We start from the raw sequence: 144,179 nt of genomic DNA, 5'->3' as shown, positions 1-144,179 counted from the left end.
GTAAGCAAGCACTTTCCCAGCAAGCACATTTATGTTGTGGCACGTTGCATTTCTACTACGGCAGATAAAACATAATAAGCAAAGGCCGATCAGAACATTTAATGAAAAAAAAATAAATAAATCATAATACTTTTTGACCTAAACGCAATTCTCTTGTTGTATCCTTGCTCGATGAAGATTGAGATGGCCCAATGGTCGGTTGAAATTAAATAATGTGGTCCCGTGGTTGTCAAAACACCCTTGGCACCACCTTAAAGGGTTAGTTCACCCAAAAATGAAAATTCTGTCAGTATTTACTCACCCTCATGTTTTTCCAAACCTCTATGTGCTTATTTGTTCTGCTGAACACAAAGGAAGATATTTGGAAGAATGTTTTAATCAAACAGATCTCATTCCCCGTATGGTAGTCAATGGGGAATGAGATCTGTTTGATTAAAACATTCTTCCAAATATCTTCCCTTGTGTTCAGCAGAACAAATAAACACAAAAAGGTTTGGAAAAACATGAGGGTGAGTAAATGCTGACAGAATTTTCATTTTTGGGTGAACTACCCCTTTAAGCAATGGCCCTGAATGGTGGTTCAATGCCAACATTGTGACAAAACTGTAACAACCTTCACCACACAACGTACCCAACCTTCTAACAACATGGTTAACTGACCTATTGTGCCAACATTCTGTGTTTTCTGGGTTAGCAACCACCTAGCAATGCCCTAACAACCATCCAGAACACAGTCACAGACAATAAAAATACTCAGAACACATTGGCAACCACATAGCAACGCCCTGGCAACCACAACACTTTATTTTGATGATCCCCTTTAGACATTCTGTTGACTATAACTAATATTGCACAAACATGTTTTCATTTGTCTTTGATCGAGTCTTGTCCTTATATGGATGCTCACTCATTCTGTTTCCCCGGTTCTACTGTAGTTACTTATATTCAGTTAAATAAAATACTTGCATTTGAATCCAGCTCTCCTTCATTTTTGATATCCTCCTACAGTACAGAAGACTTGACCGAGATGGATCCAGCAGTTTGTTTAATTCAGCTCCAACAAAGCAAACAGGAAGAGAAAACTGAAACAATGACAGCAGAAAAACACAAAACCTGGAAAACAAGACTGGAATCATGACAACATCCACCATACTGTCATGATCATGTGACTTGTGCCATTCACAAATCCTCTCTAGTAAAGTGTTCATCGTATGCACACTTCAGAATCTCGCTAGAAGTAGTAGGTCATGTGGGTTCTTTCTGCTTACTCTTTTACTGTCAATTCATTAATACTTCTTTTGTCACATACTGTTTTTCGGGTACTATATAGGGAAGTGAGCAATTTCGGTTGCTGCCTATGAATTTGTGCCGATAATAAACAGGCCGTTTTGCTAAACAAGACAGCTCTCTCGTCTTTACAGAGGCTGTAAATCTGAAAAATCTGAAAGGCTCTTTGACTTCCTTTCTCCTCTGTAACAAGTGGGTTCAGAAAAGTGAAGTTAGGCAGCGGCTTGTAACAAGTATACTTTTTTGCTTCTCTAAAATCACCATTTACTGTCAGAGAGTGAAAATGCATTTTCCTTCAGTCAGTCTGTCATTTTTTACACATTGGCCTTATCACATACGAAAATCAGACTGAAATTTCATGTTCATTCATTTATGTTTGAACAGGCATTTAGGGACATGACATTTATTAAACATATGTTTGATTGCAGATTGCAGCCCTATTATTTTTTAGTGTGGTACTGTAAAAAATAATCCTGTAAAAAAACCCAAAAAACGGTAAACTACTGGCAGCTGTGGTTGCCAGCATCTTACCGTAAAAATACGGTGTGTAACTGTTTTTGAAATTAACAGCTAAATACCGTATTGTCAGCTACAGCGATAGAAATGATTTTGTGGTGAAGTAAATACTACAGAAAAAATGTAATTTACATGAAAAAGTTAGTTCAGGCAAGAATTAAAAAAAAAAGTAAATTCAGTACAACTAGTAGAACTCAATTCAATCGTGTAGAAATGAAAGCGTAAATAACCACATTATAAAGATACTGGTGCTCCCATCATGCACTGGGCCATGAATAATTAATGAGGTGTATCTTTCACTGTTGTTCATATGTATTTACACTATTTTATCATTGCTTTTGTTGTTAGAATCAGTAATTTGCCATTTTGTGACATTTGGAGTTCATTTTCTACTTAAAATGACACACTCAAACACAAAAACGATCCATGTTACCGTCATTGTGTATTGTCTACCAAGTATTGAGGTCTGCAGTCACACATATTTCTTCAAAATTGAATATACGGTGGTAAAAATACATTTAAATGTATTCAAAATTGAATATATATATACAGTATATATATATATAGGGCTATATGTATAAGCAACTTGAACATTTATGAGTTAATTCAATGTTATATTGTTTGAGTGAAATGTTGTACAAAGAAAATTTCAATTAAATAGATTACTTAACCTTTAATTATCTAAATACAAATTACTTAATTTCTTATGTTACTTTCTCTTAACTTAGTTAAGTATAGTTTACTTAATTCTATGTGAAATTTACTCAAAAAATATCAGTGCAAAAACTTGCCTTAAAAAAAAATTAAGTAAATTTTTACTCATTGTTTTTCACAGTGCTGTTTGCAATTATCAAATCAAACAAAAGTAAGTAAAACAGCTCAACAGAACAAATGTTTCAAGTGGCTTCCCCAAATTCAACTATAAATGCAACTTTCAATGACTGTTGAGACTTTGACAACTCTGGACCCATTTGAAGAACCGTTTAGACCCATCATCGGTGCTGTTGTCATCTCTTCACCAGAGCTATTCTGATACTATTCTGTGTTTTCAGCAGAACACTGGCATTCAGTGCTCCATTGCCCTTTAAGACCTGTAATCCATGCTTATTAAACAAGGTGCCTGTGCTATTAAGAACGGAAAATGAGTCCTAATGGCGGAGCTGCTGGCAGCGCCCGCCTCCTCAATGCCTTCTCACATTTATGAGAGGCGCTATATTACAACCCTAATTCAGATGGTCATGCATCACTGACCCCAAAATGTTTTCATCTATTTTTTTTCCATCTCAAAACCCCAGCGAGAGAATATGGCGAGGGCTGGTTAAGTCCAAGCATACAAATTTTCAGTTCTAACCTTGGTTTTATACATGTTCACCCATCAAAAATCTAAAAGATAAGTCTTTAATCTCTCTGAATGTAGTTTTACCCCAGTGAGAGAACGGGTTATGGGGGGAATAATATATCTGGCCCTGAAGTGATACAGAAGTGGGTGCAGTTAAAGTTGAAGGTCCACCAGTGACAAGGGAGGAAATTACATCACACTCTGAGATGATGGAGAGAATGGAGATGTGGCTGTGATGTGACGGTAAATCATGACTTGAAAGCGACAGCGGTGATTTGTAAGCAACTCCTTTCTTTGGGTATTAGGGCCCTGAGGAAGGATATTAGATTTAAAGGTTCTGTTAAATAATTGAACATACCCAGCCACAATTTATGGATTTATGACAACATGTTCACAGCCTGACATGCCCATGGATGTCTATCGTCTCTTCACATACATGCTATTGGCTGAATACAATACCGGTCTAAAGTTACTTACTAATTTTCTATAAATGATCCTCTCATGAATGATTTCTGAAAGATCATGTGACACCGAAGACTGGAGTAATGATGATAAAATTTTATTTTACGTCACAGGAATAAGTTGCATTTAAAAATTTTAATGCAATATAGTTCATTTAAATTGTAATAATATTTCATTATATGCCTATTACTCTTGTACTGTATTTTTGAATTAAATAAATGCAGCCTTGGTGAGAATAAAATAATTTTAAAATGTTATACTTATTATTTAATTCTGAGTATCTGGGATAAAAGCTATGAGCAACACCAATGAGTAAGTCATTTTATTCTAAACATGTTTCCTTCACAGAATGATATTAAACAAAACCTCATGTGACGTGCTGGAAATAACACTGTAGAGTTGTTTTTTCTACTTTTAGTGAGCAGAACTTACTGATATTTCTTTTGTACTCATTTTTAATTGCTCATAACTTGAAATATTTGAGTAGACTAATTCATACATTTAACTTAAAGGAGAACCCCAGTCAATTTTAACATTGGGCTCATTTTTTTTTTTTTTTACATTTGGAGTGTCAGTACAGACAAAAACGACAAAAATCGGTTTTGCCTACACCATGTTATCGTCTTTTTAAAATTCGCACCCTGTTGACTTCAATGGGGCATGTTCTAAACCTGCTTTTAGCCCCTTAACATCCTTACGAGTGCACAGCCATGTGAGAGGTGTTATTAAAGTTCACCCAAAAATGAAAATTAAGTCTTTAATTACTCACCCCCATGCTGTACCAAACCCGTAAGACCTTCGTTCGTCTTCGGAACACAAATGAAGATATTTTTGATTAAATTTGAGAGCTGTATAACTACCACATTGGCTCCTAAGGGACTGCCTCTTGACGGCCCAGAAAGTCAATGAAGAAAATGTTTAAATATTCCATGTGACTACCGTGGCTCAACTATAAGTTTATCAAGCGACGAGAATACTTTTTGTGCGAAAAAACAAACATAAATAACGACTTTATTCGACTATTCCTTTTCTTCCTAGTTGGCCTGAAACGAGACTTCAATAGATTTCCACGACGCATGCGCGAGAATTGCGATCTCCTTCAACTACTTCAGTTCAATTCTCGCGCATGCGTCGTGGAAATCTATTGAAGTCTCGTTTCAGGCTAACAAGGAAGAAAAGGAATAGTCGAATAAACTCATTATTTTTGTTTGTTTTTTCGCACAAAAAGTATTCTCGTCGCTTGATAAACTTATAGTTGAGCCACTGTAGTCACATGGAATATTTAAACATTTTCTTCATTGACTTTCTGGGCCGTCAAGTTTCAATCCCTCAGGCAGCCTATGTGGTAGTGATCCAGCTCTCAAATTTAATCAAAAATAATATCTTCATTTGTGTTTTGAAGATGAATGAAGGTCTTACGGGGTTGGTACAGCATGGGGGTGAGTAATTAATGACTTAATTTTCATTTTTGGATGAACTAACCCTTTAACATGATTTTTATTAATATCTTTCACATCTACTGCAGTCAGATTGACCGTGGTCACTCTTAAAGGGTTAGTTCACCCAAAAATGAAAATTAAGTCATTAATTACTCACCCCCATGCTGTACCAACCCCATAAGACCTTCATTCATCTTCAAAACACAAATGAAGATATTATTTTTGATTAAATTTGAGAGCTGGATCACTACCACATAGGCTGCCTGAGGGATTGAAACTTGACGGCCCAGAAAGTCAATGAAGAAAATATTTAAATATTCCATGTGACAACAGTGTATAACTTTATCAAGCAACGAGAATACTTTTTGTGCGAAAAAACAAACAAAAATAACGATAATAGACCAGGTATAGACCGTATGTAGCCCCGCCCCTTTTCAGCATTGCGCTCGTTGTCTTTTGACTTCCGTCTATATTTTCAAAGCGACCTTGCATAGGTAAGAATAAACTGCTCGTAAAAAAATTTCCCGGTCTCGATTTGTTAAGACATCTGCTTTACAATGCTCAAGATAACTTTACAATAAGTAAATCACTTCACCAGCTCCTCGACAGCGATACCATAGAAATATACAGAGCGACCGCAAAAACGGAAGTTCAAAGACAATATTCTAAAGATGACGGCGCCCACGTTTCTCTGGTGCATAAGGTCTATAGTGACACTTAACCCTGTGCCCTCTGACCTCTGCAGGCTGAACCGCGACTCCCGTAATTACATGGCTGGTATCTGAACAGTGAGTCACAGTGTTCGCACCTCTGCAACTCTTTGTAACGAACAGCTCCTCTCTGTTGCGTTATCTGCCTGAGCTCAACTGGTAAGCAGCAGGGCCTACGATGAAATATTCATGCCCTGCGTTTCTTTCAGGCAATCGGGTATCCACACTGATGCTTATAATTATACCGCAGGAGCTTGTCATCCTCAACACAGAAGCACAAAGCGAGAGGTTATAGTTAGGTCTGCATGAGATCTCCGATCTTTTCAGTTCCGACTTGGTGTCACAGAGGGGTGAGGTGCGTTGTTACATACACATGCTGTATGATGCCATTAATTCATGCAGGCTTTTCAAATGCAAGCAAGAAACATTACAGGTTACCTTCATAATTCTAAAGGTCCTCTGCTACAGAAGTAGATACATGTCATTTAGCAGAAAGAATGTTTGTGTATCGGTTTCTAACCATTAGCATGCCATTCCTACTTAAAGGATTAGTTCACTTTTGAAAAAACTTTTGCTGATAATTTACTCACCCCCATGTCATCCAAGATGTCCATGTCTTTCTTTCCTCAGTCGAAAAGAAATTAAGGTTTTTGATGAAAACATTCCAGGATTTTTCTCCATATATTGGACTTCAATGGGAACCGGATGGTTCAGGTCCAAAAGACAGTTAATAACTGTTTCAGATGCAGCTTCAAATGTCTTTAAACGACACCAGACGATGAATAAGGGTCTTATCATGCGAAACGATCGCTTATTTCAAAACTTATTCCAAAAATGTAACTTTTCTAAGGACAAATGCTTGCCTTGTAATATATTGTGAGGCGCGTTTGCAACGTCACGTAATACGTAATTACGTTCAAAAGGTCACGGGCGACGTAGCCGGAAGTACAGAATCAAAATCGTCCGACATCGTTGTTTTACCTTTTAATTCCTTTTTTGTAAACGGCGTTTGAGTTAGTTTGCACGTTCAACCTATGCTTTCAACTTGTAAACACTCTGACTCTGTACTTCTGGCTACGTCGCCCGTGACCTTTTGAACGTAATTACGTACTACGTGACGTTGCAAACGCGCCTCACAGAATGGAGAAAGGCTAGCATTTGTCCTTAGAAAAGTTACATTTTTGGAATAAGTTTTGAAATAACCGATCGTTTCGCATGATAAGACCCTTATTCATCATCTGGTGTCGTTTAAAGACATTTGAAGCTGCATCTGGAACTGTTATTAACACTATCTTTTGGACCTGAACCATCCGGTTCCCATTGAAGTCCATTATAAGGAGAAAAATCCTGGAATGTTTTCATCAAAAACCTAAATTTCTTTTCAAATGAGGAAAGAAAGACATGGACATCTTGGATGACATGGGGGTGAGTAAATTATCAGCAAAAGTTTTTTCAAAAGTGAACTAATCCTTTAACATTTTTTTACATTTCACTGCGCTGCTTTGGCAATTACATCAATGCATTTGGAAGATGCTTTTATCCAAAACAATTTACACTGCATTCAAGAAGTTGTGTGGTGTTGCCATTCTATATTAATGCCCTGCTTGCATTGAAGCATACATCACTCGCACAGTTTTCAATGAAGCACACACATGCATACCTCACTTGGAGAATGCGCTGCACACACACAGAAACATTCAGGAGTACAGAAACTTGTCAACACTGATCTGCGGCTTTAATTGGTAAAATAGCTCCGCTACTGAATCACTGCATCATATTTTTTCAGCAACGAGGGGGTAACATCACTGGTTTTTAAAGAGCCCCTATCATGGATTTTTGAAAATGACTGTTCATATGGTGTGGAATATAGCTCTACGGGAATGAAAACATCCTGCAAAGATTTATATCTGAAAGTGCACCGTATATAAAGTTATCGTCTTTCAAAAGTGAGAGTCGACTCTGAGTCTATGAAATGAATTGTTTTTGAAACGAGTCATTAGCTGGTTCGTCGTGACGTAGAGACATATTGGCTAAACTTGAAGTCTACACATTCAAATACTTCATCATAGCATCATGTCGAGAAGACGCTGTGTTCTACAATGCAAAGATAGTTCAGCCACTTTGTTTTCATTTACCAGGGACGAGCGTGTGAAGAATCGGTGGTTAGAGTTCATATTTGCAACGATACCACAACAGTATAGCCCGATTGTGTTCTTGTCATTTTAATTACGAATCGTTCAAAAACATAAATGAATTCAAATGTGGATTCGCAAGCGGTTGTTCCCTGAAGGAGGGCTCAGTAACTTACTTACCCAGCGTATATGGATCAGCTTCCTCCTTCGAATCACAACCTGTAAGTATTATTAATAATTGTTGCTTTTATGGGTTTTTAACGGTTTTGTAGCGTTGGGGCACGAGGAGGGTGTGTGTGTGTGTGTGTAAGTTACGCTCAGCGCAGCTTCTAGGTCTCCAATGTCAATTTTTTTTTTTTTAAATGTGAAATGTTTGTCGCTGTTATTGGAGTTGTCACAAAGAATAGAGCGTCTTGTAGTACTGCAGTGCTTTATCAATATGTTTATGCGTTATGCTAACAAACAATAACTGACTGGGTCTGTCATCTGACCAATCACCACCGATTAGCGTCACGCAACCCAGATAGCAAACTCACATTGAATCAACGTGGAAATATGACATCGAAACAACGTTGATCTGACATTGTTTTGCTCATCGAATTAACGTCAGACGCGTCATTCTTTCAAAACTAACGGAAAATCAACTTGAAATCAACGCGTTGTTTCAACGTTATGAAAGCAAACCAATTTTCGATTTTCATTTAGCTTTGAAGAATGCCGCGTCTGACGTTGGTTCAACGTTAATTCGATGAGCAAATCAACGTTGTTTCAATGTCATGAGAGACGTCGTTTCCACGTTGATTCAATGTCAGTTTGCTGTCTGGGAAAGGAGTGGTTTGGAAAAATAAAATGTCGTTGTACGAATCATTTGGGAGTCGGTGAGCAAATCAGTTAAAAATAAATGCATATTATAAGACAAATAAAGTGTTTTTTATCCTTGCATGCATGTTAAACGGTTTTTGGGAACTCCTAAAACAAAAATAGGAACATTTCAAATGCTATGATAGGGGCTCTTTAAGGAATTAAACTCACAGCTTCATAGCTAGCACAGAATCAGGTAATTCACACATGTATCTCTCATCTCTCTCTCTTGATAATGAATTCAAAAAAATGCTATAATTCATCAATTTAAAATATATATATATATGAAGAGTTCAGATGCAAAAGCCTCTAAATGCCATTTGAAATTTTCTTCTTTAATGATGATTTTTTATCAAACTTGTATATTTAAGTTCAGTAATTTCACTTAAATAACAATTAATAGGTAAGTATCATTGCCATTTAAGTGAAATCACTGAACTTAAATATACAAGCTTGATAAAAATGATCATTCTAGAAGAAAATTTCAAATGGCACTTAGAGGCTTTTGCATCTGAACTCTTCATATATATATATATATATATATATATATATTACACACTACTTTTATCTGTGTCTGATTCAAAACAGGCAGAATGCTACATCTAACGAACCATAAATGATGAAAATAACCATAGTTTTTACGCTTCAGGTCAAACATCAATAACAGGTTTAAGTTGTAACTGCTGGAAAACGAGCATGGTTTAAGCGGGATAATCCACAGCTAGCTGTGCATTAAATGATTTGAATGTACCTCCGCTTCACGTAGTTCTTTGCCTTATAATTATAAATTTTGACCACAAGGTGGTGCTGTCTCGAAATTTTTCGAAAGTACCTTCAGCAGAGCATGGTGCCAACAGCACATACCAAGTTTCGTAACGATACTCAACGCATTTGTAAAATAAAGCATTTTACGACAAAATTCAAAATGGCCGATGCCTAAAATGGACGATAAGGGAAAATTGGACATTGTTCCGATTGGCATGAGGCGCTGATTTTAAAGAGACCAGTTTTGCCACACCATTCAGTAGTTATAGGCAAAAATGTTGCTTTTTTTATATCCTGACCTTGAGGTGGCACTGCACCGACTAATAAAATAAAATATAATATTTTATCTATACTTGCATGTCATGTGACCATTTTCAGACAGAGAACTGTGAACATGCAGATGCGACAATAAATTATTGAAATATAAAAATCTCAGGGAGTACTCACAGTGCTCAAGTTTATATATATATATATATATATATATATATGAAGAGTTCAGATGCAAAAGCCTCTAAATGCCATTTGAAATTTTCTTCTTTAATGATGATTTTTATCAAACTTGTATATTTAAGTTCAGTAATTTCACTTAAATGGCAATGATAATTACCTATTAATTGTTATTTAAGTGAAATTACTGAACTTAAATATACAAGTTTGATAAAAATCCTCATTAAAGAAGAAAATTTCAAATGGTATTTAGAGGCTTTTGCATCTGAACTCTTCATATATATATATATATATATATATATATATATAAATAGATCTTGTCAACCCCTGTATGAGGAAGTTTTTTGCTCTGGTTACTCTTCCTTTAATAGAGTGAAAATGAGTTTAAAGTTTAAATCTTAATATGTCTTAACTCTGGCAAGTTTTCACATTATGACTGTAAGGTGATGAATTATTTGTGCTGAAGAAAACATTTTTGTTCTTAAATCATATTTAATTAGCACTGCACTGTTCACTGAAGTGTGTTGATCTGAGGAGCTGCTAAGTAATATTGTTAAATAATTTAGTAGGAAGTTGAGAGTGTGAATTACAGTGGGACTCAGTAATCAGCCGCTGAATTATTAGACAGCCTCTCAGATATGATTTTTTTCCTCCCCTAAGCCATTAAAACTAGTGCTTTAGATGACTCTGGCTGAGAACAGAGATCGTATAACTTCAACAAGGTAAGTGCTCTTCCATACAACAAACTTTCATCTAAACAACAGACCATCAATTTTATAAGCTGAACAATCCACTTAAACCTGCAATCAAGCTAAGAAAAAATCCATTAGAGAAGAAAATAATGCGGTCAGTTAGAGTTGTAATTACATGGGCGGTGAGGATATGTAAGAGGGGTTAATGAGAAAGAAATTGGAGGGGAGAGGAATATAATTAGAGGGTGCATATGCAAATGACACATTTTGTATGACAGGCATGTTTTGTGCTTAAGGTGCTTTACCTTCGGAAAATCTAGTTTGTCCATCTCAGGTCGAACTAAATATATACTTATAAAATTATAATAACTTTACAGTCGTAAAAGAAGATTGATTAACAAGTGTTAGTTCAGCCAAAATCATTTATTCACCCTCATTTGGTTCCAAACTTATATGACTTTCTTCATAGAAGAATGTTGGTAACAAATGGTGGCAAAAACAATGAAATCCTCAAAAAGTCTTCTTTTATCTCCCACAAAAGAAAGTCAGGTTTGGGAACCACATGAGAGTTGGCTGTACACTTGTATCACAGAGCAGAACCCGATTCTACGGAGGCGTATTGCATTCACTTGAAGAAAAAAAAAATCCACTCTGTTTTTCTGAATTAATGAGTTATTTTTTCATGAGAAAAAAAAATTGCTCTGTTTTTCTGAATTAATGACTTAATTTTTCATGAGAAAAAAATGTTTTTCTCTGTTTTTCTGAATTAATGAGTAAATTTTTCATGAGAAATTTTTTTTTGCTCTGTTTTTCTGAATTAACGAGTTAATTTTTCATGAGAAATTTTTTTGCTCTGTTTTTCTGAATTAATGAGTTAATTTTTCATGAGAAAAAAAGTTTTTCTCTGTTTTTCTGAATTAATGAGTTAATTTTTCATGAGAAAATATTTTTTTCTCTGTTTTTCTGAATTAATGAGTTAATTTTTCGTGAGAAAAAAAGTTTTTGCTCTTTTTTTTCTGAATTAACTCGTTAATTCAGAAAAACAGAGCAAAAAAAATTCCATGAAAAATTAACTCATTAATTCAGAAAAACAGAGCAAATTTTTTTTCTCATGAAAAATTAACTCGTTAATTCAGAAAAACAGAGTAGATTTTTTTTTTCTTCAAGTGAATGCAATACGCCTCCGTACGATTCAAACATGTGCTTCATTGCAACTCATTCTCATCCTAGTGTGTCATATACTCTAGGTGACGCTTTTGAAATTGCGTCTAAATCCGACGCACATGGCACCCTTTCGAGTCAATATAACACGCTTCGGTTATGGGTAGGTTTAGGTCTGGGGTAGTGTTAGGGTTAGACCACTAGGAGGCGCCTTCTGGCCCATTTTTTTCTGTATCTCATAAGCCTCTTTTCCACCAAAGCATTTTGAGAGCCGATTCGGAGCCGGTGCCTGCACGCGAACCAGTTGTTTGTGTTTCGACAGCCAAAGAACCGGTTCTCGGCCGGGAAAACTGATTCCAAAGTGGAACCAACTCTTTGCTGGACTAGAACCGTTCTTTTACCATGTCATGCTTACGTTGGGGGCTGGGGCGGGTTTAGATGTGTTCGACACACATTTTATGACCATAACATAGGATCGGAAAGCCAGGAGAAACATTTGCAGAAACACGATGGAGTCCGCCTTTGTAATTGTTATGCTTGAAGTCAGCGCAGTCTCACCCCAAAAAGTCATATAACTGACGTTTTGGGACGTCTTTTGACCATACGTCAATATTCGCCTTTTTAGGGCCCCCTTAAACGTCGGTAGATGAGGTTATGGGATCCTAACTACACCAGACCTAAACCTAACCCGTCACCTAACTGACGTTAAAGGTAAAGCGTCAGTTGTATGACGGCCCGGGATCGCCATCTACCGACGTTTAAGGGGGCCCTAAAAAGCCGGATATTGACGTATGGTCAAAAGACGTCCCAAAACGTCAGTTATATGACTTTTTGGGATGAGAATGTGTTGTTGAAGTTGGCGCAAGCGTTTCTATATATATATTTTTTTTATTGAAAACATTATAAGCAAAGAAGAAAACAGTCACAATATAGAACAAATAAATGGAAAGAAAAAAAGACACAAGACAGGGGTACACAACTAATCAGAAAAGATAGCATATCAAACGAAAAGATTAAAAGACTTACACTTTTCAATTGTTTTTAAAGCCTTCTTGGTGCAAGAGTTAGAGATGATCCCAAAGTAGTGTTGTACTTACAAGCGTTTCTAGCTAAGACGTATGGCGACGTAAACAGTGACGCAAGGTCGTCGTTCCCTGGGCGGTCTAGTCAGTGGAAAAACAAACAGGTTCTGAACGGGTTCGCAAGTTGAACCAACTCCGAACGGGCACCAGTTCCGAACCAGTTCTTTTTTGGTGGAAAAGGGGTAATATTGACGCTAAACGGTGCCATGTGCCTAGTTGATCCTGAAACAACATTCCAATCAATCACATTTGAATGTTGATGTCAAGTTTAGGCTTTACAACCATGATTTGGAGCTTCTACATCAGTGTTAAACACCTTAGGGAGAACCTATGGGTAGGTTTAAGAGTAGGGATAGGGTTAGGACTACATTTTCAGACAGGATGGAAGTATGTTGACCCAGGAACACATTAAACCCTGTAAACATCATCCCTGCGCTCTAGTCAGTGGAAAAACAAACAGGTTCTGAACAGGTTCGCAAGTTAAACCAACTCCGAACCAACTTTGAACCAGCACCAGTTCCGAACCAGTTTTTTTTTTTTTTTGGTGGAAAAGGGGTAATATTGACTCTAAACGGTGCCATGTGATCCTGAAACAACATTCTAATCAATCAATCACATTTGAATGAGTCAAGTTTAGGCTTTACAACCATGATTTGGAGCTTCTACATCAGAGTTAAACACCTTAGGGAGAACTTATGGGTAGGTTTAGGAGTAGAGATAGGGTTTTCAGACAGGATGGAAGGAACACATCAAACCCTGTAAAATCAGAACATGCAAAGGGTTGAACAGACCAAATTCAGTGATCTACACCACTGATCATAACTCCAACAGATCACCTGATGCTTCCGCCTAACACTGGGAAGTACTGTGTGTGCTCCCAGTACACTGATTTGAGCTCCAGTGAGCTGCGTAAAGCCAACTGCACAAATTTAAACTAATCTCTAAAGGTGCCAGTTTAGGCGAAATGGCTTGAAAACAGCAAATTCTATCAGATGACATCTGGTCCTACAATCTGAAACGTGCGAATGTGAGCTCCTGCAAACTGATCTGGTGTGTACATACGTTGTTGTTGTTGTTTTTTTTTGGTAAAGGGCAGCTAGATATGGATGTCCTGTTCTCCCCAAACGGCCCATGTCCTGATATAGCACTGCTGGTCCAGCTGTGATCTAATCTCCTGGAATTACAAGGATAGTCGAATCCTGTCTAGCCCACCTGAGGTCCTGTACTCATTCTGAAGGCCCACAAAACTAGGCTGGAGAACACCCAGGACTACACTGCCACCTACAGTCAGGCTTTTAATGTCTTGTAATGTGTGCTACTCACCCTCAGTTTTGGATACCATTGACTTCAATCGCATATAACCAAACATACATAACTTCTCAACAGAAGAAAGCAAGTCATACAGGTTTGGATTAAAATGAGGTCGAGTCAATGACAGCAGATCCCATTAAGCTTGATTGTTACACAGCTCTATTCCATGTGTTAACTTACAGGGCTGTCACTGAAATGCAAAACTTTTACTTTATCTCAACTTAGAAACTAAATGCGTGTCGTGCATGGCCTCACAGACAAGAGAATGTGATTACATGAGTTGTATGCAGGGTCATTATACAGTATTGTGAAGTATGACTGCATTGTAGACTAGTGAGACAGATGGCAAATTCATTCGGTGCATGGGGCGACCAAAATCTATATTCGTGAATATCCTAATGGCAAATGTTGTTTTAATTCTTACATTATTTTTTACAGAATGTGTTGCTTTAGGTGAATGACACTCAATGAAGGACATAAGACCATATCTACACTATTATTCTTTTTCAGATATCACCTTTCATGTAGTGTTGTACAGCTGTAAAGGTCTGGAAAGTTACAAAGATCAAATTGCAGATATTAGAGCCAGACCGACATTAGGCATTTTCCAAACTATCGGTATCGGCAGTTATAATGGCCGATAAATGAATATTTCAAAAATAAAATAAAAACGGACGAAACACGCTTGAACCATGTCATGAGTGTTGGAGTTGTAAAGTTTGTCCACCAGAGGGCACTCTACACCGTTCCTGTTGGCAACACACGTTGAGTTGGGCACGATACATACATTGCTTGAATAACACTTAAAAAAAACGTCCCCATCAGTTCTCTTAAAGGGTTAGTTCACCCAAAAATGAAAATTCTGTCAGTATTTACTCACCCTCATGTTGTTCCAACCCCGTAAGTCCTTCGTTCATCTTCGGAACACAAATTAAGATATTTAAGATATTAAGATCGCTCCTGCATACTAGTCCATAGGCTTCTTGAGGGACTGGCTCTTGCTGTCCTCGAAAAGTCATTAAAGACATCGTTAAAATAGTCCAAGTGACTCAGTGGCTCAATCTTAAGTTTATCAAACGACGAGAACACTTTTGTGCGCAAAAAAACAACAAAAATAACGACTTTATTTCAACTATTCGTTTATTTCTCCATGAGCCTGTAAGTCAGTTAACGTAGTGTGATAGCGTAAAGCTACGTCACACGTAGGCTCACTATTGGCCGACGCTGGTCATGTGTGTGATGCGTGTGACGTACAATAACAGAAGCTTACGCTATTAAACTAGTAACCTGACTCGCGCAGAGGGAGAAATAAACGAATAGTTGAAATAAAGTCGTTATTTTTGTTGTTTTTTGCGCACAAAAAGTATTCTCGTCGTTTGATAAACTTAAGATTGAGCCCCTGTAGTCACTTGGACTATTTTAACGATGACTTTTCAAGGCCATCAATTGTCATTCCCTCAAGAAGCCTATGGACTGTATGCAGGAGCGATCTTAATATCTTAAATATCTTAATTTGTGTTCTGAAGACGAACGAAGGTCTTACGGGGTTGGAACAACATGAGGGTGAGTAAATACTGACAGAATTTTCATTATTGGGTGAACTAACCCTTTAACTAAAATAAGCATGACAAAATTTGTGACTATCATGTCCAGTTTAAAAAATACAAAAATAAAATATCGGCCGATATATCGGAATATCGGATTTTAAAACCCAAAAATATTTGTATCGGTATCGGCCTTCAAAATCCTTTATCGGTCGGGCTCTAGCAGATAAAGTTATAGTCTCCCAAAAGAAAGAAGCGATTCTGAACTGCCTGAAACAAGTCAACAGCAATTCAGTCTAATTTCCCGAAGAGCATGCGTAGATGTGTAACACATTTTCATAATGCCAGGCTATAGGCTTCATTGGCACATACAACGTATGCTTTGACCCTCACACACTGTAGTTGTAGAGTGAGACTGGAAGAGTTTGGTTTGTTTTATTAACATGTTGCGAAGACTCTGTTTTCTGCCCCCCACATGTTTTAGATTTAGGTTTAAAGAAACTGCATGTGTATGGAGATATTTGTGCCACCGTGTTAGACACTGCAGGGGATTGTCCATAATATAAGCAGTTTTACTTACAAGGATCATTAAAGAATGTTTTGAACGTGATTGATTCGATGGGGTCAGATCAGGAGGAAAAACAGTGATGGGAACCACTATAAGTGGCCATGTGCTGGCAGCGGGAACTTCTCTGATCAATGGCTGAGTGGTATTGCCCACGGGTTGTACATGAGGTCAGCCACTGAAAGGATGATAAATGCAGACAAAGTAAAGAAGCGGACGAGGGCGAGGGGGAACTTTCAATGTGCTCTCTGTCACAGCACCTTAACAAGGACAAAACCTGTCACACCCTGAGGCGGGACGGAGGATTCTCTTCAATCTCTGTCTTTCTCAAGGTGGAAGTTATGGTAATTCTGCTGGACTGTAAATGATAGACTGATTTTAACTATATTCTCTCAGGGGTCTGGGGATGTTGTTGATACATTACCCGGGTCTGGGGGGGGGGGATTACATCTACACGACATCAGGGGGGTGTAACTACAGGCATTTTTCAGTCTAACCTTTTATTTTTATTACAAAAATACATTGTGAGATATATACTGGGAAAAGAATAAGGGTAAGAAACAAGGGGACGCACTATCTACAAACATTCAACAACTAGGAAACAAATATGGGAACAACCAGACCAATTAAAACAACAAGGGACTACAAACATGTCCTCAGAAAACACTGAACATTTGACAAATAATGGGTTAATAATAACACGATTTTTGTATGCAGTTTTATGGATAATAGTTAATCTAAAGTTTTAACATGTATAATTTAACAAGGTTTTTCTCTTTCTTTCTTTCTTTCTTTCTTTCTTTCTTTCTTTCTTTCTTTCTTTCTTTCTTTCTTTCTTTCTTTCTTTCTTTCTTTCTTTCTTTCTTTCTTTCTGTCTTTCTTTCTTTCTTTCTTTCTGTCTTTCTTTCTTTCTTTCTTTCCTTCTTTCTTTCTTTCTTTCTTTCTTTCTTTCTTTCTGTCTTTCTTTCTTTCTTTCTCTTTAATAAAAACAAACACCTTCAAAATCAAACGTTTGGGGTCGGTGAGATTTTGAAGTTTTTAAGTCTTTTATGCACACCAAAGCTACAATTTCGATACAAAAATAGTATTGTGAAATAATATTACAGTTTAAAAGAACTGTTTTCTATTTGAACATAATGTAAAATGTAATTTACTCCTGTGATCAAAGCTGACTTTTCAGTATCATTACTTCAACATCTTCAGTGTCACATGTCACAATTATTCTCAAGAAACATTTACGATTTTTTTTTTTTTTACGTAACTATTTATTTTTAATTTATTCGTTCTTTTATTTCTAGGTGTCACCAATGGTAGTAGTTGGCCGAAACAAGATAAAACATGACCAAATGCATAACATTATTCTAACAGATTTAATGACAGTGTATTCAAATTGTACTTTGTTGTATTAAAGTGAAATGACACCTCAACTTGATAGCCAGTGATAATGCATTTTGTTAAAGCAATTTTTATGCGAATCTAAGGACGTATTATTACCTCAAATTAAAATACTAAAAGAGCAAAGTTAGTTAAAACATTTCAGCGTTGACTTGACAAACATTTAAATTTGTATTTTAATTTAGGTTATATATTTTATATATAAAATGAATCAACTTTTGTGGACCAGGGTGGAAAAACATTCATTTCCGCAGTGTTGAATTCTCGGAATTGCCATTAAGTAAAAAAATTTCAACCTGTTGGAAACATTTATGATTTTTATTCAATATTGAAAACCGTTATGCTGCCTAACAGTTTTGTAGAAACCATGACCCATTTTCATTCTTCGATGGATAGAAATTTCAGATGAACATTGTTTATTTGAAAAAGAAATCTATAGAAAATACATTATAAATGTCTTTACTGTTACTTTTGATCAATTTAATGTGTCCTAGCTGAAAAAAATATTAAATTATTTAAAAAAGAAAAGAAAGCAAACCACTTCTGTAATAGTAATCCGTGGAATACGTATAAGATAATACAGATAATGCAAACAGCCATATCTGGGAAAGAGAAATAGCAAAGGAATGACATACATCATAAAAATAGAGGGATAAATCCCCCTTCAAATGATTTAGTGCATTGTTTTCATAAGACCATTGAGCCGAGACTTTAACACAAAGGATCCAGGGCTATACGCTGCCCCGTGACATCGTGTTTACAAACGCACCCTGCGCCCACATGTGTTCATGTGTACAAGTGACACAACCCTTGCTCGAACTCACCGCACAAAAAAACAAATAAAATTCTTCACGCCTAAGCAAGTCCGAGTGCCATGTAGCATTTAGCCACTTAAATGCTTTGAGGAGCAATGTTTCCATGTCATTTCCTGTTTCCTTCAGCTTGACTACCCTGCACCACGTCTCTGTTCCTCTTAGGGTACACACACATATAACTTCAACCATATCAGACGCTTTATTAAATGCTGGATTTTCATACACACAAAAAAGTTTATTATTAATAACAATAACCTTACAACTCACTGTGTAGCATGACCCCCATAAAAAAGAAGCACACTTTAGCATACACATAGCAGACTAAAAAAATATAATTATAAACTAACCCTAACCCTAACCATTCCTTGTAATTACTTGTGAAATTTGTGAAAATTGAATTTCAAAGTAAATCTTACACCACTTTTTTTCCAGTGTACTTTAAAATAATACACTGCAAACTCAATGTAATGACACTTAAAAGGTTAGTTCACCCAAAAACAAAAATGAAGTCATTAATTGCTCACCCCCATGCTGTACCAACCCCGTAAGACCTTCGTTCGTCTTCGGAACACAAATGAAGATATTTTTGATTAAATTTGAGAGGTGGATCAGTCCTACATAGACTGTCTAAGGGATGGAAACTTGACGGCCCAGAAAGTCAATGAAGAAAATGTTTAAATATTCCATGTGACGACAGTGGCTCAACTATAAGTTTATCAAACGACGAGAATACTTTTTGTGTGGAAAAAAAAATGACTGTATTCAACTATTCCTTTTCTTCCCGCCGCAGGATTCCCCAAGTTTCCCAAAAGCATTGTTAGTCAACTCAGAAAATGAGAGTTAAAAAATGAAATCTATAATTTAGTTAAATTATTTTACAACCCCATTCCCTTGTGTACAGTGCACAAATACGTTTTCTTTCAAGTCTACCGTGTTAAAAACTAAACTGTGAATTTTTACCGTAACATGTACTTGCAGAATATCTAAACTGGGCCTTCAAAATAAAGGTTTACATTTCTGACTTCTCATAATTGCGAATTTTTATCTCACAATTCTTATACATACATGCATATTACATATCTATATATCGATAGATCCATCCATCCAACCCGGGGCTAATAAAAGTGTGGAAATTATAGGTCCTGTGTACCTTCACTCTGTCCTCCTCCTGTTTGGGCCTGCTGTTATTGTGTGTGTGTTCTTGTATCTGGTTTATGACGGCACAAATGAGGGGAGATTGTCGATAAAATCACCTGAAGCTAACCGTATAACACCAGGCAGGCCTTCCGGCTCACTGGCTACACTGTTGATTCGATGACTGAAGTTGAGCCGAATTACATAAATTGCTCACTTTTCACCATCGACACAACATAGACAGAGAGACAACAATAGAGAGACATTATTTCATTCCCTCCCATGATTATCCAATTAAATCTGTGGGTAAAGAGACACTTTACGTGGCTTTTTAGTCTGGTAGTTCATGTGTAGTCTGTGCAGCGTAATGCTGTCACCTGTCAAGTGCATTCAGGGCTAACGCAGAGTGACGGATGCAAGCACCTTTATGTCCTTAGGGACACACAGACACAAATACTCATTCACAGAGAAAGGAAGCCCAAAGTGATTTTTTTTTTTTTATCTTTAGAGGAAGTGCTCTGCACAGACAGACTGTGCCCTTGCTTACAGGTCAAGAGCTCCCTAGCAGGATACAGCCTCTTTCATGATTTAAAAATATCCAGCAGCTGAAAAGGACGTAAATGGAGAGGGTCAATAGCAGTGTAGTCAAGGGCATATACTGTAGTGTATACCCATCATCCCGTTTTTATTTATTTATTTATTTATTTTTTTGCACTTGTTCACCTAAAAAAATGACTATTGGTACATATCCAAGTCCAAAAGCTTAAATGAGGGTGTGCTGGATTTTTTTTTTTTTTTTAGTTACTAAATGTTTTTTAGTAGGTGCTGTATATTTTGGTACACACAGCACTAGCAAATCAACGTATTAAAAAAAGGAAAAGAACAGAATTTGGCCGAACAGACAAACGGAAGTGATCTCTCGCGCGTATACGTCACTCGTCTCGTACGTCATTCGTTTTCTCACACAAACCGCTCGTTTCGTGTCTTAGGCCATCAATGTGTACTTACATTTACGAGTCATTAAATCATGTTTAATTTGGACTTCTCTGTGCATGCTCTTTGAGGTGGTGACCATAGACCTCCATTATATGACTGAAGACAAGAATGGTTCGACTTAAAAATATAAAAATTGAAAATACTGGAAACAAAGACACCTACATCTTGGATGCCCTTGAGGTAAGCTAAAACATATCAAAAATTAATTTCAAAGTGAACTATCCCTTTAATTAGTTAAATCAGGTGTTTTAATTTGTGGACATAGGGTTAGGGTTGGGCAACCCGATCTCACGACCAAGTCGTACGAATTCGACGAATGATTAAAAAGTGGCTAATTCGTAACAATTCATACGACCTCACTCGTACGAATTAATACGATTTTGCTAAATCGTACATATTTTACGAATTGGTCAATTCGTATGAATTCGTACGAATGACCTACCCCTTACCCCGCCCCTAAACCTAACCATCACGTGGGTTTAGACAAATCGTATGAATTAGTACGAGTGAGGTCGTACGAATTAGTACGAATTAGACACTTTTTAATCATGCGTCGAATTCGTACGAGTTGGTCGTGAGATAGTGTTGGGTTGGGAGGTCTTCCTGGGAGGTCCTCATGACTGGAGTTGAGAAACACTGCTCTAACAGATTTAAAAATCATGATTACAAGCATGAAAAACTTAAAACCAATCCTAATTACATATTGTCTGTTTCCTGACCCTTTATGTGCTTTGTAAGAGAGGAACAAAGAAGAAAATTGCCATCTAAAAGGACAGGGCAAATGGTACAGAAGAAACAGGTTGCAGTGAACCCACATGTTGCCACTCTTCCCAGCAAAGTGGTGTGTTCAGTGCAATTTCTGAAATGTAAGTACACACACAAACACACACACAAATATCTATTTTTCCTTTAATTGTAACCTTTTAATATTCTTTATCTGACTCTAACTGTATCTGTCATCCCTCTGTCTGTCTCTGACTGTATCAATGTTTTGTAATATATCTAATGTAGTGTCCTTTTCAATATTTCTAGCCACTCTTTGCATCCTGTGATGGAACAGCATCCGGAGCTGAATTATTCTCCATTTTTGATCATACGTGTTTTGGACTCACTTGGGGCCTTGTTGTTTGGACATGTTTGTCTGGGAACGAAGAGGTGACAATTCATTCATGTCTGTTTTTGTTTTGTTTTTTTTTCAGAACCATTTTATTATGATCATGTTGGTCAACTTGTTGTTTTAAATGTCATTTGCGTATTTCTTCTTTGTGTGAAGGGCCCTGATGGCTTATTTGTTTTAAGTAATTAAAAAAAAAAAAATTTCATGTCCATTTGTAAATAATAATTAAAAATAAAAAAAATATATACAAAATACACTGTTTTATGCTTTTTTTCCATGCATATTTTAAAGTTATAAATTAAATAAATGTTGACCTGTTTTTATAGGATGTTGAATAGTTTGTTTGTTTTGTGAAGTAATAGGGGAATTAAGTTGCGTGTTATACAACACTTACTGAATTTAAAAACAATTGTTTAAAGCTTATGCAGTTGATAAATAATTAACATTTAAAATTCAGCTGGCATTTTACATATTTCCCAGATATAGCGAATACAAAGATTCATGGAACTACTGTAAAAAATACAGTTATTTACTGTAATCAGAGAATACAGTAAAAATCTGTAAATTAAATTACAGAACTATACTGTAAAAAATACAGTAACTGGCTGGCAACCCTGCTGCCAGTATTTTACTGTAAAATTTACAGGAAAATTTTTTACAGTGTACGCCTGTAAAGCTTTTGCGGCTGGCCCATCTATTATAGTGTGGATGCACCCGGTGTCAGACATTTCAATGAGATAATTAGTCATTTTTGGCGAACAAGTGAAATATCTGAGAGAGCAAGACAAAAGGGACTACAGTATGCATTCGAGGGATATATTCACGACATTATATGCAACCTATTAGAGAATAATTTCTTAAAAATTGAAGTTAAAGCCTAACGTTATAGTCCCAGCGCAAGCAGCAGCGCCTCATACGCTGACCGTTCAAATGGGAAACACAAATTGAGGAACAGCTATGTTCATACACAGCAGGGTACGTGAAAATAATCGTAATAATTATAAATCAAACAGCTAATCAATAAATCTTGTGGAATAACACTAATACCCAGAGAGCCGCGATCGGATTGGGTTAAGTTACTGGGTAACGTTAGTAGGACGTCGATTAACAAAATGCTGAAATATATTTTAAAGTATGTCAGTGAGCCTTTGTCTAGTCTCTTTAATCGTCTTATTTTACGTTATATCATTATGACCAAAGAACCGTCAATATTTCCAAGCAACAGGTGTTTTTGTTAAGCATGTCCACATTTACCAGTAGTTGTGAATGGGTCTGGCACATAGACGCTAGATCACGCCAATCATTTCTCCCCTTGGCTTTTATATTTTCTGGAAGGAAAACAATTCCTCTCCCCCGTCCAAACTTTTAGTATACCGGTATCAGATTCGCACAAACCATACGCACAATGCTACCGCATGTTTCCCTCGTTCGAAAGCTTGCCAGACCTCCCGCGCATAGTTACAGTTGCTAAGACATGATTGGCCAGTGGCGGTTTTCGGGCGTGGCTTAGCGAAGGGTCAATTAGAATTACGATTACTGTAGGCTAATATTTGTAGTAGGACATTCTTGAAAGGACGATAATAAAGTGTCAGTGTACTTCATAAGACTTTAACTTTGCCAGCTATATAAAAATCTAGCATTTCCTCACGTTTTACCATTGCTTTTTAGTGACAGTCGAAATGCATGGGACAGGGACAGTGATGGTCATACAACACCCACCCCCTCCCTCCCCTCTTCTCGCAGCTAGCCACGCCCATTTCAGTTGTATTTTTCAAAAAGATTTTGAGCTAGACTTGAGCTGAAAGAGGGGGGTTTCATGACCCTTTAACAAGCTAGCTTTGAAAGCATAAGATCCCATCCTCCTTTCAGAGCGTCTCCAAAAGCCACACGTCATCCAACACACGTGAACAGCAATAGCAGAGTCTGCAAAGCGTCATGAGAAGACGGAATTAAACTCCCTCATGTCATGTCTCAAAGCACATACCGTCACAATGATAATGAACATAAACAACTTGTACCAATTGACTGTTGCAGATTCATTTTGCTGTTGAGAGTGTTGACACAGAAACGCATAATTTCAAGGATGTGAACAGCTCCAGCTAGAACATCACGTGATGTCATGTTTTAATTACATTTCATGGCGTGAAACCAGCATAAGCTCAATGTTTTAGTTCAGGAGGAACTCTCGATGAGTAAGGCTCTCGATGACTGCCTTACGGTGTATACCTAGGCTTTAACCGCACACATATCATCAACAGGTTCCATAATTACCAAAAGGTTATTCTTTCTTTATTTATTTATACCTTTATTTAACCAGGAAATCCCATTGAGATTCAGAATCTCTTTTACAAGAGAGACCTGGCCAAGGTAGCAGCCAAAACACAACACATACATAATAAACACCATATTATACATAATAAAAGTTACATTTTCATGATAAAAGAAGTTAAGAACACAATTAAGTTAAGTTAAGAACATAATGATACCCAAGAAAAACAAGAACATGTCTCCATCACAACACTCTTTACAGTAGTTTTAAATTCATTAATGGACATAAGGGTTTCTAACTTTAGCTCTTTTTGTAGATTATTCCACCCCCAAGGTGCTAAATAAGAGAAAGCAGTTCTTCCCAATTCGGTTGCAACTCGTGGCACGGTAAAAAGCAACCACTTCGAGGAGCGTAGCTGATAGGTACCAGAGCAGACAGAGAGGAGGTTACAGAGGTACAGTGGAAGTTTGCCAAGTATAGCTTTATAAATAAAGATATACCAGTGCTGTTGTCGACGAATTTTAAGTGATGTCCAACCAACTAAATCATAAAGAATGCAGTGATGGGTGAGGGACTTTGTATTTGTTATGAATCGTAGTGATGCATGGTAAACTGAATCTACATGGCGCAAGATGGAAGATGCAGCATGCATGTACAATATATCTCCATAATCAATTACAGACAGAAAAGTAGCTTCCACAAGTTTCTTCTTAGCACTAAAAGTAAAACAAGATTTGTTTCTAAAATAGAAGCCAAGCTTGACTTTAAGTTTCTTGACTAAAACAGAAATATGTTCATTAATGGAAAGCTTTTCATCTATCCATATCCCCAAGTATTTGTATGAAGACGCTCTCTCAATTGATTTCCCATCTAAGGACAAGAGGCCACAGTTGTCAGGTAGCTGTGTTCGAGCTTTTGAGAAGACCATAAACTTTGTCTTCTGTATATTTAAAACCAGTTTTAGACTCAATAATGTGCTTTGCAATGCCTGAAATGCAGTCTGAAGTTCCAGCACTGCTGCTAAAATGGTGGAAGCCTGAGTGTAAACCACTGTATCATCAGCGTACAAATGTAATTTGGCTTGAACATCTCTATCCAAGTCATTTATACAAATTGAAAACAGAATGGGTCCTATGATTGATCCTTGAGGGACACCTTTGGTTATCTCAAGAAAATCTGATTTATAACCTCCAGCGTAAACACATTGAGTACGATCAACAAAATAATTTTGTTACAAAATAACTTTATGTTTTCCTTGCGCAATATTTTGCAGGCCTTGATCTAAAGCATTAGCCACAGTTTCCATCCTGAAAACAGAATTTTTAATTTTGGGGAATTTGGCATAAAATGGAAGTTGCTGCAATTGGGGAAGCCACTGTGGCTCTTTATCCCTATCATAAATTACTTGCACCCCAGAGCATGGAGACGAATTATAACTTTGCCTCAGGCGTTTCAAAATGAGCAAACCAACATTTGAGATGCTGTGCAATGAAATTTGTCCCCTGGTTAGTGCAGTTATCCAATCACATCCTCTGTTCTGGCAAAGTCATGCGAGTTCTTTTGTTGAAGGATTGATTTTATAAACGTGTTTCCATAATAGTTTATCTGCCCCAATTGAGTGTGCAATTATGCTCATATTGGCGTTTTCATTCAGTGTTATTTTTTTTCCAGTATCCCAAAATTTGCATAAAATACATGGAGGGAAACATGGCTAACAGCAGATGAGACTCATTATTTTATCCATACCTTTGTAGGAGCGCACGTCCTGAAAATAACAGCCAAAATTATGCCTGTGGTGGGTCTGAAATATGACGGCCATAATGGCACAACACATCTGCAATCTCTGACATAAACTAAAAAGGTGATGTATCCTGGGCCAAGTAAAAAAGAGCTCCTGCTCTTAATGAAGATCCACACTATTAGAGCTGGCAAATATGAAGAGCTTGAGAGATGGGCAGGGAAGCGTATGATTAAAGTGAGGAAGGGAAAAACAAAGATGTGAAACTAGAGAGATGGAGAGATATGTTGGCAGCCTGTGGATTTTGTCAGTGAATGAAATGAGAAGTGACACACACTCAGCCCAGTGGCGACTTAATGACTTGCGGTAAGTCAGCTCTGTCTCAATTAATCAAGACGACTCCCTCTTTCAGTAGCTCCTGAAGACTTGTATTTGCCTTCTTCTCAGGCATTACAGCCATGAAAGAATGAGGGCGCGTATATAGAGCCAGCCATGCCTTAAGTGCACTCACATAATGATAGCAACAACTACAGAGGCTAAGTGCCCCTGGAAAACTAGCCCAAATGGGGACGAGGTCATCACGTCTCTAGGCGTAAAGTTTCATCTTCAAGGCCGCTTTGGGCTGTTGAGTGTACCACAGTAATACAAGTCCTACAAATGTAAATGCCACTTTGAACTTTGTCCGATTGGTCTTCAACTACTCTAGGCAGTCCAGAACATTGAGTAAGTGTTGTGGAGACCTTCTGAAGTGACATTTAGAGTTGGACCAAACAAGCCTCCTGGGGTGTTCCAGATTACTGTGGACTTTCCAGTCGATCCCCGAACGCCATCAGAAGTTCGCTGAACTTCAAACAGTTCAGATCACTCAGCACGACGTTCGTGGTTTGACTTATCGAGACTATTTTTTAAGATGGCTCCTGTCTGTATACGCGAAGTGAACTGTCTTATTAAACGGGCGTATAATGCTAGTAATGGGGGCATTGACTAAGTAAAAAGAAATCGCTAGTTTATACCACTAACAAGGCTCAAAATAGCCCCACACTAACGCAGTAACATAATGAGGGTCCATACATGCAAAACGAAGCATTGAGAACTTTGTAAGTGAACAGCTAAACAGTTTTTAGAGATTATATATATATCAGTGACTGATGTCTGATAGCATGAAACGCACTGCCCAGATAGCAAACTGACATTGAATCAACGTGGAAATATGACATCGAAACAACGTTGATCTGACATTGTTTTGCTCATCGAATTAACGTTGAACCAACGTCAGACGCGTCACTCTTTCAAAACTAACGGAAAATCAACTTGAAATCAACGCGTTGTTTCAACGTTATGAAAGCAAACCAATTTTCGATTTTCATTTAGCTTTGAAGAATGCCGCGTCCGACGTTGGTTCAACGTTAATTCGATGAGCAAATCAACGTTGTTTCAATGTCATGAGAGACGTCGTTTCCACGTTGATTCAATGTCAGTTTGCTGTCTGGGTGATCACGTGTGATGTCTGCACGAACAGGGTGCGTGAGGGTATGTAGAAATATACGTTGACAGGCAGGTAAGACATCCTATCATAGCCCTCAGAACGAGGTCTATGATTGGACAAAGATTTTATGGTCCTCCATTAAATGACATAAATGCATGCAGTGAATAATGCAGTACCAGTTACACCCCTGGGGATTCTGGGAGCATGCTTTCTTCCCCTGAGCGAAACATACTTACCGATGCTCATCGTGCACCCCAGAGGTTGTTCTGTTCTCAGCGCCTAGAAACAGCCTCTAACGCTCACTTTGATGATGAGTGCCGGGATCAGTGTTGGGACAAGGATTTTGATGTTACTTTCCTTCTAGTTGAATTCCTCTCTTGAGGGAAATAAGAAAGATTTAAACACTTGAACTGTACTAGCTTTGTAGATGTAAAGTACAACGAAAATAGGGCGTAGCATATCATTTTCACATCCCAGCTGAAAGTTCAAAATTGAATTGAATTAAAGTGCTGGTCCAAGCTGGTTTTTGCTGGTGGACCAGAATTGTAGATGGTGAACACTAAAAGATTGTTTTTTTAAAACAGATTTTCAAAATGTGAGGCCACAAACGTTTGATAGTTGGATAATGTAGTGTGTCGAGTGTTGCGAATTGACCAAGACAGTCTCACCAGAAGGATTTATTCCCAAACAACCAGAGTCCAGAGTATGAACACAAGAAATCGTGACTTTAGAGCAAAGCAACCCGGTCTCATCCCAAGACGTCATATAACTGACGTTTTGGGACGTCTTTTGACCATAGGTCAATATTCGCCTTTTTAGGGCCCCCTTAAACGTCGGTAGATGAGGTTATGGGATCCTAACTCTACCCCAGACCTAAACCTAACCCTAAACCTAACCCGTCACCTAACTGACGTTAAAGGTAAAGCGTCAGTTGTATGACGGCCCGGGATCGCCATCTACCGACGTTTAAGGGGGCCCTAAAAAGGCGGATATTGACGTATGGTCAAAAGATGTCCCAAGACGTCAGTTATATGACTTTTTGGGATGAGACTGTGGGATGTCATGCAAAGAAACATGACAGGCAACGGGAAAGAAGATTTAGATGAAGTTGTGGAGACTTCTGTCTGCTTGCTTTCTGATTTGGTATCGTTTAGTTGCACGTGTATGTCTTTTGGCTTCCAGCAAGATTTCTGATCGTAAATGAATCAACATGTTAGATATTTATGATTTGAGATTGGTGCGGCCCCGAACATTCATCAAACAGGAAAATCTAGATATTTTAAATCTAAATAAATCAAGATCATTTGGACTTTGGAAGGCTAGAATTGGGCCCAAAATCAGCCTGGTTATTTTGTAGTGTGTGGGTGCCTTTAGTGGTTAAGCCTGGTGAGAAAAGCTATTCAGATCTCTTCAGTATGCTCGTTTTTCAGTGTTTTGTACAGCGTCATTTTTCTTTCTTTCTGCAAAACAACTTTGATTTAGTTCTTTAATCCTATACTAATCCCACTTCAGCTAGCATTTGAAATAACTCCACAATACCACATCTTTGTGCTGGTTCCAAGCAAGAAAACACATCTGAAGAAAGGGATTGAAGCAGGCTCACGTTTAGCTGTCAAGAGATATCAGTTTGGGGATCAGACGGCTCTCGGCTCCAGCCTAATCATCTGTCTGTTACCACCACAGCGTGTCAATTAGCTCCACTCATTGGCAAGTCCTCCAACACCATCTGAAAAAAAAAAAAAAAAACGTTATCATGCTCGCTCATATGTATCCGACTACCATATTGTCTCCGCTAATCACCTTCGCCGAATTTATTGGAAGTGTAGAAGGTGATTTTCTGATATTCAGCAGCTGTGTCATTGCTAAGATACTTCTTGCCTCCTTTAACCCCTCCTGTTTTTTTACCTCCCCATTCTGGCACTGTACTTGCCTGGCAATGTTTGGGATGTGTCCAAGTGCACTCCAGATGTAAGCAGCAGATGGAACAGTGGCACCCCATCCCATAGGTAAATCAGATCAGGCACAATCTTATTTATGGATGTAAACAAATGCAGCCACAGATGTCCAGTCTCCTCCTTACACCTTCCCAACCATCCCTTTCTCCAGGTCTTTCAACAAAAGTCTGTCTTTGTTTGTTCTCTATTTTTTTAGCTAATAAAAAGCAGTTTATTTACCAGTTGTCCATGTGAACTAACATGAATTGGCATACTGGTTTAAGCCAGTATATTTTCTGTGACCAGCATAGCTGGACCATTTCGATGGTCCACTTTAGACATTCTACTAACGATAAGTAACTTTGCAACTACTATTAGCCTGTATGCCAGCCCGAACTTTGGTCGGAAAGTTCAGTCTGGACTCGATCCATTGAGGATTAATTATAATCAGACAAGAAAATTTCAGGCCAATCAAATTGCCAGTGTAACGGAGGCCAGCTAGTAGTTGCTGTGCAAGTAAACCTCACTCCCCTGATCTCAATAGGCGCTCTAGCAACAGACGCTAGGGGCTGCAGTCTTTAGCCTCCTTGTTAGCGCGCCTGACTCTCATGCCGGAGACCCGGGTTCGAGGCCCGCTCGGAGCGGGTCGAGTGGGACCCGGGTGTGAGGGGTTACATTGGTGCCGTGACCCGGATGAGAGTGAGGTTTAAGGGGGTGAGTGTAACGGAGGCCAGCTAGTAGTTGCTGTGCGAGTAAACCTCACACCCCGATCTCAATAGGCGCTCTAGCGACAGATGCTAGGGGCTGCAGTCTTTAGCCTCCTTGTTAGCGCGCCTGACTCTCATGCCGGAGACCTGGGTTCGAGGCCCGCTCGGAGCGGGTCGAGTGGGACCCGGGTGTGAGGGGTTACACCAGGGCGGGCATTATATGATGATGGACAGGTGATCTTCAGGGACGTAATCATCACGTTATCAAAAAGCGCTTAACTGGTTTCCCTCAGAGATGACTGCAGCTGGAGAATTGAGATGTATAGATTGTGCTGTCGCGTCTGTTGTAAAATAAATCGACAGCGTATTAATTTTAATTGACGAACAGCAAACTGCAATCAAAGCATTTGTCGATCGGAAAGATATTTTTGCCGTCCTTCCTACATGATTCGGCAAAATTGTAACTTATCAGCTGGCTCTGACGGTCGTTAAGAAGATGGGACCAGTGTTGTAGTCGAGACCACCTCACTCGAGTCCGAGTCGACACCGAGACCAGAGAGAGTCGAGTCCGAGTCAAGACCGAGTCCATAGAGAGTCGAGTCCGAGACCAGAGACGGTCGAGTCCGAGTCGAGACCGAGACCAGTGAGGGTTGATTACCTAATTTACTTTTATTTACTTAGAGAAATCCTTTTTTTTTTTACTGAATTTACTTAGAGTTTAAAAAATATGATCAGTTTAGGGTAAAAAGGCCACATAGTAGGTGGTGTTAAAAGTAATTTTATTACAATTTGTCATGCGCAGTTGCGCACTAGAAAATCACCAATCACTGGGCGTGTCAATCAATTTAAAGAAATATTTTATTAACATACATTAATAATCATGAAAAATATTTTTAATTGAACTCGAGTGGACTCGGGAATAATTCCGAGTCCTAAAAAAAAAATGTTCGAGTATGAGTCAATTCCGAGTCCAAATGCACACGAGTCCATGACAAGACCAAGACCATTAAAATATGGTCTCGAGACCGAGTCCGAGACGAGTCCGAGTCTCGAGTACTACAACACTGGATGGGACGTAATGAAAAGCCTGTGGTCGTTGTGGTTTCTCATTTGGTCGCACTCATGGAGGAGTAAGTAAAAGAAGCAACACTCGTTATTTAACTTCTAAAATAAGTAAGTTCTGTAGTTGACAACTGTATGCAAAGTAGTTGACTTACTGCGTTGCTCTGATTGGTTGTAGGTTTACCGACTATCCAATTAAGTGCAGAGTTTTTTTTTCCTGGTTTGGTTAAGACACGCCTCATAATCAAAGCCCAACGGAGCAGTTTCAGACTCATATTCAGACTAGAATATAAGTATGACGAAGTCAGGCTAGTAATACAACACAATATCATGATGAAAAAACAGATTGCTATATATCCATTTTATTGTATATTTTATTCAAAGTATAATTTTAGCAAAACTCCAAAAACCCACATATAGTGCATTATTTGTAAACTAATACATTTTAATATTTACATCACATAACCAGCTCCATATGTGTGGCTTTTCTAACATAGTAAGAACTTGTACAGTATTGCACTTGCGGTTCGAAGAATATGATAAACAGCCCGTTCTCATCCCAAGACGTCATCTAACTGACGCTTTTGACCATGCGTCTAAATCCGACACACTTTAGCGTCAATATGAGTTGCGCCTCCTTGTGGTCTAACCCTAACCCTACCCCAGACCTAAACCTACCGGCGTCAACTAACTGACGCTAAAGGTTGCCATGTGCGTCGGATTTAGACGCATGGTCAAAAGCGTCAGTTAGATGACGCTCTAAGATGAGAATGCGTTGTAATAAAAGAGATCAAAGACTTTGACGTGACACTTACGTATTATCTCATGTTTGCTTTTGTTAACGCTATTGGTTAGGGTCAGGATTAATGTAAGCGGTTTGTTATTTTCAAACGGATAGAGCATTAAAAGTTTTGCGCCACTCATCAGACATTTCATTTCCAAACGGCCACAATATATACAATATCTAGCTAAATAAAATGTTGCCATTTTCACGTTCATATATTTACGATGCCACTCATGGAACATTTCACTTTGAAAGCGTCTTGAAATGTGCAAAAAAGCGACATAATGTCATTTTGCCACAGACATATTTTTCCCAATGAGCCTGGGTTGGTATTTGCACTTCAAAAATACTGTAAAATATATCCTCAATAACACAAACATGTCTTTCTTTCCTGTGACATAATGGCTCAAGAATTGACCTTCAAGTGGCATCAACATCTATAGCACTGGCGTACTAAGAGGCATAATGAACAGCTAAGATTGAGAAAGAGTAAATTCATTTGTTTGTGTCTTTCTTTGACTCCTCAGTGCACTGGAAGGGATTCATGAGAAAGACTAAGGAATATGAAGCATGTCCAAGAGTGCCTGATGATTCATTCAAGTTTAAAAAAAAACAAACATTTCCTCTCTGCATTAGTCAAGGGTTCATTTCCGCTTATGGCATCGAGAATACTCAAATTATTGCACACTCACTCTGACTCACATTCCTATGAATTAAACATCCTCACCCAATGCCTCCTGCCAGTGTAACATACTCTTCAGGGTTTGCTGTCTCTGCCATGATCAATGTTTGCCTGGTCTGCACAGTCCAGTTCGCCCCTGCTGGTAGATGCCAGAACTGCAAATAGCAGCTTTAATGGGAATGCAGTTAGATAGCTTGTACAGACCACCTTCATCCATCCAATGAAAAACATTAGAGCCACTAAACACCCCAAAAGGAGTAACAACTGATACCAACACAATCTCAAGATGACTTGTAATTTGCATTTTACTGAATTGGTGGCTAATTAAATTTGCAATCTTGTGTGTACATTTTCATGCAATCTGCTAATGTCCCACTGATGGTTGGGTTTAATAATGCTGATAATTAACTGCATTTAAATAGCACACAAAGTAGAGGTCTTCACGGTGCACCCGAGACCCGTCGGCCCCGGACCCGACCCGGGACCCGTACGGGTTCGGGTCTATATTTTAAATGAGCAGCCGGGTCCGGGTCGGGTCCGAATCTATTACTTCGGGTCCCGGGTCTGTTTAACATTGTGTGTAATTCCAACGCATTCTCATCCTTTAGCGTCATATAGGACGCGCTGTATAACAAAACGGCGAAATACCACTCACATGGCACCCGTTATCGTTAATATAACACGCGCTGAGAACGGGCTGGTAATACACGTGCGATTGGAGTGCAATCTCAAGCGCGTGTCATGTTTCTATGGCAACCAGAGCAGAGCTTCCGCCAAACCGCGCTTTGCATTTTCTCCAATGTTTATAATAATATAAATGAACCGTCTTGTTTAATCTTAAAGTTTTGGTGGTCAGATTCAGACTCAATGAAGAGCAGAGAGCACAGATATGATCAAGCTCAACAAGCAATCGTTATTATAGTTGAGTTGAGTTGAGTTCAAAAGGGCAAACAGTTAAAGTTATTATGCAAGTTAACTCGAGTCAGAATGTGCATGTGTGCAAGGCTGCATTTGTCATCCATCACCGTGACATCAAGTGGACTTTTAAAGCTGAGATAATGAGTGGATTAAGCTTGGAATAACGAGAGAAATAACATGGATAGAACTTTCTTGTCGGTGGATTGTAATGCATCACAGTCAGTCAGATAACGTCAGGAAGTGAGACGACGACTACTAAAATTAGGTAAGACAAAAAGTTTTATTTTTCGCAACTCGTGTGAAATAATATGTGACAATCGGGTCCAGTCGGGTTTGTGTCTTCCTGCCGGGTTCGGGTCCAGTTTTCAAATAATAGACGGGTCCGAGTCGGGTCCGGGAAGTACATTTATGACATTTCTCGGGTCTGCACGGGTCCGGGTCCAACTTTTGAAATGAACGACGGGTTCGGGTCGGTTCGGTGTAGCACATTACGGGTCTCTTCCGGGTCGGGCATGAATTTTTGGACCCGTGAAGACCTCTAACACAAAGCACTGCTCAACCACCACCAATGTGCACTTTTTGGTTTCAAGGAGAGTGACGAAGCCAAAATAGTATATTGGGATGATTAGGAGGCCGGGATGATGGAGCAAGGACGTTTGCTTACAAAGTCGGGACCTATTTTTGACAGTATAGTACACTGGGGTGCTAGGATCCATACAAACCACAAGGTGAGCACTAGCACCTCTTCCAGCAACCTAGTTGTCCCTGGAGGTCTTCCATCCAGGTATTGACCAGACTCAACCCTGCTAAGCTTCAGTGGACGACAAGATGACAGCTGCAAAGTGATAAATAGTGGTGGACCTTCATAGGCTGGGAAAACCCAGACAACTTCTGGCAAATTTAGATTTGCTCTGAAAGTTAGTCTGGCAAAGAGCTCATTCAAACCCATTTCCAGTCCGCAGAAATCGCGGCACCCATCAGAAACGTTGGGGCGGGCTTTACATGATGACGACTGCGTTGGGATTTTGAAGCAGATTTTGTAGCCTACATTACAAATATGGACGGCTATTTCGCGTCAGCTATCGCGTCTGTTTTTAAGCGATTCGAACATTTCCTTTTTGTTAAAAATCGAGCGAGGAACAACACTCAAAGATGTTTCTCCACCGGCCGCCGCTCTGCAAACGTCATCTCCTTCATCGCTCTGATTGGTTTTGGGTCTACCCGCGACGTCCACTGGTGACGCCCCTCTGGAAATGATTTGTCTACGATGCTTTGCCAGACCATAACTCAGTTACAACTGAGAATGGTCTGGTTTTAAAGGGTTAGTTCACCCAAAAATGAAAATTCTGTCAGTATTTACTCACCCTCATGTTGTTCCAACCCCGTTCATCTTCGGAACACAAATTAAGATATTTAAGATATTAAGAATGACTTTCTGTCCTCGAAAAGTCATTAAAGACATCGTTAAAATAGTCCAAGTGACTACAGGGGCTCAATCTTAAGTTTATCAAACGACGAGAACACTTTTGTGCGCAAAAAACAACATATTCGTTTATTTCTCCCTCTGCGTGAGTCAGGTTACTAGTTTAATAGCGTAAGCTTCTGTTATTGTACGTCACACGCAACACACACATGACCAGCGTCGGCCAATAGTGAGCCTACGTGTGACGTGGCTTTACGCAATCACACTACGTTAACTGACTACAGGCCCATGGAGAAGGAAGTGAATAGTTGAAATAAAGTCGTTATTTTTGTTTATTTTTTCGCACAAAAAGTGTTCTCGTCGTTTGATAAAGTTAAGATTGAGCCAGTAGTCACTTGGACTTTTTTAACGATGTCTTTAATGACTTTTCGATGCCAGCAAGAGCCAGTCCCTCAAGAAGCCTATGGACTAGTATGCAGGAGCGATCTTAATATCTTAAATATCTTAATTTGTGTTGCGAAGATGAACGAAGGTCTTACGGGGTTGGAACAACATGAGGGTGAGTAAATACTGACAGAATTTTCATTTTTGGGTGAACTAACCCTTTAACCAGGCTAGGACCTTCATGCTTTTTTCTAAAAATCATATTGTTTTGTATGAATCATATCATCATATTCATACAACATACTTGAGTTTTCCTATCAGTTTGGGTTGGCGATACCTTAATTGCAAGTCAAGCTTTTTGAAACACCTTCCACTGGTTCCTGCTTTCTAATTGCCAACTCATCCCTTTACCGATAGCTGGGTAAATAGTATGCAAATGAATGCAACCATTCAGAGGCAGAGGGCACAACGACTGTGTTACGAACTGCTCCGAGACTTGGAGATGAAGATCCAAATGCAGCTTTATTTAAGATTAGTCGTACAGGCAGGGTCGAGAATTAGCAGACAGGACAATGGAGAATACACAGTGGGAATCCGGGAAACAGGCAGAGGTCAGGGCAGGCAGCAGTAATCAAAATCCAAGAACAATCCAATGTCAAAAACCAGAAAACAAACACGGAAAACGCTCAGAAATGCAGTGTAACACTTAAACAAGACTTCGCAAACACTGAACGTGAACACAAGGTATATATAGACACACTAACAGGATGAGACACAGGTGAATGCAATCAGTGAATGAGGTACAGGTGAATGTGATCAGTGATGATGAGTCCGGGCAGTGAGTTCTGGGAAATGTAGTTGTGAGGGAAACATGAACATCTGGTGTGGAGTGCCCTCTGGTGACTCTCAAGGGCACTCCACCTGGTGACCGTTACAGACTGGATGTTATGCTTGACTAATTCAAGGTTCTTAAACAATGGTAGAATTCAAGCCGGAAGTACACAAGTATTCGTCAGCTATTTTTATTGCTTATCATTTAGAAGATGCTGTACATTCAAAGTAGAAATGTGCTTACTTCTGCTACAAGGTTTAAGGGTGAATAACATGACACTCATTTTTTAATCCATCCTAGACATTTTTGCAGAATTATCAAGAGTCAAATTTGCTTGGAATCTGGATTTAAAAAGCAGACAGAAATGTCCACCAGTTGAAGAAGCTTTGGGAGCACTAACTTTGATCATTCATACACTGGGCAGCAGATGGCTGAGATGCTCACTATGTGGGTTATTGACCCATGTCCTGCTGGCTCAAGACCCCAGTGAGCACAGAGGAAAATGAAACTGTGCCCATCTTTGGTTCCACCTTTTAAAACAAAGCAAGCAGATAGATGACTGCATGGACAGATAAAACACAAGGGCCGTTTCATTGTGATACCTGACGACTAGATTTGTCTCACCAGATACGAGTCAGTGACATGCATTGACATTGTAAAGATGTACTGTTGATTGTATAACTGTCCTTCAAATCATTTGAGCTTAAATCACTTTAAATCTAAATTCACTTTGCCGGAGGAGACCAATAGATGATAATTTGGTTCAAACAATACAATGAAAGGCCCTAAAGATGTCTTTGAATGCTTTCTCGGGAGTATTTTAATTCTAAATCAGTAAATCTTTACTGACCGCGTTGCATGGGCAAAGAGATTCAGACGACAGTGTTTGTGAGTGGGTCTCAGATCCTCTGGTCAAACAGAAGGGTAGTGACCTTGAGCAGAGAGATGCTAATGTGCAAACAGCTTTTTACACTTCCAACCTGGGCAGACTGTTTCCTAGCAACCAGCTTCACTTTAAGGCAGAAGGATCAAAATGACTTTTCTGGCCTGGCTGCTGTGGGATGCATAGGCAAAGGTCAGCATTAAAGGTTGCCAGTTTTTTAGCCTGCAGTCAAGATTTCTGTTGACATCTTCATACTGGAATCTGGATTTGTGCGTGCAGATAAAAGGATGCAGTTTGAAATGTTTCATATAGGCTACTCTATACACATTTCAAAGTTGTAAGTCAAGGTTATTACACGCAACATTTGATGTGTTGCCTAACAAAGCAATTAAAGGAGTGGTTCACTTTTTAAAAAAAAAAAACTTTTGCTGATAATTTACTCACCCCCATGTCATCCAAGATGTCCATGTCATTCTTTCTTCGGTCGAAAAGAAATTAAGGTTTTTGATGAAAACATTCCAGGATTTTTCTCCATATAATGCACTTTACTGGTAACCAAACGGTTCAAGGTCCAAAACACAGTTTCAGTGCAAACTGCAAACTGTTCAAAGGGCTTTAAACGATTCCAGATGATGAATAAGGGTCTTATAAGTGAAACAATCGCTAATTTAAAAAGAATAAATACAGTAAATAACAAAGTTTAAGTTTTATAAGCTCAAATGCTCTGTTGCCCATTCGTGACTCTCCTGTTCAAACTCGTTTATCAAAATGAATGAATCTTTTTTCGTGTCATTTGGTTCATTCAATGACCGAAATTAATGAATCGACTCAGAAAATGATTTGTTCATTGCAGGGTGTGAATCAATGAATCAGGGCCAATCTCAAAAAAAGCATCAGGAGTAATATGTTCGTTTTTTATAAAAGGAGTTTACAAACGGTAGGCCATTTCCGCCCGTTCTCATCCTTTAACGTCATATAGAACGCTATATGCAAAAACGGCGCTATACTACGCACATGGCACCCTTTATCGTTAATATAACACGCGAACCCAAGACGTTATAAATCCTTTAGCGTGAATATGACACGCACACCCTACCCCACGCCTAAACTTAGCCCTCACAGCACGTGTTATATTAACGATAACGGGTGCCATGTGCGTAGTATAGCGTCGTTTTGTCATATAGGGTTCTATATGACGTTAAAGGATGAGAATGCGTTGGCCATTTCTATATGGATTTATCATAATTGACAATGTGGATAGACACATTCTCAGTTTTCTCACCCTCTCCTCCAGTAGCACCTCAATGCAGTACGAGATCCACGGGGAGGAGACGGATCAAGATATGGGTAGGATTAGGGTTGGGTTTAGGGATCAGGGGGTGGAGTTGGGTAGGTTTAGGTATGTACTGTAAGGTGGGAGGAGTTTACAAACAGTAGGCCATTTCTATAAGTATTAGAGCCCGACTGATAAAGGATTTTGAAGGCCGATACCGATACAAATATTTTTGGGTTTTAAAACCCGATATTCCGATATATCGGCCGATATTTTATCTATTTTTTTTAACTGGACAGTCACAAACTGATAGTCACAAATTTTGTCATGTTAATTTGAGTTAGAGAACTGACGGGGATGTTCTTTTAATTGCTATTGAAGCAATGTATGTATCGTGACCAACTCAACGAGTGTCGCCAACAGGAACAGTGTAGAGTGCCCTCTAGTGGACAAACTATACAACTCCAACACTCATGACATGGTTGAAGCGTGTTTCGTCTGTTTTTATTTTATTTTTGAAAATTTCATTTATCGGCCATTATAACTGCCGATACCGATAGTTTGGAAAATGCCTAATATCGGCCGATAATATCGGTCTGCCGATATATCGGTCTGGCTCTAATAAGTATTTATCATAATCACAAGACAAATTTGACCTCTTGAAACTTTCTGAACCATTTATCACGTTGTCTAATAAGATCCAGAATGTCAAAAGTCATCCAAATTGCACTTCTAAAATGTACTGCTTTTCACAAGGGTGTATCATCATATGACCAGGTCCACGTAAAGTTGATTGCTTATTTATTTCAGATACCAATTTTATTATGACTAAAAATCCATCTGGGAATGACTGTCTAAGTATTTGTTGAAAAGACGCTGTTCGACCAGGGCTGCATTTTACAATGACAAGGCATGCTACAGTGGACATGAGGGTTTGTTCTCTCTCTCTCTTTCTAAGAAATGGATTTCACAACAAAAAAATGGCCTATAAGAACTATAATATCTTACATTTCTTGCAGTGGCTGTATATTTAATAAGAAAATGAGTCTGTGGCATAAACTTTGTTCTCCATTGTTACTGTCCCTTTTTATGTAATCCTTTCTTCAGGCTATATGGATTATTCCTCATATCATCAGGGGAACAGAGAGCAATATTCCAGCAAGCGCTTCTGATCTTCCAATTCCAATCTTAATGATTTCTCGTGGTCACTGAGGGATTCTTGTCTCAAATAAACTTTGATTGTCCTCTTTAAATAAAATTGAAATAGATGTCCAAAAGCAGAGTACCTCAGATTTATTCCTTTCATTATATTCCAGATATTAAATATCTGCAATTCACAAGAAAACGTCCTTCATTCTCCTTTACAAATTCCATTCAGTGAACGACTAGTTTCAACGAGGAGATTTTATGTCTCTGCGTTCTATTGATCAAACAAAAGAGAAACTCAAAACTGCACAGTCAGTCTGCTTTGATCTAGAAATTACAGTCTTAAAAAAAAAAAACATTACACGCCTTTGTACTTCAGAGCTGGTCTCGTCCTGCCTTTCTAAACTTTAAGACAGCTGGGATTTGACCTTTAGCGGCTGCTCTTCAGCATCTATATGAGCAGCAGGCTGTCCCGCTCGCATCCACCCCATCTGAGAAGAAGAAAGAGGTGTGCAAGAAGAGAATGAATATTCATGAAATATTCATGACAGTAAAGGTTTCCAGGGGGACAAGTGCCGAAGTGCGGTCTGGCTTTTGAACTCGACACTTAATCATTTACCTGAGGGCTTTTTGAGATTTCTGCGAGAGACTGCCAGACGTCCTGCACGATGATGTCCCAGATGAGGAATTAATCAAATCAAAGCATTTATGATCTCTGAGCAGCGGTGACCTGTGGCCAATCACATCAAACACTCAACAGGCCTTTGAGAGATCGAGGTCAACCAATCTGAGGAAGATCTCACCTTGACCACATGGTCAAAGTCAACACAGAGACTTGCGAAGCCATTGCAAGAACCAGCTAATCCAGACACAATCAATTGCTTTCAGAACTGGTGCTGCAATAAAGGCGTTTATTCACTCTCATGTCGCACCAAACACAAAAGGATTGCCACAAAACTAAAAGCATAATGGCTGGAGCCTCCAGATATACCAACCAGATCTCACGTCAATTCGTACAAATTTTACGAGCTGGATAATTCTTACGAATTCATACAACCTCAATGACAAATTTGTACGTTTTTTTGCTAATTCGTGCATATTTGACGGGTTACCAAATTCGTATGAATTCGTACAAATTACCCATCCCTGACCCCGCCCCTGAACTGACCCATCACGTGGGTTAAGACAAATCGTACAAATTTGTGCGAGTGAGGTTGTACGAATTAGCCACCTTTATAATCACTCGTACAAATTGGTCGTGAGATGGCATTGGATATACCTCAAGTAAAATCGAAGAGAAAACTGGTGTGATGTAGTTTCGAATAGAATCAGGCCGAAACGAAATTTGTTTGGAGTTTCAGGAGCTTGAAACAGTTTGTCAATGCGAACTATCTTTAAACGTTTGCCCTGGGGTATGTTTTCTGAAAGCGTCGTTGGCCAACTTTGGTCACAAGTTCCGTCGTTATCAGCTAAGTTCAACAAGTCTGTGTTTCCAAAAACCATAGTTCCAACGAACATTCGCAAGCAACATTGGAAAGTTGTGTGGTCTTGACTGGTCTTGAGCTGTGGTTATAACTTAGAAGCAGAGTTTCTTGATTGCATGACAGGTGGACTCTGTAATGCTCTAAAAATACGAAAAACTATACCATAAAAGAAAAAGGAGGCAAAAAAGACCAAAAGAAAAAGTGCCATTCAACTGCTGCTGGAGCTCTGAAATAGCAACATAAAAAACGACATTGGTTCTTGGTTTCTGTATTCTTATATTCTCTATTTTAACTGCAGTAACAAGCACAACTGGGCTGTGCTTTATGTGCTTTTGAGAAAATGAGAATGTGCATAATTGTGTTTAATGTTCAATTACATTGCAATTATTAGTAGCTACCATTTAAGTGGGTTACCATTGGGGAGAAGAGTGGAGCATTTGGTTAGGATGAAAACCGATTCAACAATACTGTGTAAACCTTATAATTTAAGATGACAACAAGTGCTTTTGGGAGCTAATACTTGGGTAGAGTTTAGAAAAGTAATAGCGTGACACCAAATATATACTTTATTGTATTGATTTAATGAATATTATGAATTTGATCACCTGAATCATGTCAGGGAGCCTTTTTAAATTCACTGACAATATTAAATGAAGCTGTGACCAACCATAGCAACCCGGTCTCATCCCAAGATGTCATATAACTGACGTTTTGGGACGTCTTTTGACCATACGTCAATATTCGCCTTTTTAGGGCCCCCTTAAACGTCGGTAGATGAGGTTATGGGATCCTAACTCTACCCCAGACCTAAACCTAACCCTAAACCTAACCCGTCACCTAACTGACGTTAAAGGTAAAGCGTCAGTTGTATGACGGCCCGGGATCGCCATCAGTGCCGGCGCTATGGGGGGGCATTAGGGGGCAATGCCCCCCCAAATGTATTTTATGCCCCCCCAAATTGAATTATGATATAATTTACAAAATAATATCAGTTTAATGTAATTCACATTTCAGTGAGAAATAGTACAAATATATGTCTACAAACGGCTCATTAGCTGAAAATACAATAAAGCCAACATAAAAACCACAGTGTGACGCTGTGAGGAAACCCCCCTGCCGCCCCCCCAATCACGCACGTTAATACTTGAATGAAATGATTTTCAGTTGGCGCGACCGCGCGAGCTTCCTGCATTCAAAACAAAACAAAGCAAACAGATGAAAACTCTCCAAAAATGGACATTAGAAAATGGTTCAATACCATCTCCTTACACATCGATTACCTCATACAGCAAGACAACGACAGCCCGGCTTTGGTATTTGGTGCTTCTACCGTGCAGTGTTGTAGTCGAGACCGAGACCAAAGACAGTCGAGTCCGAGTCGTTATTTAACTGGCATGTACTGTAAATGTTCACTATGTGTTGTCACGTGATGAAACTAATAGTTTAGTTGGCCTATTTTTTGCGCTGCCCATTGTCCTGAAATGTCACTCACTCCCGCCGTGGAGAAACAGGTGTTTAAGCTATATTTTCTTGTAAATGGAAATTGTAGAATAATATCTGTGTATGTTGTGGGTGTTTTTTATTTGTTAAAGGTGTTAAAGGTTTTATTTGATAAAGGTAACTACATGATGCTTTTTTAATAGTAGGCTACGAATGTAAATGCTTATGTTAGAACAAAGCAGAATAAAGATGAGTAACTTCCGCCATTGAGATAGCATATAAACGACTATTCTGTCAGTGAGAGACTATGTGCATGTTCGTTAGCTTTGCTATTATAAAGCTGTGGTCAGAGTCGGTCTTGCAATTTTTTTTTTTTTTGTATAGGCCTATTTAACCCTTAATCAAATTTCTTAAGAGTCGCTCGTCTTGCAACAATGTGTAATGTTTTATGTGTTTATTGTGTGGGTTGCATTACTTCATGGTAATAGCTAACAGAAAAGGCAGTAGCAATAATACATATAGGATATCTGATATCCGAAAAAAAAAGTCCCCATACCTATAGTGCCCACCCATTGAAAATAAATGCCCCCCTGCTAAAAGCGGTCTGAAGCCGGCTCTGATCGCCATCTACCGACGTTTAAGGGGGCCCTAAAAAGGCGGATATTGACGTATGGTCAAAATACGTCCCAAAACGTCAGTTATATGACTTTTTGGGATGAGACTGTGTTAACCATAGTAAATAAGTTGACCCAGCGTAAGTACATTACATTGGAATAGATGAATTGCATAATGCTGAAATAAAGAATATCACGTGGAAAAGCTTTACATGATTTTTTTTAATGTTCATTCAAAGTTGTTTTTTTATTTTTTTGAGTGCATTTGGATAACCTAAGATGAGTCAAAGACTTTGCGTTCTCTCGCAAATGTTTTGAATATGTTTTTCCGATTTTTGCACTCAAAAAAAGTCATGCCATAGTTTATTAACTATTTGCATCTATTTGAATAATGATATTTTCTAAATACATTTATTCAATGCTTGTAATCAGCATAAATCTAAAATCAATTACATTTATTCATTTAAAAAGTATGAACATGTTTAAAATATGAGTAAAAGTGGAGCAATGAATATTCAGTTAGTTCAAATGAGATTGAAATAAATTGGATTTTAAATATACAAACCTGGTTATTGTTCATTTAAACACATTTAGTTCATTAGTACCATTACAGAAAACGTTCTTGTTTCATTCATGCTTGTCATGAACAAGTGTATTTATGCTAAACCTGTGTAAACCAAATGGATGGACATTTTACATACAATTCAAATAAATGTCTAAATATGTTTTGAGTGTGTTCTGTGGGGTTTCTGCAGCATGAAGGGATGAGGTGATGCTCAGAATGACAAATAATCGCAGCAGTCTAAGTGCTGTTTAGCCCTCGGGCAAGGGTTGCATGTGGCTATCTGGAAAGACACAGGGAGAGGGTTATTTGAGTTTGTTCCTCTGTTGTTTCTTTCTTTCCATACAGATGTTCCATATTTTACATATTCTGGGGGGTTCTCCAATTTAGATTGCAAAAAACCAACATATCTTCGCAATGATAAATTCTCGCCCTGAGAAGTCATGCCTTATAATCACACTTATGTGTCATACTTGCGTGCAATTGTCTTTATTTTCATAACTTCAATCAACCTTTATCATTAGATTATTCCAAAGGCATGGGACCCTAAATGGTGGCTGATACTTTCCAAGAGTGAGGCAGTGCGCAGATATCACTTAAATCCGTCATCTTATCTATTTAGTGTATTTTGGTGTCTACAATGCTTTGCGCCGAAATTTCTTAAGGACGGACTTACTTCTAAAAATATCGAAATATACTTGAAACAAGATCAATTTACTTGAGATACAATCAATGACAATATACACTCACCTAAAGGATTATTAGGAACACCATACTAATACTGTGTTTGGCCTGCTGTAATTCTACGTGGCATTGATTCAACAAGGTGCTGAAAGCATTCTTTAGAAATGTTGGCCTATATTGATAGGATAGCATCTTGCAGTTGATGGAGATTTGTGGGATGTACATCCAGGGCACGAAGCTCCTGTTCCACCACATCCCAAAGATGCTCTATTGGGTTGAGATTTGGTGACTGTGGGGGCCATTTTAGTACAGTCAACTCATTGTCATGTTCAAGAAACCAATTTGAAATGATTCAAGCTTTGTGACATGGTGGCCATAAAGAGATGGACATGGTCAGAAACAATGCTCAGGTAGGCCGTGGAATTTAAACGATGCCCAATTGGCACTAAGGGGCCTAAAGTGTGTCTAGAAAACAAATTCTGACTCTACCATCTGAATGTCTCAACAGAAATCGAGACTCATCACACCAGGCAACATTTTCCCAGTCTTCAACTGTCCAATTTTGGTGAGCTCTTCCAATTTGTAGCCTCTTTTTCCTATTTGTAGTGGAGATGAGTGGTACCCAGTGAGGTCTTCTGCTGTTGTAGCCCATCCGCCTCAATGTTGTGCGTGTTGTGGCTTCACAAATGCTTTGCTGCATACCTCGGTTGTAACGAGTGGTTATTTCAGTCAAAGTTGCTCTTCTATCAGCTTGAATCAGTCGGCCCATTCTCCTCTGACCTCTAGCATCAACAAGGCATTTTCGCCCACAGGTCTGCCGCATACTGGACGTTTTTCCCTTTTCACACCATTCTTTGTAAACCCTAGAAATGGTTGTGCATGAAAATCCCAGGTACTGAGCAGATTGTGAAATACTCAGACCGGCCCGTCTGGCACCAACAACCATGCCACGCTCAAAATTGCTTAAATCTCCCATTCTGACATTCAGTTTGGAGTTCAAGAGATTGTTTTGACCAGGACCACACCCCTAAATGCATTGAAGCAACTGTCATGTGATTGGTTGATTAGATAATTGCAGGTGTTCCTAATAATCCTTTAGGTGAGTGTACAATCATTATGCATCACAAAGTCAGCTTCATTTAGAGCTTCACCTGCCACGAACACTCATGAATTCAGAGCTCGTCTTCATTAAGATGGTTCCTCAATAGCGACAAGCACGACTACCATCTTACAATCACAGCATGAGGTCAGCCTGTCAAAAGGGGGATGTCGAGCTTTACAGTACCTGTGTGGCCATTAGCTGTTGTTAATCACATATTATTGTGCATGCAATAGTGTGATGCCCCGTGAAACGGGGTTTGAACATTCAGCAAAAGTGAAAACGATTTGACCCTTACAGATTTGGTTAATTAAGTCTTCTGTCGTTTTCATTATTATGTGTAATGAAAACACTGATAAGGAAGAAAATGTTTTTTTAAAACACAGTTTTATGACTAGAAAAAAAAAAGTATGGCAAGTGGCAAAAAGTTCATTTTGAACTTTGGATAAACCTTATCTTCTCTGGGGTAAGTGTGGATAATATGTGAAGGATGCTGATGGTTCATTTGTCTGATATGACACTTCTCATCGGGCGATGGCTATAGACGTACAGTCGCTGACATTGGCAACAGCTCATTCACGCTGGCTTAGCAGGTAGAGAGAGAGAGAGAGAGAGAGAGAGAGAGAGAGAGAGAGGTGAGATGGGCTCTGAGAGTCATCTTTCTCCTCGCTAAATCTATCCCCCATCTGTCTGCTTAAGGGTGGTGGGCCAACACCTGGCAGCCCTTATGAGCCGGCACAAATAATGGGAGCTACTTTGACAGCTACTTTTGGGAGTTACTGTGCCAAAACCACACACACAGACACACACAATAGGTTTTGCTGAATCAAATTTAGTATCTCATGCTAGAACATATGACCATCATGCTTGTAATTATTTTGTATATTTGGAATTATAGTTTGCAGAAGACAACACTCAATTTTTAATGGAGTTTGTATTGTGCTTAATGGGACACATTCAGGATGCAGAAAATCTGTGTAAGGTTTATGCTTTTATATGGACTCCTAGTTTGCATTCCCTTGTTTCCTGTGCTTTTCCCGTTACTAGTATGCTTCTATCAAAGACTTAACCAAAAAAAAAAAAAAAAAAGTGTAACCTGCTAATGCTGTGGTACACAGGGATGGAGACGAGGCCTTTTTTAATGGATGTCAATGGAGGAGAGGCTTCACTATGCTGAATAAATCACCTTTGTGAGGAAATAGATTGTTTAAAGGAGTGATGAACTAAGAAATCAAATTTTCCTTGAGCTTTTGATATCTAAGAGGTCATCATATTATAAGAATATCCTGTAAGTTTCAGAACTGAAAAAGTCCTTGTTAGTCCAATAAAAGCTTTTGACACCAGCCTCTGAAAACGCCTCGTTTTTAAAAGTGGGAAACTATGACGTCGAAGGGGTTAAAACACCACCCCCGCAGAAGATCAACACCTACTTCAACCATAACTTCAACACGGCCGGTTTAGCCCCGCCCACAGATTCGCGCATTTCACGCATAGCTAAGTAGCCTAACATATATGCCTACGTACAGTTCTACCGAGCAATACAGAATATTGTGCTGTGCCTGGTTGTGGAAGAAGACAGTCGCTGCATACTGTAAGCTTCCTCTGGATTTCAGAGTTCTTCATGGAGTCTTCATAGGACTTCATGGATAAACGTTATTTTTAATGACGTTCCAGCTGATGAGGGTAAAACATCGTCGTCTGTTCGCTTCATTTCACTGAGGATTGTTTTGTAAACAAGACTGGATTTGCAGACGATTAGCTGTGCCGTCTATATTGGATCTGACAGGAATTGTGCTACAAACGGACTCTTAGTTGAACATGTATGGGCGAATCCGGTTGCCATTTGACAACATTGGACGTTTTCCCCCACGTACACCGACGGGTGAGTTAAACTCATTATAATATGCAAAACTGTTATCCACTCACAGCAGTGGCCGTTTATTTCCAAGTCTTCAGTGCGACACGCCCATAAAAACCGACCGTTTTTCAGGAAGGCTCACGACTTGGGTACAAAATAGCCTATTACTTATTCATTTTGATGTTTTTGAATGCAAAAACCAAGCGAACGTCATAAGTTGACCTCAGACAACAATATGATAAAATTTTAAAAGCCAGTTCATGACCCCTTTAATAAATCGACAGCCTATTGACTAATCTTAAATATGTTTGCTCTTACACATTTGTATTGCATTTGGAGTTCGTTGAGTTTTAGCTGAATTAAAGCTGTTGTGTTTTCCTGTATTCTTTGTTATTTGGTTAAAAAAAGATCATCATATTAGAGTGATTTCTGAAGGATCATGTGACACTGAAGACTGAAGTAATGATGCTTAAAATCCAGCTTTGCCATCACAGGAATAAATGCGCCGATATGAATATGTTGGCCATACCGATAACCGATAATTCTTTATATTTGATAACCGATAATCGGTATATTGGCCGATAAATCAATATCCAAATTCTTTTAAAATTTTTGAGAGACTGATTACAAAAACAAGTCTCACCACTAAAAGCAATGTCTCAGGCACATACTTATAATGTTATTATGATTTTGTGTAGCCATGACACTTTTCATTTTTCAAGCAATTTAAATACATCATGGCAAAAAGTATGCATCTGAAAGAGATAATCAATTATTTATCGGCTTAAATATATCGGCCACATTTTCTTATCGGACAAAATTAACATACCGATACCGATACCGATACTGATATGGTGGCCGATATATCTTGCATACCTGTGTATTTATGCATGTAATATTCTTATGGAAAACGCTAATTTAAAATTGTAGTAATATTTCACAATATTAACTGTTTGTGGTCAAATAAATCAGCCTGGTCTCATTGTTAATACGTAGCTATTTTACGTTTTTGCAAAGATAGAAAACGTACTTTTTAGTACGTTTGGATAGATGCTGAAACGTATAATATAGACGTATCTGCAACATTTAAACGTAACATTATTACGTTTTTACAGCTACAAAACGTAAACTATTTACGTATATTCTATATCATAAAGATATCTGGATAATTTCCCTTTTTACTATTTTATAGATAAATGTAAGATCCCGTAACCCTAATCCCAAACCTAAACATACCCATTTTATACTTAATATAAAAAAGGATAAAACGTAACAGACAGGTGTTGGGAAAGGGTAGTTTTATTAACAATATAGCATTAAAATATATTTTGAGCCACCTACTCCTACCCCTAAACCTACCATAACAATTCCTTAAAACTACGTAAAAAACTACAATTATGAAGAAAAACATAACTAACAGACAAGTATAATCACAATAATTTATTTATTGCGAAAATGTCAAAACCGATACCAAAAGCCGTTCACATGATGAAGCGTTGCAGTCGCAGTCTTCTCTCTGGCAGTATTGTAATAGTTTTGTATGAAGTACAGAGCAGAAATTAAATTACTAATGAAAATGTTAATCCGGCTTCGGTTGGTTCGCGCTTCTCCATTTCAAAATTCAAATGAACTAAACTAACCAACCGTCTACAGTCCTTCATGTCGCAAACTGTGACGAAGCAGGGAAGAGCCAATGAACGTTTGATATCGCTGCCGTAAAAGATGACGTATGGGCGCAATATTTGAATTTGAATTCATCACCAGCGCGGGGTTTGACTTGTAACGTTACGGTCGCTGCTGAGAATGGAGATCACGACTGGATAAGAGGCTGAAATCGCTGAATTAGGAGTTGTTTCTTGCAAACAACTATGGATTCTAAAGATTTGGATTACATCAAACTATTACAATTGATGTCTTTTGTGAATTTTTGTTGTGTTTTATAGGAGAAAACGCTTTATGTGTCTCAAGGTAAATAAACTATTACAAAATGGTTGAACGAGTAACGTTAAAGAATGTATTTTTTAAGGTTTTATAGTGTATTGTTTAACACCATGCAGGCGAAACGAGCAAAATGTTAATATTTATGAGTATTATATCAATAATGCGACTGAAAACTTCATTAATAAGACAGTGGGATGCAATAGAGTCAAAACATAATGCTACGATATTAATATGCATAAATTGTGATACGTACAATGTGTACGTCGGTGGATTTGTTCATACGTAAATAAATTACGTTTTTGTGCTGTCAATACGTAAATATTTTACGTTTTAGTACTGTAAATACGTCAGTATTATACGTTTCTGCGCATATAAAACGTAATTATATATACGTACGATAGAACGACACTTTACGTACACATACATACGTATTCTCATGAGATCACGTTGAATAAATGCAACCCTGATTAGCATAAGAGACTTCTTAAAAAAAAATATGAAAAGAATCGAACTTATTCCAAACTTTTGAGTTTTAGTGCATATCGAAATACATTTACACACACACACACACACACAGATATATTTTCCCCCAACCTCATGAACTTGGTTATGCTTGTTTCCTTTAGATTAACATACACTGATGACTCTTCAATAAGAAGAGAGAATTTATTAAGAAATACTCCTTGCAGGTCAGTATCAGTGTCAACATAGTGGCGATGATGGATATAAATACAGCTTTTTTTGCCAGGCTGCATTGCTGTCAACAAGGGTGTTGCAGGGTAATCACTGTTGATCCTGTAAATGACAGCCACAGCTCTTGGACAATACTAAATGACTTCAGCCAATACAAGTGTTGTAATTACCAGGCTATAAAAAAAACATGATGGGTCGTTGACGGCGTACAGACGGTTCTTCCGCTGTCAAAACTGTTTTGCCCCTAACCACTGACCTCCCAACGGTCTTCACACTCCTATACATCCGTCAGCAGAGCTGTGTAAAGTCTTGTACATGAAGTCGTCAGTGGCAGACGTGTGATCGCTAAGTCCCGTGACCTGGAGTGAAATGTGTCTCACTCTTTGCGAGACATGTGTCAGTGCTAGAGAGACCTGGTCCCCAAGGCTTTAACACATGGACAGAGCTTCAGTAGTGCCTTTGTATTTACGACTCCATTAAGCACAAGAACATGACAGTCCTTTGAGTCTGCTCAACCTGATTTATCTGGCGATCGCTGTAGTTATTCAGGCCACTAACTGAGTCAGAATGACAAAAACCCTCATAAGAGCAATAAAGGCAAAGGATGACATCTAGTCGGTGATAACGATTCTCGATGCCTCAAGGCGGCCTCCTGCATATGGGACATTTTAGCGTACAGTGCACGCTAAAGCATTAATCGATTATCTTCAGTACGATCATTATCTACAGCAATCTATTAACACCTCCATCCATGTTCCTTGAAACAACGTGAGCCAGTGTTGTAGTACTCGAGACTCGGACTCGTCTCGGACTCGGTCTCGAGACCATATTTTAATGGTCTTGGTCTAGTCATGGACTCGGAATTGACTCGTACTCGAACATTTTTTTTTTTAGGACTCAGAATTATTCACAAGTCCACTCGAGTTCAATTAAAAATATTTTTCATGATTATTAATGTATGTTAATAAAATATTTCTTTAAATTGATTGACACGCCCAGTGATTGGTGATTTTCTAGTGCGCAACTGCGCATGACAAATTGTAATAAAATTACTTTTAACACCTCCTACTATGTGGCCTTTTTACCCTAAACTGATCATATTTTTTAAAGTAAATTAAGTAAATTCAGTAAAAAAAAAAAAAAAAAAAAAAAAGATTTCTCTAAGTAAATAAAAGTAAATTAGGTAATCAACCCTCACTGGTCTCGGTCTCGACTCGGACTCGACCGTCTCTGGACTCGGACTCGACTCTCTATGGACTCGGTCTTGACTTGGACTCGACTCTCTCTGGTCTCGGTGTCGATTCGGACTCGAGTGAGGTGGTCTCGACTACAACACTGACGTGAGCTGCGCATCCACGGATAGTGTTGATCTCATTCAAGGACTGTATGCAAAGGTCATTTTGTTTTACAGCAAAAAGCCATGATAACCTTTTGCAAAATCTACGTATAGCTCAGTGCGATTTATATAAGTAGGAGTAGAGCAAATCTATCGACCAAAACTTTCAACAAAACCCCGAGCTGTACCTCCTATTCTTAAGCTTAACCTGCATTCTTAGAAGAATAGAACCTTAAAAGGTTCTATCAGTGCTACATATTTGGAACCCCTAAAAGGTTCTATACAGAAGCCTTTTTAAGGGTTCAATAATAAGAACCCTTTAGGGTTCTTTGTAACCAGGAAAAAGGTTCTATATGGAACATTTTGGGTACATTCATTATCATGATATAATGATTATAGAACCTTGAAGAACCCTATGCTTCATATAGAGACAAACAAACCAAACCACAACAAACCCTTTTTTTTCTAATGCTACGTTCACACCGGACGCGAATTGGGCGTCAGGCGCGAATGATTTCAATGTTAAGTCAATGCAAAGACGCTTTACGCGCGTGAAAAATTCCTGCGGCGCGAATGAGGCGTGGAGGGCGGCGCGGAAGACGCGAATACGAATGATTGCGAATGATTCAGTTAGTGCCATTTGTGCATTCACGCGTTTGACGCGAATTCGCGTCTGCCGCCCGAGTTGAAAAATCGGAACTTTGGCGTGAATTCGCACCGCGTTAACCAATCAGGAGCCTAGCTACTTGCTCACGTGGTGAAGTGTCTGGATGCTTCAATAGATTATTTTGTAATATGACTAAATGCATGGTGGGATTATGCACAACAAAGCAAATGTTTTATAACTTAAAACATTATTTCTATATACGAGACATGTTTATTTATCCCAGAGAACTACTGAAAAAGTTTATTAACAATCTAGTAACTACTATTAACTAAAAGAAGCTCTTATTAACTAATTAGTAAGTAATAGCTCACAGATGAAAGTGTTACTAGATACTTCTGCGGGAATTACTAATTATTTGGATTCGTATTATAAAGTGAAGAACTAACTAGTAATTACGCAAGTATTACTACATGATCTAGTCATGATTTGTGCAACCGTTTGAGATTTTTGGTGAACTTTAATATACTTTTAGAAAATGTCTTTAGTAACACTTGAGTAATTACTAGTTAGTTCCAATGATCTTCACTTTATAATACGGATCCGAATAATTAGCAATTCCCGCAGAAGTATCTAGTAACACTTTCATCTGTGAGCTATTACTTACTAATTCGTTAATAAGAGTTTCTTTTAGTTAATAGTAGTGACTAGATTGTTAATAAACTTTTTCAGTAGTTCTCTGGGAAGTATTAAAAAAATAGTAGTTATCGATTACTTAATAGTGAACTACCACTTTCGTCTGTGCGCTATTACTTACTAGTTCGTTAATCAGAGTTTCTTGTTAGTTAATAATAGTTTGTTAATATTGTGTTACTCATTAGTTCTCGTGTAGTTATTCATTAACGAAGGAACCGTATTCTAAAGTGTTACCCTTTTTTGTTCTCATAAGAAAAGTCAAGATGACAATAGAGGCGTTTCACAAAGTTCAGAACTGATATAGAAAATAACTCCCTTTCGAGCAAATTTTCAGACCCTTTTCATGCTCAAACAGCAACTTTGCTCGCTCTTTAAGGAATTACATTGTTTAAGCAAAAGTCAGAGGGATGTTAATCCAGAAACATGTTCTATTTACATGCAAATCACGTTTTCGTATGCTACATTAAAGCAAAGTGTCACTTTGTACTTATTCTGCCATACCCGTGGTGCACGTCTCGAATCCGAGGGAATATTCTGAAAGCAGCGCCTTGCAACACTATGTGGTTATCAGTCATACAGCAGCTGCTGAAACATTCCAGAACTAGACGGGAAGCAGATTCATTCCAGTCATTTATCTTTCAGGTGTGTGCACCCTAGCGGCCCACCGGGCCCCAGCCGTCTAGATGTGTCTGCCTCATCAAAGACCTCTCACACAATCCATCTGCTACTCTACACAGAGGTTACCTGAGGACCTCCCCAAAATGTACACGTACGTATTTGTCGATGAACGCAGGAATTCAATCGCCTCTGATTTGTGTGCAAATTACAAAGAAGACTCCGCACTGGTAAAGCTACTGTATTTTATCGCTCTAATCACCTGAAATGAACCCCCAAATCGCATTACGATTGTGTTGTGTTGTTAAGGAGAGCATGGCGGCTTTGAGCCGGATAAGGAAAAATCCAATGGCGGTTGCTTTTCTGTGAGACTCAACAGCTCAGGGCAGGGGGACCGTGTGCAGATTAAGAGAAAATGAAGTCATCCTTCGCAGAACACAAGCCCTACATCAGCAACCCCTCTCTCGCCCCGCTCCCAGAGGACGTGTTGGACAGGTTTCGACGGTATAGCTGTGATGTCTGGCTCCACCGCTGCAGCCCAGTCACGGCACCCACGAGACTCTCCAGAGATTCGCTTCAGAGGCCGTCCAAATCAAGTGAATTTCACGGAGCCAGAGAGAAGTACAAACTAATCAAAACTGTTGCCATTCTAGATGGCTGGTTTTCCTATCTGCTCGACTCTACAATTTTAATCCATCGAGTATTTGTTGCTTCAACTTTTGAGTCAACTTTTTTTTTTCATTCTGCTTGAGTTGAGTTCATAATTGAATAGTTGGGAGGTTCGTTCTGCGTTCGAGCGAATCATGATAGATCAAAATCAACCTTACAAAATATGGGCATGGGATTTACAGGTTGAGGTTTGGCATGTTGGCTGGTGTAGAAAACTTGAATGTTATAAAATATTTATAGTCTAACATGCATTTGCAATGTTCTTATTTTGTATGCATTAATGTTGGTTTCATACAGACATACAATTATCAAAAAAATATCAAATTGGATGACTAATTGTTTTCTTACACTGCATCATTATCAATGTTTTAAAATATATATTTAAATGTAAAATAGCTGTACTTATTAAAGTACTTTCAAAACCTGAAAATAACTGCAATGTGGGACATATAATAGCACTAGTGTATATAGCATATATATATATATATATATATAGATATTTATAGATATTTTATATATATTCCCCATCCCTCTATATCACTGTTATATAGAAGCTTGTTTCCGCCACAGAATGAAAAATAAAAAACATAATTACTACTTTTTATCTCACAATTCTGACTTTATATATCACAATTCTGAGATCAAGGAGATCAAAGTCAGAATTGTGTGATATAAAGTCGGAATTACGAGATACAAAGTCGGAATTACAAGATACAAAGTCAGAATTGATTGATATAAATTCACAATTGCGTGTTATAAAGTCAAAATTGCGTGTTATAAAATCAGAATTGCGTGTTATAAAGTCAGAATTGCAAGATATAATGTCAGAATTGATTGATATAAAGTCGAATTTGCGTGTTGTGAAGTCAAAATAGTGAACTATTCTGAGGGGGGAAAAAGTTAGCATTTCTTTCTGGCCTGATAACTCGCAATTGCGAGTTTATATCTCACAAAGAAAAGATGTCAAAATTTCGAGAAATAAAAGTCGCAATTATGTGTTATAAAGTCAGAATTGCGAGGTAAACTCGCAATTGTGTGGAAAAAAGTCTGAATTGTGAGATAAAAAGTCTCAATTCTGTCTTTTTTTCTCACAATTTCAACTTATTGCGACTTTATATCTCACAATTGCGACTTTATTGTTAAGAATTGGGATTTTATATCTCGCAACTGCTAATTTTTTTCACAGAATTGCGACTTTATATCTCTCAATTGCTATTTTATTTCTCACAATTCTGATTTCATAGCAGTTGTGAGATAAAAAGTTATTTTTGAAACTTTTTTTTATTCAGTGGTGGAAACAAGCTTCCATACTGTTATCAGCAATGAAGAATTAATTTTTTGTCAGCAGGAAGCTAATCTAGTGTGATAAAAATGACTTGTGATCAGTCTCAATGAAGGCTATAAGGACCATTGTAACTTGCATGTGTGACATGTGAGACATGTGACAGTGAGCGTATATAATCCCATGATCCAGCACATATTCTGGGAATGGACTTCAGGCATTAGCCACCTGGTGCTAACTCTTCCTATGTAATTAACAACAGTTAATTTGCCCATTTTCCTCACCTACTCTGGGCTACTTTCCTCATTCCCTCCCACTGCTCAAGTAATTGAGTGTGTTACATTTCTAATTGGCAGGAATACACAGTGTTTTACACTAGGCATGTGCCATATATCCAACCTGGAGAAAATGTTTTAAACATCAGCTAAAGTAAAAGGAAGAATTTTTATCATAGTAATGAAATCAGTGAAAACAGAAACAGAAAAAAAATATGACTATACTTGTATATAAATAATACTAAAATTACATGGAAGAAGTCTTGTAGGCATCCCAAGGCGTCATATACTGACACTTCTGACATTTCGTCTACATCAACGCACATGGCATCATTTAGTATCAATATGAGACGCAGATATATATGAGCCAGAAGGCGCCTCCTAGTGGTGTAACACTAACACTACCCCAGTCCTAAACCTACCAACCGAAGCGTGTTATATTGACGCTAAAGGGTGCCATGTGCGTTGGATTTAGACGAAATTTCAAAAGCGTCACTATATGACGCCCTAGGATGAGAATGTGTTGTATTGTCCATTTGGTAAGTGGCTGTCAAAAATGGCAGATTTATTTTTATTTCAATGAAATCAATATTTTAGTTTGATAATGTTTTTTATTTAATATTTTGTATTTTTAGGGGATAGTAATGGGACTAAATTATATTTAATCTGTATTTATAATCCATGTATTCACTTTTTGAGCATAGACCTGAAAATAACATTTTCAATTTAAAATGTCGTAAATCTTGAATGCTTTAAAGCACATATTTAGTTTCATATCTGAAGAGTTCAGATGCAAAAGCCTCTAAGTGCCATTTGAAATTTTCTTCTAGAATGATAATTTATCAAGCTTGTATATTTAAGTTCAGTGATTTCACTTAAGTGGCAATGATAATCACCTATTAATTGTTATTTAAGTGAAATTACTGAACTTAAATATACAAGTTTGATAAAAATCATCTTTAAAGAAGAAAATTTCAAATGGCATTTAGAGGCTTTTGCATCTGAACTCTTCATCTTTTCAAAGACGCCACTTTGCAGTTTCTTTGTGGCGAAAACATACAAAATGGTGAACTTAAAGTTACAGAATTTTACATTTATTGTTATGAAAAATGCAACAAAATGTTGTTGCGTACAAAAGTTGTGTACCAAATTTGAGCTTGATATCACAAAAAAATAGCTTTCAGTTAGATTTTGTTTGGCCGCAGTACCAAACGTTTCCACTAGATGAAATTCGTCTCCCATTCATTTCCAATGCAGTCATTTTGACCTTGAGGAGCACAAGTGTGACTATTTTTTTTTCCAGACCATTTTTTTGAATAACGTAACATTTTTTCTGTGAAAAAAGACCGAATTTCACCAGAGCGTTAAAAAAAATGTAGGTTGCGTATTCACTGCATGGAAAACCCAGTTTAGACTTTCTACAAGACGTACTCATTTGTGTTCCACAGAAGAAAGCAAACCATAAGGGTTTGAAACAACAAAGTTGTGTAAACGATGACAGAATATTCATCTCAGTGTAAACTATTCCTTTAACAAAGATTTATGTGGCTTTTAGTCCCTGTGTGAGTCCCTTTGTCTGGATAACAAATGGATAAAGTCACCAAAAAAAATAAAATGTATTACCTTATCTGAGATTAATGTGTTCTTCACAGTGGCGTAAGCTTCATCTGAACACACGATTCCTCTTACAAGAAGGCTCATTTTAGAAGATTGTGGGTTTCTGCATAATTTATTTGAACAGGACTAGTAGCAGCTCTACGTTAAGTCACTCAACATCAAAAACCTCTGTTGATGCACATTAGCTATGTGTTAACCCATGTCTTCTATGATTTAACCCCATGTCAAGGCTCTGGTCTAATTGATCCTCTCATTATGACGGGTCTAAAGCTGACAGAGTCTCGCTCAGTCGCTCAGACAAATTAAGCCATTGATTTTCCTTTTTGTACCTCAACTGCTATTGATTGCTCTGTGTCGTCTAAAATTACCCGGGCTAACATTGTAACCATTTCCACAAGCCAGTCTGACACAGAGAGCTGCCACTCCCACACACACACACATATATAAACACATGCACGGATCATGACTGACTGGTTGATGCGTGTGTCAAACACTGTGCATGAACGCTGCAGGTTGCTTCTGCATAATAAGACACAGCCGAGGAACTGTATATACAGCACACATCAGTTAAAGCGAGCTGTGTGCATTAAGCATTAGCTTGTCCCTGCAGCTTAGGTGAATGTGCAGATCATTTAATTGAAGGAAAAATGACTTCATGTGATTTTTTCCCTCCTCAGGTGTTGTTATCTATGCATCCAACATCGGATGACTTCACTGCTTATTAAAAGCAGGAGTAAAATTTGATCTGTTCTGCCATTTTTTTTTTATCTCCTGTAGAAAATCCTATTGATATTTTCACTTTGAAGCCATTGTGTGACTTCCAGCACACATGGAGACACTGCAGTGTTTAGTTAGGAGCAGAACCTCATTGAGGATGTGCCTGGAGAACATCCAGCTACAGTAGTTCAACAGATCTGGACCGAACTGGAATATATATCATCCATTCCCCCGGTTTGACAGACCAGGTCAAGTATTATGAAATCATGATAGCTTATAATGTAAATCAATGAGATCTTTATAACAGTATAGTAGACCATTTACTTAAAGGAGAACTCTGGCGCAAAACGAACCTTTGGTCTAATCAAACATCGGTACCTAGTCAACCGTTCTCTGAGATTTGTTTTCATGATAATCGAATGTAAAGAGTTTTATCTCTAAAACTGTTTAGCGTATAACACTAGTATTGGGGGCATTTACTAAGTAAAAAGAAATCGCTAGTTAATACTACTAACAAGGCTCAAAATAGCCCCACACTAAGGCCCCATCCACACAACTGCGTTTTCGTTTAAAAACGGAGACCTTTTGCTACGTTTGCACCTCCCGCCAAGACTGAAACGGGAAAAACGAAGACCTAAAACGGAGAAGTCTACAAACGCTTCAGCTGCGTTTTGCGTTTTGAATCTGCGGAGGGCGTTTTAGTGTGGACGAGACGAAACGGAGGAACTGAGTGGCTCACGCCAACACAGTCTCATCCCAAGACGTCATATAACTGACGTTTTGGGACGTCTTTTGACCATACGTCAATATCCGCCTTTTTAGGGCCCCCTTAAACGTCGGTAGATGGCGATCCCGGGCCGTCATACAGCTGACGCTTTACCTTTAACGTCAGTTAGGTGACGGGTTAGGTTTAGGTCTGGGGTAGAGTTAGGATCCCATAACCTCATCTACCGACGTTTAAGGGGGCCCTAAAAAGGCGAATATTGACGTATGGTCAAAAGACGTCCCAAAACGTCAGTTATATGACGTCTTGGGATGAGACCGGGTTGCTCACGCTCGGCTCTATGATTGGGTGTCATCAGTCATGACGTATCCTTCCCTGATTCGCCAACCACTGTTTACACCGGCGCGCGCATGCCCAGTGTTGGTGAATGGTCACGTGATCCGCGTTTTCAGTCGTTTTAATGTGGACGGAGATCAATTCTAATACGCAGTCAAAACGCTGGAATGGACGGAGATCGTATTCGTTTTAATTCTCCGTTTTTTAAACGAAAACGCAGTAGTGTGGACGGGGCCTAACATAGTAAAATAATGAGGGTCCCTGCATGCAAAATGAAGCATTGAGAACTTTGTGAGTGTACAGACCGTTTAATAAGAAGATACTTTATAAAGACAGTTCACTTCGTGTATTCAGACAGGAGCCATCTTCGAAAATAGTCTCGATAAGTGAGTGTCTGTCTTCTGCTGAACGCAAAAGATGATATTATGAAAGATGAAAGTTCACCAAACAGACACAAAATAAAAATCGTAATTGCGACTTTTTATCTCACAAGTGCAAGTTTACATTTCGCAATCCTCACTTTTTATCCCAGAGTTGTGTGCAATTGCTTGTTATAAAGTCAGAAATGTTGTCATGATCCTGGTTCTTCTCTCTTTCTCTGTCTCCCTCTTGTGGCCGTTTGTTCACTCTCTCTCTCTCTTTCTTGCATTACGCCCTCAGGATCTCATGATCTCATCTCTTTCAGCTGATGCTACTCTTCCTATTATCTGTGCTGGTCGGCACCAGCTGTTTCCATTCTTCCCCTGATTGTTTCTCCTTCTTCTAGCGCTTTCTGTCCCTAGATCCTTGTCGGATTATTCTATGTTGTGGCTTAATACTGACGCCGGAATTATCTCACTCTACTTTGTCCTGTCCTGTCCTGTCCTGGTGTGAGCTGTATTCCTACCTGCATATATTACTGTGTGGTTTTGCTCTCTGACTTCAGTGCTGCACTGGAAGCTGTGGTCCTCTGCCTCGCCACCAACCTACTGCTGACCTCACCTCATTCACGGGAGGTTCGGGGTTTCTCTGCCTAGCGAGTCGCCGTCCGTGGCTGCATTCGGGGCTCACCAGAAGTGGGGATTTCTGTTCTCATTTAGTGCCGTGTGGCCGTGACTGTTTTCTACTATTATTCCCCTGAACTTCTAATGATTACTGTTGGTCTGCTTACTATCCATTAAAGACTATCAGTTGACCGCATCCTCGCTGTTGGGTCCTTTTTCCATCCAAACGTTACAGAATAATCCGACCACGATGGACTCAGCGAGTGGCAGTCCCCTTCATGCGGCTGTCGAGATGCAGGGTGTTTTACTGGGCCGACATGATGAGGACATCTCGTCGGCAAGACAGGCTGTAGAGTCACTGGCTGCTCAGATGACGGGTCTCTCTCAGCGGGTTCACCAGTTACGCTCAGAATCACCTTCTTTTCCTGAGACCCGCGGAGTGTCCGAACCCCGGATAAATAACCCGCCCGTTTACTCGGGTGAGCCCACGCAATGCCGCTCCTTTCTGACACAGTGCGAGGTGGTCTTTTCTCTCCAGCCCTCTACGTATTCTACTGACCGGTCTAAGGTCGCTTTTGTCATCTCACTCCTCACTGGCCGGGCACGGGAGTGGGGCGCGGCGAACTGGGAGGCCGAGACCAACTGTGTGTTTGACTTCTCTCTTTTCAAGGAGGAGATGATAAGAGTTTTTGATCGCTCAGCCTATGGTGAGGAGGCTTCGCGCTTGCTCTCTGTACTCCGTCAGGGGAGGCGTTCGGTGACTGACTTCTCCATCCAGTTCCGCACGCTCTCGACGACCTGTGGGTGGAACAATACGGCTTTGGTGGCCCGTTTTCTGGAGGCTCTTAACCCGGAGCTCAAGGACGAGATTCTGGCACGCGAAGCACCCACCCAACTCGACGCTCTCATCGATCTGGCGATTCGCGTGGAGAGACGCTTTGACTCACGCCGTCGAGCCCGCGGAATGGAAGCCGCCCTCTTCGCTCCGCCTGAGGGTACTCCTTTTCAGCCTGCCACTCCGAATCCTGAGCCGATGCAACTCGGAGGTCTTCGTATCTCCCGCAAGGAACGTGAGCGACGTATCATGAATCGTCTGTGCATGTACTGTGCTGCCGCTGGACACTTTGTCTCAGACTGTCCAGTAAAAGCCAGAGCTCGTCAGTAGGCGGAGGGTTACTGGCGAGCGCTGTTTCTAGGATCCCTCCGTCCAAGTCCTGCACCACTATGCCTGTCCTCCTTCGATGGTCTACAACCTCAGTGTCCGGGACCGCTCTGGTCGACTCCGGTGCTGAGGGAAATTTCGTCGACGAGACGTGGGCTCGTGAACAAGGTATTCCCCTCATTGACTTAAAGAGCTCCACCCCCCTGTTCGCCCTAGATGGCAGTTCCCTACCTAGGGTGCGGAGAGAGACTGTTCCCCTTACTCTCTCCGTCTCAGGGAACCATAATGAGACTATTTCTTTTTTAGTTTTTCATTCTCCCTTTACACCGGTAGTTTTGGGCCACCCTTGGCTCGTTCAACATAATCCCCATGTTGACTGGTCTAACGGCTGTATTTTATCCTGGAAACTGTCGTGTCATGTTAAGTGTTTGACTTCTGCTGTTCCCCCCGTGTCATCTGTTTCTGTTTTCCAGGAAGAGCCGGGTGATTTGACAGGAGTACCGGAGGAGTATCACGATCTGCGGGAGGTTTTCAGCCGTGCTCGGGCCACTTCTCTCCCCCCTCATCGCCAGTACGACTGTAGCATAGATCTTCTCCCGGGGACCTCTCCTCCTCGGGGAAGACTATACTCGTTGTCAGCTCCAGAACGTAAGGCGCTCGAGAATTACCTGTCAGAATCTCTAAATGCTGGTCTGATCGTTCCATCGTCGTCTCCTGCAGGTGCCGGCTTCTTCTTTGTCAAGAAGAAGGATGGCTCTTTGCGCCCTTGTATAGATTATCGAGGGCTGAACGAGATCACTGTCAAGAATCGTTACCCCTTGCCACTGATGTCTTCAGCTTTTGACATCTTACAGGGAGCAAAGTTTTTCTCTAAGCTCGATCTCCGTAACGCTTATCATTTAGTTCGAATAAGGGAGGGAGACGAGTGGAAGACTGCGTTTAACACACCCCTGGGGCACTTTGAATATAGGGTTCTTCCTTTCGGTTTGGTCAACGCTCCCGCAGTTTTTCAGGCTCTCATTAATGACGTCCTCCGCGATATGCTCAATATTTTTGTCTTTGTCTACTTGGACGACATTCTGATTTTCTCTCCGTCCCTTCAGGTCCATATTCAGCACGTCCGCCGAGTCCTCCAACGGCTTCTAGAGAATCGTTTATTTGTCAAGGCTGAGAAGTGCACCTTTCACGTGTCTTCGATTTCGTTTTTAGGCTCTATTGTCTCCGCAGAGGGGGTCAGTATGGATCCAGGCAAGGTGTCGGCGGTTACCGATTGGCCCATACCCGACTCCCGCGTCGCGTTACAGCGATTTCTCGGATTTGCGAATTTTTATCGTCGTTTCATCCGAAATTTCAGCCAGGTAGCCGCGCCCCTTACGGCTCTGACGTCCGTCAAGTCCAGCTTTAGGTGGTCAGATGCCGCACAAACGGCATTTGATCGGCTAAAGACCCTTTTTACTACGGCTCCGATCCTACTCACTCCCGATGTCTCGAGACAATTTATAGTGGAGGTGGATGCTTCAGAGGTGGGGGTCGGGGCTGTGCTCTCCCAACGATCCGCCGCTGACGGTAAAGTACATCCCTGTGCTTTTTTCTCTCACCGCCTTTCACCTGCTGAACGTAACTACGATGTCGGTAATCGGGAGTTACTCGCCATTCGCCTAGCTTTAGGGGAGTGGCGACAATGGTTAGAGGGGTCCACTGTTCCGTTTCTAGTGTGGACTGACCACCGTAACCTGGAATACATCCGTTCTGCTAAGCGTTTGAACGCACGCCAGGCTCGCTGGGCTCTGTTTTTTACTCGCTTTGATTTCTCGATATCCTACCGCCCAGGTTCTAAGAACGTTAAGCCCGATGCTCTCTCCCGTCTTTTTGATTCGTCTTCTGCGCCAGTCAATAATGACGCGGTGATTCCCCCAGGGCACTTCGTGGGGGCTATTGTTTGGGGAATCGAGAGACTGGTCAGAAGGGCTCTCTCTCGAGTCACTGCCCCTCCTGAGTGTCCTAGGGATCTTCTTTTTGTTCCCGTGTCAGCGCGTCAAGCGGTCCTTAGATGGGGACATTCTTCCAGATTAGCCGCTCATCCGGGAGTTCGGGGTTCGCTCGCCTCTATCCGTCAGCGTTTTTGGTGGCCCACGTTAGAACATGACACGCGTCGTTTTGTTGCCTCTTGTGTCGTATGCGCGCAGACCAAGTCGGGTCATTCTCCCCCAGCCGGTCTCCTTCGACCCTTGCCTGTGCCTGCTCGTCCGTGGTCGCATATAGCGCTTGATTTTATCACCGGACTTCCCCCCTCAGCAGGGAGTACGGTCATCCTGACTGTAGTCGATCGTTTTTCTAAGTCGGCGCACTTTATTCCGCTCCCTAAACTTCCCTCTGCTAAGGAGACTGCTCAGATCATGGTAAACCATGTCTTTAAGCTGCATGGGTTACCCTCCGATGTAGTATCTGATAGAGGTCCGCAGTTCGCCTCATTGTTCTGGAAGGAATTTTGCCGCCTTATAGGGGCCACCGCCAGCCTTTCGTCGGGCTATCACCCCCAGACTAATGGGCAGGCCGAACGGGCGAATCAAAGCATTGCTCGCATTCTCCGTAGTCTGGCTTCTCGCAATCCCGCATCGTGGTCTGAACAGCTCCCTTGGGCTGAGTACGCTTATAACTCGCATCCGTCTTCCGCCACGGGCCTTTCGCCTTTCCACGGTTGCCTTGGCTACCAGCCTCCTCTGTTCTCCTCACAGGAGGCGGAGTCTAGGTGTCCGTCCGTTCAGGGTTTTATTGCTCGCTGTAGACGCACCTGGAGGAGAGTTAAATCAGCACTTTGTCGTACAAGGAGACGCATGAGAACAGCGGCCAATAAGCGTCGGGTAAGGAGCCCTCGTTACATTCGTGGTCAGAGAGTGTGGCTCTCCACGGCAAATTTGCCTCTCCAATCCGAGTCTCGTAAATTGGCACCCCGTTTCATTGGTCCTTTCCGCATTATCAAGATCATCAATCCTGTCACTGTCCGTCTTCGTCTTTCGTCCGATCTCCGTCGAGTCCACCCTGTTTTTCATGTCTCATGTATTAAGCCGGTCATTCGCCCTCCCTCCCGCCCTTCTTGCCCCCCCGTTCGTGTTGAGGGCGTCCCTGTCTACACAGTCAGGCGAATTTTGGACAGACGCCGACGGGGTCGTGGGTACCAATATTTAGTCGACTGGGAGGGGTATGGTCCTGAGGAGAGAAGTTGGGTTCCCTCCCGAGACGTCTTGGACCCCTCGCTCATCGAGGATTTCCTCCGGTCTCATCGGTCTTCAGACCTGGGAGCGCCAGGAGGCGCTCGTTGAGGGAGGGGTACTGTCATGATCCTGGTTCTTCTCTCTTTCTCTGTCTCCCTCTTGTGGCCGTTTGTTCACTCTCTCTCTCTCTTTCTTGCATTACGCCCTCAGGATCTCATGATCTCATCTCTTTCAGCTGATGCTACTCTTCCTATTATCTGTGCTGGTCGGCACCAGCTGTTTCCATTCTTCCCCTGATTGTTTCTCCTTCTTCTAGCGCTTTCTGTCCCTAGATCCTTGTCGGATTATTCTATGTTGTGGCTTAATACTGACGCCGGAATTATCTCACTCTACTTTGTCCTGTCCTGTCCTGTCCTGGTGTGAGCTGTATTCCTACCTGCATATATTACTGTGTGGTTTTGCTCTCTGACTTCAGTGCTGCACTGGAAGCTGTGGTCCTCTGCCTCGCCACCAACCTACTGCTGACCTCACCTCATTCACGGGAGGTTCGGGGTTTCTCTGCCTAGCGAGTCGCCGTCCGTGGCTGCATTCGGGGCTCACCAGAAGTGGGGATTTCTGTTCTCATTTAGTGCCGTGTGGCCGTGACTGTTTTCTACTATTATTCCCCTGAACTTCTAATGATTACTGTTGGTCTGCTTACTATCCATTAAAGACTATCAGTTGACCGCATCCTCGCTGTTGGGTCCTTTTTCCATCCAAACGTTACAAATGTGAGCACAATCTCGCAATTGTGATTGTATAACATCTCGCTTTTCTGAGAAGCTGCAAACTCGCAATTGTGAGATTAAAAAATCGTTTTTATCTTTAAAAATGTTTTATTCTGTGCTGGAAACAAACTTCCATAGTTAGGAAACAGGAAAACAATACTATGGAAGTCAATGGGGGCCAGCGACTGTTTGGTCGCCAACATTCTTTTAAAGGATTACTTCACCCAAAAATGAAAATTCTGTCAGTATTTACTCACCCTCATGTTGTTCCAACCCCGTAAGACCTTCGTTCATCTTCGCGACACAAATTAAGTTATTTAAGATATTAAGATCGCTCCTGCATACTAGTCCATAGGCTTCTTGAGGGAATGACTCTTGCTGGCATCGAAAAGTCATTAAAGACATCGTTAAAATAGTCCAAGTGACTACAGGGGCTCTATCTTAACTTTATCAAATGACGAGAACACTTTTGTGCGCAAAAACAAACAAAAATAACGACTTTATTTCAACTATTCACTTCCTTCTCCATGGGCCTGTAGTCAGTTAACGTAGTGTGTTAGCGTAAAGCTACGTCACACGTAGGCTCACTATTGGCCGACGCTGGTCATGTGTGTGATGCGTGTTACGTACAATAACAGAAGCTTACGCTATTAAACTAGTAACCTGACTCACGCAGAGGGAGAAATAAACGAATAGTTGAAATAAAGTCATTATTTTTGTTGTTTTTTGCGCACAAAAAGTGTTCTCGTCGTTTGATAAACTTAAGATTGAGCCACTGTAATCACTTGGACTATTTTAACGATGTCTTTAATGACTTTTCAAGGCCATCATTTATCATTCCCTCAAGAAGCCTATGGACTGTATGCAGGAGCGATCTTAATATCTTAAATATTTTCATTTATATTCCGAAGATGAACGAAGGTCTTACGGGGTTGGAACAACATGAGGGTGAGTAAATACTGACAGAATTTTCATTTTTGGGTGAACTAACCCTTTAAACATTCAGTTTTAAAGGTGAATGATGACATAATTTTACATTTTTTGGTGAACTAATTCCCTTTATTACTAATTGTCAGAAAATGTACACTCTAAATCCCTCCACCCATGCACAATACCATGTTCCACATCACTTGGATGTGTCCTATTAGCTCAAACCGGACTACTACTACATGTAATTTTGATAGACATTGGTCAAATAAGTTTCACTTTTCATCATGAGCACTGATGTAATGTACATGTAATGTAGAAGAGCATGAGTAAACTGGACTATCACCGTTTCGAAGGCTGACGTGCTCATCCTCCGCTATTCCCACACTCCTCGCATTCATTAATAATTTGTGCTACATTGCAGTGTGTCTTTTGTTTCAGCGTCTGTGCAAATTTGGGTTTTCCACCAGACTCCAGAAGGGGCTTTTATAGCTCATGCTTTGTGATCTGTAATAATTGGTAATCTCACCCACGCTCCCTTGACTGCCAATTAGGACTCAGCCTCAACTGGGTCTATTTACCCAAAGCGCTTCTCGCTGAAACGTCTCCTTATAATGCATTACCGAAGCCGAGCTCCGATTCACAGTCTACACTGTATATGGACACACAGCTCATAAATTATGGGGTCGATACATTTACAAACTCTACACAATATCATGTATTTATGCTTTCAGAGCAGCTTGTGTCATCAATTTGAGACAGGGACTGTAAAACAAATTCAAAGTTGTAAATAAAACATTATTGGAGAATGTTTTGCAAGAAAATACTTTCAGTGTTTCTACTTCAAAATGTCATATTTAATTAAGAGCTACTTGCCCGTTTCTTATTTGTAACATGTTGCAATGTATTCATTTACGGGAACTGTTCGAAAGCCATGGAGCGAAGCCATAACTATAACTAGGGTTGGGTATCGAGAATCGAGTATCGATTGGAACCGGGACTAACTTTTCGTTTTTCCCGGAATCGTTCAAAAGTTAAAATTTCAGTTCCTAGTTTCGATATTCACAGTCCGCCGAGCGGAAGAGGAAACCGCTGAACAACACCAACGAAGAAGCGTCTACCGGAAGTGTTGGCATAACCGCGCGAGTCGAACATGAGTAGCTTACGTCGGCGGTCCAAAGTGTGGCTTCACTTTTCTAAAAATTAACGAAATCTCGGCAAAATGCAAAATTTGTGACAAGTATTTGTGACAGAAGGAGTATTTCCTTCAGAAAGACCGTTGGTTAGCAAGGTTAGCTAAACTTTTTTGACCCTGCCTCTTAAAAGAATCGAAATCGAGAATCGTTAGGAACCGGAATCGAAACAAGGAATCGGAATCAGAATCGTTCAAATTCAAACGATACCCAACCCTAACTATAACTATAATCACTGTTATAAATATGGATATTTTTCTTTAGAAAAAGCATGGTTTTGCTTCAGAATACTTTATTTATCCACTACAAATAGGATAAAGACGCTACAATTTGGAAGAGCTCACCAAAATTGGACAGTTGAAGACTGGAAAAATGTTGCGAGTCTCGATTTCTGTTGAGACATTCAGATGGTAGAGTCAGAATTTGGCGTAAACAGAATGAGAACATGGATCCATCATGCCTTGTTACCACTGTGCAGGCTGGTGGTGGTGGTGTAATGGTGTGCGGGATGTTTTCTTGGCACACTTTAGGCCCCTTAGTGCCAATTGGGCATGGCCTACCTGAGCATTGTTTCTGAAGTCTATCCCGTTATGGCCACCATGTACCCATCCTCTGATCTCAAATCATTTCAAATTGGTTTCTTGAACATGACAATGAGTTGACTGTACTAAAATGGCGCCCACAGTTACCAAATCTCAACCCAATAGAGCATCTTTGGGATGTGGTGGAACGGGAGCTTCATGCCCTGGATGTACATCCCACAAATCTCCATCAACTGTAAGATGCTATCCTATCAATATGGGCCAACATTTCTAAAGAATGCTTTCAGCACCTTGTTGAATCAATGCCACGTAGAATTAAGGCAGTTCTGAAGGTGAAAGGAATCCATGTTCTGTGATTTGATTTTCATTCTAATCAGCCTTTAACATTGACACTTGTCTATGCAAAACTAAATACAATAAATACAGCTATTTGGGTGCAAGACACTAAAATACAAGACACAGTGTTTCGGTATGTGTTTGTGCGGAAAACTATTAGTTCCAAAGCAGAAAGAAAAAGCTGACACACTGCTTATAAAACAAGAAATTCTTCGATTTTCCTCTCTTGTTAGAGGCGAGGGTGGGCTGCTTACAAGGTTATTGGTGTGAAGGACCATGGACACACACGTAATGAGTAGATATCTAACACTGCAGCCAGTCTCTTACTCATTATCCTTTGTTATCCATCCCAAACTGCATCAGTTCCAGTCTACACTGCCTTTGCTCCATCACTGGTACTGATACCAGTTTTGTTTCTTGAATAACGTAAATGCTGATGGGAGGTTGACATTAAAAGTCATCAGGTGAACATCTGCTCATTAGTACGCTTTCACGGACATGGCCTCGTCGTGTTTATAATCACGCTCATGCAAACTATTCTTACTCAAACTCTCATTGAAAATGTTTTGAAACGATGATGTATGTATTTAAGCTTTAATTCATTATAGTTGTTGATTGGTGGAGATCTCTCTTCAATCATTCAAAAGACAATGGAAAAATCCTTTTGGCGGGTTTTGTTAAGTGAACCACTTGTGATGCTAACTCAACAAAAATATTCCTTACGTAAAAAAGTTTTTTTTTAAAGTATGCTATTGGTTCTATAGACATAGAAGTATGCACTTTTTTATTAAAAATAAGAAAGTACTTTCAGTCTACTTTTTATGTACTTCTCAGAAATATACTTAAAACTACACTTAAGAATACTTGATGCTTATGTATACTTGACTTATTCTGACAGAGAAGTCTAAGTGTGTTTGGCAAGCTTGGTAAGCTAAGCTTTGGTTTTGGTAAGCTTTTTTAAAAGTATAATTAGGTATTTTAAGTACACTTGACTTGTAGTGGTTACATCTTTTGATTTAGTGGCCTAGTAAATGTTTTACATACTTTCTTATAAAGTATAATGTGATCTTACAAGTATACTTGCTGTTTAAAACCACTAAACCAGTAGTATACTTTACACTGTAAAAGTAGAGTATACTTATAGGTATATAAGTATATAGAGTATACTTTACTGTAAAAATATTTTCAAGGTTTGTTATCACAACATATTTTTTTTGTCAAATCAACTTTATAATAATTTATTTAGTTGAGATAACTTATTATTTTGAGTTTCTGATGGTTAAATTAATCTCCTTCATTGTATTAACTCACTTTTTCCAGTTCAATGAACTTAAAATTTTAAGGCAACCCAGGTTACTTACTTTTTTAAGTTAAACCATAATTTTTTTTTTACAGTTTAAAGTGTACTTTCATTAACTAAAAAATGTGCTACGATTATGACTATCAGTTTACCAATAAGTTCAATTGTAGTAGTTACAGTACAAATGCAAAACTTCTAACTCTAAACCTAAACAAATGAACTCCAAGTACACTTAAACTTAACTTAAAAGTTGAAAGGGATAGTTCACTTTGAAATGAATTTTTGATATGTTTTAGCTTACCTCAAGGGCATCCAAGATGTAGGTGTCTTTGTTTCCACAGTGTTTTCAATTTTGATATTTTTAGGTCAAACCGTTCTTGTCTGTCAGTCATATAATGGAGGTCTATGGTCACCACCTCAAAGAGCATGCACAGAGAAGTCCAAATTCGAAGAGATCACTTCCAGGGCTTTCCAGCGCTTGTGCAGACCGAAGCGCCTGTGTCCTCAGATCACTTGGACGTTGCTGTGATTACAAGAGGTAAAATCGATATAAATACTGTTCGTTTTCTCACACAAACCGCTCGTTTCGTGTCTTAGGCCATCAATGTGTACTTACATTTATGAGTCATTAAATCATGTTTAATTTGACTTCTCTGTGCATGCTCTTTGAGGTGGACCCCATAAACCTCAATTATATGACTGGGAGACAAGAACAGTTTGACCTAAAAATGTCAAAATCGAAAATACTGTGTAAACAAAGACACCTACATCTTGGATTCTCTTGAGGTAAGCTAAAACATATCAAAAATTCATTTCAAAATGAACTATCCCTTTAATTTGACACTTTTTACACTAAAAGGTGGGCCAATTTAGTAGCCTATACTTAGTTTGTGTAAGGGATGTAATCTCTGCAGTGCTCTATACCTTTTACAAAAAGGTTTCATGAGCTCTTTAAATAATCTTCGATTCTTATCTAACCAACTTCAAAGCCATGTGCTGTCAACATCTAAACATGCTTTTAACAAATTAGCAGTGCTGATCAATTCCACTATAATCGCATTGAGAATCCATCAAGCGGGCTCTTTGAAAACTCAAGAAGCGTCAGCGAAAGAGACCGAGGTGAAAACATCACCCAGGTGAGGAGAAAGTGTAGATGAAGAGTCTGTAATGTGCATGGAACTCTATGGGGACCATGTTTTCATGAAATGTCAAGGTTTGGAACATGAAACTGGTTGAAAGTCACTGAATAGGGCATAATGAACAAACACATGTACACAAACAGCAGAACCTTCATATAACCGGCATTATACAAAACAATTTCTCTGTATGAATGGTTTTGTTTGTTTGCTTGTTTTCTTTCTTTCAATTTGCAGCAGTATTTCTTCAAGGAGAACAGCAGAAATGCTGAAAGTATACATTTCTCTTATTGAATGGCTTTTTCCTGAAACGTGTGTGTGTACATATATATATATATATATATATATCACGGAATTTAAAAATAATCCTTTAATAGCAAAAACATTAACGAATACCAGTAGAAATGCAGAGAGCTTGTTATACACACACACACAAACATATTAATGCATGCGCACACATTGTCACCTTGATTCACCGTGACTACAGAGCCATTAGGGAGCCGAAAGCAGATATTAAGGAGGCCACATAATAGGTGCATGTTTTCTCATATCTTTATAAAGTACTCAAAGAGATTAAACAGCCATTGCAAAGTGAAGGGCAATGAGGTTGTAAAGACTCACAGCAGAAGCAGGAATTACAGAGGAACAGCTCCCTCTAGTGTAAAACTGCACATCAGCACTGAGAAATTGAAGCTGTTGGGTCAAATACAAACAGCCAAAGAGTCAAGTCACCTTTATTTATATAGTGCTTTTTTCCATGTAAAGTAGCTTTACAGTGAAAATAAGACAACAAAGTTTGTTTCTGTTGACAAAACAGTTCTTCTCTGGCCAACGAAACGAACGAAAACTTACGAAACTTTAATTTCTTTTCCACTGAAGAAAGAATGACATGAATATCTTGGATGACATAGAGTGAGTAAATCATCAGCAAAAGTTTTTTTTTTATATAAAAAAGTGAACTAATCCTTCACTGTAAAAAAAAATATTGATGGTTTAACTTAAAAAAGTAAGTAACCTGGTTGCCTTAAAATTTTAAGTTCATTGAACTGGAAAAAGTGAGTTAATACAATGAAGGAGATTCATTTAACCATCAGAAACTCAAAATTATATGTTATCTGAACTAAATGAATTATTTAAGTTGATTTGACAAAAGAAAAAATGTTGTGATTACTACACTGTAAAAAATATTGTTGGTTTAACTTAAAAAAGTAAGTAACCTGGGTTGCCTTAAAATTTTAAGTTGATTGAACTGGAAAAAGTGAGTTAATACAATGAAGGAGATTAATTTAACCATCAGAAACTCAAAATAATAGGTTATCTCAACTAAATAAATTATTATAAAGTTGATTTGACAAAAGAAAATATGTTGTGATAACAAATCTTGAAAATATTTTTTACAGTGTTTAAACACAGAAAAATAAAATCTGATTTTAATTATATGTCCCCATTAAAACATATTAATTTACAATTGCACTATAATAAATTTGTTTTGACCTCAAACAATGCAAAATAAGTCCTACTGCCACTAGTGTTTATTCCAGCTGGAAACTGCAGTTAATTGTAGTCTATAGATGTATTTTATTGGAGGCATGTTTCTACTGAGACTGGGTTGCAGTGTTATGAATGACAAATGATGACTCGCATTTAATGTTGCCATAATTATGTATTTTATCCTTGGATATCATAAAAAAAATATTGAATAGAGATTGCAGTATCTCTGTTATCAACATCTGTGATATTGCCAGTTGGATCAAAAGAAAAGAAGTGGCGGAAAAAAGTGGTAAAGTCACACCATTGATTGAGCCAGTGTTTGCTGTGACAGGCTAGTCAGAATCACTGTCAGTGTTACTTTTTTTATATTAGAAAAGACAGCAGTATTCTGCTGCAGTGTGAATATAGCCATAGAGTCGCAACTCCATTTTTCAGACCAAAGACTAATCAGATCAAACCTGTCAGGGGTTATCGATCAATCCAGAGAGAAAAAGCAACTTACACATCTAGCATATCTCACAGATACAGAATTATCCACGTTTAGTTTGACCCTGGGTCCTCTCAACAAGAACATGAATGAAGAAACTAATTGCTTCATGCTACTTGCGCTGACGTCCGTGGGACCATTTTCTCAGTGGTTGGTGTTTGAAATGACTCACTTTAAAGGTCTGGTTTTAAAGGTCTGCAATTGAGTTACGAGTGGCCGCACGGCAGTGAGAGTAAATATGAAGGCTAAAAACGGTATTATTTAACCCCCTCCTCCTCCTCCTCAAACTTTAGAAGAAATAAATAAAGTGCATACAGTTACTGACCGGAGAGATAACACAACAAAGCATTGTAAATTGCAAATGCAGATAATCCCACTTTCTTTTTCTGATATGATTTTTACTAGTAAGAATATGTGAAAATGGAATTTCTACTAGTAAGAAATCTATTCTTGATATCTTTGAAATGCATATGTGATATTTAACTAGTTTAAAATACAATTACAGATATCAAAAATTATAGTTTCGCCTAGTTCTTGATATTAAGAATTTGTATTTCTGCGAGTGATGACATCATTTTTGATATCAAGAACTTTAATCGTGGAAATGTAATTCCTGATACTAATCCCATTCCTGATATTAAGAATTAATATTGTAACCGGAATTGTTTCCGGTTATATTGTAACTCCATACAATGTTTAATAAAGTCGTAGTTTTTGTTATTTTTGGACAAAAATGTGTTTTTGATGTTTCAAAAATTTCTAACTAACCCACTGATGTCGCATGGACTACTTTGATGACGTCTTTATTTCCTTCCTGGACAAGGACAGTATACCGTACATTTTCAGTGGAGGGACAGAAAGCTCTCGGACTAAATCTAAACTGTGTTCTGAAGATGCTCGGAGGACTTACAGGCTTGGGACGACATGAGGGGGAGTCAATAATGACATCATTTTCATTTTTCATAATTTTTGGGTGAACTAACCCTTTAAAGATAAGTACTGCCCCAGTAAGCACAATGATGTCCAAAAGACATCTTTTCAACGTCCGACTTTTGGAACCAAGACGTGTTCTGGACGTCCGATATAAACGTTCATCGAACCTTCGTACAAGTTTAAAAACTAGTTCAAATGTGGCCATTGTGGACATGTTTTCAACATAATTGTTGGTCTCATTTAGACAATTCATACTGTTTCTGGACCAAATAAACACTCTCAGGATGCATTAAATTAAAACTCATGTTTATTTCAATGTAATTTCCTTACATTGTTTATATGTTGATATTTGTTTCATTTTAAGTCACCATTGTGATGATCAGTGTTTGCTTTAGTTGGGCTCCTGGTCCCAGTTCTTCTTACTTTAGCTTTTCGTTGGCAGTTGTAACTGTTTGTTTAACGCCATTGTTGTGGCAGAGAAAGCCAAGAAAAAGTCAAATCAGCTGTCATCAGCTCCTTGTTGTTGATGATATTGTCAGCCCAAAGTAATTATTTAACATTGTGTTTAAACTTTTGTCTAGCAATTATAATCAGCAATCGTGTGGAACTGCATTGTTTGCATAAAAATGATCACTTATTTGAAGGTGAATAAAAAGCATATCACATGGTCACACACAAACATAAAGATTTTGGATATGAATCTCAACAATGGTGACAACCAAAACAAAAATGCTTGGGAATCGAGGATGTTTTGTACTCTGAAACCTACCCATCATGCATTGCAGCATGAAGCTTTTTTAAATCATATGCAAAATCTTTGTTTATTTATGACTACATGATACATTTTCTCAAAACATTGAGTAAACATGCTTTTATTTACCTTCAAATAAGTGACCATTTTAATGCTTATAGCCCAAACTATGCAGTTCCATAAGAATGATGGTTATTAATGCCAAGAATAAGGACAAACGTCTAAACACAACAATAAACGCTTGCTTCCTCTGCCATAAACATTGTATTTTACAGATACACAGATACAACAGCCAAAGAAAAGCTAAAGTAAGAAGAACTGGAACCAGGAGCCCAACTAAAGCAAACACTGATCACCACAATGGTGATTTAAAAAACACGAGTTTTAATTTATTTGGTCAAGAAACCGTATAAATTGTCTAAATGAGACCATAAATTATGTCCACATTTGAACTAGTTTTTAACCTTGTACGAAGGTTCGATGAACGTCTATATCAGACGTCCAGATCACGTCAAAAAAAGACGTCATAAAAACTTTCATTCTGGCTCCTCAGTGGACGTCTTTTTAAAGTCTGACTTCTGTGACAGAGATGCTGAAAAGACATCTTTTGGACATCATTGTGTTTAGTGGGGCAAGACAAAGATAAACAGCAATAAAATAAACGCCTGAGAGTGTTTTTAGGAGATGTTTCTTTCCACTACTCTGGTCAATTTTGTGCTATTTAGCTTTTTTTGTTGTTGTTGTTTTTGCCAGTAGTGTCCTGCTTTAAAAAAAATAAAAATCAGTGTGATGTGGGCCACTGTGCACACAACTTGTAATGGTACTACATAAATCTCTGATTTCACTGTATTTCAGGTCTATTTTAGGGCTTGGCTCATGCAGTAAAAGTGAACCTGGTGCAACCTCCTGTTGTGCAGTCAGGGTTGTTAACGCTCAGACTTCTGCAGTCTCCAGCACATTCCCTCATTAGTGAAAAAGCACGGGTTTCACAGTGGCTGTGACACTACCGCCCACCGCCAGCCCCAAACCTCATGTCGGGGCAGAACCTTTGCAGTGGAGCTCCAGGAACCAAGAGTGGAGGTCATGGCAGAGGAGGCTCGCTGGGGGAAAGAACGCGGCAAGGTGGTGTATAGCCGGGCAAATGTCACCCCATGAGTTGATAAAAAGGGTTGAGAATATTCAGAGGCAAAGGACGTGTGCAACAGGCACAGAAGCTTGCGTGCACTCCGACCCAGAAACCCCTATTAATGTCCAGCCGGAGCCAGTGAATCTCAATAATAGAGAAGAATAATGCTTTTAGTTAAAATACAGCCGTGGCTTTCACTGCAGATCACACGCATAATGCATCATGGTGAGATCAGCGCTATCTTCCACTCTTTTGTAACTGCAATTGATTTATCCTCCTCTGGAGAGAGAGCGAGAACACAGATAAACCTAGAGGCGAGCTCATAACAGGGCTGATCTTTCACCTGATCTCACACACTTGGATACCATTCGAGATAATGCAGGCTAACATGGATTTCTCAAGAAAATGAGAGTGCTTGCTTGTTGGAAACTCACTAATACGATTTGAGGGAGAGAATAAATAAATAAATCACACTGATCAAGATCAGCTTTTATATCAGCCACAAAACAGGTTGATAAAAGAGAAAGCTGTGGCCATAAAGCTTGTTTTGATTATCCCACAGTCTGGCAGATTCGTCGTAACCTGGCAGCCATGTGAGATTAAACTAAAATCATTTCCTTTCTGACTGAGAGATGCGATCTCCTTTTCTTCATCTTGTAATTTTCGCACGGGTTAACTCCTTTAAATAAGAGGTGCAAAGGTGGATGAACACACAGAGTGATCTAACAGAGGGATAATGGGTGAGGAGATGGCCAAGTGGAAAAGAGACTGATTAAATGAAGCAATCACTTTAATGGCTGATTTCAGTTGAGATCATTGTGTGACTGTGATCAATGCCAAACGACATCTCTCTTGGCCAACTGAGTCATTTTCATGAAGCCCAATCTCAGATGTTTGATAAAAAAATGAACAGATTGAAAAGGATTTAGTTCTCATCTATACTGGTTTTATTCACTTATATATATATATATATATATATATATATATATGAAGAGTTCAGATGCAAAATTCTAAAATCTAAAATTCTAAAATAAAAAATCTAAAATTATCATTTTTATCAAGCTTGTATACTGTATTTAAGTTCAGTAATTTCACTTGAATGACAATTTAATCTTCACTGCCATTTAAGTGAAATTACTGAACTTAAATATACAAGCTTGATAAAAATGATCATTTTAGAATAAAATTTCAAATGGCATTTAGAGGCTTTTGCATCTGAACTCTTCATATATATATAGGCCTGTATATTTACAGATTTATGAAATCACTTACTAACAGTTTGTGCAACCCGATCACACTAAATGCTTCTTTATAGCACATATGTGTATTGTCATGTAATTTATACGCTAAAGTGAGTTTTTACGTGCATATGATACGCATTGGTTGGTATAGGGTAGGTTTAGGTGTGGTGTGGGGTGTGTGTGTATTATACATTTGGGTAGAATTAGTGGTGTGGGGTGCGTGTGAATTACACGCAAATGAACTGCGTATCAAATGCACACGAAAAACTGCGTCTCATATGCATGTAAAAACTAATTTTCGCGTATAAATTACATGAAAATTCACAATGCGTGTTATAGAGACGCATTTACGTGAGAACAGGCTGGTTTGTGTTGCAGCTGCTGTCAGATCCAAAACAGTTGGCTTTGCGAACTCTCTATTACTCATTTGCATAACAAAATGCTCCTAACAAACATATTCGTTTGATCAAACCTTTTCTTATCGCAAATCAGATTGGAAAGTAGGGCTGGGTATTGAGACAAATTTCACAATTCGATTCAATTTCGATTCACAAGCTTGCAATTCGATTCAATTTCGATTTGATTCGATTCAATATTGATTATTTTGGATATCAGTTACAATAAATGGCAATTTTTCTCAAGGGAATCAAATCTCTTAAATGCTGTAAACTATAGGGAGTCTAGTTGTAGCCTACTAGGCTTCATTGGCCTAGGTAATAATTAACTGTTTTATAGCTATACAAACACTTAAATTACACTTTTATTTATTTTTATAATAAGAAGATTATATGAAATATAAACATTTAAATGGAGGCTGTCATAAAAACTTGCCAGATTTATTCAAATATGCATTAAATATTGAAGAACATTAAGATTATAATGCATATGTAATATGGTGTATATATTTAGCAAAATGCTCCTCTCTAGAGTTATTTTTTCTAGCTGACTAACGAGTTTATGTGGGTTTTCTGAGGTAAATATGACAATACATGACACTGATTACAAGCTGTTTAACTGACGTCTTTCCACGGTTGAAACGCTGATTGAGCGAATCAATGTGACATGATACGGATTTGGATAAGTTGTACTCTATCTTTTAACTCAGATGCTCATTCATGTTTATTTCGCGCTGTGACTGGTATTATTAACCCGGAAGAGAGATGAGCAGCGCCAGAGCGATCTCACGCCACAGCGCCAAACGTCATTTATGTTTTTGAATTTCTAAAGCAAATGGACGTAATCTTAAATTTGAGACTTTGTTTCATATCAATAGCAACAAAGGACAAAGATTATGGTGAGTTTTCGGATGCGCGCAGCCGCGATACAATGTCCCATTCCAGGGGCGGAGCTACATGGTGGCCAGGGGGGGCCACGGCCACCATTGGTCAAGGCTCGGCCCCCCTGCCGGCCCCCCCTCCCAACCTCACGGGAAAATAAATTTAATAATAATAAAAAATAAATATAAAAACTCCAGTAACGGTCTAAAAAGGAAGCTGAAATGTATGCATTTTTTAATCAAGTCATTGATTTGTCACTTGTTGGGTCTCGCCCCCATCAACAGTGCGAGACATAACGTGCCTGCATTCTGACAGCGCTTGGGCTGTTTACACCTGGCCACTTCATGCGTTTTCTCAGATCGGATAGCTATCTGATTTATCAAAACGATTCCATTTACACCTGGTCACATAAATGTGTTTTTGCAAAATGGATATAAATCCGATCTTCGATTCCCGCGTTATATACAGATTTAATGAAGTGCACGTCACCGAAAGCAACAGATATGACCTGGATTTTATTGATCATCGGCTAATTTCAAAATCAGCAAAGACGGTGATAAGAGAGAGCGACAACAGAACTGGTAAGATCATTTCGTTTCTTTACTTTTAATGAAGATGGTTGTGTTAATCGTCTGCGACTTACTTTCACTTTGATTTGCGATAGATTGCGGCGCGTTGGCTTGCGTTCAGCCGCTCATCTGAGGTGATGCGCGTCGCAGTAGCGTCGTCATATCATGTAGCCTGTAACACGCTCTCACGCGTTTCTTTTTTTTTTTTTTTTTTTAGCATTTTTGGGAGTATTAACATTTACATATGTGGTTTCAAGAACAAGATGCATTTACACTTGCAGTTTCGTCTGGAATGCGGCCCAGACCACCTTCTGAAGTGGTTTGAGTGATCGGATCCAAATCCGTCTCGAATGCGTTTCGGGGGGCATTTACACCTGGTCTTTTCACGATCGGATAGCTATCCGATCACAGAAAACGCATATAGTGGCCAGGTGTAAACGGCCCCATATAGCATAGGGTTCTTTAATCAACTACGAAGGACATTTTATGCTAAAAAAGGTTCAAAACTGACCAGAAAGAACCCTTTTGGCTCAAAGGTTTTTTAAAGGCTATTATTCATTCATATATTACATTATTCTGCAACATTTGTAGTTGTTATTAAATTATTGTTTATTAAATTGTTGTAGTAACTTAATATCACATTTTAATCATGCAGATTTTTAGAGGATAAAAAGTTAAATGGCACTCTTCGTCTGATATTGATTAATTACATTTTTTAACCACCATATATTGAATTTTGTGATCATTCACATGCATTGCATTTTAAGGGTTCCAAATACGTAGCGCTTTAGAACCTTAAGGTTCTATATTGAACCTTTTCTTCTAAGAGTGTAATTGTTACAGCAGACACAAAGCGAACAGAACATTTCAGGGTAACACTTTAGAATATGGTTCCTTCGTTAATGAATAACTACACAAGAACCAATGAGTAACACAATATTAACAATCTAGTAACTATTATTAACTAACAAGAAACTCTGATTAACAAACTAGTAAGTAAAAGCGCACAGATGAAAGTGGTAGTTCACTATTAAGTAATCAATAACTTCTATTTTTTTAATACTTCCCAGAGAACTACTGAAAAAGTTTATTAACAATCTAGTAACTACTATTAACTAAAATAAACTCTTATTAACGAATTAGTAAGTAATAGCTCACAGATGAAAGTGTTACTAGATACTTCTGTGGGAATAACTATATTATTTGGATTCATATTATAAAGTGAAGATCATTGGAACTAACTAGTAATTACTCAAGTGTTACTAAAGACATTTTCTAAAAGTTACTAAAGTTCACCATAAATCTCAAACGGTTGCACAAATCATGACTAGATCATGTAACACTTGAGTCATTACTAGTTAGTTCCAATGATCTTCACTTTATAATACAGATCCAAATAATTAGTAAGTAATAGCTCACAGATGAAAGTGTTAGATACTTCTGTGGGAATTACTAATTATTTGGATCCGTATTATAAAGTGAAGATCATTGGAACTAACTAGTAATGACTCAAGTGTTACTACATGATCTAGTTATGATTTGTGCAACCGTTGTAACTTGTTGTACAAATAAATTGGATGTTGCACTTAAAATGCAATGGTTTACCTAAATAAATTATCGCCTAATATGACAATTCATATTGTGTCTTTCTGTCATTTGCACTAAAAACATCCCTGTCTCATGTTAAGGTCCCTAACCCCTCACATAATGATGACACATTGCACTCGCACATTTATCAATTAGACATTATTAGTGTCATAAGGGAGTTCAATCCATTGTTTATGGCCTGACGAGCCGCGTGTGAGTTTTAGTAATAGTAGTTTTTGACAATCAAGTGCCACCCCAAATAAAAGACTGGCACAAGCTGGCCCCCCCAGAAATAATGTCCTGGCTACGCCCCTGTCCCATTCATTCAAATCAAACAGGATGACTAATTGATTCTTGAGATTTAAGAATTGATATCGGTTCGTAAAAATGAGAATCGATTTAATATCGAGAAATCGATATTTATTACCCAGCCCTATTGGAAAGGCATGTTTAACATCACATTAAACATGAAGAAAATATGTGAAAAGAGGAATTAAAGTGCTTACCGGTTATTTAATAATAAAGTGTTTATCGGGTAGGGTTAGGGGTAGGTATTTATTTAATAAACACAACAATATTAAAGGGATGATAATAAAACAGAGGCAGCACCAGGCACTTTTTCTATATTGTGACGTAATGGATTATCGGAAAAGAGGACTTAGTTCAATCCATCAGTTGTTTGATAGAGGGAGATTGTAAGAAGAGGGTAAGGTTTATGACTAAATGGTCACAAAAAATTAAATGTATGATATTACATATCCATTTTAATACCTACACAATATGATTTGTAAATACTGTAAATGCCCAACAATCATGCCATTTTAATATATATATATATATATATATATATATATATATATATATATATATATATATATGCTACACATTCTGTTTCCCTAAAACTACAATAAGTGAATCATGTCATATGTATAATTTCATGTCATAATTATTAAATGTACAGACCCTGAAACAAGCCAAGTGTTAAAACACAATGCAAAAAAATGGCTCTGGCTTTAAAGGCCCTGGGAGGCAAGAGAGGAAAAGTCAATTTGTCACCAATCACAGAGAACCGATAATGCAAATGTCAATAGGACTCAGTGTGAAGCCATCTAACTGATTGGCAAACTCGATATTTTAGACAGACAGTACAAGTGATGATCTGTGCTGTCTTGTATCATGGCTGATCAATATGAGGATGTTTTCATGGTAGTGTAGAAATAAACATTTTGGTTTAACCCTTAGGAGTATCATTAATTGGGCTTTTAAACAGCATGTGTGTTGCTAGCTGTTTTAAACCAAGTTGAATTTTGGTACCATTTCTTTTCCCATTCTATAATATCATTCCTTACTTTCACACAGTTATAGGAACACACACACACATGCACACACACACTCTTATCCATTAAAAGGATGAGCTAGAGTCCGAACACACTGGAGCCCTTGAGAAGAATTCATTTAGGAGGGCATGAAATAAGAAATTTCTTCGCTTGACTGGCCACAAGGCACAATCCAATCACAGCACGCATTAACAGTAACGTGGAGTTATGCAGATGAGACGACCTTTCCCGTCAACCCTGCTGTTGGGCTGCGAGCCGCCTCTACGACAGCAACAGATACAGATTTGCATGTAGAAGCAGTCGGCACAGAGATGCCTCAAACTCCGCTCATTTTAAAACGCCAGGCCAATCCACGAAGCCATAAAAACAATGTATATTATCATAATCTTAGCCTGAGCACTTACAACACTATCTCACGACCAATTCGTACGAATTCGACGCATGATTAAAAAGTGGCTAATTCGTACTAATTCGTACGACCTCACTCGTACTAATTCGTACGATTTGTCTAAACCCACGTGATGGTTAGGTTTAGGGGCGGGGTAAGGGGTAGGTCATTCGTACGAATTCATACAAATTGGCCAATTCGTAAAATATGTACGATTTAGCAAAATCGTATTAATTCGTACGAGTGAGGTCGTATGAATTGTTACGAATTAGCCACTTTTTAATCGTTCGTCGAATTAGTACGAATTGGTCGTGTGATCGGGTTGGCACTTACCAAAGATCAACTTTGAGGTAACTGTCACTTCACTGCTCTTACAAAACACTCAAACCTTTTGTGGTTGCTACTATAGGGCAACACATTCTCATCCCAAAAAGTCATATAACTGACGTTTTGGGACGTCTTTTGACCATACGTCAATATTCGCCTTTTTAGGGCCCCCTTAAACGTCGCTAAATGGCGATACCGGGCCGTCATACAACTGACGCTTTACCTTTAACGTCAGTTAGGTGACGGGTTAGGTTTAGGTCTGGGGTAGAGTTAGGATCCCATAACCTCATCTACCGACGTTTAAGGGGGCCCTAAAAAGGCGAATATTGACGTATGGTCAAAAGACGTCCCAAAACGTCAGTTATATGACTTTTTGGGGTGAGACTGCGCTGTATAGGGATGAGCGAGTACAGCATCATCCGTATCTGTACTCGGACTGGGCAGGGCCTAACCTGGACGTGGGCGGGATTTAACCCAGAAGTGGGTGGGGTTGTCCTGAAATGGGCGGGGCTTTAACCAGTATGTTATCAATGCAATGCAATTGATATTGGTTGATCAGAAATTGTTCTATTTACAGTACATGACAGCATCAGCATTGAGCTACAGATCAATGGTTTTGATCACTATAACAAACTAACTATACTGAACAAATTTTACAACAATGAATACAACAAATGCGGTTGCAATAAAAGGTTGAATTAAAATGTTATGACCAAGAGTTTTCATACTGGTTAATAGATCTCTCATTTTGTAAGTGATGTTCTGTCCACATGACATAAAAGTATACTATGTAGTAATACCAAATTAAAAATTATTTTTAAAATAATATTTTGTCATGTTTTAAAGAAGTGCACTTATTTTGATGAGTTCACTAAAAAGCACACGTAAAGTGCTGAAAACTTAATATTTAGTTTTACATTCAAGGTAATATATCATTCGTGTCTTAGGCCATCAACGTGTACTTACATTTACGAGTCATTAAATCACGTTTAATTTGGACTTCTCTGTGCATGCTCTTTGAGTTGGACCCCATATACCTCCATTATATGACTGACAGACAAGAACGGTTTGACCTAAAATATCAAAATTGAAAATACTGTGGAAACAAAGACACCTACATCTTGGATGCCCTTGAGGTAAGCTAAAACATACCAAACATTAATTTCAAAGTGAGTTCACTTTTAAAAAAACTTTTGCTGATAATTTACTCAAGGTTTTTTGATGAAAACATTCCAGGATTTTTCTCCATACAATGGACTTCAATGGGAACCAAATCACTGACAGTTTCAGTGCAAACTGTTCAAAGGGCTTTAAACAATTCCAGACGATGAATAAGGGTCTTATCAAGCGAAACGATCGCTCATTTAAAAAATAAATAAAAAAGTTTACGTTTTTTAAGCACAAATGCTCTGTTCTGTGATGAGCGTTCGTGACTCTCCTGTTCGAACTCGTTCATCAAAATGAACGAATCTTTTTTCAAGACTCCCCGATAAGACCCTTATTCATCGTCTGGAATCGTTTAAAGCCCTTTGAACAGTTTGCACTGAAACTCTCATTTGGACCTTGAACCATTTGGTTCCCATTGAAGTCCATTATGTCTTTTCGACTGAAGACAGAAAGACGTGGACATCTTGGATGACATGGGGGTGAGTAAATAATCAGCAAAAGTTTTTTTTTTTAAAAAAGTGAACTACTCCTTTAAGAACTACTTGAAGGTGAGTAAATGACGACAGAATTTTTATTTGTGGGTAAACTATCCCTTTTTAAGTATATTCTTTTAAAATATATGAATTCTCTAATAAAATGTGTTTGTTTGACGCACAAGAACAAACCTTGCTGAGCACAATAGGCGTCACATGTATCCCTCAGTGTCTCTCAGCAGCCTCCACACCCAATCAACACGTTCAGATTGACTCTGCAAACAGTTACACTTGGTCCAATCTTAAAACAAGGTAAAAAGAAAAGTGCAATTTATTTTCTATGCCCTCTTCTTGCTCCCTCATTTTTAATGACTTCAAAGCAACTTTGACTCTCTCGATACTCTGCACCCATGAGCTGTGAGAGGTGTTGTTGTTCATCAGAAGTGTTGAGATGTTTTATTGAAATGATTTGGGAAAGGCGACGCAGCCGTTGACCTGACTTCAGCAAGGTGAACTTTGGGCTTGGCTGAGTGAACACAGCGCACCTAAACGCAGATGCAATCAATATTTAAACAAGAAATGTCTCTTTTAAGTTTGAGACTGACAGACATTACAAAAAAATAAAGTTTGACTCTTAAAGGTTTGGATCTTAAAGCAAATGATACATTCAGGCTAGTCCTGGTTCGCTTAGTGCTCACATTATCATTTTTAACACCGCACCAGATACATAAAAAAAAAAAGGCTTTTATACCGAACATCCAATGCTATGTCCTGGCCTGAGCACTCGTGAACAGTGTTGGGAAGAAGCAAACTACAAGTAGAGATGCGATTAACTTAACTACATTCTTCAGTAATGCATTGAAGCAGCAGGACAGTTTCGTCGTCTTTTTAGATCACAAACTAAAACTGTCCATTACTGCCATCTATTGTTTTAGCGCTCATCTTGCGGCTTTACAGTTCACTGAAAATAAATCGTCTGATTATTATCTAAAGGACGTACAGGAGTGGGTTGATATTTCACGTTCAATTCACATTTATTTGTGTGATGCTTTTCCCAGTAAGCAGCTTTACAGAAAATGCACGTCTACATTAGAATTTAGAGTGATCTGTTATCAGAGGTGACTGTGTCCAAGTTATGCATTTCAGAAATGCGCTCATACAAATCTCACAGTAGCCTAAGCTAATAATGTATTCATTTAAACGATGTATTATGAATCGACAAGTAAAGGTTACACTTTTATATATGTTATTATAGCAAACTAAAGATTAAAACGCTGTCTGTGTTGAATGATTCAAGCAAAAACATGGTGAATAATATCGTTTTTACGTGTCTCAGAGTTCACAGTAAATGCGGGGAGCTCCATCAATTTGACAGCTGATTATATATATATATATATATATATATATATATATATATATATATATATATATATATATATATATATATATATATACATGTCTATTGTGTGTGTGTGAATGGTTAAATATTTATTTTGCTATTTTATTTAAATAGCTAAGTAAAATTATATTTGAATTCATAATTGCATTGCATTATGTTACATTGTTTGAAATCTCAAATCTTTTAATTAAATTTCAATTTAATATTGAATAGCCTTGAATATACGGAGTGTACTCATCCTTTCCTATTTTCTATGTCAAATATTACACTTTTTTTGAGTCACACCACATGACATTTTACAACATGAACTACTTTGCCTTGTCATAAAAAGGAACAATTATCAGATATTTTAATAGACTAAAGCAGCTTGTGTCCGTCTCTGGATTCTGGATTCATAACATTCCTCATTTATAACAACTGTGCATGAAACTAACCGTATTTGCCATGTTGAAACAAAACTGACAAAGCTGCTTTTTTAACGTGGCCTTAGAGAAATATTATAATTTACACAATCATAATGATCAAAGAAAGGGGTTATTTAAGTTTTACAGTAGTTTTTTTTTTTTTTTTTTTTTTGGCAGCCTTCTGTAAAAAGTGTTTGGATTGCATAATAATGTTGTTTTACAAGATGCATGACTGGCAAGGTTTTCCTTGGCAGCAATTTCATCCTGAGCAAAATCCACTGAGCTAAAATCTATATAAGTGCGTGGATGTGTATCCAGGACTCTCACCTCATCTTCTCATATTTTACAGACAGGTGCACATATGCATGTACAGACACGCACTGATTTACACACTCACACCCGTCTCTGAATCGAACGAGCTCACACATCTGCACACAGTAGCTGATGCTGGCTCGACTTCAAACCACTAACTGAAGAAGAGCAGGACAGCTCCTGTCAGTCAGAGTAATGGGAGCTGATTAGGCATAGAAAGATCCAGTTACGGTGGGAGGACATGAGGAGGTGGAAGGAGAACTATGGACTTATCTCAGGATAGACAGTATATTTAATTTAGAGTGAGAGACTTGCTACTGCCATTTGTTAAGCTTATGAAACACTGCAAATATGCCTTTCCATAAATGTCCTATAAGAATACTTGTTACCAAGGACCTTAAATGGCATTTATTGATTAATTAATTTTTTTTGTTGTTCACTCAGGGATAAAAAGAAATTTGAAATAGCGATATTATAAGTAGCTTAAAAAATGGTTTAGAAAAAATAGTTTTTATTTAAAATAAAATAAAAAAATCCACAGTTTTTCCTCTTTTCCTAAGTTATAATAGCTTGATAGTTATGACAGCTTATCATATCACCCAAAACCATGCAAATTGTACTTTGTTCTCAAATTGTTAATGTTAACAATGTCAGCATTGCGTGACTACATGTAATATGTAGTTCCAATATGTATCTTTGTTTTCACATGGGCCGGTTGCAGTCTCTTTTTTTCTGTCACCACTTCGAGGTCCGAATGAAGTCTTTTGTATTTTATAATGGGTGAGTCTCTTGTTGTCACTGGTGATTGTCATTTGAACCTTTCTGGATCCGCCATCAAATTAATAAGTTTAATTATATCAAGTGCTGTGAGAAAAGGCTATTAATCTCCACCTCCAACATCCTCACACATATCCTTATACTAGCCGAGACTCTTCTTTATGTGTTCAGATGTGACGTAATGACTCAATATAGCCTATACTAGCCGAGACTCTTCTTTATGTGATGTGACGTAATGACTCAATATAGTCTACTAGCCGAGACTCTTCTTTATGTGTCCAGATGTGACGTAAATGACTCAATATAGCCTATACTAGCCGAGACTCTTCTTTATGTGATGTGACGTAATGACTCAATATAGTCTACTAGCCGAGACTCTTCTTTATGTGATGTGACGTAATGACTCAATATAGCCTATACTAGCCGAGACTCTTCTTTATGTGTCCAGATGTGACGTAAATGACTCAATATAGCCTATACTAGCCGAGACTCTTCTTTATGTGATGTGACGTAATGACTCAATATAGTCTACTAGCCGAGACTCTTCTTTATGTGTCCAGATGTGACGTAAATGACTCAATATAGCCTATACTAGCCGAGACTCTTCTTTATGTGATGTGACGTAATGACTCAATATAGTCTACTAGCCGAGACTCTTCTTTATGTGTCCAGATGTGACGTAAATGACTCAATATAGCCTATACTAGCCGAGACTCTTCTTTATGTGATGTGACGTAATGACTCAATATAGTCTACTAGCCGAGACTCTTCTTTATGTGTACAGATGTGACGTAATGACTCCATACAGTCGACTACCCGAGACTCTTCTTTATGTGTCCAGATGTGACGTAATGACTCCATACAGTCTACTACCCGAGACTCTTCTTTATGTGTCCAGATGTGACGTAAATGACTCAATATAGCCTATACTAGCTGAGACTCTTCTATATATGACTCTTCTTTATGTGATGTGACGTAATGACTCAATATAGTCTACTAGCCGAGACTCTTCTTTATGTGTACAGATGTGACGTAATGTCTCAATATAGTCTACTAGCCAAGACTCTTCTTTATGTGTCCAGATGTGACGTAAATGACTCAATATAGCCTACTAGACGAGACTCTTCTTTATATGACCCTTCTTTATGTGATGTGACGTAATGACTCAATATAGTCTACTAGCCGAGACTCTTCTTTATGTGTCCAGATGTGACGTAATGACTCAATATAGTCTACTAGACGAGACTCTTCTTTGTGTACAAATGTGACGTAATGACTCAATATAGTCTACTAGCCGAGACTCTTCTTTATGTGTACAAATGTGACGTAAGGACTCAATATAGTCTACTAGCCGAGACTCTTCTTTATGTGTACAGATGTGACGTAATGACTCAATATAGTCTACTAGACGAGACTCTTCTTTGTGTACAAATGTGACGTAATGACTCAATATAGTCTACTAGCCGAGACTCTTCTTTATGTGTACAAATGTGACGTAAGGACTCAATATAGTCTACTAGCCGAGACTCTTCTTTATGTGTACAGATGTGACATAATGACTCAATATAGTCTACTAGACGAGACTCTTCTTTATGTGTCCAGATGTGACGTAAATGACTCAATATAGCCTACTAGACGAGACTCTTCTTTATATGAATCTTCTTTATGTGACGTAATGACTCAATATAGTCTACTAGCCGAGACTCTTCTTTATGTGTACAGATGTGACGTAATGACTCAATATAGTCTACTAGCCGAGACTCTTCTTTATGTGTACAGATGTGACGTAATGACTCAATATAGTCTACTAGATGAGACTCTTCTTTGTGTGTGCAGATGTGACGTAAATGACTCAATATAGCCTATACTAGCCAAGACTCTTCTTTATGTGATGTGACGTAATGACTCAATATAGTCTACTAGCCGAGACTCTTCTTTATGTGTCCAGATGTGACGTAAATGACTCAATATAGCCTACTAGACGGGACTCTTCTTTATATGAATCTTCTTTATGTGACGTAATGTCTCAATATAGTCTACCAGCCGAGACTCTTCTTTATGTGTACAGATGTGACGTAATGACTCAATATAGTCTACTAGCCGAGACTCTTCTTTATGTGTACAGATGTGACGTAATGACTCAATATAGCTGACTAGCCGAGACTCTTCTTTATGTGTACAGATGTGACGTAATGACTTAATATAGTCTACTAGATGAGACTCTTCTTTGTGTGTGCAGATGTGACGTAAATGACTCAATATAGCCTATACTAGCCAAGACTCTTCTTTATGTGATGTGACGTAATGACTCAATATAGTCTACTAGCCGAGACTCTTCTTTATGTGGCCAGATGTGACGTAAATGACTCAATATAGCCTATACTAGCCGAGACTCTTCTTTATGTGATGTGATGTAATGACTCAATATAATCTACTAGCCAAGACTCTTCTTTATGTGTCCAGATGTGACGTAATGGCTCAATATAGCCTATACTAGATGTGACGTAATGACTCAATATAGTCTACTAGCCGAGAAGCTTTTTTATGAGTACAGATGTGACATAATGACTCAATATAGCAGACTAGCCGAGACTCTTCTTTATGTGTCCAGATGTGACGTAATGACGCAAAGACATGCTCGAATCTCCCATGGAAATCCACCAGTACCGCTGAAATTAAAAGCATTATTACAAGATTACCGCTTTGAATTGAGCTAAGGCAAGCAGTGGCAGTGGTTATGTATTTTCTCAAATATGTCGTTTAGATAATTTTTAACCCCCAAAAAAACCTACGAACTGCAGCTTTAAACTTATTTTATTTCAGCTAGTTGCCAACGCAACATTTCTTATTTTCACTTAAACAAGAAGAAAATGCAGGGTAGGACTTAATTTTGTCAGTGTGGATTTGATTGGATGGTTGTGGTTTGCTATTGGTGGATCTCATGTGAGTGACCGATTGCCCCGCCCTCGCGCCGATAAACACATCATCAGAGGGAGAAGTAGTTATTTGATACCACAATATTCCAAATAATAATAATAATAATAAAAAAAATAATAATAAAAATCTAATTTGATTTAAGGCCTGTTAACACCAAGAACAATAACTATCCACAGTGGGCCTTACAACATATATGTGTCTCATTTGCATCAAATTCAATATAGAGTTTACACTAATTTAAATTCCCCCTGTGGTTAAAATCAAGCTTTTAAAGTTGTTTTTATGTGTATGTGCTGTTTTTAATATGCCTTAGGACAAACCATGTGCAAATTCATAAATCTACACCATTGCTGAGCATTTTCTCCTTAAAACCTCAGTGAATCAAAAACACTGTATTTCTGACGTACCTTGTAACCAATCAGATCCCTGTATGATCATCAAGTGAGTGAAGGCAGGGCTCATTTGCATGTTCATAGACCCTCATATACTAAATGAGGCAAGGGTGTAGAGTTACATTCAAGCTATTTTTAAGGCATAATAAATTTATTTTTAAGGGAAAAAATGTTAAATATGTAATTTTGGTGATCAAAGGTGAGTTTTAAAGTATACAATGATTGACTACTGGGGGACTATAAGTCCACTGGTCAGACTGTCACGGATTTAGCCAGCATGCCATCAGCAGTTTAACCCATTGGTTCACATTCACAATCCCCAGAGTTTTAACCTGTCACATCCTCATTAGGAGCCCTTTGTCCATTCTTGTCAGTCTCTACATGAAAGTGCACCTACCTACATCATCTTCCTCAAGCTATTGATCCTTCCGTCTGCTTCTAGTCACTGTGCCCCACTACTGATCCTGAAAAGGAAAAGATTCTTCAGTTCAGTGTGACTATTAATTGAACAGCTTTTGCCATTCACTTACCTGCTTGATGATCTGAAAGACCTTTAACAACTCTGGGAATAACAATCCTGTTCAAGTTGATCAATGCATCTCATCTCCTGTTTTATGGCACTGAACAAACATGAAACCAACCTCAGGCAATCTAGACCCAGAGCGACTGCCTATAACAGGGATGAGCAACGTCGGTCCTGGAGGGCCACTATACAGAGTTCAGCTCCAACCTAACCCTGAAAAAAATCACCTGACTGTATAATCCTGAAGACCTTGATTAGCTTGTTCAGGTGTGTTTGATTAGGGTTGAAGCTCTGTAGGACAATGGCCCTCCAAGACTGAAGTTGCCCATCCCTGCACTGTAAAAAAATATTGATGGTTTAACTTAAAAAAGTAAGTAACCTGGTTGCCTTAAAATCTCAAGTTCATTGAACTGGAAAAAGTGAGTTAATAAGTGGACTGCATTTATATAGCACTTCCATAGACCTAATGGCCACCAAAGCGCTTTACATAATGCCTCACATTCACCCATTCATACACCGATGGCGGTGTCAGCCATACAAGGCGCCATCCAGCTCGTCGGGAGCACCTGGGGTTAGGTAGCTTGCTCATGGACACCTCGACATTTGGTCAGGAGGAACCAGGGATTGAACCACCAACCTTTCGGTTTGTAGACAACCTACATGAACCACTGAGCCACTGCCGCCCCTAATACAATGAAGGAGATTAATTAATTATCTGAACTAAATAAATTATTTAAGTTGATTTGACAAAAGAAAAAATGTTGTGATTACTACACTGTAAAAAAATGTTGTTGGTTTAACTTAAAAAAGTAAGTAACCTGGGTTACCTTGAAATGTATCAGAAACTCAAAATAATACGTTATCTCAACTAAATAAATTATTATAAAGTTGATTTGACAAAAGAAAATATGTTGTGATAACAAATCTTGAAAATATTTTTTACAGTGTGGACTATAATAATGGAAGAGAGTGTTAAAAAATTGTCCTGCCAAATATTTGATTCAATTATAATTACTTTCAAATGTATTTTCAAGAGTATGCCATAAGTACGGAGCCCCCCTAGTCCCACTTTGGCAAAAAAAAATTAATTATAACTATCTCGTGGTCTCAAGATAGTAACTCGTGGTCTCAAGATAGTAACTCGTGGCCTCAAGATACTAACTCGTGGCCTCAAGATACTAACTCGTGGCCTCAAGATACTAACTCGTGGCCTCAAGATACTAACTCGTGGCCTCAAGATAGTAACTCGTGGCCTCAAGATACTAACTCGTGGCCTCAAGATACTAACTCGTGGCCTCAAGATAGTAACTCGTGGCCTCAAGATACTAACTCGTGGCCTCAAGATAGTAACTCGTGGCCTCAAGATACTAACTCGTGGCCTCAAGATACTAACTCGTGGCCTCAAGATACTAACTCGTGGCCTCAAGATAGTAACTCGTGGCCTCAAGATACTAACTCGTGGCCTCAAGATAGTAACTCGTGGCCTCAAGATACTAACTCGTGGCCTCAAGATAGTAACTCGTGGCCTCAAGATACTAACTCGTGGCCTCAAGATACTAACTCGTGGCCTCAAGATAGTAACTCGTGGCCTCAAGATACTAACTCGTGGCCTCAAGATAGTAACTCGTGGCCTCAAGATACTAACTCGTGGCCTCAAGATAGTAACTCGTGGCCTCAAGATACTAACTCGTGGCCTCAAGATAGTAACTCGTGGCCTCAAGATACTAACTCGTGGCCTCAAGATACTAACTCGTGGCCTCAAGATAGTAACTCGTGGCCTCAAGATACTAACTCGTGGCCTCAAGATAGTAACTCGTGGCCTCAAGATACTAACTCGTGGCCTCAAGATACTAACTCGTGGCCTCAAGATAGTAACTCGTGGCCTCAAGATACTAACTCGTGGCCTCAAGATACTAACTCGTGGCCTCAAGATACTAACTCGTGGCCTCAAGATAGTAACTCGTGGCCTCAAGATACTAACTCGTGGCCTCAAGATAGTAACTCGTGGCCTCAAGATAGTAACTCGTGGCCTCAAGATAGTAACTAGTCGTGGCCTCAAGATACTAACTCGTGGCCTCAAGATAGTAACTCGTGGCCTCAAGATACTAACTCGTGGCCTCAAGATACTAACTCGTGGCCTCAAGATACTAACTCGCGGCCTCAAGATAGTAACTCGTGGCCTCAAGATACTAACTCGTGGCCTCAAGATACTAACTCGTGGCCTCAAGATACTAACTCGTGGCCTCAAGATAGTAACTCGTGGCCTCAAGATACTAACTCGTGGCCTCAAGATACTAACTCGTGGCCTCAAGATACTAACTCGTGGCCTCAAGATACTAACTCGTGGCCTCAAGATAGTAACTCGTGGCCTCAAGATAGTAACTCGTGGCCTCAAGATAGTAACTCGTGGCCTCAAGATACTAACTCGTGGCCTCAAGATAGTAACTCGTGGCCTCAAGATACTAACTCGTGGCCTCAAGATAGTAACTCGTGGCCTCAAGATACTAACTCGTGGCCTCAAGATACTAACTCGTGGCCTCAAGATAGTAACTCGTGGCCTCAAGATACTAATTCGTGGCCTCAAGATAGTAACTCGTGGCCTCAAGATAGTAACTCGTGGCCTCAAGATACTAACTCGTGGCCTCAAGATAGTAACTCGTGGCCTCAAGATACTAACTCGTGGCCTCAAGATACTAACTCGTGGCCTCAAGATACTAACTCGTGGCCTCAAGATAGTAACTCGTGGCCTCAAGATACTAACTCGTGGCCTCAAGATAGTAACTCGTGGCCTCAAGATAGTAACTCGTGGCCTCAAGATAGAGTTAGTATCTTGAGGCCACGAGTTACTATCTTGAGGCCACAAGATAGTTATAGTTAATTTTTTTTGCCAAAGTGGGACTAGGGGGGGCTCCGTACATAAGAGAAACAATAGATTAAAAAAAATTGATTTCTTGAACAAAGAAGAAAAAAAAACTGTGAAAAACAGCAGTTCAGAAGGTCCTTCAGAATTACGGTGCTCTCCATGACTCTCTTTTTGGACTCTGCTCTATTAGTACAAACTCATGAAACGGACCAGCCATGCATGGAATGAATTCTGTAATACAAATTGTCACAGTTACTTACAACATCTCCAGACAGAAACAAACATGACAGCGAATAATTGCAAGACCTTTGAGTGCAATGTACCTGCAAAACCTACAGCACCTTAAACTCGGCTATGAAACAAGCGTAGAGAACAAGAGTGAGCAAGACCAGAAAAGAGGAGGAGGACAGGGCAACATATTGTATTTAAGAACCCATTTCCCTGAGTGATTCCATTAAAACTCTCCACTGGGCCAATTATGGCATGAAGTGGAAAAACGTCCCCCCTCATTAGGCGTTGATGGGGAGTGCTGACTGAGTCTGGTCAGCGGTGGAGAAGAGTGTGTGTGTAAATGATGATCCAAAGAGAATTTTGTGTGATAGATGAAGAAAGCAATAACACCAGGTGACAAAAGCAAAATGCACTTTTTGTCCATTGGGGGAAAAAAAAAAACATGTCGACACTGACCTCACAGCAAATGACTCAATGTCTAAGTGTTCTGGAAATGACATTTCTGCAGGTTGATTTATCATCTGACATTTAGTCACTGCCACTTTGCCGTGGGTATCATCAATTATCCGCTACCAGTGTTTAATATGCCATAGTTAACATCTGACCTTGATAGATTAGAATGCATAAAGTATTCTTCTTCAAACAGAGCAGCTCGGTCATGACGTCCGTTTTTAGACCAACCTGGGAAGTTAATTGTCATGGGTTCCCACAGGACTTTTGAATTTTGGTTTATTGATTTATTAGGGGGGAAAAATAATGTTACATCAACAGATTTACACATCTTTTTCTACAACGTGAATTTTGAACAGCCAGACCTCAAACAAGAATTTGCATAAGAACTACATAAGAACTACAACAGTTGTCCAATTCATCAAGCATGCAAATTCACACCTTGTAGTCAAATGGATCATGGATCTGACTGAAGTTTATATACAAGTAGACTCGCTCCCGTAGTGAAAACCCGAGGGGTCGGGGGTCTGACCAAATAAATAACACAGTCTCATCCCAGAAAGTCATATAACTGACGTCTTGGGGCGTATTTTGACCATACGTCAATATCCGCCTTTTTAGGGCCCCCTTAAACGTCGGTAGATGGCGATCCTGGGCCGTCATACAACTGACGCTTTACCTTTAACGTCAGTTAGGTGACGGGTTAGGTTTAGGGTTAGGTTTAGGTATGGGGTAGAGTTAGGATCCCATAACCTCATCTACCGACGTTTAAGGGGGCCCTAAAAAGGCGAATATTGACGTATGGTCAAAAGACGTCCCAAAACGTCAGTTATATGACGTCTTGGGATGAGACCGGGTTAAAATAAACTTCCCTCGTCCACTTCACGAAGTGTAACGCACTTCAAAATGTCGTTGGGGATTCCCCAGAGGGGAAATGCTTAGGGAAGTTTGCAAGAAGTGGAGTTGAACGCAGCCATTGGCATGTGGCCTACGGCATTGGTTGTATCGCTTCACTGCCGTTCACACCTCCTGTGGCCTCATGGGAAATTAAAGTGTTCATCGAATAGACACTTCATAATGTCAGAGGAAACAGTAAGTCATAGAGGTACTTTTCATCAAACTGATTTATGAATACTAATACTGTTTAACTGTTTAAAATAATTAACAAAAAAACATTCATTACTTGAAACAAAATAAACATTAAATTGAAATCAAAATTCTCATTTTTGGTAAAATCGACGTAGGCTACTAAAATAACTTAAACTAAATTAAAAACAATTACATATAAAAAATGTATAAAATAATAAATATTACAAATAATAATGAAAACATAAAATAAAATAAAAAATAAATCTTATTCAAAATATTAAATTATTCAGACCTATTCTTTTGGGGTAGCCTCCTGTTTTTCGCATACTGAAGCAGGCGTATGCAGATTTTTTTCTTAAATATGGCAGATAAGTGTCATTTTGACTGAAACAGATGAATATCAAAAAAATCACAATGATACACCAACGTTTTTAATAAATTATATGTTGTTTTTTTCTCGTATGAAGGCCTACTTTTCCAAAGCACTGCTCTCCACAGAACAAAGTTCATATTGACTTTTGTATCGTGGTGTGAAAGACATCTCAGGTGACGAAAAGTAATATCAGTTCTTGATGAAAAACTCCACACTATTTCAGTTAGAGGTGATGATGATGTGCTCTGAAAGTCCACTGTGCTCTTGAGCAGCAAAATTTACCCTGATGTCCTCGAAGGTCTTTTCTTTTTACAGCTTTGATAGATGCCACAGTAAACTACCGAAGCGTATTGCATTCACTTAATTAACGAGTTAATTGACTCAGAATTACAAGATAATTTTTCATGGAAATTTTTTTTTCTGAATTAATGACTTGATTGTCTCAAAAACTCAGAAATTCAGAAAAACAGAGCAAAAAAAAAATCCATCAAAAATGATCTCGTAATTCTGAGATAATTAACTCGTTAATTCAGAAAAACAGAGCAAAAACTATTTTTCCATGAAAAAATCTCTTGTTCAGAAAAATTCAGAAAAATTAATTTAGAACTTAAAAAAAAGTTTCATTGTTTCATAATTGAAAGTTTTCTTTCAATTATGAAAGACAATTTCATAATTTCAGAAAAATTAACTCAATTAATTCAGAAAAACAGAGTAGTTTTTTTTCTTGAAGTGAATGCAATACGCTTCCGTAGTAAAGCCAAGTCGTTTTCTTATGTTGTAAGGATTTGATGGTTGAGTAGGCCTATTTGAATGTTTTTCACACCCCTTGTTTTTTCTCAGTTACCCTCTAATTCACCCGTTTAGAAACAGACACTGACGACCAGAGATCATTCAACCACGGCCAACCACCTGTCCTTGTGTTTTGAATCCAGTGGGAAGTTGTTGCAGTTACCTGCAGTAAGGAATATCCATCTGTTTTCAGCATCCTCACGGGATTGCTGAGACATTTCTCAGGAGGACACCACATCTAGTATTCACATGAACATAAACATCCTCACACGCATCCAGGAACCAGACTCCTGTCTCCCTGCGGAGAGACACCCACAGATCTGAACAGACCTGCACAAGACAAGGATGTTATATGATTATCATGGATTAAGCATTTTCAGATTTCCTTTCATTTGTAGGCTTTCAATTACCTTCACCGCATACTGTTTAATGCCGAGACTTTTGTCTGAGCACATTTTCACCTGAATGAAAACTTTAATAGTAATTAGTCAGATGAAAACACACAGTGAAGAGTGAAAATAAAAGAGTTTATTTTTTATTATGACTCATCATACCATCATGTACACGAGCCAACGTGTTTACACTGTGCTCTGCTGTGATATGAAGAGTTCAGATGCAAAAGCCTCTAAATGCCATTTGAAATTTTCTTCTTTAATGATGATTTTTATCAAACTTGTATATTTGAGTTCAGTAATTTCACTTAAATAACAATTAATAGGTAATTATCATTGCCATTTAAGTGAAATTACTGAACTTAAATATACAAGTTTGATAAAAATCATCATTAAAGAAGAAAATTTCAAATGGCATTTAGAGGCTTTTGCATCTGAACTCTTCATATGTACTCTTACGTTTATTTTTTTTGGACAGTGCTATGACAGAATAGAAAAAAAAATAGAATAAGAAATATAAACACAAAACGAACACACTCGCTCCTTATTATTTGATAACAACTGTTAAAACATGTTAGAAGTCTAATCCATTTATTTGATCACAAATCAGTATGTTTTCTATTTGATGAGAAGAAAGAATAGCATTTATTTAAAATATATGTCTTTTCTGTCACTTTTGACTAATATAATACATCATTGCTCAATAAAAGTATTCATTTCTTACTCCAAACTTCTTTTCCAAACAGTAATTGTACTTTTTCGTACAAATGGCCATAAATTCACATAATTTCTAATATCTTATAAGCAAGAACTTGCTTTATTACTTTCATCCACCAGGGGGCAAGACAGCCATATGTATTTGTGACCTGCAACTTCCTCAGAGGATGGATAGATAGATAGATAGATAGATAGATAGATAGATAGATAGATAGATAGATAGATAGATAGATAGATAGATAGATAGATAGATAGATAGATAGATAGATAGATAGATAGATAGATAGATAGATAGATAGATAGATAGATAGATAGATAGATAGATAGTCACCATATATAGGTTGAACAACTAGCGTGAAGTCAGCATTTGTATCAATGTATTTTAAATTTGAAAAATCTCAGAGTGAAAAGTTCTGCACGAAATGTTCCCAAGGCGCTCTCTCTCTCCCACTCTCTCTCTGTCTGTGTGTGTGAACAAGCTTTATTCAGTATTTCACATATTGACTATGAACAGAACTTTATTCGTGACAGAAATGCCTTTTCCATCATTCTTTTCCATTTCCCAATTTTCATCTCTGTTATGAGGGAAAACTGTTGACAGTAACTTTGCTGACACATTGACGGGTTGTGAAAGGAAGTCCTTGATGCTATCCTTTCACAGAAATGTGACTGTTTGCAGCTCAAACTTGGCCATGAACAGAACTTCCATGGTTATTTCTAAGCCATAGTTATTTCTGCCAACAAGAATAATTACAAGGGACCTTGCCGTATACTAATTTTACATGATTTAGAGGTCAGAACTATTTCAGTTCATTTTTCGTTCAGATCATGAATTCTAGTCAGGCACATTCAGTTCTTCACAACTGATTTTTTTTTAACAGTATTGCATTTACTCTAGTTCAAATACTCTTTTACAGCAGCATTTACAAATATTATTACATTTGATAATTGAATCTGTCTGTGTCCTTTGCAGAGTTTATTTTCTCGCAGCTTCTGCTGTGCCTGTGTTCACGTGTTGTGAAGAAGCACATCCTCATGTTGCCTCTAGCCATGCACCAAAAAAAAAAAAAATCCATCAGAAAATCTATTGAATGGTAAGCCAGTCGTGGCTAGCGTAAATTGCTTTAGCTATGGTCTGGTGTTCAGCATGATAGTCAGCTGGTCTCCCATCCTAACATGTTCTCTAGTCTAACAAAACATAAAAGAAAGAAAGATTCAGGGCTAAATGAATAGGAAATGAGTCCATCCACTTGTCCATTGATTTTCTGAAGCTGTGATACATCTTGCGTGCGTGTGTGGAAATAGCACTGATTAATTAAACGACTGAATTCAGAAAGCTTGATCATGTGGACTACTTTATTGGTTCTTTTTTGTTATTCTGGTGCATAACATCTTAGATCCCTTGGTTATGTAAAAGAGTAGCCAGCACATTTTTTTCTCAGCATTTCTTCTTTATGTTTTTAACAACATGATGACATAATTTTTGATTAAAGTAAATGGTAATGAACATTCCTTATCAGAACAAACTGACGAATTGGGATCTCGCCTGGGATCTCCAATCACTTTTGGGTGCAAAGTCAATGGACATTGGCGAGTGAGATTTACATCGTGAACCACTAGGGCTGGGGATCGAGTTCGATACTTTTTAGGCACCAACAAATTGCCTAAACCACATGGTATAAAACAAATGTCTTGTCATTCAGTACCAAATTTCGATCCCTGAGGAGTTAATCTTGTCAGCCCCCTCGGGCGGTTACGGTTGTTTCCTTCAGGGCGCCACCTGAGGATCAGATGTCGATCGCAGCATCGGACGGAAAGCGGTCATCATCTGGTGACGATCATCCCTTCGGGTGTGGTGGTTCCGGCTTTCCGGTCGTTGTGCTTTCCTTCCTACAAGATGGGTTGGTGCGAAGGCTGACTCCCTCCACCCTCAGTGTATGTTGCGGCAATAGCCGCACATCACAATGTAGTTGTCCATGGGGAAGCACGACCTGATCATCAGATTCCTTAAGGGTGCTAGGAGATTAAATCCACCTTGTGTTTCGCACTCTGTACCCTCTTGGGACCTAGTTCTGGTTCTGAGAGCTCTTCAAAGTCCTCTCTTTGAGTCTTTGCGGAGAGTGTAGCTAAATATTCTGTCCATTAAAGGGATGCTCCACTTTTTTTTGGAAATAGGCTCATTTTACCACTCCCCCAGAGTTAAACAGTCGAGTTTTACCGTTTTCAAATCCATTTAGCCGATTTTCTGATATTTAGAAGAATGTCAGTAACCAGATAGTTTCTGGTCTCATTGACTTCCATAGTAGGAAAAAATATGCTGTGGGAGTCAATGAGACCAGAAACGGTCTGGTTACTGATGTTCTTCTAAATATCAAAAAAACGGCTGAATGGATTCGAAAACGGTAAAACCCAATTGTTTAACTCTGGGGGAGTTGTAAAATGAGCCTATTTTCAAAAAAAGTGGAGTATCCCTTTAAGACATTGCTCCTGTTGGCACTGGCCTCTTTTAAGAGGGTCAGGGATCTACAGGCTTTTTCGGTCGACGAATCATGCCTAGAGTTCTGTCCGGGCCTTTCTCATGTGATTTTGAGACCCCAGCTCGGATATGATCCCTGATCCCTTCGTGGATCAGGTAGTGAACCTGCAAGAGCTGCCCCAGGAGGAGGCAGACCCAGCCCTTGCTTTTCGCCGGCCCGTCCGCGCCCTGCGGATTTACATTGACAGAACGCAAAGCTTCAGGACCTAAGAGGCCAGCAGAAGGGGAAGGCTGTCTCCAAGCAGAGGTTAGCTCACTGGTTAGTGGATGCTATCACCCGAGTGTATGAAGCTACAGGTAAGCCTTGTCCTCCCAGGTTGTGCACTCACTCCACAAGAGGTGTTGCCACCTCCTGCGCATTGGCTCAAGGCGCCTCGCTGACAGACATCTGTAGAGCTGCGGCCTGGGCGACACCAAACACGTTCGCTAGATTCTACAGCCTACGTGTAGAACCTGTTTCCTCCCGAGTACTCGCTACGGCCAGTGGTGCGAGGGAATACGTTGTGTAGGTTGTCTCCATCCCTTGGCGGGATATGTGCGTCACTCTGTTCCATTGGCGCCTATACGTCGGTGAGCCTCGTGAGTTCCTCCATCACCCCTTAGGTGCCAGGCGTAGCGGACCGCCGGCCTCTAAAGGAGTTTTGTAGACAGGGTGTTATGTCCAGTGGTCTCTTCGGTGACCCATAATGCCACTCAGCCGTGTCTTCCCCTTGACAGACTCGTTCTGTCGTCCCTGTTGAGTACGCTTCCACTTCCCTTGGATTGGGACTACCTCAGGGACTGCCATATGTTTCACTATTCCTCTGGGCTAGTACATATGTGTATTCCAGGGCTTCACCAGGCGGCTGGCTTCCGCAACGTTCCTTTCAGTGTTGTAGTCGAGACCACCTCACTCGAGTCCGAGTCGACACAGAGACCAGAGAGAGTCGAGTCCGAGTCAAGACCGAGTCCATAGAGAGTCGAGTCCGAGTCGAGTCCGAGACCAGAGACGGTCGAGTCCGAGTCGAGACCGAGAACAGTGAGGGTTGATTACCTAATTTACTTTTATTTACTTAGAGAAATCCTTTTTTTTTTTTTTTACTGAATTTAAAAAATATGATCAGTTTCAGGTAAAAAGGCCACATAGTAGGTAGTGTTAAAAGTAATTTTATTACAATTTGTCATGCGCAGTTGCGCACTAGAAAATCACCAATCACTGGGCGTGTCAATCAATTTAAAGAAATATTTTATTAACATACATTAATAATCATGAAAAATATTTTTAATTGAACTCGAGTGGACTCGGGAATAATTCCGAGTCCTAAACAAAAAAATGTTTGATTACGAGTCAATTCCGAGTCCAAATGGACACGAGTCCATGACAAGACCAAGACCATTAAAATATGGTCTCGAGACCGAGACGAGACGAGTCCGAGTCTCGAGTACTACACCACTGGTTCCTTTCCCTTTTTACGGGTTAGGGCACCTGGTTTCCCAGTGTTATCCCTGAAGAAAGTTGATCAGGAAACAAAAACAAAAGTGAGAAAGTTGTACCCCAGAGAATGAATGAAGGCAAACTGAAAATGATCCACTGGAGATATTTGTAGCATTTATAGTTGAAGTGGTAAATTGCTCAGCACAAACAAAAGTCGGACAGAGAGAATTAAAATCATAATGAGAGCAGCAGAAAAGTATTTGGAAACAAAGGGAATCAGTGTGGAGATGATAAATGAAAAACTAAAAGTACACCCAGACAACATGTGGTGGTTCGTAATGGTGTTCCTAATATTGCAATGGAAGGCAAGAAGCTTGATTGCAAATGGACAGGAATTAAAGAACTTAATATTAAAAGAAGAAAGATGCCCAGATATAATGTGTTCAGGACTCTTGGTTGAGACTATGTCTTAATTTTACACTACAAGAATATATTGCAATACGTAGAGACAGAACAGGTGGTGGTAACGTTTATAAAACAAGACATAGGATACAGGATTGTAGAGATTAATCAGGAACAAGAGGTATTGGTAGTTGAAGGATCAGAAAGTATAAAAATAGCAAATCTTTATAATCCAGAAACTAAATATAGGAGATTTGGTAAAAATAGATGAGAAAGGTGATCAGAAGATGGTGTGGTGTGGAAATTTTAATTCTCATAGTACATTATGGGAGAGTGGAAATGCTTATAAAAATGGATTGGTAGTGGAAGAAATGTTAGATTTAAGAGGATTAGTGTATACACGATGGATCGGGCACAGGAATTGATATGGGAAGTGGAAAGATGTCAGCTTTAGATTTAACTTTGGTATCAGATATTTTAGCTAGGAAAGTACTTGGAAAGTAATAACTTAACATATAAAACAATATAGGGCGCAATCATTTTCGAATATTATGTAAAATAGGAATAGATATTAAGTAAGAAAAGGTAGAGAGAATACAAAGATGGGCATTTAATAAGGCAAATGGGAAGCAGTTTAAGGAGATTGGCGAAGGTTATTTGAAGGAAATTTTGGGTGTAACAGACGATGTAGATGAGTTAAATACCTATATTTGTAAAGCAATACGGAGAGCAGCAGTAGAGGCGATAGGAAAAAAAAAACAAATCAGAAAAACTGTGGTTTCTTGGTGTAATGAGGATTATAGTGAGGCAGTTTATATAAGAAATAAAGCTCTTATGAAAGTAAGAAGAAGTAATACTTTTAATGATTTAATAAACTATAAAAAAGCACAAGCAAAAGTGAGGCATGTAATAAGAAAAGCAAAGAGAAATATTGGAGGTAATTTTGTGAAAGTATTGGTGAAGATATTGAAATTAATGAAATATGGGGGATGATTAGAAAGCTGAGTGGAATTCAGAAATCTAGTCGCATACCAGTTTTAACAGATAAAGAAAAAGTAGAAGTATTAGCAGAAACAATTATTAAGATGCATAGCAATGATAATATTCCTGAGAAAATGAGAAGATATAGGAGACAACGCATTACAGAAAAAAGAGGGCATTCGGGTAGTGAGTTTACAATGTACGAAATGAAGAGAGCACTCTCAGGAGTGAGAAAAATTTCTCCAGGTAAGGATGAAATTTGTGTAGAGTTGATAAAAAATTTATCAGAAACATCATTAAAGATAATTCTTGTTTAATAAAGTATGGGAAACAGGGAAGCTTCCTTCTGAGTGGAAACATGGGGTCAGAGTGCCAATTGCCAAGCCAGGGAAAGACAAAGCTACCAAGAAGTTACAGGCCAATAGCATTGACATTGACTTATGGAGAGAATGGTAACGTCAAGGTTAGTATATTTTATTGAGAAAAAGGGGGTTATTTTCACAATACCAGAGTGGTTTTAGGAAGGGGCGTAGTACTATGGAGGCAGCAATAAGGAAGGCTCAAGTAAAAAGAGAGATAGTAGTTGGAGTGTTCTTCGATAAGAGGGTTTGTTAATGAAACTTGATAAAATGTGAATTACTGGAAAAATGTATAATTGGATGAAGGACTTCTTATTGATTAGGACAAGACAAGTTAAAACTGGGACAATGTTCACAAATATATTCTATAGGAAATGTAACTCCCCAAGGTAGCATAGAAGTCCAATACTTTTTAACATTAAGATTAATGATATTTATGCACAAATTAACACTGGAATAGGGAGGCCACTGTACGGTGTACGCAGATGATGGTGCACTAATGGAAAAGGGGAAGAAATTAAATATTTGTAGGAAAAAGTCTGCAGGGGGCAGTAAATAGAAAAATGGGTTCTCAATTGCAAAAACGCAGGTAATTTGTTTCACAAAAATTAGAAGAAAAAAAAAGGGTCCCACTTTATATTAAGTGGCTTTAAGTACTATTACTATGTACTTACATCGAACAATAAGTACAATGTATTATTGTGTTCCTGTTATATTGTAAAACACTTTTGCTGCTATTGAGGTGTGATACAGGTAAGGTTAGGGACAGGTGTGGTGGTATGGGTAGGTTTAAAGTGTATGGGTAGGGTTAAAGTGTAAGGGATGGGTCAGCTGTGTAATTACAGATGTAATTACATAAATTAGTTACAGCTGTAATTACATGCTGGTATTTTAAAAATATAAGTACAATGTAAAAACATGTATGTACAGTATAAGTCCATTGTATCAAATTATTCGTTTCAATGAAAGTACATAGTACTTAAAGCCACTTAATATAAAGTGGGACCAAAAAAAGTAAGTGTAAAAATGTATAGTCATGAATTGGAACAAGTTAAAATGTTAGGATTTTTAGACATGTGGATTGACTCTAAATTAACATTTGGTATTCACATTCAAAAACTAACAGATAAATGTAAAAAGGGAATACATGTAATGAGGTGCTTGGTTGGGGTTGAGTGGGGAGCGAGTAGACCATCTTTAAGAAGAATATATAGCTCATTAATAAGACAGACTCAAGCTCTAAGGATCAGCAGAGGAGCTTTTAGAACATCTATTCAAGTAGAGATGGGAGAAATGCCACTTGAAGTTAGAAGAAGAAAGTTAAAGGGTAATTCTGCTGGTGGAGACATAAATACGTATTGAAAGTGGGTCATATATGTAGTAGAATAGTATCGTAAATTTCTAATTTGGGTCCTTCTTGGCCGATAAAAGGCAGAAAATGACTTTTCAGTGCTTGGGGATTGTAGACAACAATCCCCATAGTGCATTGCAATGCTGAGCTCCGCAGGCCACTCTGAGTACTCCACCCATCAATGTAAACTAGAGTTGAGCTCCACTCAACGCTACCACCTGGAAATCATTTCGCACAATAAAAATCAGATAATGCGTGCTAATATAATATAACGACGTAAGAGAGTCAAGGCGGCGCCCGCGCCATCAGCCAATGGATTGGCGTGATTCTCTATGGGCTTCAGACAATCGGCACACTTATTCTGACGCGTAATTTTACACATGAAATGCAGCCAAACCTTGGAGCATTTTACATTTACATTTATTCATTTAGCTGACGCTTGTATCCAAAGCGACTTACAATTGCTATATATGTCAGAGGTCGCACACCTCTGGCGCAACTAGGGGTTAAGGGTCTTGCTCAGGGACACATTGGTGTCTCACAGTGGATTTGAACCCAGGTCTTACACACCCAAAGCATGTGTCTTATCCACTGCGCCACCACCACTCACACATCTTCATTAATCCCCTCGCTATCAGACATTCCAGGAGTCTATTGATAACGGCTCCCTGATGCCCGCTAATTAGTTAAAATCTCCTAGAATCTTGAGTGAGTGATAAAGATCGTTCATGCGAGACACATCAGACTGTCCTCCAAACCGTACAGTGCACGCACGAGGGAGAGGGAGAGAGCGAGAGACTTTGTGTGTGTGCGCCTCATGACACAGAGACTCTTATTCGGTCTGGTTATTACCGTTTACGTCGGAACCAGTTCACTATTGGCACCACGTTTCGGTACCCAACCCTATCCATAATGCATCCGTCTGCGTATTTAGTATCGTCCATATTTTCAAAAAGTTTCTGCCGGTGAAATCAAACACACTGGCAGTGGCACTGATCAGGTCTGTTACGCCGCTCACACTTTTGAACGCATCCGGATGACCAACGGACACGATTTTCTTCGTACCGGACTCGGTCAGACTCGTTTCGGACCAATTCGCATGTGGTCTGCGAATCTCCATAGGAAATGAATGACTTCCAGTCGTTACAGTGCCATATCAGAGCTGATTTCAACTGGCAGTGTGAAAGTGGCGTTAGCGTATTAGGTCCAACCCCCTATATGGGCGAGTTTGAAAGGGTGGGAACTAGTGCCTAAGAGAAATCCCCCCTTTTACACTTCCTCCTACAATGACGTAAAATGTTTTTCACGTCATTGTAGGAGGAAGTGAAAAAGGTAAATAGCGGATTTCTCTCGTCTCAGAGGAACATGAGAGAGTGTTGCTCGACCATTCAATAGTATAACTGGATTTCTAACAATGGAAATCTTAACGCAAATGGGTGGAGTGTCCCTTTAAGGATGAGATGCTGCATTAATGTAAAAGGACATGATGAAAGACATCCAGTTAAAAAGGTACTGGAAAAGTAATGTTGGGAGTATGAGTATGGAAGTCGGAATAGTTTTGGCTGGGTAGCCAATAAGGAGGCGCAGGAAATGTGTATAACTGAGATAGAAGTAGCTCCTTCTGTTATAATTTCATCTATACCCCAATGGTTATACCCAATGCCAGAAATAGACCTATTCATTCATATGGAGATACACAAGAATGAACCAAAGTTGCCATTAAAAGTAATCGTTACAATAACATGACACAAATATTCACAGATGGATCAAAAGACCCCATAACATGTAGAGCCGCTGCAGCAGTGTATATCCCTCAGGACTATGTTAAAATATCAAAAAGAGTAACAGATCACATATCAGAACAGCCATATCGTTAGCTTTACAAATTGATAGAAGAAAAGCAGCCTAATAGTGTTGATACGTACTGACTCACAATCAGCTCTGCAAACTTTAGAGAGTGGAACATCTTTAGCAAGACAAGATATTTCAAATGAAACATTGCAGAAGTTATATAGCATTAAACACTTAGACATAAGAGTGAGTTTTTTGTGGGTGCCAGCCCATGTCGGAGTAAAGGGGAACGAGGAAGCTGATAAACTGTCAAAGGAGTCGTTGAAATATCATGACGTTATCAGAGTACATTTAAGTAAAGCGAAAACTAGGGGGCTGATTAGGACTGAAGTGAAAAAGAGGTGTCAGAGGATATGGGACAATGAAATAAGAGGAAGACATTTATATAGTATACAAAGTAATGTGGAGGTGAAAAGAACAAATGTTAATAACAGGAAAAAGGATAAAATAGGTAATTGCGATAAATGTGGATATCCAGAAACAGCAAATCATATATAACTAGAATGTGTAGCATACAAAAGAGAAAGGCTTGAATTGATTCAGTCACCAAATGATGGGGTGTAAGAATTGATTCACTTAAGGAAATATTAAGAGAAAGAACAAATTATACAATACGCGAGAACGTTTTCAAATTTTTAAATGACACAGAACTGGTAAAAAAAGATATATTTATTTATTATAAGTTGTTTTTTGTTTCTTTTTGCTCCAAGTAGTGCTCCATACTCCAATCCAGTAGGTGGCGGACAATGCACCTTTCAGTTGGTTTGCCAACCACCATTTAAAAAACAGAAGAAGAAGATGTCTTTGCTGGTTTGTGTGTCCTATGGGCTGTTTCTCAATATGCCTTCTTGTCTGTACTTGTGTTCTTGTGGACTTGTGAAACGTCATCAGTCGCGGCCCAAGTACTGTCCCAATACACAAGTTTGCATTTCGGCAAGAACGGTTAAAAATCCCGGATGCGTTCTTGACACTCCCATTTTACCGAGGATGCATCGGTTGGTAGCTTGTGTGAACTTGACGGCAGAAATATCCCATAATTCATTTCGGCATTCGCGGAAGGAGCGGGAAGCAGAGAGAGGCAGGTCAAAAGTTACCTGAATATTATCGAATATTACCGCATTTTTTCCCCGCCGTTGGCTAGTGATGTACACAAACAAACAACAGAAGCAGAATTAAAATGAGAGAGGTGTTACTTTATTGTTATGAATATACATTACATTGTAGTGTATGTAGAGTAATCCCTTAGGCTTGGGCGATAAAGCCTGTCTGTATAATAATTCTCGTTATGTTTGGGCACCGCAGACGTTACTAACGTCACTATTGCGCAATACCAGCAAGAACACATCGACTCAAACTGTCAGCAGCGTTCTGTGTGCTCGTCACCTCGTGAGTTTGTTCTTCCAAGAACAACTAGCAAGAGCTTTCTTCCCAAGAACACAAGTCCGTTCTTTGCATTCTTGGTTTTGAGAAACGACCATGGTGTTCCTGTTTGCTTGCCTGTGTCTGCAGTTTATCTATGCTCTTGTTCAAGTAGTTTGTTCAATAAGTTCTAGTGTATCTAGTGTTTTTTTTCAAGTTCAAGTTAGTTGCAAGGTTGTTCTTTTGTTTGCAAGTTCTAGTTATTTTTAGTGGTGGGCAGATCGAGGCTTCATGAACACTGAAACAGTTGACGCGAATGTGCCGTATCGTGTCTAGGCTCCGAAAAAGTGGTCAGAACAGTAAAAATGCAACAAAAACCTGGGCAAATCAAGCATAAAAACACCTTTTGTAATTGTTTTTCTTTCAAATGCAATTAATCAATCATCTAACAAGATTATCAAGTGTCTATTTATTCTTTTATTTATTGTAAGAGTTTTTTTTGTTTGTTCTATGAATGGATTAGTTTAGTTAGCCAATACGAGATTATTTAAATTTAAAATTAAGTAATTAATTAATTACTCACCCCAAGCTGTACCAACCCCATAAGACCTTCGTTCGTCTTCAAAACACAAATGAAGATATTTTTTGATTAAATTTCAGAGGTGGATCACTGCTACATAGGCTCCTAAGGGATTGAAACTTGACGGCCCACAAAGTCATTGAAGAAAATGTTTAAATATTCCATGTGACGACAGTGGCTCAACTATAAGTTTATCAAGTGACGAGAACACTTTTTGTGCGAAAAAACGACAACAACAAAAAAAACAACTTTATTCGACTATTCCTTTTCTTCCTTGTAGGACTGAGACGAGAGTTCAAAAGATTTCCACGACGCATGCGCGAGAACTGCGATCTACTTCAACTCATTCTTGTTCAGTTCTCGCACATGAGTCGTGGAAATCTCTTGAACTCTCGTTTCGCGCAGGAAAACCGAGGAAAATGGGATTATGGCAAAGTCTTCGAAATTTACTGTCCTCCCGTCTTTGAAACGAAACTTTAATACGTTTAGATGTAGTTTTATATAGTTATGTTTATTTAATATAATAAACAAAGAAGCATAAACAAAATGGGGGGTGTCTCTTTTGTCTGTTTTTGTACGTTTCTTTAGTATAGCCATAGAATATAAAAGCCAATGTAAATTCTCGGTATAGCATTGGACTGTACGATCGGCGGAAGTAATCCAGCATCCTTAGACCCTCACCGGAAATACCGCAGTGCATAGAGCCCATTATGTCTAATTAAAAAGTCTACTAATGAATAAAACTGATCAGAGATCACTTCATTGGTTCTCAGTGACTCTTTGGGTCGGCAGAGATCATCGCCCCCTGCTGTGAACCATTGAAATCCCAAGGTGTTTCGAAACAGTTATGATGTAATGAAGGTCTTGTTTACTGAAATCATGTGACTCTGGCAGCTTGAAACACGCTCCGATCCATTGATTCGGAACTTAAGATTCGTAATGGTTTCAAAGCTTCATGAAGCAATGTTTTGAAATTTCCATCACCTAGTTATTTCTAGTTTTCATTATATTTTATTTATCTAGCCATAGTTATTTGCATCAGGTTTTAGTTCTGGCTTCATTTATTATCTTCTCTCTTTATCTTGTATCTTGTTCATTGTGAGTCTTGTCTTTGTCCCTGCCCTGAATCCTGAGATGTTCTGGCCACTGACCCTCACTGCCTGCAGCTAGACTTGAGATATAGCTAGAGATTCTCAAGTTTCAAGCCTCTGCCTGCCAGTAAGACTGGTGCTACACCGAAGAGACCATCAAGCCTCTGGTTTCTTGTGTTCATGCAGTCCTCAAGTCACTCAGGACTGGTCTCAGTGGTTATCCTCTCTGCCTGTCATTGTGTTGTCTGCCCTGCCCTGCTGTTTGAACTGTTTAACGCCTCACTATCCTAGTTGTGTCCTGTCTACAGTCTTGTCAATAAAACATCACTGCTCATTATGTGTCTGGGTTCTCTCTCTCTTGTAGAACTGTGACACCTTTGGGATGTGGTGGAATGGGAGACTCACATCATGGATGTGCAGCTGACAAATCTGCAGCAACTGTTTGATGCTATCGTATCAAAATGGACAAAAAAAAATAACTCCCTGAAGAATGTTTCCAGCACCTTGGCTGAATCTACAAGAATTAATAAATTAAAGAATTAAAGGGGTAGTTCACTAGAACATACAGTTCTTCTTTCAGACAAATACAATTGGACTTAGATTAAAGGGTTAGTTCACTCAAAAAAAAAAAAAATGATGTGTTGGCTTTACTTAACTTTTTTTTTTTGTAAACAGGTTCCACCGGTTCCACATAACTTGGTTTCGTTAAACAAACATAATTTGTTCGTGCAACTTCAACATCATGGAAGTCATTTTAAGCCATCTAATTAAACTCTGAGCTGAGTGTTAAATGAAAACTGAAGCAGTGTTAAAGTTAATGAGATAATTAAGTGAATAATTGAGTGATGATTGAGCATTATTGAAGACTTATTGAAGCAGAGAAAACCGGAATTTTAGGTCACCATTATGGAGATGAGTGTTTGTTTTAGTTGGGCTCTTGACCCCCACATTATTATCTTTACATTACGTTTGGCTATACATGAGTTATAACAGCCAGATGATTACATAGAAAATGTAATCTGATTCTGTTGGTTGTGTTTTAACATAATCATTATCTGTTGAAACATGACAACTCGACACTTGGTCAGGTGGAACTGGGGATTGATCTACCAACCTTCCGGTTTGTAGACAACCTACACGAACCACTGTTACGTTTACCTTATAGACTATAGCAGTACTGCTGTTGTAGAGCATACCATTTTAGCCTTTTCAATGGAATTCAAATGATCAAATCAATAAAAAAGAAACTAGTTTATATAGGCACACACAGACATCAAGAATCAGCCTGTGAATCTCCACAATGGTGACAATTATAAAGCATGTTGCAGTGCATTCTGGGTGCCACCAATCAAAATTCATTCATGGCTCCCATCATGCATTGCTGCATGAATAAATAATGAGCTTATGTTCAGAGATGATCTGTTTGATCTTTATCATGGGTGGATGCACTTTGATGGACTTCAAAATATATACAGCCATTCACCATTATAAAGCTTGGAAAATCCAGGACATTTTTTAGTGTAACTCCGATTGTATTCTTCTTAAAGGAATCATAGGCTAATTTACATTTTTGGGTGAACTATCCCTTTGAGGCAATTCTGAAAGCAAAGGAGGTCCAAGTAAGGTATACCAAATAAAGTGGCCGGTGAGTGTATGTCACATGTGTTTTCATTTGCATTAATGAGAGAACTTCTCCAGATATTGTCTAAAGAGTATGCAGGGTGAACACTGGACCCCTGTGAATCAGATCTCAGCTTACATCTGTTTGGATTCAGCTGTAGTGTCACCTGACCAGCCGTGTCATCCACCCACATGGTCAGTTCAGCAAAGTATGTGCTTTGCTCACCATAATCCCTTAATCCAGCCAACCGCTAAACCACAGCAAGAGAGCGAGAGAGAGACAGCATGATTGCATGAGAAGAGAAATGAGACTAGGATTAAATGACCTCACCTTTGTCTCTGAATGATTTGTTGACTCAAGTTAAATACAAAATGAGAAAGAGAAGCCAGAGAGCGCGTAAAACAGATCCAATGCTCTCCTTTCACAAATCCAAGGCTATGTGTAATAATTCAACCACGTTATTTCACAAATATATGAGCCATTTCTATTATGTATGCTGCTGGCTCTGAGAAATATCCATTTATTACATTTGGCAACAGACTAACACACAATGAATTCATTGTTTTCTATATAATGTATACTGAAGATTTACTGAGAACTTTGTGGCGTTGACCTCAGACTGTTTTATTAATTTGCTGTACATTAAAGCAATGTTTATACAATGCACCATAACTTTTGAAAGTTTTCTAAGCTGTGGACACAGGCAACGACAATCTTGTGAGAAAACAGCTTTGTGTATGACAGGGCTGGAGATGAGGGATAAAGTAAAGAGAGAGAGAGACAGAACGAGATCAAAGCACACAAGAGCTAGTCTAGCGATGTATTACGGCCTTCATTCCCCGCTCGAAAATGTTGGGTTGCCATGGAAACGCCTGTTGAACGAGGCTGCTATGAATCTTTCAGTAACTCCTCGCTTTAGTATAGCAGAGAAAAAAAGTTGGCATTACTTATTCTGAAAATACACTCGACTCTGAGCCGCATCCAAAATTTAATAACAATATTATTGTCTCGCTCGACTGCTCGTGTCATAAACAAGAGAAATTATAGATATGAGAAACACAAGATTGATATTTGAAGCGAGGAAAATAGACACGAGAGGCACTTAACATCAGGTAATGCTAAATGTAAGTGGATTAAACAATGACTCTTGAGGTTACCGTGTGCGTACATTACAATTACAAATTTATTACGGCAATGTCTCATGATGAATCAACTGTGACAGAAACACTGGGTTAAAGCAGAATTTCAATTGAATAAAATCTAAAAATACGCAAAAATGTAATCCTGCTCAATGCAAGTCTATGTACACTCACCTAAAGGATTATTAGGAATAATATACCTGTTCAATTTCTCATTAATGCAATGCAGTTGCATCAGTGCATTTATTGGTGTGTATATATATATATATATATATATATATATATATATATATATATACCCATAAAGTTTGATGGGTTTTGAATAACATGGAGTTGACGAAATGATGACACAGCTTTCATTTTGGGGTGACCAACCATTTTAGAGGAAAAATGGTAAGTCTGAAAGGCGTTATTTGCACTGTATGTACAAAAGTATTGGATGGTTTCAATCAGACCCATTGCCACAGGTCTATAATATCAAGCACCTAGTCTGCATTTACACATTTTTGTGGGGGAAACAATGCTATGCTTCTAACTTTGCGGGATCAGTTTGGGAAAGTTTCTATTCCAGCATGCCCCAGTGCACATAAAGACATGATTGGATGAGTTTGGTGTGAAAAAAAACTTGACTGGCCCGCACAGAGCCCTGACCTTAACCCCATCGAACACCTTTTGGGATGAACTGAACCAAGACTTCCCGTCCAACATCAGTGGCTGACCTCAAAAATGCTCTACTGGATGAATAGAAAAAATTCCCACAGAAACACTCCCAAAATCTTGTTTAAAGCCTTCCTAGGACAGTGGAAGCTGTCATATCTGCAAAATTTTGAATGCAATGTCATTATTACATATATAGTCCCTGTTGGTGTAATGGTCAGGTGTCCTGATACTTTTGTCCACTGTAGCGTATGTCTCGGAGCACACATTGCAGCACAAATGGCTTATATTTAAGATTTATGCATTTAAAAAAGCTAAATAGGATTAAACGGTTTGAACATAAACTAATAAACTTAATGTGATCCATATTTATCAGTCATACATGCATAAAATGGATAGCATTCTAAGCAATTTGATTAAATGCATTTTGAAAGTATGATTATTTAAATCAAATCAAATTGATGCAAATAGTTAAAAACTATGCCTTGATTTTGTTTTTATTGCAAATATTCTGTTTCATTAATGGATGACTGACAAATGTGCATATCAATGTTTAATTACATTAGGTTGTTTATGGCAAAACTGTGCAATCCAAATGGATAGAGATTTGATATGCAAGTCAAATACATAATCATAGCAGATTTATGTTCCTAATTTGAATATTTTGCGTCGAAGAGTTATTCAAATCACCACCATGAGCTATAATAATGACGCTTTTCTTAAGAACGTCATATTTAAACCTTACGTTGCTAACATAATCTTCAGGCATTAATAATGTATGCACCGTCTAGATTTCCCAGAAGAAGCTATCATTGCGTTAACAGTCAAATGAATTTTAATACATAGTACACAATGTTTATAAAATCAGATGCGTTAGATAGTTTTTCCTATGATGTTATGCCCCTCTCCTGCAATTATAAGACTTAGTTTGATCATGTCTTGTTCTTGGCTTGATCTCGTTTTTCTATCGGTGCTGGAGTGCAGAGAAAACATTTTGATTTCTCATCTTTCAGGGAGGGGTGAAAGCTCGGGCAGATTAGTGAGGCAGCTGTGAGATCTAAATTTCAGCACTGCATGGATCGTGCCGAGACTTATCCATCCTGGCTAAACGAACGGTGGGGTTGGCTCATTAATATTAAAGGGATACTCCACCGGTTTTTTCATATTAAACTATGTTATTCCCTTAACTAAGACGAGTTGATGCATGCCTCTCTCGTCTCAGTGTGTGCACTCAATCGCTCTGGCGCGTGAGACACTTTGATAGCAGTTAACCATAGACATATACACTAGACCTCACCTGGGGGTTCTAAGCATGCGTCAAAACCGCCGCCATCTTGGAACAGGGGTCTTGTCATAGGAAGTAGCTAGGTAACGCCGCTATCTCTGCCTTTACTTCGAATTCATTGATGGTGGCGGACTTTTGTGCAGCGTATGAAGTTCACGGATGAAATCTGACCTAGGAAGAATGTTTTTTTTATTTATTTTTTTTTACATTTTTTTTTTCTTTTTGGAATCAATGATAAATACATGTCTGACCGTTGGAACAAACCAAAAAAACAAGAAAAATCGCATTCATGATGATTTATGGTGATTTTATTTGCGTTACACCTGTGTCTACTACATTGACGCTGATGCATTAAAGTGGAGGGGCTCCCCTGTTTCAAGATGGCGGCTCTATTGACGCATTCGTTCTAATGCACTGCCGTATCCAAGGCGAGGTCTAGTGTATATGTCTATGGCAGTTAACTAGCCCAGTTCATTCAAAATGGGCCAAGCAGAGAAGCGACCAAACACCTCCATGTTTTCCCTATTTAAATACAGTTACATGAGTAGTAGTAACTGTAGTAGTAATACTGCTCGAGTAACAGTATTTAAAGCTACACTATGTGATTTTTACCCCCATCTAGCGGTGAAAAGGTATATAACCATCCAGTGAATATTAGTTTCTGTTCCTCTCGATTGCCATTTCGTTTTAACTCCTACGGTGGCCAATGTAGTCCAAGATTAACATGGCTTCCAGGTCGACCTCATCCATGAGTGTTAACTTAAACGTAAACGCGAAAGGCGAAGCTTGAATTAACGGGTATGTCCCTCTTTTAAGATGGGGGGGCAACATGGCGACCGACATTAGAACCCCTTACCCGTATGTATTTTCAATGGAATATTATACACTCACGAGAAACGAAGTAAATATACTTTAATGAGCATATATATTTTTGAAAGAATTAAGTGTTTTTAGCTCAGATTAAACTAAAAGAGTTACACAGTGTAGCTTTAAATAGGGAAAACGTGGAGGTGTTTGGTCGCTTCTCTGCTTGGCCCATATTGAATGAACTGGGCCAGTTAAGCGCTATCAAAGTGTCTAACGCGCCAGAGCGATTGAGTGCACGCAGTGAGACGACAGGTGTATCAACTCGTCATAGTTTAATATGAAAAACGCTGGAGTATCCCTTTAAGGCGAGCCCGAGCACATTTGTTCCTGGCGTCCCCCTCAGCGTTGGTCTGGTTTCACAATCAACTTGATTATATCGGAGAATGTCTAATTGAAGAGAATTGGCACTGGCTGGTTACTTCCGGGTTCTGGACTGGCTGCAGTAACACGTCTCTGTCCATGCGGGGGCGCTCGCGGTCGAGTGCAGAATGAATGGGAGTCTATGGGTTTTCAAGCCCAGAAATCCACTTTTCTCAGGATGTAATTTTTTGTAAAGTAATTTGAAAGTTGCATTCAGAAGGGAGGGCTAAGATAATACACTCAGTTGAAAATTGCATTTTTAAGTTCACGTATCTGTTCTACAAATCTGTTCAAAACTGTGATGACGTCACACAATAGCAGAATGCTAGCGTGTTCCGGCCAACAACGGCCTAACCTGTAAGAAATCGAAACGACATAAGAACTCGTTCATTCGACTTTTGGCCTATTATCTATATTGAACTTGCGGAATCAACAATACAATCTATGTTGATTCAACGACAAGCGGGAGAAAGAGACACATTTAGCCGTTTAGCCCCATAGACTCCCATTCATTCTGTGCTCGCCCGCGATCACCTCCAGTGGAATTCTAATGGAACTGCAACCAAGATGATACACAATGGGATGATACACTAATAGGAAGTGCCAAGGCTCTCCGTTAGACGGGCTCTGATTCTATTGAACCCTGGTGCGTTTGCGTGCATATTACGTCATCGCAAACGTGCACGGCGCATAATAGAAAACTGAACGTGGATCAATATTGTGTTTTTTATTAATTTGCTGCTATTATGTGCAGTTGAGTGAACAATACAGGTTTACTGTGCGTGTGTCACATAATGTGGCTTTCTGCTTGCAAACCATAGACTGTAAAAAAAGATGGACGACGCCCCTTCGCTCTTTTCCATCAGAGTGAACTGAAGCCGCCAGTGACTCGATATGACACTGACATCTTGGACTTGAGTCTGCGCACTTGCGTGTTTCGGGACCAGTCATGCGCAGTCGTGAGCAGGAGGAAGTAAAGCCGCGAAATCAAGGCCGCGCCCTCATTCTCGCTGAATCAAACGCAAGCACACGCCCCGCACTTTCATTAAGTGTCCTCTGTCTGCTTCGTTCTTCTTCAATGATGTCTGCTGATTGCAGAACCTCGTTCAAATAAGGTAAATACAACTACTAACCACATAATCAACATTATTAAAAAACGTCCGCTGGTGCTTCGTTGACTACTTCGCACAGAGAACCTGTCATTCATGATGTCAGAGCACCGTTATTTTATCATCACATAACTAACTAAAACAAACTTATTTTAAAAACGAACACTTGAAATTACATCAACGTGATAGAAACTACAGTAAATGACAGAAACTATCTTTGGAAAAAGGACATGTGAAGTGTAATTTAATTGTTTAGTTGGTCTCACGTCCCATTGAATAACATGGGGAGGCGGGGGTTATGAGCTATACTAGGTCTGGTCACAGGGGGGCGATCGAGACGTTTTGGCTTCACTTTTGAGGGCTTGTGCGACACGCTTGTTGCAAACGTGATCTTTTGAGTAGACAGTAGCCATGTTTCCATCGACACGTTTTTATCCGAATTAAGTGATATCGAATGAAAAAAGCCTTGTGGAAACAGTAAAATTCGCTGAAATTTCATGAAAATCGACTCAAATGAAATACGTTCGGTCTCATCGAATTTTCTCTTGATCGATATACGGCTAATGCGATAAAAGCTGATGGAAACGTTATTTGCCGAATAAATAATGAATTGCGATTAAGTTTTATGCCCTTGTATGGTTGCAACACGTCAGAAGACGAGTTCATTTCCGGCCAGTCTGTTTGCGCACACATGGCGGATGTCAGCAAAGACAGATGTAAGTGGACAAAGCAAAAAGATGCTTCAACCAAAGGGTTTCCGTGAACCAGGATCTCCCAGAACTGATGGAGCGATGTCGTTCCCACACCACAGTCACCTCCGCTGTCGTCGGGCATAGGTGCATCGGCATCATCATAGCAACGTTTATAGCGTCGTTGTTTTTTTAGGTTAGTTTTGCTTGTTTTTACGTGGCTTGGTTGAATTCTAATGTAGAATGTGGTCTGTTATTTCTAGTTAACAGACTACGGCGCTGCTAGTATAACACCGTTGCCATGGACGCAGTTCAGAGACGGAACAGACTATTTTCTTTAGCAGAAGCAATACTCGTTTTTAAATCAATAAACTCGTTTTTAAGTCAATATTTTGTGTCAAAAATTGATTTATTTATTTATTTGGTTGATTTATATGTAAGCAGGATAATATATTGTTATAGCGAATACAACAACCGCCTCGCATACATTATCCCATTCATATGTGGCTATCAGCTGGCACATAAGCATTATTATTAGCCTTCAACTTGTGAAATATTGATCATTTTTTGGTAGATGGCGCGATCCGTTTTGTCCAACAAAACTTTGTTCGCAAAAGTTTGCTTGAATGTTGTTCGATTCAGTGCGAAAATAAATGGAAACACCTTAAAATGTCTCAAATCAATTCGATATACCAATTTGATCGCAAAACAGCATGTGACGTCATTACGTACAGGTTTTTATTCGCTTTAAAGCCGTTGGATGGAAACACACTTTCACCAGCTTTATCCGCATGAGTTTTTTAACCGAATTTCAGATAATTCGATTGACAAGTGGATGGAAACATGGCTAGTGAATTTCCAAATTTGTTACCCTGATTCCACGCGCGATGCTCGACTACACTGTAGGCTCACTCTCGCTCGTATCCAAGGTAAATCATCAACACTATCATACCTCACAAGTGTTTTATTTAACTGAATACATCACGAAGCTAAAACGCATGCACTGGTCACATTACTTCCTGAACAAGTGCGCACCCGAGTCCGTGCTGCTTTCACATTCACGACGCAATCGAACTCATACCACCTCCTCTAGATAGTCTCAGGTTCGGTTCCCCAGTGCGCACCCGGGTCCAAGACAGCGTTCTCATTAGCGATTTTTTATGCGAACCGTGCCCCATTCCATAAACTGCCAGTGTGAAAGCCCCCTAAGGCAACGCCAGTTTTCGTGGTACCTTTAGCATGAATGATTCATCCGACTTTTTGAAGTGTCCCTTTAGAGCACCCCCGCACTGGCTCATCAACCGTACCCGACATGCGTTAATGACATGCTTATACATGCTAAGAACTGCAGCAAACCACAGTCAGGCGCCCTGAAATACCAACACTACAGTCATCATCATGAAATGTTTAACCTCATAGTACTATGTCTGAATATAAAGATCATGATCCTTTAAAACACATGAGTATATTCTTGGCTGGATGCGGAGTCTCGGGTTTGGTTTATTTTCACCTCCTATGGTGCTCAACATGTCTGTGATCGATCTGTGCAGAGATACTGACGCAATTCATATTGGTGCTGCAAAAATCTCAGCCCAACCTGTTGGTTTCCAACCCTGCTCGCTTTTAACCTGTGATCAGTGTTATCCAGTCTGAAGGGGTGTTTATTTCTCCCCTCCAAGGATATCAACCTTCAACACATTCAACATTACTGTAAGGCTACTGTGTTTCAAAGGCGTTTTATTAGACCGATATACTATAATACACAATCAATAAACCTATGTCATGGATGAGAATGAATTTGAGGGTGTCTGTTGTAGGAAAAGCTATAAAGGGATGTTTTACAAAAATAAGACAATTCTGTCTTAAAGGGATAGTTCACTTTGAAATTAATGTTTGGTATGTTTTAGCTTACCTCAAGGGCATCCAAGATGTAGGTGTCTTTGTTTCCACAGTATTTTCAATTTTGATATTTTACGGTCAAACTGTTGTCTGTCAGTCATATAATGGAGGTTTATGGGGTCCACCTCAAAGAGCATGCACAGAGAAGTCCAAATTAAACATGATTTAATGACTTGTAAATGTAAGCACACATTGATGGCCTAAGACACAAAACGAGCGGTTTGTGTGAGAAAACGAACAGTGTTTATATTGTTTTTACCTCTTGTAACCACAGCCACGTCCAACTGATCTGAAGGCATGGGCGCTTCGGTCTGTGCATGCGCCGGAAAGCGCCGGAAGTGATCTCTTGCACGTTTGCGGAAAAAAAACAACAACATTGTCTGTTGATGATATATCAAAATCGTCTTCCATTGCAATTTCCTATATATCTAAATATGTTTAGATCTTTACAGTGAAGGGTAACACTTCTGAAATCTCTGTGTAAACAATGAGTGACGTCCACGCGCGAGAGATCACTTCCGGGGCTTTCCGGCGCTTGCGCAAACCGAAGCGCCCGCGCCCTCAGAGTACTTGGACGTGGCTGTGGTTACAAGAGATAAAAACGATATAAATACTGTCCGTTTTCTGACACAAACCGCTCATTTTGCCCATGTCATCCAAAATGTCCATGTCATTATTTCTTCAGTCGAAAAGAAATTAAGGTTTTTGATGAAAACATTCCAGGATTTTTTTTCTTTACTGGTAACCAAATGGTTCAAGGCCCAAAAAAAATAGGCTTTAAACGATTCCAGACGATGAATAAGGGTCTTATCAAGCGAAACGATCGCTCATTTAAAAAAAAAAATAACAAAGTTTAAGTTTTATGAGCTCAAATGCTCGCCTTGCTCTGTACTGTGATCAGCGTTCGTGACTCTCCTGTTCGAACTCATTCATCACAATGAAACGAACACCTCAAACGAGTTATTTGGTTCATTCAACGAACGAAATGAACGAATTGACTCGGAAAAAGATTTGTTCATTTCGTTCGTTGAATGAACCAAATAACTCGGAAAAAGATTTGTTCATTTTGATGACCTTGGATATCTTGGATGATATGAGGGTGAGTAAATTATCAGCAAAAGTTTTTTTTTTAAAAGTGAACTACTCCTTTAAGTCAATGTTTAATCAGACCAGAGCTCTTGTGATTTAGTATCTTAGCGAATCTAAGAGCAAGTTTCACAGTGCTTCAGATATTAAATCTGTATTTCTAAAGCCTCAGCATTAGTTTCTGGCCCAGTGGACTCATAAGCTACTGCAGACTCCTGTGTCGAGGATTTCACAACACAGCGTTGCACAGTGTTACCTCAATTTGTTTAGCCAGAGAACTTTTGTAATGTACACTGACTTACGGCTGAACCCTTCACATGGGTAAACTATAGATGTGCAATATCTTTATGTTCCAGTATCATTCAGAGGGAGTGAAATGACAAGGAGGCTGGTGGAGAACAAGTGGGTGTATCCCTGGAGAAGAGCTTTCTGGAAGCCCAACTCATCTCTGCAATTAAAAGACAACAGAGAAGCACTTTCCAGGGTGATTATGTAGTATATAATGAGCAATTATGAGGATATGCATACACCAAAGCAGACTAAACCACGCAGATGAGTTTCCTTCTTGGGAGGAATAGTCACACGTTTGTTATGTGTTCTTACAGAGCCCAGGAAATCATAATGTATGGAGTTGTGTGGCCTTTACTTTGTGTCTGTTTGCTTTGAGGTCCTCTATATGCGAATGTACTTCTAAAAATTGACTAAATACAATTTTACTTCCAGGAAAAATGAACAAAATTATTGATGACTCATTCTGCTGTAATGTAGAAGTTGAGATGTTGATCTAGCACTTGAATAAAAATGAAGGAAATAATGAATAACAAAACACAAGGAAGACTTTGGAGCGAGGGAAAATAGCTATTGATGCATATAAAATGGACATTTTTTATTTACGAGTTGGGAAGTCGTAATTACGATGTCAGGTGAGTTCAAACCACTTTGGTTGACGCAAGATGGTGATTTATACATAAGAACGTGCAAAGTCTGGGCTTAAAGAAATTCCTTATTTTCCCATTCGTAACAACAACTTCTTTGTGGTGATGTTCATGTGTGTTCAACTCGTAAATGTAACCTTTCCGACGTGACTGCACCATCTACATATGAGGGATAACGATTAAACACAAGACACTTAATCAGAAACCAAGAAAAATCATTAAATGAATCAACAGGAAACAAATACCGACATTGCACTGGGTTGTTTTAACTCAATTTTGGGTAAAGTATGGGCAAACCCAGCCATTGGGTTAAAAATGTAATTTAAAAATGTAACCCAATGGCTGGGTTAGTCCATATTTTAAACAAAATTGGGTTAAAAAAAAAAAACCCAGCATGTTTTAGAGTGTTTGTGACAGAATAATTTCAATCCTTTTGACATTCCAAAAATGTACGACTTGCGTTTATCTGTGCAACACAAAAGGACTAGCTTTTTAGTTGCTCTTTTCTAAGCATAGTTTGTTTAAGCTTTTCTAAATTTAAAATGGATGCAAAAAGCAACATAAGCCATTAAAGTAGTCCATATGAATAGTAGTATCCAAATTTGTCCAAAACTAAATACAAACTAACAACTGCCTTTTTCAATAGGAAAGATATTAATACTGCATAAAGGGAAACTGAATATGCTTGTAATTTATAGCATTGTGTATAACCTGCCCTGGTTCCATGTTATCACTTGTTAAAGTCGGGATGAAACGGAAGTTGCAATAGTCTTTTCTTCCCTATAATTGTGATGTAGATCAGAGTTAAACAGCTTCTTGAACAAGAACAAATGTAGGGCGGGGCTTGATTTTGTCTATGTGGAATTGATTGGATGGTTGTGATTGGATGTGAGTGACAGGTTGCCCCGCCTTCACGCCAGTAAACACATCATCAGAGAAGAGAAGAGCTGCAAGAGGGGGGAGTTATTTTGATGAAAATTTATGAGACAAAAAAAAATTTTTAAAAAGAAATGTCCATTTTGATCACATGGTGACCTTAAATGCCATACATATGATATGCAGCATACATTACAAGTGTCATTGTAGGTAAATAAATTACCTTGCTTTCAAGTGCAAATCCAATCTGGGTAAAGTGGCAGGGGTTGACATCTAAGAGTGTCTCCCACTTCAAACCGAGAAACAATTCATCGCTTTGCTGGAAAGGAAAAGTCCCTTCAGCTTTCATCTGGCCTTGAAATCAATCCTCAAAGCCAGTGTCTTCATTAACATCCATCCGTTACGTCAGCCCTTCAATGAACACAGACTGCCTTCAAGCTACGGTGGGTTTATTTCCTGACGCAAAACTCTTAGCATCATTGAGGAAATTAGTCAGAGTTATATAAGATTTTCGGCTGACATTTCACATAATTATATATTTGTTGAAAATTTAAGATATAATCTTGTGGTGATTCAGCATTGTTCTAGAAGTCCAACTTTATTAAGTGTCTTTAAAGGCCCATTGAAACGGTAGCTCTAACAGTAGCCCTAAACGGACAAACTCGTTTCGTCATTATGTTGTTCTTTGTGCAAAGAAGCTAGCTAAGGTCAGCGAATAAATCACTGACACAACGATGAACAAGTAACAATAATATTCGCATTAACATATCGTTTTACTGAATAATTAGGTAGGCCTAATTTCTTAGTTTATCTTTGTAAAGAAACTTCGTTGCTCAACTGGCTACTCTATGCTGTCGACGACAACTTGTCAACCGCCGTAACTTTTGCTGGTTGCAATTCGCAACCTCACCACTAGATACTAGGGGTGGCACGGTACATGAAAAAACACCCGAACCGTTCGGTTCGCTTGTCTCGGTTCGGAGCGCGTGTGCGTCTCACGGTTCGACGCATGCGCAATGTAGCCTCGTGCCCGTATGTGACGTGTGTTTTCTTTTTGCGCGACATAAGCTTGTTGGACTTGAACCGGCGCTGCACAGAGCGACCGGTGAATAACATCAAACTAGTGCGAGAGCGACGGCTCCGTATGCTTTTCAATCACTTTCGCGGTATTTGATGTCATTACCGATCGCTCTGTGCAGCGCCGGTTAGTAAACAAGCCAGTAAAAGTGGAGTATGGAGCGCTGCAGGTCACGGCACGCGGAGAAATGTGAGCAAGTGGGAGAGATGAGGGAGTTGGAGGATGCACCAGCGTCGTATAAGTCTTAAAGTCTATGGTATAAGTCCGGTGTGTGGGAACATTTTGGATTTCATGTTATGATATTTTAATATAACGCTACAGTGGCACTTTATGTATAGATAAGAGCTTCAGTCAAATGTTTCCAAATCCTGCACTTTAATTTCAAGTGAAAAAAAGTACCCTCACTCTCTGAGAATAGAAGCATTGTTGATGCTGTCTTTTGTGTTGAGGTTGAACTTATGTTTAACTTTATGTTTATGGCCTTTGCTATTGCTATAGCTAATTATAGGCAATGAGGTTTCATGTATATTGACTTATTCATAAAAGACAGTGTTTTAAGAGTTCCTCTTTTTTTCTTTTAAAAGATAGAATTTTTGTAAGAGCTACAAAAGTTGGCAGTTGATAAATGCAAGTTAATTTCTTTGTGTAAATAAGATTTGTGTGATAAAAATGCACAAGTTCTTGTAGAGATAGTGATGCACATTCTCCTTTTTTTGCCAAATAAACGAAAAGCATGTCAATGTCTTCTCTCTTGCTGTGTCAAAATCTCACCTAGCTTTCCTCTGAGATAGTCCCAAAATGTGCTTAAAGTCAAAGAGTCAAATTCAGTTTGTGCATGATTGCATGAATATCATTTTTTTTATACTGTATCCTAAAGTGTGGATAATTAATCTATATATCACATGCTGAAGTACATAGAGTGTTAAAGATTAAAAGAAAAAAATAACAAGAACCGTACAGAACCGAAAACCGTGACCCTAAAACCGTGATACAAACCGAACCGTCGGTTTCGTGAACCGTGCCACCCCTACTAGATACCACTAAAAATTACACAGTGCACCTTTAATGTGTTGATGTAATTTTAACTGAAACAGGAAGACAGGGCAGGACATATCGAGCAGCTCCTCCCTTTTTAAAAAATAGCCAATAGCGTTTAGTTTAAATCACAGCTCAGCCAGAGCCATTGAGCTTGGTAAAGTCAATATTTTACCGACCTACCTAAATTATCCAGATAGAAATGTATTGCCCATTTTCAAATGGGAAAAAAAGCCCAAGCAACAATCTCTCGGCAAGTTGCCCAGCAACATTGCTCAAATAGTTGCCATGTGTGTAACCACCTTTAGACCCGTAATAGATTCCCCTTTAGGTTTAGTATGAAACTGTTACTAAAGGAAAACAGGGATAATGATCATGAGGATGTATAGTTTAACAAGTGATAATTAATGTTGGTGCAACAGTGTTATCTCTTCTACTCGTCAGTGCTGTTTCTAATGCTGAGTCCCATAACACTTTAAAATATAGCCTTCTGTGCAGACTTAAAATAGATCTGTTTTGTTCTCTGCTACTCGAACATGTGATCCGTTCTGTGACATTTTAGTCTGAACAGACTAAAATCAATTAACAACATGTACTTGCATGTACTCAAGATGTAAAATAATTGTAAAATAAAGCAAGAAGTACAATAACACTTATTTTCACTACGTAAATAGAGAAAGTGTGTCCAATAACGATGTTTTAGAAGAATAAGCATTCTGGTCGGGATTGACATTCGAGTAAGGAAATTATTGAAACATTTTTGGTGAACTATCCCATTAAAGAGCTATGGAAGCTTGTTTCCGCCACTGAATGAAAAATATAAAAGGTAATTGCGACTTTTTATCTCACAATTCTGACTTTTTTTCTCGCAATTGTGAGTTTACTTCTCGCAATTCTGACATTATTTCTCAGAATTGCGAGATGGAAAGTCAGAATTGTGAGATATAAAGTCAGAATTGCATGATATAAAGTCGCAATTGCGAGATATAAAGTCAGAATTGCGTGATATAAAGTCGCAAGTGCGAGATATAAAGTCAGAATTGCGTGATATAAAGTCGCAAGTGTGAGATATAAAGTCAGAATTGCGTGATATAAAGTCAGAATTGCGAGATATGAAGTCAGAATTGCGAGTTATAAAGTCAGAATTGCGAGTTATAAAGTCATAATTATTTAAATAATTTAAATAATTACAATTATTTATTATATTTTTTATTCAGTGGCGGAAACAAGCTTCCATAAAGAGCACCATCAAGATAAAACGAATCCGTATTTGATGCAAGCTTAGCATGTTTTGCAGTCATGGTAGCACACCCCTTTCTTCAGAATTATTTCACAGCCTTTGTTCTAGAGAGGAAGTTGTTGTTCTACCCCCCCAGAGGCTGCTTTAAAAGCCGAGCTTGTGCTCCTCATCTATTTTTGATGATGTGGCTCTTCCTGTAATTGTGCAGAGGGTGAAAACCACAGGTAGTTTTTTTTTTTTTTGGATGACTTTAGGGTGGTAATTAGACATGCAAATCTTTAGCTGGATTCTGAATCACCTTTTAGTAGGTTTGAGTAGACAGACTACATGCAAAATGTAGATGTAGTAGTTCATCCATGACAGTTCTATCATCATTTACACATTCCTGTCATTCCAAAACTGTATGACTTACTTTCTTCTGTGCAACACAAAAGGAAATGTTTTGTAGTTACACTTTTCCATGCAATGGGTCTACAGACGCAAGCACCATAAATCATCACAAGTGCCCATGCTATACAGTATCTCTGAAGTTATACATAGTTTATTGACGGCCTTCCTGTTCAGTAGGGTTGGGTATCGTTTGAATTTGAACGATTCTGATTCCGATTCCGATTCCTTGTTTCGATTCCGGTTCCTAACGATTCTCGATTCCGGTTCTTTTAAGAGGCAGGGTCAAAAAAGTTTAGCTAACCTTGCTAACCAACGGTCTTTCTGAAGGAAATACTCCTTCTGTAAAAATACTCCTTTTGTCACAAATTTTGCATTTTGCCGAGATTTCGTTATTTTTAGAAAAGTGAAGCCACACTTTGGATCGCCGACGTAAGCTACTCATGTTCGACTCGCGTGGTTATGCCAACACTTCCGGTAGACGCTTCTTCGTTGGTGTTGTTCAGCGGTTTCTTCTTCCGCTCGGCGGACTGTGAATATCGAAACATTTTTTTTATTTTTTTTATTTTTTGTGAATATCGAAACTAGGAATCGAAATTTTTTACTTTTGAACGATTCCGGGAAAAACGAAAAGTTAGTCTCGGTTCCAATCGATACTCGATTCTCGATACCCAACCCTACTGTTCAGTGGATCGAATCTTTCAGTCAATCTGATTCATTGGTAAATTATTTCAACACATTCTCATCCGAAGGCGTCATATACGACGCTTTTGACAAAGCGTAGACATCCAACGCACATGGCACCCTTTAGCGTCAATATAACACGCTTCGGTTATGGGTTTAGGTTCAGTGTTAATATGCGTTCACACTGGACGCGAATAGCGCGTCAATTCGCGGCTACCGTGTCTAGTTTGACGCTTGACCACTTTGTGATAATTCGCGCGTCAAGAGTGAAACTGATCATCGTCGCCATATTTGTGTCCACCGGACCCTTCAGAGGCGAACCGTTTGGCGAGTTTCACCATTTGCTCGCTCGATCCAGGAGCGATCTGGACGACGGCCGCTGTCAGCGGTACTTCCGCCTGTCCCCCACCCAGTTTGATGACCTGTTGTCCCGCATCAGATTGAGGATCACCCTTGCCCTCATCCATCTAATCTGTCATTTGTTTTGATGATAAATAGAGCTAGTCTCCAAACGTTATTAACCTGTCTTGTGATTTTTTTCTCTCTCACATCCAGACGCGAATTTATTTATGTTGGTTGTCTTTCATTTATTTAGATATGGAATAAATGACATTCAATACAAAATTAACATGTCTCATATATTGAAATAAAGTTTTAAGTGATAAAATATTTACTTCGTTGTGCATTAGAACCACACCATGCTTTTAGTCATATTACAAAATAATTTATTGAAGCATCCAGATCCTTCACCACGTGAGCAAGCAGCAAGGCTACTGATTGGTTAACGCGGCGCGAACTGACGCCAAAGTTCAGATTTTCCAACTCGGGCGGCAGACGCAAATTCACGTCAAACGCGTGAATGCACAAATAGCACTAACTAAATCATTTGCACGTAACGCACTTATGCCGCTTTTCCACTGCATAATACGGTACGGTTCGGTTCGGTATGGCTCACTTGTGGTGCTTTTCCACTGCATGGTACGGTACAGTACGGTTCGCTTCAGGTCGCTTTAAATGGTACCTGGTCTGTTGAGGTTCCAAGCGTACCGTACCGGTACTAAAATGTGACGTGAAACACTGCAGATCACTGATTGGTCAGACAGAATCGTCACTACCAGCGTCACTACTAGCGTCATTGGATTTGCGACACAAGACACTTTTTTAACAGTATTTTTGTTTTGCTGCCATCAGCCTCATTTTAAACACATTTTTCCGTCTAGCAGTTAAAAACAACCACATACCGAGAATCAGGAAAACCATCCCCTCGATAGTCTCCATTGTTCCTGTGTTGTGGGTTTGAAAATGTGGCGCTTTTAAGATGATGTCATGGCAGTAGAGGCGCGCGCAAATAACGATCAGTCCCACACACTTTGAAGGGGTACTACTGCAGTGGAAACGCAAAGCGAGCCGAACTGTTCCGCGCCAGTGGAAAAGCGCCATTAAGACACTCAATTCGCGCCATTCGCGCAAACTTGACGCACGAATTAGGTGTGTTCACGTCTACCGTGCCACGCTCTATGCCTCATTCGTGCCGAAGGATTTTTTTACGTGCATAACGCGTCTTTGTATTGACTTAACATTGAAATCATTCGCGCCAGACGAGCTATTCGAACGCACCATAGCGTTAGACCACTAGGATGCGCCTTCTGTCCCACATATATCTGCGTCTCAAAGGGTGCCATGTGCGTTGGATGTCTACACTTTGGCAAAAAAGTCGTATATGACGCCTTGGGATGAGAACGGGCTAATTATTTGGATTGGGTTTGTGAACTGGATCAACAATGCATTGAAAAGAATGAACATTGCTACTTTTCTCATGAACTCTTATGAACCCAAACATTTAAGTGAACAATAACTTCCATTTTAGTCTGTTCGTTAAGGCCAATTTATACTTCTGCGTAGGGTGCACGCGGTAGGTACGCCGTAGCATACGCACAGACGCGTCCCATATCGCGTACCCTTCGCCGTAGCCTGACGCGCACCTCTTCAAAAATGTAACTACACGTCGCGACGACGCGGACCGCAAGATCGGCGATTGGTCGGCTTGGCTTGGTAGCATCGCATTTCCTCCTACGCATTTCTGCACGTACCATCTCCTCCGACGTCTTCTCTCATTTCTGCCTTTCAGTTTTTGTAATTTCACTAAAATTAACTGTTTTTCCACCTCAATAAGCTCCAACTCCAACATGATCTGCTCTCTTTCAGTCGCTATTGCTTGTAGTAACCTAACTGCGAGGAATCTAAACACAGTGGAACATTAAAACCCTCCGCCGCCAACTAGCGTTTCGGAGCAGTACTGCAGAGCAACCAAGGCCTGAACGCAGAAGTATAAATGCTCACAACGGCGTCACCTACGTGCGTAACCAACGCCGTACACTACGGCGTACCCTCGATGCATAAGTATAAATTGGCCTTTAGAAGTCATGATGTACAGTGCATGAATCATAGGACTATTTTAAGTACTTTTTGTGTGTTATTTTTATCCTTTTTGAGGTGTTTTTAATGCTTTCCACGACTTTTAAAAATAGAAAGTCAATTGAAAGTTCAAATGGAAAAACTAGCCAATCATTTGCCTCACATTTTTTACAATCGAAACTACAGCATTAAACTGCAGATATATCGCAGGACTGATTCAAAGATGCTCTAAAAATGTTCAGTGACAATATCCTGTTTTAATAATATCCCCAACTGCTATCAAAACTTTATCTAGGATGCCCAATATATTATGTGATGACATGAAATATTACTTGGAGCAAAAAAAAAACAAAACAAAAAAAATCCTATGTGAAAGAGACAGAATGGTGCAATAATACAAAATACACCTTCAGCCCAGAAATAAATGCTTATGGCTGCAAAACGTCTTCAATTCACTTGCAATAGGCAGACAAAAAGTTAATTTTGGACCACATATCCACATAAAATATGATGTCCACTTAAAATGTTAGTATTCATTTTGTCCCCAATGCATTTTTGACTCTTTCTTTTTAAGTAGAACCAATTTCTGAAATTCCGCCCTAAGCCCTATTTTTCTCCAGGTTGAGATCTGACGCAAGCACTTTTCAGGACTTTTATAATGATTTGCTCTTTGCAGAAATATGTGCCCATTTAACAGTAGAGGTAACATTTAGATTTTACCCTTGAGGACCAAGGACAGATCGTGTTGAACTGGCTTACATGTTCACACATTTCAAAGAGATTCTTTAAATATGCCTATTTCTCCGTAAACATGAGCTGTTCAAAATGGCTGTTAGCAGCATTGCCCAAATCAGAGCTGGTGTGAGGGCATTAGTCGAAGTGCTTTAGTGCTCAGTCACGTACTTCATTTTTCGTCATCTTAAATTAACATTCACCCATGTCCTCTCATTTAGACAGAATTTACGAACATGGTTTCTTCATCGGCCTTACTCAGTGGGCATCACAGAGGCCCAGTGATTTATTTATTACACCTCCATACTGCATTTAAATAGCAGAAGAAGGAGGAAAACATTGTTTTATGTCCATCGTATCTCATTTGGAGTTAATTAATGCTTGTCTGGGGAGACAGGAGGCGGATGAAAAGAAGGCCAGTGAATGATGGGAGCCAACCCCACAAGATAAATGACTAATACAACAGTCAAAAGAGTCCTAGAAGAGTTAATGTTGTGCACTGGGTGAGTTTGAGAGCCACAGGTATGGATGTGTGCATTGCAGTGCATGCAAGAAGTCGCCCAAGAGAGCAACCATCTTGCAAACATTTCACAGTTAAATTGCTAGAATGAATGCAACTGAGAAACTTTCACGTCTCTGGATCTCCATGGAGATTAATAATGCAACAAAGCGGTGTGCGAGTGAGCGTGTGAGTGAGAAAGGCTGGCATCCACAGTGCTGCTGCTCAAATGCTTGCTTTAATGGATTCATTTCTGCAAGGCAATGAAGCAAAATGTATCCTCACATGGAGAGCTTTGGTCTGTAGACTTAGATGCCCTGGTTCTATTTTACCAGAATGGTATAGCCAAGATATGATGGGTTTTATGTTTAGCATTTCTATACAATGGTCTGCAAGAAATTTGTGATTGTTAATGCTGCTCCCATTACATTTTTATATCAAAACAAAAGTTTAACCCTTGGGCATGTTTTCCAACAACAGAACTCTCCAGAGCTTAACATAAGTGGGATCTTCAGACCATCAAACGAAGCACTTCAAATGTTTTGCCTCTCTCATAAACTCCCTGAGGAATAAACAGCGAAACTACATAAGAATGGTGTTTTATGGCTCAAAACCAACTTTGTTTGTTTAAACCATGCAAAGAAGGTAAGGACCGAACATTTCACAAATCACAGACACCGAGCAAACAACGAGGAGAGAGACCGCCATCAACGACGTCACAGTTTAAATAACGGAAACCCCCAATGATGTCACTCCACTTCCGAGGTTCAGAGAAGGGTTCGCACCCACGTACAGTAACTGATGGGTTTAATGGAGACTGATCTTCATTTTACTGGTCAGCTGGCTCTGCGCGAAAGCAACAATAACGGATCCATGTGCACCGGTCCAATCCTTTGACTTTGACCTTCAGCGTGAATTTGGTGCTCATTCTAGTCAAGAAGTGGATTATTAGACTGGAAGAGAATGAGGAACGGCTCCCGACCGTTGTTTACTCTTTTAAGTGATGTTTCTAGGCCACTGGTACATTTGAAATCAAGTATAACCCTGAGATCAAAACAGGGTATAAAAGTATGCTTGAGGTTATCTTGTTTACTTGCTTCTGTGCTGAAACTCTTCAACATCATTTAAAAATTCAATGCCATGGATATTGCAAGCTTTCGTTGTTCCCTGTTGAAAAGGCCAGCATTGCTGGTCAACAGAATATGTTGTGCTCAGGATGCTGGTCGCCTGAATGGGATGCTGGTTGTTGTTTTTGCTATTGCTAAAGAGATCAAAAACCAGCATGAACCAGCTTGGAAATGGAGGCTAGAATTACATGGAGGCTTCCATCTTCCAATGGAGTTGTTTGATGATTATCTGGGCACCATGACTCCTGTAAATTGCATAAATCCAGACAGATTGGAGCTTTAAAGAAAAAAAACAACAACATTTTGTTTGTTATGTGCATCAGGTAGTTGTAGTTGTCATTGCCGATTTGGACATGGAAGTTGGACGTGTTCATGGTTGTAGATCTTTGTTGATGACTTAATTTTGACGATTAAAACCTGGAACTCTTTCATCAAAATGGACAAATCTTTTCCCGAGTCAACTCGTTCATTTCGTTCGTTGAATGAACCAAAAGATTTGTTCATTTTGATAAACAAGTTCAAACAGGAGAGTCACGAACGCGCATCACCGAACAGATCAAGGCGACCATTTGCGCTTATAAAACTTAAACTTTATTTTTTTTTTAAAAAGTGATCGTTTCGCTTGACAAGACCCTTATTCATCATCTAATATCGTTTAAAGCCTTTTGAACAATTTGCAGTTTGCACTGAAACTGTCTTTCAGACCTTGAACCGTTTGGTTCCCATTGAAGTCCTGGAATGTTTTCATCAAAAAAACCTAATTTCTTTTCGACTGAAGAAAGAATGACATGGATATCTTGGATGACAAGGGTATTATCAGCAAAAGTTTTTTTTTAAAAGTGAACTACTCCTTTAAACGGTTGCGGTAACGTTATCTGATTATAGATAAACATCAACCACGTCCATGCCTGTTGACATTTCTTTTCTGTGGAAAGGGTATGAAAAGTTCTCACATCCCCTGCCCAGCCTGGAACACAACATTTGTCTCCATGATCTGCCATTTTCCGTATGATCCTCGCTTGTTTCTTCACCTGCAGAACTTCCGATGGTTCGTCTGCGCAGTTTTGCCTGGCATTTAACATGGACTGGCATTTGTAAATGTTTGGAGGTGTACATATTAGTGATCCAGACTGTTGCGTCAAAGCAGATAATGTCTAATTAAAGAGAATTGGCACTGGCTGGTTACTTCCAGTTTCTGGACTGGCTGCAGTAACGCGTCTCTTTCCATGCGGGGGCGCTCGCGGTCGAGTGCAGAATGAATGGGAGTCTATGGGGTTTTACCACCAGAAATCCACTTTTCTCAGGATGTAATTTTTTGTCAAGTAATTTTAAAGGTACATTCAAAGGGGAGGGCTGAGAAAATACACTCAGCTGAAAATTGCATTTTTAAGTTCACTTATCTGTTCTAAAAATCCGTTCAAAACTGTGATGACGTCACACAATAGCAGAATGCTAGCGTGTTCTAGCCAACAACGGCCTAACCCGTAAGAAATCGAAACGACATAAGTACTCGTTCACTCGACTTTTGGCCTATAATCTATATTGAACTTGCGGAATCAACAATAAAATCGATGTTAATTTAACGACAAGCAGGTGAAAGAGACACATTTAGCCGTTTAGCCCCATAGACTCCCATTCATTCTGCTCTCGCTCGCGATCACCTCCAGTGGAATTCTAATGGAACTGCAACCAAGATGATACACAATGGGGCTAATAGAAAGTGCCAAGGCTCTCCGTTAGACGGGCTCTGGTCAAAGTCAGTGTTATGTGGAGATTCGCCTATTTTTCAGGGGTGTTTTTCAAAAAATGGTGAAAACGAAAACAATGGTGTTTGAGACCCACTCTTGAACTCTTGTTATTTAACTACGCCAACATAAATTCAATTTCAAATTCTAGGGCACCTTTAAATGTCCCGATTTATTGGTGTTATGGCCGAAGTTATAGTTGGAACAATGTTTCTTCAACAATAATATCATGCAGACACACATCCTATTTGGCAGCAATAAAGACAACAGCCTTTTCACATTTCACACTATTAAAGCCTGAGAGAACAGCTGCAAGCCAAACCAAAGCACTAACTGGTTTGTATAAGGAACGAAACACTCTTCACAAGCAATGCAGAAGCTCTCAAGGGGCTCAAGCTCTTCTGACACAACCCCTGTCATTGAGACAAGCATCAGAACGTTTGAAGTAAAACTTAGACGCAAGTAAAATAAAGTATGAGAAATGCGCTTTTAAGGATAGACTGTCACCCAATTTGATCTCTGCTCAGTATTAAGTGCTCCTCAGATTTACATGGATGTTTGCATGTGTTTTACTCGTCCTCCATCGGCAGTGCATCAATCCAATCTCCTTTGGACATCACTTCAATCTCCCTCACAATGGACAACCCACCATTTCTCCAACACTCCCCCTCACTCAGAAACAAGACCAAAATAAACCTGAAAAAAAAATGTGAGAAATAGATATGGCCACATTAAAGAGAGAAAGAAAGAGAGAGAGAGAGAGAAAACTAAATAGAACCTTGAATGAATACGTCTGCTGTGTGCATTTGTGTGTGTACTGAATGTTCGGGGAGTACAAGGCCTCACGATGCAGTCTTTTTGTTGTGTCCTTTTGAGAGTGCGCGGAAAGACCGTCATCTGTGTATAGAGCGGGAGCCGGCGAGAGAGGGAGAGGACAAAAGGAATGAGATATTATGGCAGCTGGGCCTCAAGGCCTTTGAAGGCTGCTGGATCCAGAGACCTGCCGTCTAAACACAAACTCCAGTTCTGCCAGTCCTGCTTTATTGTCATTCACTGCGTATGCCAAAGGCTGGCACACAGAAAGACCATTCTAAACCCAATACCTGCATTATAAATATTCCACACTTTAAGACAGAGCACACTGCAGCCTTGAAACTTTGCATCATAACCTCCAATTAATAAAACAACCAAATTAACAATCAATAGTCCTCAACTGCAACTGGCGTGCACATTCAAACATACGATTTCACTACGTTTTGAGGCTGTTTTGACATCGGTGGTCATTTCAGTTCTTTAAAGGATTAGTTCACTTTTGAAAAAACTTTTGCTGATAATTTACTCACCCCCATGTCATCCAAGATGTCCATGTCTTTCTTTCTTCAGTCGAAAAGAAATTAAGGTTTTTGATGAAAACATTCCAGGATTTTTCTCCGTATAATGGACTTCCAAGGTCCAAAAGACGGTTATAACAGTTTCAGATGCAGCTTCAAATGTCTTTAAACGACACCAGACGATGAATAAGGGTCTTATCATGCGAAACGATCGGTTATTTCAATGCTTATTCCAAAAATGTAACTTTTCTAAGGACAAATGCTAGCCTTGCTCCATTCTGTGAGGCGCGTTTGTAACGTCACGTAATACGTAATTACGTTCAAAAGGTCACGGGCGACGTAGCCGGAAGTACAGAATCAAAATCGTCCGACATCGTTGTTTTACCTTTTAATTCCTTTTTTTATAAACGGCGTTTGGGTTAGTTTTCACGTTCAACCTATCCGTTCAACTTGTAAACACTGACTCTGTACTTACGGCTACGTCGCCCGTGACCTTTTGAACGTATTACGTATTACGTGATGTAACAAACGCGCCTCACAGAATAGAGCAAGGCTAGCATTTGTCCTTAGAAAAGTTACATTTTTGGAATAAGTTTTGAAATAAGCGATCGTTTCGCATGATAAGACCCTTATTCATCGTCTGGTGTCGTTTAAAGACATTTGAAGCTGCATCTGAAACTGTTATTAACTGTCTTTTGGACCTTGGACCATCTGGTTCCCATTGAAGTCCATTATATGGAGAAAAATCCAGGAATGTTTTCATTAAAAACCTTAATTTCTTTTCGACTGAGGAAAGAAAGACATGGACATCTTGGATGACATGGGGGTGAGTAAATTATCAGCAAAAGTTTTTTCAAAAGTGAACTAATCCTTTAACGACCAAGACCTTGTGTCATCACACCTTTGAGCAACCTTCAGCAACCTTCTGGTTATTATTTTTAAGCATTAGCCACTGCGTCACGACCACTTTAGCATCAGTCTGTGCTTAGTGCTTCTACTAGGAATAAAGTGCATTATTTATTTTATTTTATAATGTTTCCTGGGGGTGCCCTTATAATGTTAGTATGATGTCTTAATTTGGAAATAAAAGGCATTTTTCCTAGCCTGGTTTTAGCCAGCGCAGTCTCATCCCAAGAAGTCATATAACTGACGTCTTTTGACCATACGTCAACATCCGCCGTTTTAGGGTACCTTTAAACGGCGGTTAGATAACGTTATCGGATCCTAACCCTACCCCAGACCTAAACCTACCCCTAAACCTACCCCGTCACCTAACCGACGTCAAAGGTAAAGTGGCCCGGGATCTTCAACTAACCGACGTTTAAGGGTACCTTAAAAAGGCGGATGTTGACGTATGGTCAAAAGACGTCCCAAGACGTCAGTTATATGACGACTTGGGATGAGAATGTGTTATTTTAGCCTCTGACTTGAATGTTTTAAGGCCCATTCACATCAAGCACTATAACTATAAAGATATAATTAGAAAAATCGTTCTCCATATTAAAGAATAACAGACTTCACACCACAGCTATAACGATAAAGAGACGAGGAACAATATCGTTGGGATCACTTTCAGAACGATTTTTTTCCAGCTGTCCAACGATAAAACACTGACAACCAATCAGAATCTATTCTAATAATAATATTTCGCGCATTTAAAACGGCAGATGACATTGCAGAAAAGTTAATCGTCGAGGTACAAAAATAAATCCTCCACTGTTTGACAAGTCAGACCCCCTTTTCAAGCATACGTACATACGTTAAAAAAGATGGATATATGGAAAGCAATCGGTCGTATCCTCGGAATAAACGGTGGGAAGTATTCACAATGAGATATTATGCAGTTTAGCATAGTGTTACAAAATTTCCTCAGGTAGGCTATCCAGCGCTAGTTGACAACATTGCTGAAGTTGCAGTGAAAAAGAGCATTGTATACATAACCGTACGTTCACACCGCCGCCGGCGAGAGCGGCAAAATTCGCTCTTGCCGCTCTGTCAACGACGCCGTGGAAAGATTCGTGGACGCTCTGATGCTCTGACGTAGATCGAATGCGTGATTTTTTTTCAAACGGTATGCAAACAAGCATGCAAACAAGCGAACAAAAATGTCGGTTATTTTTGCAGAAAATTTATCGCTGGAAATAACTTTAAAATTATAGTAACATGTTTGCTAATGAAATAAACAAATTAAAAGCCATATGTGTGTGGTGTGGCTTTTGTGTTCATGATTAAGTGTTATTATAATTTGCATTCCCATTGAAAAAGTGTTCTAGCACGAAAATCTTGCCTATAAATAGTGTTGCGTGCCCTCTTATCAAATTCAAATTATCAACCTCCTCTGTTTTGCTTGGGAACTAATGTGGCCGGAACCAAAGTTTACAGCACTGCGTTCTCTGGGATTCTCTCAAACGGAGCACTTTTACATTCCGACTGGTTGCCGCCGGTTGCCGCCGAACCGCGTCATCGCTTATTACCATAAAGTTGAACTGATTTCAACTCTCCTCGCCGCTCTTGCCGTCCGAAACGCGCCGCGCCGCTCTCGCCGGAGCTCGCCGCCGGCTCTCAATGAAAATGAATGACTTCCGGCCACTTTGACGCTCTCGCCGGTGGCGGTGTGAACGTACAGTAAAGGCCAATTTATACTTCTGCGTAGGGTGCGCGCAGTAGGGACGGCGTAGCATACGCACAGACGCGTCCCATACCGCGTACCCTTCGCCGTCGCCTGACGCGCACCTCTTCAAAAATGTAACTACACGTCGCGACGACGCGGACCGCAAGATCGGTGATTGGTCGGCTTGGTAGCATCGCATTTCCTCCTACGCATTTCCGCACGTACCTTCTCACGCATTTCCACCACTGTCTATGATTTCCACACGTACCATCTCCTCCGACGTCTTCTGTCATTTCTGCCTGTTCAGTTTTAGTAATTTCACTAAAGTGAACTGTTTTTCCACCTCAATAAGCTCCAACTCCAACATGATCAGCTCTCTTTCAGTCGATATTGCTTGTAGTAACCTAGCCGTGAGGAATCTAAACACAGTGGAACATTAAAACTCTCCGCCGCCAACTAGCGTTTCGGAGCAGTACTGCAGAGCAACCAATGCCTGAACGCAGAAGTATAAATGCTCACAACGGCGTCGCCTACGTGCGTAGCCAACGCCATACACTACGGCGTACCCTCGACGCAGAAGTATAAATTGGCCTTAAAGGTGTTGACTAGGCAATGTTCAGATCCTGACGTTTTCTAGCCTCGGTTTCAATAAAAGTTGTTTTTGGAAGTTTTGAGTTTTGGAACTTACAGGATATTTTTTTATATAGTATAAAGACCTCTTAACTGTCAAAAGGTCAAGGAAATTTTTATTTCTCAGTTGTGCTTGGAAAAGGTCATATTTTATCCTTTGTTTCTTGTTTTAGCATTGTTTGTACAAGGCAAATCTTGTAGGGATAGTTCGCACTTAAAGTAAAATGAAGTCATTATTTACTCACCCTGGTGTTGTTCTAATGCAGTGTACTGTTTTTCTTTTTCGGACCACAAAAGGAGAATGGTTTCTTGCAACATGTTGTATTTTTCAAGGGTTCTGGGGGCATATGATAGGTTGTGGATCCAAAACAAAATCTATTGTATTATTTAATAAAAATACCAACATTGGCTATTGACCTTCTGTGCACGGCGCACATTCATAGCAATATTATATCCACTGTTCACTCTTACTTGCCCAGCAAAAGCACATAAGTTGATAGAAATCAAGATTGTTTCATTTGCAATGTTTAGGGAAGTGATGCGTTGAGTGGTTTAGAGGAAAATCGAATCAAATGTGACTATTACTCCAGTGTGTCTTTAGCCCCTACAGCTCAAATCTGGCATTACAGATTTACCGTGAATCCTATTCAGGCTCAGAGAGAATATGTTGAATATGTTGGAGCCAGTAGAGAAGATTCATGCTCTCATTGATCTTGCAGTCAGACTCCCTCAGCACTGAGGTACCGGATCTGTATTCCAGCTGCCTGTGAGTGACACATCCTGCAGAAAAAAAAAGAGAGTCTGAACCCTGTCTGCAAGGCAAAGCGCTGCAGGCATTCTGCGGCTCTGGGCCTGAATGATGAAAGGCGATGAGTAGATTTGGAGAGTGTTGACAGTACCACAGCAGGCCTGGAAAACAGTAACCATGGCTCAGAACAACTCTGAAGATTCTTGGTAAACAGTTTGGGCCGATGGGGCGATCTTCACAGACGCAATGACCCACAATGGAGGCGTTGTTGCCTTTGGACATTTTTGGTGCCCTTTAGTCTGAACCAAAGTGAACAGACAGAGTTTGACACATCTTTTGGTCTCATATGTGATGAAACTTATAGGCAAATTCACTGAACACTTGTTGGACTTCAGTGTGCGGTATTTCAGCACAAAAATCGTATTCACATACCAGCCATATTCCAACTAGGAATAGTTCAAAAATGTAATTCTGTTATTATTTACACACCTTTTTCAGTGGAACACAAAAGGAAAATATCTTGCAAATGTTTTCATTCATCGGCAGTGACCACCAGCGGTGGCTGTGAGGGATTTTTTTCCAAGGAGACTGATATGCAAATCAATATTTGTCAAAACAATAAAAGATTGCTTCAGTTTGTATATATGCGTTGATAATTATGCTCCTGTATACATAATCACTATATTTATAATAATATAAACAATACACTATATTTATAATACTATAAATAATTATTTTCTATTTAAATACATTTTAAGGTGTTATTTATTCCAGCAATCAAAGGTGAATTTTCAACATCACCAACCCTATCTCACGACCAATTCGTACGAATTCGTACGAGTGATTAAAAAGTGGCTAATTCGTACGACCTCGCTCGTACGAATTCGTACGATTTGTCTAAACCCACGTGATGGTTAGGTTTAGGGGCGGGGTCAGGGGTAGGTCATTCGTACGAATTCATACGAATTGGCCAATTCGTAAAATATGTACGATTTAGCAAAATCTTTCTAATTTGTACGAGTGAGGTCGTATGAAGGGGCTCTATGCACAACTTACTTCAGCATTCTGTTTGAACAGGTCTCATCGCTTCCGGTCCAGGTCTTTTGTATGTGCTTCATGAAATTTTTTTGCGGTTTTACTCAAGATAACTTAAAAGGAGCAAGCAAAGATTAGCATAACCAATGTCCCTCACATATGCAGATTGATATTTAAACGTTTTATATTTTTTCTTCTTCACAGTAACGTTTAGATATTTAAATGGAATAAAACGCCAATAACAAAGTGAACTAGGTAGGTTAGCTGATTACCTTAAAAACCCATAGATATCGTAGTCAGTTCTTACCGCCGTTCACACTTTCTATGACAAGCGGATGCGATGAGACCTGTTCAGTCCCTCCAGGATTTCACGATTTTTTTTTGTGATTTTTGCGATCAAAATGACTGATTTTGTGGTGGTAATTTCCAAAAATTTGTGAAAAAATTTGCGATTTATATTTAACATTTACCATAATAGTATTCAGTCCTTCCAGAAAAACACGGAGTTTTTTTTGTGATTGTTGCGGGCAAAAATTGATTGATTATGCGGCCAGTTTTCTTTAAAAATGCGATGGAATATGTGGGATATTTATGCAATTTTATGCGATGAAATTGCTGGAATTTACAAAAATTGAGGGAACTTGCAAAAATTGCGGTTTGATGAAAAAGAGAAAAAAAGTGATTCCCCCAACATCTTGTTAATATAAGAGTCATTTCTTATTACTTCCTTTGATAAACAAGCATACTACATCATAGAAAGTGCTGGGAACATTTAATTTCTCATCTTGTTTTATTTCAGACTGTAAGAGTGTAAATAAGGTGTGGCCCCTTTAAGAGCTGCGCGCTCCCTGTTGAACTGTCGAACACCCCATGTGTGCGGGTAATTTCTGTTTGATGCTACTACTTTTATCTTATGTTGTTTATTAAGTAACGATGTGATGGTAGAACGTTCGACAGACAGTTATACGAGTTCGATTTGTGAGATGTCAATAGGCCTTTATCACATTTCTTGGTTTGGAACGTTCGAAATCGCCAAGCAGTGTACTCGCACTTCCGGTGGTTACTTAGTTACCAGATAAACTATGGCTGCCTCCTCTCGCCGGTGCTATTGCAGTGTACCAACATCAAAACAAAGACAGCCATACAGCTTTCATGACTTCCCAAAAGACGAACACCTCCGCAAGGCTTGGGTGAGATTGATAAGGAGGGACGAAGGTCCTTTGTTCCATATAAGTCGGGGTAGTACGTTTGTATGCAGCTTGCACTTTGACGAGGAAAGCATTTACGTCTCGAAAAGTGGGCGGAGGAGACTAAAATCCGGTACTACACCAAGTCGATTTTCGTGGAACAGCTGGGGGGAGACTCGTGTGCTTCGCCAGTCAGTTTTCGATCGGGTTAATGCGCGTTTTGAAGTAACGTTAATTGAAGAGTCACAGAATAGCGACTCTGCTATAGAGAACGCGGATGAACAGCCCACAGTCGCGGAGGATCAACAACCCGCGGCCGCCAGTGATCACAATTACTCCCGCGACTCCGCAGGTGGACTAGATGCTGATGCTGCTGCCGAAACCATCAGGCAACTGGAGGCACCACATCGTCTTGGCCAACTTTTGGGAGATTCGAGAGAGAAGTAGTCCAGCGATAACAGGCAGCCATTTCGAACGCAATAACCGGAAGACGCAGTACACTGCTTCAGCTATTTTTGACGGTTACTTCCGGCGTTCTATTTTGATGCGATAAAGGCCTATCGCCTCCGTGAGTCTGTCTGGCGTCGCGTAATTGCGTCACTTCATAACGTTCCCATGGAAACAGGGGGAAATGGCTGCTCTTATGTGAAGCAAACGCAACATTTTTCAACTTTCTGCTAAGATACATGTGACTTTTTTTTGCAACGAAAATGCGAGGATTATGAAATTATGCAAACCCCGCATATTTTGTACGGAAATCGGCAATTTATGCGGCGAAAGTGAGGCGTATTTGAAAAAATGCGGCCCCCGCATAAATATGCGGACTTTGGCTGATTTTGCATTGAATTCAGCGATCGCATAATCGCGTTTTTCTGGAGGGACTGCCTGTTTTCAGGTTTGGTCACGTGACGCTCCGCATAAAGCCAATTGTTACGAATTAGCCACCTCGTAAAATTCGTACGAATTCCCGTGATCCCTTGGAAATCGTTCAAATATGCTGATCTGATGCTCAATATCCATTTATTATCATTATCGTTTAAACAATGCAGACAATTCTCTCATTCTTACGTAACTCTAACGCAATTCATTCTTCATGTCAGAGTGCACCTTACATCCCAAAGAAGATTAACTAATGGCGAGTTTGCTGTAGAATTACAAGACGTTAGAGCAGATCAAGTAATGCGCTGATGGATTTTCCAGTGGCAGATGTGGACTGGCACAGGTGCCCATGCCATGTGTGACACTGCATGCCGTTAGCTTTGACCATTGAGGGTTTTTTTTCTTTTATGTGACCCACAGCACTAGCTCTGGTGTTTTTGTTTGACAAATGACCAGATTACATAATCAGCCCGCCTTCTTTCACAGAGCCTGGCAGGTGCTGTTTACACGTAACTGTGAGCACCACATTAAACCGAAAAGTGCTTTACAGTCATCACTGCAGCAGCAACGTCGGGGGCGAGCAATCTGTCAAACTCAATCTGCAGAGCAACAGAGCGGGACAAGAGCGCTGAAGCTCCACGGTTGTTATCCCACCGTGCTTGTGTCTTCCCAGGTGGCTGTCTCAATTCCCTTCAGAAGTTTTACACTCACAGGATACCAGTACTAAAAGGGCTTTTTTTATGCACTGACTCTTTGATACTCAGGCAGCCACCCCTTGTGAAAAAGAAGTACACTTTTGCAGCCTTGGAAAAATAGTATGGATATAACATTGTAGAATTAAGAATTAAAATGTATTATAGTTTAAATTTAAATTAAATGCAATTAGTTTTTGCTCTTTTGACCTTCTTGAGTAGGAGATAAATCATAGACTGTAAAAAATATGGACAAAGCGTCTGTGACGTCACCTATAGACTTTATGGGAGTATGGGCGGCGCCATACTGGAAAATCTTGGGAAATACAAAATACAAATGTTAAGAAAGGATACAGATGTGGTATGATGTGTTGTGTCAGATCTTGGCCGAGACGTCAAATTCACTCGGCGCAACCCGTTATCAGCTGTCAATCTAGCTGAACTAACGAGTTAGAAAAAAATTCACCCCTCTCACAGTTGTCAAGCACTCGAAACCTATCGAAAAATACAATAAAAGTCCATGGGACCAACCTGTAAAAGCATGAATTTATGCTGTGAAAACGTGTATTTTAACGTCTATGACGTCTATGCATATTTGCTCCCTTTTGGGACCGGCCTCTAGTGGATTTGAGATGTATTGCAGTTTTTCGCACTTCCGGGTAGGCTTCATCTTTCAGATTAGAATGTTGCCGCTTGAGATAAATACATATTTATATGCAATTTCACTATAGCTTCTATTGTCTAATATGGTTTCTGACGATCATTTATGGGAAACTAAAATACACATGAATACAAATTCTATTGAAACGTGTACGTCATCTTTTTAAATATATCTGTAATTACGTATTTTTGATTAAGTTGCAGTTTAGTGCGTCTCAAATATATTAACTTTAAATGTAATAGTGAATAACACACTCCAGTTAAAGTACTTTACATGTGGTTTAGTATGTTAGTCAACACATCAAAGCATGTGTACCTCTTTAAAGCATGGCAAAAGATTATTAAAATAATGATTTTAAATTCACTTTAAAGTAAAACTTTTGGTAACACTTTACTTAAAGCCTTTATGTATAATGCATTGTAAAGGTATTCATAAAATGCACATTGGATTATTTATTTTCACAAGTAATTGTAACCAATGCAAAAAGTTGGTGCAAAAAAATGCATTATAACAATAGGAGATCTGAAGGTGTAATAATAAATAGATAAGTATTATAATTGTGGTTAAAATTATTTATGAGACTATACAATGCATTATGAAGTTCATTACAAATACGTTTATAATACATTATACATAAATGCTTTAAGTAAACTGTTACCCAACTTTTATTTGGACATCATTACAAAACGCACTTTTTAAAAGTTTTAAGTGTAAGATGGATAGTCATGAAAGTGTGCTTTTATTTTTAATTTATATAACAGTATCTGCAATAGGGTTGGGTATCGTTTGAATTTGAACGATTCTGATTCCGATTCCGATTCCTTGTTTCGATTCCGGTTCCTAACGATTCTCGATTCCGATTCTTTTAAGAGGCAGGGTCAAAAAAGTTTAGCTAACCTTGCTAATCAACGGCCTTTCTGAAGGAAATAATCCTTTCTGAAGGAAATAATCCTGTCACAAATACTCCTTCTGTCACAAATTTTGCATTTTGCCGAGATTTCGTTATTTTTAGAAAAGTGAAGCCACACTTTGGACCGCTGACGTAAGCTACTAATGTTCGACTCGCGCGGTTATGCCAACACTTCCGGTAGACGCTTCTTCGTTGGTGTTGTTCAGCGGTTTCTTCTTCCGCTCGGCGGACTGTGAATATTGAAACTAGGAATCGAAATTTTAACTTTTGCCCGATTCCGGGAAAAACGAAAAGTTAGTCCCGATTCCAATCGATACTCGATTCTCGATACCCAACCCTAATCTGCAAGTAAATTTTTTTATGAAAAACTTAAAAAGTACACTACAAGTGTGCATTCAATTAATATAAGTGCACTTCTTTTGCTCAAAGGCAGGGAATTTAACAGGATCCGAATGACTAACTTCACATTAGCGTAGTTTGACACAACATGTTTTTGGTTGCTTTGTGACTCATAACTGTGCTTAAAGTACGCAACAAATGCACCCAACTGAGTTCTCTCTAAAAAGACCAAAAATCTTCAAAGTTGGTGCGTTATATGAGAACATTTGACAGCTCTGTTTAGGAGACAAAACTTATTTTTCCCTCTCTCTCCATTGATTTCCACCATGGAATGGATCAAACACAATATCACATGCTGTGCCTTTCAGTTTGTACTAGACTCTTTAAATGACTATTAATTGACCCTTATCTAACTAAAAAAATATAAGTTAATATCAGAGAATGTCAGTACATATCAAAATGACGTAAAACTGAATATAATTTCTCAGTTAAATGCATTTTAACATTCTGAAAGTCTAAAACTGTGTTGCAGATCACAGGGTCACTATAAGTGTTCATTGCTCCCTTAATACCGAGCTGTTGTTATTTATAGAAGCTCACTTTAGTTGACAAAATTCATTCATGTGGACTAACCTGCCACGTCATCAGCCACAAACCAGTCTAAATCGCACAGATTAAGGGCTTTGAGCCGGATGACATAATGTACTCATGTATATAAATATAAACAACGGTATTTCATGCATGTTTAATACATCCAGATGTGTTCATGTAAAAATACATTTAATTGAATATAAATTGCACAATTTAAGATACTCAAATGCCCTAGGTTTATATTAATAAATGAACTTATAAATGTTTAATATGAAAATA

The sequence above is a fragment of the Pimephales promelas genome, chromosome 3 (assembly GCF_988280905.1).
Source record: "Pimephales promelas chromosome 3, fPimPro1.hap1.1, whole genome shotgun sequence".
NCBI lineage: Eukaryota > Metazoa > Chordata > Actinopteri > Cypriniformes > Leuciscidae > Pimephales > Pimephales promelas.
Note: the sequence above shows the minus strand (reverse complement) of the source record.